General features: G+C 46.9%; 1 protein-coding gene across 3 annotated transcripts; it reads left to right on the top strand.

The window, feature by feature from the left end:
• The first annotated feature begins 74,078 nt into the window (after positions 1–74,078).
• PRAG1 (PEAK1 related, kinase-activating pseudokinase 1) lies at positions 74,079–126,297 on the top strand. Of its 3 annotated transcripts, none has more exons than XM_019494154.2 (6): positions 74,079–74,147; positions 78,299–78,716; positions 82,060–83,939; positions 108,512–108,669; positions 117,892–118,634; positions 121,748–126,297. In XM_019494154.2, the coding sequence occupies exons 2-6, from the start codon at positions 78,384–78,386 to the stop codon at positions 122,783–122,785; spliced, it is 4,152 nt and encodes a 1,383-aa protein (XP_019349699.1). In that variant the 5' UTR covers positions 74,079–74,147; positions 78,299–78,383; the 3' UTR covers positions 122,786–126,297. The 3 variants fall into 3 exon arrangements, with proteins under 3 accessions (XP_019349699.1, XP_006278878.1, XP_019349698.1); XM_006278816.4 differs by lacking the exon at positions 74,079–74,147 and adding an exon at positions 74,274–74,601; XM_019494153.2 differs by lacking the exon at positions 74,079–74,147 and adding an exon at positions 74,679–74,883.
• The last annotated feature ends 17,882 nt before the right edge of the window (positions 126,298–144,179 follow it).

The raw sequence follows: 144,179 nt of genomic DNA, 5'->3' as shown, positions 1-144,179 counted from the left end.
AGCCCCTTTATTACAACAGATTCCAGCCCTTCAAATGCCAGATCACTCACTGTCTGACTCTACAACCCTTAGAGCCAAGCCACCTATTGCCAGAAGCGAAACTCGAGGACAAAAATCCCCCAGCACATATCCATTTTCTGGTTTAAGCCAGAAGGAGCCATTCTAGCTAACTTTGGCTTGCTGCATAGAACAGGCCACAAATTCATATGGGAATCCCTGGATCAAAGTCACTTCTAGGTGAGCTGGTGCCAATCTTTCTAGAAAGGCATCCAGTCTTCAGCCCTCCATATGGTGGGGAATCCACTACAGTTATTCCAGTGGGGGAGTTTTTCCAATGCTTTAAACTTAGAAGCATGTCTTCTACCCCTTAGATCTCTTCCTGCTTTGTCTACTGGATTAAAGACCCACTACCATCAGATCTATTTCCCCCCCCCAATGTAAATTCTTGGAGATTGTGAGCAAGTCACAGCACAGTTTCCATTTTAAAACTATTTCGACTTTTTCCCTTCTGTTGGCTTTTATTTTAAGGCAACCCTCCTATGAAATGGCTAAAAGATTAGGGGCAAAAATCCTGGGAAAAGAACTATGAAAAAGTGTTTGGTTAACACAATGATAATTGCTGGACTTAATGAGATTAGAGTAGAAAGACGTGTATATTTTGCAAATCACTACCAAAGACTTGAGAAATTGAACCAGGAGAGAGTGAACATGGACTTCAAACAATGGCTTGCCAGCAGTTTGTGGGTTGTCTGTGTGTCTGGCTGGCTGAATGTTTGTTTGGTGGGTTGTGTCTGGCCACGTGCTGGGAGTGCTACTAGCTGGGTCCCTTGCTGCCTGTGTCTGACAAAAGCCCTAACGAGGGGGTGGACCTAGTCCAGGCCCAGCAGGGTCTCAAAGGATCCTCCCCAGTCAAGGAGGAAACAAGTGAACATGGCCAGTTTACTGCTCTGCTCTTTGAAGGGGAGACTGTAAGGTAAGCTTTCTCTCAATCAAGAATAGCTAACCTACACATTTGATTGTAAGCTGCTAAAACTCAGGAGTTAGACCAGTACTTAAACCCCTTGTTGAACTAAAGTCCCAAGCAAGGGGAAGTTTACTAGGGAGTTTGCCTGGAAACTCCTTCTCTCCTTCCTTCACTGTGAGCTTGGTGAAAGGGAGTGGTGGGGGGCAGGCAGGCAGGGGAGAAAAGGAAGAGGAGTTGTGCTGTATGATTGCTCAGAGCTCCAGTATGAAACTAGAAATAGACCTGTCAAAAATCTCTGGGTTAGAGTTGGAGGGGAAACCACAAGGGTGATGTTCTAGTGGGTGTCTTCATTATACCGTGAGGTTAGGCGTTCTTCAAACAGCTAGCAGACGTCTCCTGAACTCAGGCTCTGGTTCTGACACATGGGGGACTTCAATCACCCTGATACTTGCTGGGAGGGCAATACAACAGTGCACAGGCAATCCAGGAAACTTTTTGGAGAGTGGGGACAACTTCCTGGTACAAGTGCTGGAACAGCCAACTAGGGGCCATGCTCTTCTTGACCTGCTGCTCACACAGGAAAGAATTGGTGGGGAGCATAGAAGTAGATGGCAACTTGGGCAGTAGTGACCATGAGATGATTGAGTTGAGGATCCTGAGGAAAGAAAGGAAGTGGGAAACAGCAAAATAAGGACCCCAGACTTCAGAAAAGCAGACTGATTCACCAGGGGAACTAATGGGCAGGATCCTCTAGGAAGCCAGTCAGAGGGGGCGGGGGGGAAGGAGTCTAGGAGAGTTAGCTGTACTGTAAAGAAGCCTTACTGAGTGTGCAGAAACAAACTATCCTGGTGCTCAGGAAGCCTAGCAAGAATGGCAGAAGACCAGCTTAGCTTAATAGTGAACTCTACTCCTTGTAAGCTTGCTTTCTTGTATTTTAGCTTGCTAAAGAAAGTTGGACAAATAACTAGGAAGGAATATAAAAGTATTGCTTGGGCATGCAGAGATGATATTGGGAAGGCCAAAGCACTATTGGAGTTGCAGGTAGCAATGGACATGAAGGATAACAAGAAGGGTTTCTACAAGTGTGTCGGGTAGCAAGAGGAAGATCAAGGAAAGTCTGAGTCCCTTACTGAATTGGGGAGACAACCTAGTGATAGATGATGCAGAAAAAACCGAAGTGCTTAATGCCTCTTACATATATTTATAGGTTGTCAGGGGCTGGAAGGGACCTTGCAGATCATCGGGTCCAGCCCCCCTGCTCTAGGCAGGAAGACAACTGGGGTTAGGTGCCCCAGCGAGGTGACTGTCCCGTCTTCTCTTGAAAACCTCCAGGGTAGGTGACTGCACCACCTCTGGAGGGAGTTTATTCCACAGTCTGGACACCATGACTGTGAAGGAGTTTTTCCTTGGCCTTCACAGGCAAGGTCAGCAACCAGACTACTGCACCTGACAGCATAGTCTCAGGAGGTGAGCAGCCAACAGTAGTGAAAGAACAGGTTGGGGACTACTTAGAAAAACTGGATGTGTCCAAGTCCATGGGACTAGATGCGATGCACCCAAGGGTGCTGAGGGACTTGGCTGATGTAATTGCAGAGCTGCTGACCATTATCTTTTCAAACTTGTGGGGCATTTTTACACATGCTCTTGGGCTGTGGGTTGGGGGGAGGAGGGGAGCTTTAATTAGAGCAGCTCCAAAAGTCACTCTGAAGCATGGGGATGCTGGTACACAAGATGCTGTGGGTGCTTTAAAGTGGTAGCAGGGATGCTTTTTAATTAAAGCTTGTCAAATAAGCTTTAGCTAAGGTGCCCCTCCCACCACTTTGAAGCATGGGGACGCAGATACATAAGATGTGAAGGCTGGGTCTAGCATGCTAATTAGCATGCTTCAGCAGACAATTAATTGAGTCTGCTCTGATGCACTGTAATTGCAGCACATCGGAGCAGCCTCCTGGCACATCTACAGGCACCCGTGGTGATCTGGAGAGGTCCTGGATGTTTGGAAAGAAGTAAATATTGTGCCCATCTTTGAGAAGGAGAAAGAGGATCCAGAGAACAACAAACTTGTCAACCTCATCTCAGTCCCTGGAAAAAATCATGGAGCAGGTCTTCAAAGAATCCATTTTTTAAGCACCTAGAAGAGAAGGTGATTATGATTAGGAACAGTCGAAATGGATTCACCAAAGGTAAGTCATGGCTGACCAAGCTGATTGCCTTCTATGATGATATGAGTGGCTCTGTAGATATGAGGAGAGCAGTGGACATGATGTTCCTTGATTCTTTTCTTTAAAGCAAGGTGGTCGATATGGTTTCCCACAACATTCTTGCAATCAAGATAAGCAAGTATGGACTGTAAGGTGGATAGAAAACTAGCTAGATTGTCAGGCTTGGAGGGTAGTGGTCAACGGCTGGATGTATCAAATGGAGAGCCATTGGGGCCGGTATTGTTCAATGTCTTCATCCATCACCTGGAAAATGGGATAGAGTGCACCCTCAGCAAGCTTGCAGATGACCCCAAGTTAGGGGAATAGTAAATACATTGGAGGGTGGGGCTAGGATTGAGAGAGACTTCAAAAAATTTGAGGACTGAACCCCAAGAAATCTTTTTTTCAACCACATGGAGTTAAGTGCAAAGTCCTGCACTTAAGATGGAACAATCCCATGTGCTGGAGACTGGCTAAGCAGAAGCACTACAGAAAAGGACTTGTGGAGGTTACAATGGACAATAAGCTGAATATGAGCCAGCAGTGTGCCCTTGTTGCCAAGAAGGCTAAAAGCATACTGGGCTGCATTAGTAGGAACGTTGCCAGCAGATCGAGGAAAGTGATTTTTCCCCTTTATTGGCACTAGTGAGGCCACATCTGGAATCCCATGTCCAGTTTTGGGCCTCCCACTACAAAAAGGGTGTGGACAAATTGGAGAGAGATCAGGACATGGCAACGAAAATGGTTACTTCTGAGGAACGGCTAAGGGAACTGAGCTTATTCAGTCTAGAGAAGAAAATACTGAGGGAGGGATTTAATAGCAGCCTTCCATTTCCTGAAGGATGGTTTGAAAGAGAATGGAGCTAGACTGTTCTCAGTGGGGGCAGATGACAGAACAAGGAGCAACAGTCTTGGGTTACAGCATGGGAATTTTTAGGTTGGATATTAGGAAAACATTTCTCACCTGAAGGATAGTAAAATATTAGAACAGGCTACCCAGAGAGGTTGTGGAATCTCATTTCCTAAAGTTGCAAGCCTCTGCCTTTACAAGAAGAACTTGGAGAGCAGCTCTTAATGGAGATCCTGCTGAAGCTTCAGGGGTGAAATAGTCTTTCCCTGCTTGGTGCTCATGTGCTCCTTTCTGGCTTTTATTTCTCAGTGGATATAGGTGGTGCAACAACTGGCCCCTTGGCTGCAAGAACAACACAGAAAGGGGCTTATTGATGTTAGTTGCCTGTAGTGTGGTAGCTCCCTGAAACATCAGTTATTTAGTTCAAAGTTTGGCCTGGTGTTTATACTATTGTACCAGAGCCTTGAAAATGACTATACAAAGTAGTGTGCAGTCCCTTTTACTACAGGCATCCATCCTGAGGAAGAGAAATCTGTGCAGAGGGCTGCAAAGATTTCATACACTTTTCTTAGATATTAGACCTTGACGGGACCGTGAGATCATTGGGTCCAGCCCCCTGCCCAAGGGTTAGGAAGTCAGCTGGGTTCAGATCACCCCAGCAAGATAAGCATCCAAGCATTTATTAAAGGAATCCAGAGTAGGTGTTTGCACCACTTCTGAGGGGAGTCTGTTCTAGACTCTGAAGACTCAGACGGTAAAAACATTTTTCCTTATATCCAGTCTAAAACAGTCTTCCAGCAGTTTGTGATGGCTAGACTTTGTCTTCCCTTGGGGTACCCTGGTGAACAGACATTCTCACAGTTCCTGATGCACACCCCTTGCAGGCTGCCATCAAGTCACCCCTGAGCCTTCTCTTCTCTGGGCTGAACAGTCCCATGTCCCTCAGCCTCTCCTCATAAGGTTTTCTCTCTTGACTTCTAATCATGTGCATGTCTCTTCCCTGAACTCTCTCAAGCTTCTCCACATCCTTTCTAAAATGTGGAGCCCAGAATTGGATGCAGTGCTCCAGCTGCAGCCTCACCAAAACTGAATAAAGTGGGAGGATGACTTCTTGCATCTTGCTTGAAATGTATCTACCGATGTAAGCCAGAGTTTGCTGCAGCCAGCAAAGTAAATCATCGCACTGGTAGCTCACAGTTTGTTTGTTTTTTGTGGTCAGTCCTGACCCCCTAAGTCTCTTTCAGTTGTGGTGGTAGTGAGTGTAGCACTGACAAGCCTATAAGTGTGTTGTGTGTGGTTTTGGGGGTTTTTTGCTCCTGAGGTGGAGCACCTTGCATTTCTCAGTGTTGAATGATATCAGGTTTTGATCTGGTTTTGATTAGGTTTTGATCTGCCCACCTTGCAAGCCTGTCCAAGTCAGCCTGAATTGCCAGCCTATCCTCTAAAGTGACTGTACTTCCCCATAATTTGGTGTTGTCCACAAACTTGGCCAGTCTGCTTCTGACACCTATATCTACATGATTTATGAAAATATTAATGAGTACTGGTCCAAGTACTGAACCCTGGGGGACACCACTGGTCACCAAGCTCCATGTTGATTTGGTTCCATCGGCTATCACTCTGGGTCTGACCACGGACCCAATTCCCCAGTCATCAGACCTTAAGGTTGTCAAGGCTGCAGTTCCCCAATTTTATCGTAAGGATATCATGGGAGACCAAGTCAAAGGCTTTTCTGAAATCTAAATAGATGACATCAACCTCTTCTCCTTTGTCCAAGTCATGCATCACCTGGTCACAGAAGGAAATGAGGTTGGTCAGGCAAGACCTACCCACAACGCAACTATGTTGGCTCTCTCTCGCTCCCTCTCAGAATGTTGCCTTCCATTAGCCCATTGTTGATGGTTTCTTTGAGGTGAGGTGAGGTGTGTTGTGTTCCCCCTTCTCCCCCCACTCCTGCCCCAAGTTTTTTCCAGGGATTGAGATCAATCCAACTGGCCTGTAGTTCCCTGGATCTTCCTTTCTTTTATTTTTTTTTAAAGATAGGCACAACATTGGCCCTTTTCCAGTCTTCAGGAACCTTCCCCGAGTGCCATGAGTTCTCAAATATCCTCACCATTGGTTGTGCTGTGATGTCAGCCAACTCTTAGTACTCGAGTGCATTCCATCTGGGCCAGGTGACTTATGGATGTCCAGCCTCTTAAGCTGTTCCCTCATAAGATCTTTGCCAATTACAGGTGTATGATTTCCCTTACCCTGGTAGTCCTGCATCCTGTTAGGCAGGGTGATCCCTTTGGGCTGGTGGAAAACTGACCCTAAGTAATTGTTGAGGAAATTAGCTTTCTCCTGGGTGTCAGTTGTCAACTGTACCACTTGGTTCAACAAGGGTCTGACATCGTCCTTGGTTTTTGGGTTTTTTTTCCTGATTTCCCATGTATCAGAAGAAGGACTTTTTATTGTCCTTGATTTGAGTTTGGTTTCAGCCTTGGCTTTTCTGGACCACTCCCTACAGGTGTGGGCCAGTGCTGCATAATCCTCCTTAGTAGTAGTTCCCAACTTCCATCCCTTAGAAACTTCTTTTTTCAGATTCGAGAGGTCCATGAGTTCCCTATTGAACCAAGGGGGTCTCCCAGCCCTTTTGCTAACTTTCCTATGGGCCTGAATGGACTTCCCTTGTGAATTTTAGAATCATGTCCACTAATTGTGGACTCTTACCTGTCAGATCATGGTCTCTCAGGGCCTCAACAACCCACCTCATGAGCTTGTGAAAGTCGGGTTTCCTAAAGTCAAGGATTTCTGCATTGCTGACTGATTTGCCAGCTTTGTGATGGATAGAGAAAGCGATCCACTCATGATCACTGTCACAAAGCTTCCCTTCAATCCTCAGGGCACTGACTAGATCAGCCCTTTTGGCCAGTACCAGATCCAACAGCATTTTACCTCTTGTCAGCCCATAGACTTCTTGAGTCAAATAGAGCTCTTCAATGCAAGTGAAGCTTTGCAACCGGTCAGATTTAGCTGAATTATCTTCCCAGGAGATGTCATACATGACTTCAACCACCCTGACTACCATGCACCAAGAGCATGCAGCCTCTTCCAGTTCCCTAGCAAATTCATGGTCAAAGTCTTCCTCCTAGCTAGGAGGTCTGTAATAGACTCCTACCCCTTCACCACGTTCTCTGTGTATTCTAACCCAGAGGGTCTCAAGTCTCCCTCCTTGGGTGCCAGTCTCTGCTTGAAGGAGCAGTACACTTCCCTACACAGAGCTACACCCCCTGCCCTTCCTTGCAATGCAGTCCCTCCTGTACAAGGTATACCCATCTATACCTGGGTGGAGTCCCACCAGGTCTGTTATCCTTATGAGATCATATTCACTTTTGCTTAGCAGAAGGGCCAGTTCCTCCTGTCTTGTTCCCCATGCTCCTGGCGCTTGTGTACAGGCAGCTAAGCCTGCCATCAGAAGCCCTGGGCTTCCCTCTCCTCCTGTCCCTGGGCTGGGACAGTAGTGAGTTCTTTTGTGTTACCTGCCCTGCTGATTTTCTGTGGTTGTCACTTCCAGGGCTTGCACTACTAATTTGTCTACCCATCTCTCAGCAATCTTGGTTTAAAGCCCTGTTGAGCAGGTCAGCTATTTTGGCCAAGAAGAGCTTCTTTCCCATCAGAGTAAGGTGGAGGCCATGCCTTCCCAACAAACCGCTGCCTCTCTGAAGTGTGGACTGTGATTTGAAGAAGCCAAAGCCTTCACAATGGTACTAACACCACAGTCTTCTGTTGACTTCTTCAATATGTCTCTCTCTCTCTCTCTCCCTCCTGTGCCTGTAACCAGAAGGATCAAGGAGAAAACTACCTGTGCCCCCAACCCTCTGAGCCCAGCCCTGTAGTCACTCATGACCCAGCCAGGATTGCTCCAAGCAGTGTCATTCATGCCAACATGGATGAGGAGCATGGGGTAGTGGTCAGAGGGCTGGACAAGTTTAAGAACCCTCTCTGCCATGTCCCAGATATGAGCCCCTGGGAGGCAGCCCCTCTGTTAGGGTTTCTGTCAGGCCCAGGCAGCAATCGCCCACTTGGTGGTTGGCAATCCCTCAACAATCAGTCAGCAAGCATAGCACGCACGCACGCACAGGCACAGGCAGCTGAGTCACTTACCTTTCCTGGGCAGGATCTGGTGCCTGGCTTCTTTCCTCCAGCAACTGCCTGCAAGATGAAGTGGGAGCCTGCCATTTTGCTCTTCCTGGGCCTCGAACACTTTTATTCCAGAAGAACTCGGCACAGGGTATAGCAGTTGGTTAAGTGTAGCAGCCACAAGCAAAGGGTAATTATAAATGGATCCACGTAAGAATGGCAGGATGTTTCAAGAGGGGTTTCTCGAGGGTCTGTCTTGGGTTCTATACTCTTCAACATGCTTGTTAGTGATTTGGATGCTGGGATAGTGAGCTTCCTAACAAACTTGCAGATAAGACAAAACATGGGAAGGGTTGCAAACACATTGGAGGACAGAAGCGCAATTTAGAATCTTGATGAATCAGAAAGCTGGGCTGTAGACCACTGGAAGAAGTTCAAGACTGTTACAGAAGTATCCGTATGGCCATTGAACATCTTGGCAGATGAAGGAAATGCAACAAACTCAGTCAATGGTGCCTAGCAGTTGTGTGGGAAGAAGAACCTAATACATGAGCAAGCCTTCCCACAGTAGCTAGGTTCACTCATCAGATTGAGGTTAAAGCACACTACTTCCTGGCTCACCTGCAGGCCTCAGCCTGGGTTCTATGGCTCTCTCCAGACTAAGCAGTTGTGGGCAGGGTTCTCCCAGTTCTTAGTAAGAGCACTAAATTTCTTGAGACCTTGCTTGACCTTGTCACTGTCAATGTATCAGAACTTTGGCCTTCCACTACATCACAGGTGGCTCTTGAGTTTGCCATGGAGCACAGCCTTTGTTAGACAGTCTTGAGGCATGCATTCCACATGTCCCAGCTAGTGAAGCCTGTGAACATCCAATGTACTCTGCTTAGATTATAGACCGGTCCTCTCAATTGGAGTCACTTAGGACCACGGACTTTTCTGAGACAGCAAAGGTGGAAGCTGTTCAACCTCTACTTCTGCTTGGAGTATGTGACACAGCTCTCACAGGCATAAAGGAGGGTACTGAGGACGCAAGCCTGATAAACCTGAACGCAAGGTGTCCAATCTAACAGCTTGTTCCAGACAAGTAAGGTAAGTCTGCCAGTTTTTGCATCAAGTTCTCCATCAAAGCTAAGTGAACTGGTAAGAGTTGAGCTGAGATTATCTGCTTACAAAAGGCACAGAGCTCAAAGACACACTGACCACTTTCACTGAGGTTGCCTGTGCTGTGTTAGCCAATGATGTGTTCCCAGTACACCCAGTCCTTACCCACATGCGCATTGAAATCACTGAAAACAGTGAGTCTGTTCCTTGTGGGGACATTCTCGATGACTTTGACAGGGGGCAAGCTCAGGGCCGAGTCTCAAGTCAGCCCGCCCACCTGTCTATGGGGCAGTCCATGCAGTCTCATCTGCCACGGCTTTGCTGTAACAATGATCTGGTGGTAAATGCAGGAGGCTGCCCATTACATGCCCCAATGCCAGGGGGCACTATCCATGGCTCTGTACCACCCCTACACTATGGCCCCTTCCTCACAGATGACATCCAGTATGTCACTATGCTCCGGGCCTAAAGATGAGCCAACTTAGTCCTACATCAGATCTCATTCACTCATACTGCCCCCTTCTCACTGGGGTCTCTTGCACTCCACCCTCTCTTGCTTGGCGCATGATCCTGTGCCCCCTTCACTCTGCCCTGCTCCCTTGAGCGGCCCCATAGGCCATCAGACTTATCTGAGTAATGCCTCAGGTGCTGACATGCAGTCTTTTGGGCCTCTTCCACAACACTCACCTGGGTAGTGGCAAGCCGATTCACTGAACACAGGGCTAACTCCACCCTAGCCCCTCACCAGGCTTCTCACACCCTACAATTCTATCTCATGGGGGTTGGCCCATGTGCTGCCCTTCAGGCCAACCCTCAGCCCTACTCAACCCCTGTCGGGGCCTTCACTACCGCCCCCTCTCTCTCTGGGGCCATACAACTATCCCTTCCCTGAGGCCTCTGAGGTCTTTCACCCCTGCAGGTTCAGGTGGCCATAGCCATGCCTGGCCCCCTTACCCATAGCGTTGTGGGGGCTGGGGTTATTAAGGCATCCCAACCCACCTTTCACTAAGAAGGTAAGCAGTCTTGGTATTTGAGTGGGGCTGCTGTGCCACCAGCAGTCCCACCAAGGCTTCCTTCCCTGGCAGAGTGCACTTTTCAGTCATGCCCAGGACCAGAAGTCTCCAAGCCATCCCCCTAGCTGCTGCCTTTATCTCCAAGATGTTCCATGCTGCAAGGGAGCTGGATGGTGCTGCTCCCTTTGGGGCTTCCCAAAGGGAGACAAGTGTTGGTCAACTAACCTATCGCTCACTGTTGCATCGCTAGCTACACCATCTACACATCTGGCAAATCCTGGAGAAGGACCAAAAATATATATATAGAATGGATGAGACCTGGCCAAGTGCCAGCACTGTGGAGAATGATCTTGGATGGTGGGGCTTTTTGCTTTCCTGGGGTGGGGGGGAGAACATGCTTCTTGTTGTTGAATCTCTTGGGCACACTTTCAGCAATTACTCCTGTAAGCAGCACCAGAATTTTGACAGTGCTATCACCTCCACTGCCTTAAAAGTGGCATGGTAGGAAATTCCTGGTGCTTTGGACATTACACCTGGTAGTTGCATGTAAGGGTTGTTCATAAAGCTTTTAAAAGGGGGTGGGGGTCCCTGCAGCTGATCCCACTGACTCGCAACTAGCAGTAGCATGCCACTGGCACTTCTGGGTCAGGGGGGAGCACCAGCACTCTTGCCTGCCCCCCTGTCCAGGAACACTGCTGTCAAGGGGTGCACCAGTGCTCTCAAGGGGTCCATGTGCCCCCCCCCCCCCCCCCCCCAATGTGCCACCACTACTCTGTGGGCCAGACAGGCCATGTCTGGTTTGACTGAGGCTGGATGGTGGCTCTAATCCAGCACATAGGGCCAGCATGGCAGCCACCATCCAGCCATGCAGAGGAGGGCAGGGAGCAGCCCAGCCCCACAGAAAGGAAGGGGACTTTACCCAGCCCTATTAGGGGATGGGGATGTGAGCCAGCTAGGAAAGGTGAAGGGGGCATGGCTCCTCCTTGGGGGAGAGGAAGGGAGTGTGGCCCCACAGGAAAAAGAGGGCATAGCCCAGCTTCATGGGGGATGGGGGCATGGCCTAGCCTCACAGAGGGAAGGGGGCATGGTTGGCTCTAACTCATCCCTGCTGGGGGAAGGGGAGACAGCCTGGTTTCAACCAGGCATGCAGGGTTTGGGATTTGGTTGGGGGGTGGACATATTGATGCCTATTGCTCCTCTGCCCCCAAACTTCCTGACCTGTGAGGACCCCTGCAGACCATGTGCAATGGGTCCATGGGCTGCATTTGGCCTTCAGGGCCAGAGGTTGAGCACCCCTGGTCAATACCAATCTGACTATGGGTAAACTTCCTCCCTGATCCCAAATATGGTGATTTGTTAGACTTGAATGGAAGGACAGCACCCTCTAACCAGGAGTCTTTTGGTCTTAGTCCCAACAGGAGCACTGGCACACCCGTCAGAATCCCCAGCCAGCACCCAGTGCTTTGGAGGAAGGTGGGGAAAAACACCTGACACCAATAGCAACAGCGTGAGGAAAAATTCCTTCCCAGCTCCATGAGGCAACCAATAAAATCCAGAATTATGGGGGGAAGTAACCAAAGGCTCTCTGTTTTGCTCTTCAACCTGGGGCCAGAAGCATAACTCGACATATCACAAACTCCAAGTAGGCAGCCAGAATTCCTCTTTCTGTATCCCCTTTATAAACCTAAGTCAGTTGTGAGGATCTGCTTCATTCTCTTGCTGCTGAGCATGGTCATTGCTAGTATCCACCTGCTGTAGGTTGCGGCGCTCTTCCCATTATTTCCCAGCAATACATGTGTGTGGGTCTGTGAACCTGCGTGTAGGAATGGAGGCTCCCAGGCTTCCAATTGTTGCTCTTGACAGAGCACTCCAGGCATAGTTATTCCTGCACCATATCTACCATATCTGACTAATGCTTATTCAACCTCTTGTTAAAAGCTTTCAGCAATGGGGAGTCCACAACTTCCTTAGGCGGTTCATTCTATTCCATTGCCTCACTGCTCTAACAGTGACTAAGTTTTTCCTGATATCAAATCTAAACCTACCTTATTGCAAGTCATCAGTATGTGTCCTGTTCTCTGCAGCAATGGGAAAAATGTTCTTCTTTATGGTAGATCTTCAGATACTTGAAAACTGCCATGGTATCCTCTTATTTGCCTTCTTCCACAAGCTGATTAGGCCTGTTTCTTTCAAACTCTCTCTATATGGCTTGTCTTCCAAGGCCTTTACCATTTTTGTTGCCAGCCTCTGGACCCTCTAACTTCTCCAGATTCTTTTAAAAATGTGGAGCCCAAAATGTCATGGAATGCTCTATATGATGCCTAACCAGTGCTGAGTAGAGAGGCACTATCCACTCCCATGTCTGGCAACTAATGCTCCTATTGCTACAGCTAAAAACAGTATTTGTCTTTGAGAAGCTGCATCACACTACAGACTCGTATTGAGTCTATGATCCAACAAGGCTCAAATACTTCTCTATATGGCTCCCCATCCAGCCAGTTGTCACCCATTTTGTATTTTTGGTTTTGATTATTCTTCCTGAGGTGTAGCACCTAGCATTTATAAGCACTGAACCTTCATGCTGTTGGCTCTAGCCCAGCTTTCCAATCTATCAAGATTCTTCTTAATTGCACTCCTATTCTCCAGTATGTCTGCAATCCTTCCCAGTTTTGTGTCATCTTGTGAGACAGCTTTGTGTTAGTCAGATTCCCCTTGCTGGCACTCACCTGCTAACACCACCACTTGCAGGATCTGCTTGAGTGACACAGGGTTCACAACACACATCCCACTTGGCCTTCTTGGATTGCTGTTGAAGGAGCCATAGAGCCTGGAAGCTTGGCCCCTTTGACAACTCTCCCGGGTGCCTGTAGACAAGACGTCTACCAGAAGACCCAGTGTGAAGTTCCTTGAAAGTGAGTCAAACCCAACATGCTTACATAAAGCATTTCAAATTTGATAAAAATCAATCTTTTCCGATGAAACCATGTCTTATGGGAAAATTCCCAACCAGTTCTACTGATAAACCCCAGTCTCTTTAAAGCGCCAGATCATCCTGTGACAGAGTTCCACTGGCTATGCTATCCCAGGGCCAGCGGCCTGTATTCTATCAACAGCTCTGAGCAGGAACAGAAACCAAAAGATAAAATGGTCCCATGACTTTGTTCTTCCATTCCTTCCTGCGGATGCTTTCTAGACCCGGGAGATAGCAGGGAGCTGAGATGACAGTAAACGTGTTTCCCTGCCAGTAACTAAAAAAAGTGTTTCTAAAGACTTCTTCCTTACTAGTATCACATGGTGCTAAAAATAAATCCCAAATATTCTTTTTGAAGGCTTCATGTAACGTTAAAAAGAATCTACCTTCAAAGCAGCTGCAAGACTCTGTTATCATAGCTTAAACAATCTCTGCTCTCTCTCACTTATACATGTTATGTTTTTGAAAATTTTTGCATGCTGTCCTACAGCTAAAATGAATCAGACACTTCTGAAGGACATCCTACGGGGCTGGCTGGAAATGAATGGTCCTTTGAACATGATTGCCTCTGGAGAACCTGGGACTTGAGTGACAGCACTGTACTATACTTCTCTGCACTCGCTGAAAGCTATGCAAGCAGCTGGAAAGGCAGAGATGTTTTGGGGTGCTGATTATGTTCTTGCTAATCAGTCTCCAGTGGGCTTGAGGAGGCCGAGTTGTCTTTTGCTCAGGCACATTTGACAACCCACCTCAGTTTACTTCTGGGTTTTTTTCTGCAAGATGGGAAACTTCATTTCCAAATGTATCCTGAAGTGATAGTTGCAACCCATTCCTTGAGAAGAGAACAGTTTCAGAAGAGGTAGAATATGGAGAAAGCAAATAGCTCCATTTTTATCTTATTGTACTCCTTGGCCATTCATTGAAGGCCTATTCATGGAGGAAACTCGCACAAGAAAACAATGGCATAGGCATCAAGTAACTTGGGATAAGGATCAAGCAAACACTTGCCCTCAACATCCAGGAGCATTCTTCTCCCTTCTGATGGAAGGGATGGATTGCTCGGTGTTTCACTGGGCCCCAAGGAGACCTGTATGCTGTGCTGTAGCAGTGGGCAATGGGTGCTACATTGCCTCCATACCAGCCCATTCTAGAAATGTATTGCCTTGGTTTAGATCATGCACCTCCGCCCCTTCTGTAGAAACATAGATCATTTTATATAAAAGCACAGCTTGCAGTAGGTACTGACATCGACATAAAGCAAACAGTAAATAAACTAACTCCCAAACCCTGTGGTAAGGCCAACTCCCATTCCCCAGGAGAAACCTGTGCATATAGCAGGCCTTACTGTATACCCAGAGAGACAGCGGACTTAGATAATGTTAGGCTGTGGGAGACATGTTGTGTAGAACAGAGACATGATGATCTGTGGTGGCCAGCCAGCCTCTGGTGCCAGCAAAAGTTAATGTGGATAAAAACAGCTGTTGGAAGAGGCTGATAGCTAAAGGGAAGATGAGGGCACAAGGAAGCTAGGTGGAACATTTTCACCAGGGAAGGTTTGTCTCCATTAATGTGTGGGTCTGCTTTCAGTAGGTGTGAGATCAGTGAGTGTGGGGAGCCTAGCCAGACTCCCCAGCACTGGTGTGTTGGCTGGAGCCTCGTTTGATCCTACTAGCCCATTAGCACTGGGTCCTTTCTCAGTCCTGATGTGTACAGCATTAGTGAACAACATGCTTTCAATATAGTCCATGCAGACAGGAACATGCTGTGACTGCAAAAGCAGGCTGGCCCTCTTTTGGGTCCTGTCTTCACAGGAGTGGGTTGGGCAGATGCCCACCACTCCACAGAGGCATTGCTGGGCATGTTGGGTCAAGTATCCCATCAGGCCCTGCCTCTTTTTACTCTAGCTGCAGTGGGTTGGCCAAGGATCCACTGACCAGGTCCCCAGCCTCCCTGAGCTGCTGGCCTGAGGCTCACCCCTCCGGCTACAGGATTATTCCCAGTCCCTGGCCCCCTGGCCCCGGGTCTAGAACCAAAATGGGAAAGGGAAAAAAAAAATGTAAAAGGCTGCACTTACCTTGTGCTGGTTCTCTGGGAGTCGCCACATGTGTTGCTCCATGCTGTGGTCCAGGCATCTCAGCCACCCTCACCTAGGTGTGGGCTAGCCCTGGGGCCTTGGTAAGGCAAGGGATACCCTGTCCAGGGACCATGTCACCTGGGTGCATGCACCCCTCTTAGTGCTGCAGGCCTCTCACCCCCAAGCGACCCCAGCAGCTGCCCTAGGCTGCTCTTCTCCAGGGGCAGGCACTTCAGCTCAGCCCAGCTGGCCAGGTTCCCAAGTGCTCACAGCTGGGGAACATTCCCCCAGCCTAAGCTGGCTGTTGGGGCTGTGTCTGCTATGCCAGCTTCTGGGAAGAAGTAACAGTCCCAGGTTGGAGGCGGCTCAGATGCAGTAACAGGGTCCAATCCCATTACAACAGGGTACAGGGTTTTGCTCCAATGGGCCTACAGTACATACTTACAGTCACCTTCTTTGCAACCTATCTCTGCACTTTCTGTCTCTTTCATATCTACAGCAAGAAAATGAGGAGGCCTCAACATCTGGTTTTTGTTTCAAATGAAGGTTTGTTCCAAACTCTGCTAAATAATCTGCAAGGCCTTCAATTAGGCTTCATGAGCAGGACAGTCAAGGTCCTCCAGGACTGAAGCTGTCTGTTAAGGTTTCTATATGCTAGCCCAGCTTATTAGTAACCTATCAAGTTAGCTCACTACATCATGGGTATTACTATTACTCTTGCTATTACTGGGAATAGCATAATTGTTCCTTGTCAGAGAGGAGTGGCTTATCAGGGGAAGACTAAGATCCAGCAATACTGGCAGTTGTCAGGTTCACCCTATCTTGTAGAGTCTCCATGCTCAGCCTTCACATAAGGGGAGTGCTGTCCTTGGATTTACAGCTTTCAAAGGAATAAAGCTGGAGAGATTCCCCTTCCATCCCTCATTCCTGAAGGAGCCAAGAAGAGTTAGCAGCAGTGTCACAGGAAGACATGTTTTAGGGATGGAAGCATGGTGGGGAAATCTAGTTATTACAGAAAATGATCATTTTCCATCTAAGCAACACACCGATGTATTAATTCAGCTGCCTTTTGGACTTCTATTAAACTGCCAGGGGCCAGGAAGCCTGTTGACTTTGGAATGGTAATGCTAGCCATGTGGGTGCACTGGACACCTCTCTGCTCCACCCATACTTAATTTTTTAAAGATCACTCTCCAATACAAAGTTAGACCTTCTGCATGCTCTTTACCAGGCATCTGAGAGTCTTAGAGCCATGCAGGGGCTCCAAGATGATAACTCACAAGACAGCAGGGAAGGGAAACCTGCTTTTGCTAATCTACATACAAAGCGTTTTCCCTTCTCTAAAGAAGGGACTGGCACCCACCTGGAGGCAGGCCTTGTGGTAAATCAGTGCAATTTCCCTGCCTCACCCCGTGCCTGCTGAGTGCTTTGCAGATGTATATCCTGCTTTTGCAGTGCATCCTGTCTCAGTAGACACAGTCCATCATACCAGGCTGGTGGACAAAGAAGTGTTGGGAACTATAATGAAACTAAACATTAAAACGTGGCAGGATCAGGCCTGGGTACAGACAAAGGCAGGAACAGATAAGAAAAACAGGGCAGATGCTGCAGCATCAACCAGCCTCCAACTCAGGATCAGCTCTTCTGTCTGGATGCTAGTGATGTGTGCAGCTCCAAGCAGGCACAGGAATTCTGCAGGTGTCTGGAGGGCATACATAGTTTCATAGTAGGTAGGGTCAAAAGGGACCTGAGCAGATTATCAAGTCTGACCCCCTGCCATGGGCAGGAAAGAGTACTGGGGTCAGACGACCCCCAGCTAGGTGATTATCTAGCCTCCTTTTGAAGACCCTCAGGGTAGGAGTGAGCACAACTTCCCTTGGAAGTTGGTTCCAGATCCTAGCCACCCTGACTGTGAAGTAGCGCCTCCTGATGTCTAGCCTGAATCTACTCTCGGTCAACTTATGCCCATTATTCCTCGTTACTCCCAGTAGTGCTTGGAGGAACAGGGACTCTCCCATAGTCTGCTGGTCCCCCCTGGTAAGTTTATAGACGGCCACCAGATCCCCTCTCAGCCTTCTCTTGTGGAGGCTGAACAGGTTCAGGTCCCTTACCCTCTTCTCGTAGGGCCTGCCCTGCTGCCCCCTTATCATGCGAGTGGCCCTCCTCTGTACCCTCTCAATGCTGTTCACATCCCTCCTGAAGTGCGGTGCCCAGAACTGGATGCAGTACTCCAACTGTGGCCTGACCAGTGCCGCATAGAGGGGGAGGATCACCTCCTTGGACCTGCTCATAATGCATCTGTGGATGCATGACAAGGTGTGGTTGGACTTCCTGACTGCGTCCTCACATTGGCGGCCCATGTTCATCTTGGAATCAATAATGACTCCAAGATCATTTTCTGCCTCTGTGCTGGTGAGAAGGGAGTTCCCCAGCCTGTAGGTATGCTGCTGGTTCTTTCTCCCCAGGTTCAGTACCCTGCACTTGTCAGTATTGAAACCCATCTTGTTCTCATCTGCCCACCCCTGCAACCTGTCCAGATACATGGTCCTTCTCAGTTGATAGTCCTTGTCAAGACATGGCTCTGGATCCAGCATCCTTGCCCCAGACTTCTGCTGCAGCCCATCAGTCAAACTGTGAATGGTACCTGCTTATTTATGTTGGGAAATCAAGGGCAGTCAGGGGCAATCTGGCCACATCCCTCCCCTGTGTACAGTTGACTATAGGAACTGTTGTTCTTTAACCACAATAGCCAGATGGTCACTCTGTTTGGGTGGACTTGTGATGAGGGTAGGTAGATTCCCCACATGGCATTTCGCCATGTTATTCTTCAAAGCAGGGGTGAACTTGAGCTCATTCACTGTAGGCTAGGCCCAGTAACATGCATGTCAAGTGGCAAGCCCCTTACAGCAAGCTGTCAAATGGTAAGCCCCTTACAGCAAGGTAACAGGACATGCCAAGCACAGGGAGTGTCCAAACCACCTATATCCAGAGCTCCGGTGCCTGATGTCTATACCTCTGTTTTGGTATGATTGAGGTTCACCCTCCACTACCCACCACAAATTGCCCCTGCCTGTCTATGTTCCCTTGCTGCTCTAAACACATGTAGCACAAAATAAGAGACAGACCAGAGTGATGCAGGGGAAACACCATGTATCTGGGTCCGTGAAGGCAGTTTTCCTTAAGTGTTCCCAGCGATAACTGCTCTTCTGGCGTGGTTTAGTACCTGCTGAGGTGTTGGGGCTTACAGCCCACTTTATGGAAATGGGAGGCTCCTCCCTAGCTTGCTCCTGTACTTATGTGGCTGAGGGCAGGCGAAACTTGGAGGCATCCATACCCCAACCCTCCGGGCTTGGGCCTGCATGTAGGATGCCTGTTAAAAGACTTCGGAAATATCTGAAACCCCTGGTGGGGGTGGAGGATGTTTGTGGGTTGTAGGGCCACTTATGATTCTGGACTGACTCCCAGATTTGGATTTGATTTGGCTGATTTGGCTTGGAACACAAAAAATATATTTAAAAAAACAAAGAAAGAAAGAAAAGGTGCCTAGAAGGGCTTCTCTAGACAGAAACAGAACACACATGGGGCTCTTTTAGAAATGACACCCATCCACTACTTGTCTTTCCTTCTGTGCTTGGCTTTCATTACTGGAAGGGTAGGGGGGCTGGCAACAGTCTTCCTGTGCTATGTAATGCAGTGTTTTCATAAGTATTGCACACTGTATAGGATAGTTGAGGATTGGGGGGAATTTCATCCCTGAGAACTGATTGTCAGGTTATTTTTCTGGGGCCCTAGGGAGTTGAAATGTAGAGAGTCAATGAATTAGGGCTAGAGAGTGGGCCTGCGGGAAAGCCTGTGTAGCAGTATAGACATACTTTAACTCAGGGCTGCAGGAAAGCAACTCTATCCATTCAGAATCCAGAACCCTCTTTGTGGGTAGGTACTTATACTTTTTCAGAGGAAGGAACAGGGTTCACAATTTTCTTTTAAAACATTAGTGATGATGGTGGTATCCACTTTTTTTTTTTGCTGTAAACTAGTGATTAGAGCACTCAGCCAGGAAGTGGGAGATCTGGCATTTAGCCCTCCTCAACCTGAGTGGATTAAACCCATAGTTTATACTCCACAGATTAGTCTGTGTGGAAACACTCCAAGAATCTTGGAGCCAAAGGAGATGAAGCAGGACTTAGTAGCTTTAGAGCAGGGGTTGTCAACCAGGGGTACTCATAATCCTGGGGGTACTTGGGAAGGCCCTAGGGGTACCCATGGGTGGGCAGGGACAAAGTGCCAGCACCCACCACCCCGCACCACCACCTCCCAGGAGCAGGGCGGGGGCGAGGACAGTGGCACCCCTCTGTGGGCCACATGGGCACCAACCAGTCGGCCAGATGCTGGGGTGTGGGTAAGCTTACACGTGGCTGCTGCCACCCCCCTCTCTCCCCCATGTCTGGCCGCCGTGGGTACACTTACTGAAAAAGGTTGAAAACCCCTGCTTTAGAGGAAAGGGCACTTAGCTAGGAATGAAGAGTCTTTACAGAGCAGCTTCAAGGACAGCTGTATTAGAAATCTGGCAGCTACTGGTTAAAATACTGTGCCAGTTTTGTGCATGGTCAGAAGCAGATCTCCAAGTTCCTGAGGTATTTTAAACTCAACAAAGACACACATCTGGAGCTCATGCACCTCCAGGCTTAGGGTACAACTGAGCAGGGTTCCTTGTATTGTGCCTTTGGATCTCAGTTCTGCCAAAATCCTGCTGTAGGTGCCTAAAACTTTATGTAAGTCTATCCTTGAGCAAAAACTACACACACCTTACTTCATGGGTGTAGTGCTGAGCATCAGTATAAACTTTGGAGGGTGAAAGGAGAGAATGTACAAGTTTTTGTAGTGCATTAGGAGTAAGTACAGACCATAACAGCTGTAAGGAAGTACCAATAGCTGTGTGAGGGGGGCAGCCAGAATCCCTCTCTCCATGCTGCAAGCTTTAGTATTGCAAGCTGTTGTTTAGCAGTCTAACCACCATATTCCCTGCACCATTATTAATCACTCAGGAATCTTCTGCACTTCTACCTTTTGCTTAGTTCTGTTTAACTCAGTGGGACAGGAAGGAATTAGATTACACACAGTTTCACATTCCCAGTCTTTGATGTGGTATACAGCTACATCTGAAACGACCAAATTTTGCAGATTTTAAAGGGATAGAACAAGTCCTTGCCTTTCCCTTTTCCCTTGCCTCTGACAACTTTAGTACCCCTTCTAGCTACTGCTCCTTCACCTTCTTTGCAGGATCAAACAAGTGAGGACAGGGCCATGCATATTTTGTTCAAAACAATTTCTCTTTCTTCTACAAATACAGGTAATTCAAAGCAAGAATGAGGCAACTAGACAGCTGAGCTGTGCAAAACGATTGGTTTTGTACATAAATATTTATTTAGAATAAAACCCTTCCAAATTTCCACTCCAGGTATTTCACGAACCTCCATGACCCTACAGCCAAACCGTGCCCAGTTTCCTTCTGTGAGCAGAGCCAGCAGGATCAGAACCTTAGCTTTGCAACCAGTGGGCCAAGTAGGTAGAGGCCCCCAATTCGGGTAAGCAAAGGTAAATTGCCATTGCCTGACATTCTGTGTGTTGGCACCCAGGGGAAATGAGTGCAAATACCCAGTGTTACTGCAGCATTTCATGCCTGCTTTGTATTGTGGTAAAGAACAACACAAGGTATAAGGTACCGGTAGGTGGTACCTGTTTGCAATCTTGCTTGTCCCAGGCTTATTCCACTGACTTTGGTGGAAGACCAGAAATGTAGATGTCATGTCTACCCAGTAAATTTAAGGTCTCTAACAGCAGCACCCTTGTATACTATGTTGTTCCACGCACGCTGACCTCACAACCTGCAACCAGTGGAACCACATCTGTGTGTTGCTTTAAACGGTCTAATAAGCACAGTTGAATGACAGGACCAAGCAGTCTACTCCCAAGCTAATTAATCCAACTGCACAGCTTTTTGGTCCCTGATTCGATTTGGAAGAGATTCAGCATGGTTTGGTGGCCGAATCTCCAAATCCAAACCGAATCGGAGGACCCTTTAAAATCTCTCCAAATTGAATCATAGCCCTCCGAATCGATTCAGACAGATTCGGAAAGATTCAGTGATTCGGACATAGAGACAGCTTTAAATGTTCTTTCTACATACCTCAAGGTACCAGGCGGCTTGTCAATGCTGAGATTCTGGGGCTGATGGAGTGTCCCACAGAAGCGTGGAGGGCTCCCCAGCGCGCTCAGCAGCAGACCTGGAAGTGCACCAGAAGTACTTCCAGTCCACTTCCTGGTTTGCCACCGAGCACCTGGAGGGCCCCCCGCGCTCCTGTGGGATGCTCCATGCGCCCCAGCATCGCAGCGATCACAAGCCATGCCTGGTACCTCAAGGTATGTAGAAAAAGCTTTAAAAATTTTGTCTACGTCCAAATCGCTGATTCTCTGAATCAACATCGAATCTTCAGATTTGGATTTGGCCAAATCAAATCAGGGACAGTGATCTGAATCAACCAATCGAATCACCATCCCTGATTCAGGCCAAATTCGATTTGGATTTGAATAGGGCCCTCTTCGCACACCCCTGCTACACAGATGCAAGGACAGTTTCCAGTTATCAGGCAGCTTATCTGCATACCAGTGAGACCAGCTTTTCACATCTTAAAAAAGAAATTAATCAAACCCCAAATGAGCTCTTTCTACTTTCATTGCTAGTAAAAATTTTTCCCATGGTCTGCCTGAACAGGTGTTAGGATAAACATAGCCTGGTTCCTTTAAACAGGAAACAGTAGCAAGGAACAAATGAAAGTCTCCAAAGTACATAGTGCTTCCTATGCACAGAACCTATTGGCCTTCTGCACTGGGCCCTTCTTCCCGTGCCTTTTCAGTTTCTAGGAACGCTGCTTCAACCTCTACCGTACCAGATTTTTCACCCTTCAAATTCTTTTCTTCCTACTACTTTAAGTTCATTTTGAAACTAATTTTATTTCCACTCTTCTCTCTTAATGAAAGAGAAACGAATTACTTAATCCTGATTAACGAAGATTATAGGGTGCCTATACACAAGCGTGGAGGCTGCTCTGATGCACTGGAATTCCAATGCATCAGAGCAGACTTGATTAATCAAGTCTGCTGAAGCATGGCAATTGCCAGCCTCCTGTATTTCGTGTATCAGCGTCCCCATGCTTAAAAATGGCGGCAGGGGTGCTTGAACTAAAGCTTGACAAACGAGCTTTACTTCAAGTGCTCCCACTGTCATTTTTAAGCACAGGGACACTGATATAGGAGATGTGGTAGCACTTTAATTAGAGCAGCTTTCAGAGCCTTTCTATTTAAAGTGTTGCCCCTACCCCAGAGTACATGTAAAAGTGCCTGTAGTTTCTATGTACTCTTCAGAAAAGCTGCCATGTGGTGCTGTCTGCAGTGTTGTAAGGGCTGGTTACATGTGTGATATAAACCTGGAGTGACCGCCTTGAAAGAAGAGAATGACAGATTTATCTCCAATAGTGAAACCCTGGGAGGAGCTCAGCTGACAATATTAGCCCCTCATTTGCTGCCTGCTGTCACCAAGATGGGAACAGCAACCTTGCAAAATCCTTTAGAACAGTGATTCCCAAACTGGCAGATTGCACACCACCAATTTAAAATGATACAACCTTAAATAACACCAGCACATTTTTCAGTTGAACCTGAAGTACCACCAGCAAATTTTTGTATCTAAAGTAATTATAATAAATCTGTTAACACATACCACGGACAAGTTGTGTGCATACCACTGTGACACATGTACCACAGATTGCAAACCACTGCTTTAGACTTTCCTGCTTAAGGAAGAGCGAAGAAGGTTTCTTCAGAGGGGTGCAGACAAAAGTAAAAATTTTTGTCCAATCTGGCCACAGAAAGTTGTGACCAAACACAAGTGCACAGCTGCAGACAGCTTTAAAAATGGCCAATTGGGTGAAAATCTGGCCCCTTATTGCATGAGGTATCCAGATAAAGAAGTTTCAAAAAGTAGCATCTTTTGTAACTTGTGTCTGCAGAGCTCCCAGCCTGTCTCTGTTTTCAGAACAGAAGTGGGGAAAGGGAGCTGAGGGAGTTTAGTCTGGGTTTTTTCAGCCCTCTCTGGAGGGTGCAGTGGGTGTATTGGAGCCTCCCAAGCCTACCCTTCAGCACCAGCTAGGGAGCCCCAAGAATGAGCTCCTTCCACTGCCTTTCCCCCTCCCATTCTGAAAACAGGGAGCATTGGCAGAGAGCCTGGACACTGCTATGGGAACCTGGCTGCAGGCTCCCAGCCCCAGCTAGATTCCCCTCCCCTTGGAACCAACAGTGAACTTTCCTTTGGTCTGGGGTAAGGTTATAACTCAGAACGCTTTGCAGAAAGCCTTCTGAGTTACAGCTGGGAACTGCACTTCTGTCTGCAGGTCCATTTCCTGAGGAAGTGAAATCAGCCCCTGGACCTGCTGACTTGCCCACAAACTTATGCAGCATCCTGTGGCACTCTTAAAAGGATCTCACAGCACCCAAATGTGTTGTTGCAAACCATTGAGAATCACTGGTCTAGCAACATTTCATTTTAAAAGCTTCTTAAGGGTTATGAAACGTTGCTGGTTACAGTCTAGGTCTGTAGATTTCCTACAGTCTAGATTTTCAAGCAGGGAGATTCTTTTAAGGGTTTTGCAGAGTGGAACGTAATATTAGCACTATTAGGTGTGCAACCACCTACGCACGATTCACAAAATAAATCCAGAGATTTCAAATAGAAATCACAGTGACAAAAACATTCTGACCAGTGGTGGTTTTACCATCAGCTTAACTCATCTCTTTTTTGGATTGCCAGCTTTCTGCACCAGTTTCTGCTTTTCCCTGTGTTCTTCACCCTATCTATGGGATTGGCTTTCTGGCCATTTTGGCTCCGTGACATAGCTGTTTGCTGTGATTGTTAGAATCCTGCAAGCAGTGGCGCTGTCAGGTATTTACTGCGGGCATCTTCCTTTTGCTATGGCTGCCTGTAGCAGGCTGCATGGGGAACAGGCTGCACCATTTCTTTGTAGGGAGCATGGCAGCCACAGGCATGCCATGCAGACATGCCACAGGTCAAGTGATGAACTTGTGGTCAAGGGGTGATGTCTCTTCACATCCAGCCCCATGTGGACTGGAGGTTAAATGCAGCTGACTAGAACTGAGTGTTTCCTTTGCTAAATTATTCAGCTAATCCCATCTCCAACTTGACTGCTATGTGGCCTCAGATATTCAAAACTTAACAAGAGACACCCCCAAGCAGCAGTGTAAAAGGCCACTTGCTTTCCATTGTGACAGGGGCTATATCACAGTGTGTTACTCTCCATGTATTCTATCTACCTCATTTCAGATCCCTTTTCCAGCTGGGATGCAAGTAACTGCAGGCACATTAGTGAACAACATGGCTCCAAAGCTCTGCATGCATTCCCCTCTACCTATGCACCAATTCTTTTACCAAAGAGAACCTGAAGGGCATGTAATTTTCTTAGGAATTGGGTACATCTGCATACATTTGCATAAATGTGAGTGCTGGCTGTCTGGAGTTGTGCTGAGGGTATCTTCCAGATGGGAAGGGAGGGAAAGATGCAGGTTGGAATAGGGGTGATGGGAGTGGAATGGGTGACAGAGTGAGCAGTAGAGTGGTTTAGTACAGGACTAGGTACCGGATTTGCTGGGGAGTGAAATTACAAATTAAGGAAGCAATGGTCTACTGGTCAGGACAGGAAAACTCCCCCACTTTCAGCCTCTCTCCTCCAGCTTTCAACCATGTACCTTGTGTCCCTTGCAATCTCCAGCTAATCTCCCAGCATCTTTTCTTTCCACATCACTGCCATCTTTAGGAAAGCAAATAACACCCCTCCCCCTTCCCATGGCAGCTCTCTGGCATATGTGATCCAGCTCTAAGCTCAGATACTGCAACCATTCCAGCTCAGCAGCAAAGTACTAGCAACTCTAGGACACAGAACAGCTTTAATTGGCTGCTTGTGTCCTGAACATGAGGAAACGGGAATGGACAGCCATACAGATGGGGTTTGCCCAATTAAAGGGGAGGTTTTCTATAGGGCAGTAAGGGGTCCTGAAGGCCATAGCTGAGATAGCATGTCTGGCACAGCTAGGTGTTTTCACCATTTGCTGGGAGACATGTAGCTGACTGCCATGGGGCTGGCTCTGTCTGAGCCCAGTCCATGGGGACATGTGATTTATATCCAATATCTTTCCCTGCCTTACAGCTCTTATTTTTCCTCTTCCCTGGATGTATCTCTTATTTTAGTGCTGCCTTCCCCCATCACTATATAGTGCCTGACAGGGACTGGAGAAATCTGGGTTTGGTTCCCACCTCTTTGACAAGCTCCACGTGCCATTTCTGGGGATTCACTTTCCCTCAGCTCACATTCTGAGCCCAGGAGCAGGGAGCCTGCCTTTCTCTCCTACTTTAAGCTCTTGGTAAGAGCAGATGTTTTCCAATTTTCACCACATGTAGTTCAGGGGACTCTCAGCTCTGAGGCCAAAACACCAGATTCCTCTCTCAGATGTGGCAGTGTGGATGCAACTCCTAAGTCCCATGGATGCCATGAGGGGATCTTTTATTAAACCAACATATTTAGTTGTTCTAATAAATGATATCACATCTACCCAAAGAACCTTGTCTGTCATGGATGCCACGAAGCTTTTAAGTGCTTCAAGTCAATTTAGGGGGAGTTGGTTATAGCTGTGTCAGTCTAAGTACATAAGAACAAAATGTTCTTTGGGTAAATGTGATATCTTGTATTAGACCAACTAAATAGTTGGAAAAATTGTTCTTTACAAGCTTTCAGGCACAAGCACCCTTCTTCAGGCATAGGGAGAGCCTTCTGGCATGTGTGTGCTCTCCTGGGTGGAGTAGAAGCTTAAGCCAATATGTAAAATACAGGTCTGTGAAAATTAAAATATGTGGCAGGGAAGTTCAGAGGGGATGTGGGTTAATAGTATGAGCTGTGATCAGCAAAAGAGGAAGATGAGTTGGAGCCTTGAATGCTGTGGTGCATACCAAACCAGCATGAGATGGTGAAGCCAGGCTTTCAGGGTCTGGCCTTGGTTTAGGCCATGAGGTTATGGGCATGTCTACATGTACATTTAAGTGCAACTAAATTTAATGTGCATTAAGCTAATGCACATTAAGTAATTTTTGGTAGGTGTCTACATGTGCAGAGATTTGGCACTAACGTTAGTGCACTTGGCACTAAAGTTAGTGCCAAGTCCCAACAGCCCTGCCTGCCATGTGCCCCTAGTGGCTGGGCAGACCTGGCACTAAAGTTAGTGCTGAGTCACATCTACCCGTACTTTAATGTGGTTTAACTAACTGTGCCTAAATTTGATACCTGCATTTGCAGGTATCAAATTTAGGCACGTTTAGCCTAATTTCACCATTTTTAATGTGCCTTAAGTTAGGTTAATGTGCATTAACATGTCTCATGTAGACACACTGTATGAGTTCTAAACCTTCAGCACCATGGCAAGGAAGGTGGAAACTAAAAACTTAGTGAGGAAGCAGAGGGAAGCCAGAGCTCCATTGACATCATATTGTGTCCTTGGGCCTGGTAGTGTTCCTTGTTCTGCTCTGGAAGAAAACAACTTATCCTTGTGTATGTTTCCCATCATTTCATAACCCTGCCCAACCTCATCTCGTACCATCTTTTCATTATTGAAAATGTTGGGTATGAGAGTGGACAGGCATACAATATATATTATACCTTCCTTATGCTGTCCATGCAAGTGTTAGGGAGACTCCTGATCATGAGGGTGCTTTGAGCTTTAGGGGCTGTAGTATCCTGCTGTATCTTCTCCTCTTCCAGCAGTCACATTCAGTTTCCACATGCCCTTGCCTCTCTTGGGCTGCCCTCCCATTTCTGCTTTAACTGTTAGGAGGCAGCGGTCTGAGAAACAGCCCAGTGTGGATTCAGCCTTGGCTACCTTCTATCCTTTTGGGTGGAAGACAAAATCTATGCATGATTTGGACTGCCCCAGGGGGTCTACTCAGGTGAAATTTCCCCCTGGACCTGTGGCCTCTTTGCCTGTATCCACCAGGCTGTGTTCGCAGATGAGCTGTTGCAACAGCTTGGAGGATCTGTCCGGTCCTTTCATTTGACCTCCACTTATTTTGTTACCAAGCTCAAGGATGCAGTTTAAGTCGCCTATGATCAACACTGGCTGGCCAATGGGCACCACTACCATCATGTTCTTGAGGAAGGCGTGTTTTGCTGTCCTATTTGCTGGTGCATATGTATTGAAGACCTCAAAAGTCCCTTCTGTTTCCAGGGTGACCTGCAGCAACCTGCCTGCAATGATTTCACTGTGCTGCAGGGGCCGCAGTCTGTCTCCCTTCAAGAGTACTGCGACCCCTGCTGCCCACTCCTCACTGTCCCCAGCCCAGAAGGAGGGGCTGTCTTGCCACCTCCTCTTGAAATCCACATAGTCTCTAGAACTTGGCAGGGCACATTTCTGTAGACAAAGGATGCCTGCCTGCAGTTGCCCCAGGACCATTTCAATGGTATCCCACAGATTTGGACTTGATTTGGCTCATTTGGCTTGGAACATAGATTTCATAGACATTAGGGCTGGAAGGGACCTCAGAAGATCATCGAGTCCAGCTCCCTGCTGGAGGGGCAGGAAGTCAGCTGGGGTCATAGGATCCCAACAAGATAAGCATCCAAATTTCTCTTGAAGGTGTTCAATGTAGGTGCTTGAACCACCTCCGATGGCAGGCTATTCCAGACCTCGGGGGCTCAGACAGTGAAGAAATTCTTCCTTATGTCCAGCCTGAAATGGTCTTGCAGTAGTTTATAACCGTTTGACCTCGTCATTCCTTGGGGCGCTCTAGTGAACATCCGTTCCCCCAGATACTGGTGGTCAACCCTGATAAACTTATAGGTGGCCATCAGATCACCCCTGAGCCTGCGCTTTTCCAGGCTAAAGAGCCCCATAGCTTTCAGTCTGTCATCGTAAGGTCTGTTTTCCTGACCTCTGATCATGTGCGTGGCTCTTTGCTGGACTCTCTCAAGCTTCTCCACATCCTTTTTGAATTGTGGAGCCCAAAACTGGACTCAGTACTCCAGCTGTGCCCTCACCAAGGCTGAGTACAAGGGGAGAATGAAGTCCCAGGATTTGCTTGAGAAACATCTATGGATGCAAGCCAGCGTGTTGCTCACTTTACTAGCCACAGCATTGCACTGAAGGCTCATGTTCATCTTGTGGTTAATGATGACCCCCAAGTCTCTTTCTTCCATAGTGCTAGTCAGCGTAGCACTGCAGAGCCTATAGGGATGCTTCAGGTTTTTCCTCCCAAGGCGGAGAACCTTGCATTTTTCAGTGTTAAACACCATCAGGTTCTCATCCGCCCATTAGCTGAGCCTGTCCAGGTCAGCCCGGATCGCCTTCCTGTCTTCAGGTGTGGATACTTTGCCCAGAGTTTGGTGTCATTGGTGAACTTGGCCAGTCTGCTTCCGACTCCAATGTCCACATCATTAATGAAGATGTTGAACAATATGGGTCCAAGGACAGAGCCTTGGGGGACCCCACTGGTCACAGGGCACCATGACGATTGACTTCTGTCAATTACCACCCTCTGTGTCCGACCATGGAGCCAATTTCCCAGCCAGCAGATCGTGGTGGACCCAAGGCCACAGTTGGCCAGTTTTGCCAAGAGGTGATCATGGGATACCAGATAGAAGGCTTTTTTGAAGTCAAGATATATGATGTCAATCTCTTCTCCCTTGTCCAGGTGATAGGTCACCTGGTCATAAAAGGAAATGAGATTGGTCAAGCACGACCTACTTGCAACAAACCCGTGCTGACTATCCCTCAGGATGTTGGCGTCAGTCAGTCCATTAAGGATGGCCTCTTTAATAAGCTTTTCTAAGACCTTCCCCGGGATAGAGGTCAGGGTGATGGGCCTGTAGCGTGCCGGATCCACTTTCCTCCCTTTCTTGAAGATAGGCACCACACTGGCCTTCTTCCAATCCTTGGGCACTTCACCAGAGCACCAGGAGTTCTCAAAGATCTGTGCCAGAGGCTGGGCTATGATGCTTGCCAGCTCCTTGAGTACCCTTGGGTGTAAATTGTCAGGGCCTGCTGACTTGAAGGTATCCAGCCTCTCAAGGTGTTCCTTCATGAGGTCAGCATTAATGGAGGGCAGGAGATCTCCCTCACCTGGACCTCCCGGCCCTGTAGCGGGCATGGGCGTCCCATGAGACTGATGAAAGACTGATGCAAAGTACCCATTTAATAGGTTGGCCTTTTCCTGGGCGTCAGTTGTCAGATGTGCCTTCTGGTTTAGCAGGGGTCCAATTTTGCCCTTGCTTTTCGTCAGGCTCCCCACATATCTGAAAAAGGACTTTTTATTGTCCTTGATACTTGAAACTAGTTGGAGTTCAGTTGCAGCCTTGGCTTTCCTGGTTTGCTCCCTGCAGGACTGGACCAGTGCAGAATATTCTTCCTTGGAGGTGAATCCTGCCCTTCATCCTTTGTAGGCCTTTCTTTTTAGCCTCAGGAGGTCTGCTAGATCCCTGGAGAGCCAGGGGGGCTGCTGTGCCCTCTTGCTGCCTTTCCTCCAAGATGGAATAGAATTAGCTTATGCATAACCCACTTTATAGAAATGGGAGGCTCCTCCCTAGCTTGCTCCTGAAGCGATATGGCTGAGGGCTGGTGAAACTTGGGGGCATCCAAACCCCAAGACTCTGGGATTGGGCCTGCACATAGGATGCCTGCCAAAAGACATTGGAAATATTTGAAGCCCCAGGTTGGGGTGGAGGATGTTTGCCAGTATTAGGGCCACTTATGGTTCTGGATTGACTCATGGATTTGGACTTGATTTGGCTGATTTGGCATGGAACATGAAAAATTTCTTTTTAAAAAAAAAGGCTGGCTGGCTGGCAAAAGATCATGTATCTGGATCCAGGAAGGCAGTTTTCTTTAAGAGCTCCTGGGGATAACTGTTCTTCTGGCGTGGTTTAGTACATGCCGAGGTGTTGGGGCTTAAAATTCACTTGATGGAAAGGGGAGGGTCCTCCCTAGCTTGCTCCTGCAGCCATATGGCTGAGGGCAGACAAAACTTGGGGGCATCTAAACCCTGAGCCTCCGGGCTTAGGCCGGCACATAGGATGCCTGCCAAAAGACTTTGGAAGTATCTGAAGCCCCTGGTGGTGGTGGAGGATGTTTGCCAGGTGTCAGGCCACTTATGGTTCTGGACCGACTCATGGATTTGGATTGGATTTGGCTGGGAACACAAAAAAGTCTTTAAAAAAGAAAAAAAAAGGCTGGCTGACTGGCAGTCAGCCTTTGCCTGCAGGCCCTCTCTTCCCTGGGGCTTCCTTTGTAACCTGGCTATCGCTGTCTTTCATGGTAAATATCCTTGAGGGATAGTGCTACAAAACATGACCATCTTACAACCCTGCTCCATCCCCCTCACCCAGCCAGGTTACTATCTAAACCAGCAGAGCCCCAAACCCACAGTCCAGCTTCTAACAAGCAGTGAGTCTAAGCATGGGGTTATTCCATGCGTCTCCCACCAGACTTGCACAAAAATAATGGCCACTGTTGCCTGACACTTGCATGTTTCCAGATTCACCTTGAGCGCATCTATGTATACAACTGTGGTGCCTGAATAAACTCTGGAGCTTATTGCTGCAGAGTTAATTGCTCCCAGATGTACCATTTGAACAATGCACCTGGGAACAATTCACTCCGGAGCAATAATCTTCACAGTTTATTCAGGAACAGCATGTGGAGCATAGGCAGCAGATGGTCGGGGCTAATGGGCCTTAGTCCCCCCAAACGCGGTTCCAGTCATGCCTCGCCATGCCCAGCACCCCTGTCGCACGCTTCTCCTCTGCATACTGCAGCAGCATTTGCTGGCCATGCTATGGCCATGCAGGAGGGAGGGCAGGGGTCAGGCAATGCACTCCACACTGCACCCTGCACTGTCCCCAGCTCCCCCAAAGAATATTTTCTCCTGACGTGGAGCCCAGGTGGAGCAGCCCCGGCTGTCAGGAGGCCATGGGGGTCAGCTTGGCAGCCCAGGCCTGTTTCCCCTATTCAGTGTGCTGTGGAGGGGCTGACTAGGGCACAAAGGAACTTTTGTGTGGGGCTGGTCAGCAGGCAGCCCCCATACTGAAGCACCCTCATACCACAGCCAGCAGGCAGCATCCGCACATGTGCTGCTGCAGAGTGTTTTACTCTGCAGCAAGACAATACTAATACCAGTATTTACAAGTACTACCTTGTTGTGGAGTAAATTAGTTTACTCCAGCCTAATAGAGGTACATGTGTACAACCAAGATGTTTACTACACAGCTAATTTATCAACTTCTCAGTAAACGTCTTGTGTAGATGCACCCCCTGTGTGGAAGGGAAGCTGGTGTATAGCCATGGGGAGGAAAATGGTTCTAGACTCTGTTTACTGAGATGTTATTTTGATGTGGCTCTGCAGCATCTGTATAGATCAGGCACTTCAGTGGGGCTTTTTGGCGCTTTTAGCAGAAGCTGGTTCAATCAACTGTTGGATAAAAGCACTAAAAAAAGCCCCACTAAAGCACCCAATCTATACAGAGGTTGGACGAGCTGGGTCTTCTGGCCCTGGCACAGGAACGTGCTGAGTTTAAAGTGCTGCCTTTTTTTTTTTTTTATCTGCAACCAGTCTGTGTGAATGCTTCCCAAGCAAGTATGTCAGACAAGCTCAGGCTGCTCTAAGCTGGACTGTTATTGAGTTGTACCATGAGGCTTTTGCAACTAAACCTTTACAAGTGGGTGTTCAAGGAGGGTACAAGAATCTGTGTATGGCTGGGTGTGTGCACACGTGTCTGACACCTTGGCTACGCAAGATTGCTGTAAAACCATTCCGTGTTGGAGCTTGCCTCCCCATGTACTTAGGAAAAGAAACCTACCACTGTGTGGATGTGAGAAAATGCTAAAATTTGTCACAAATATCTTGGTCACCCTATTACTCACAGCATTCTCCTAAACATCACAAGCCTGTTTTTTCCCCAATTAACAATAATGCAGTTTGGAGTACTATACACAAGGGGGCATTATGTATGGAGGGGAAAAGGTACCATCAAATATCAGAACTTAGATATGAGGATTATACAGCTGAAGGACAGAGGCACAACATTCAAAGGCCTTTTTTATTATTACTTTTGAACTTTGGGGGAAAAGACGGTTTTAAAATGCTGTTCTCTATGGGTGACATTTTTTTTTAATTCCTTTAATTCATAAGTTTTACTGGGCGAGTTTGTTAAGATCTACAATGTCCCCATTATTCATTTGCTTATAAGTAATTCAGTGAAATGAACATAGACACATTTTTCACATGAAGGACGGTTTCAAATGTGTATCAATTCAAGTGATCAGGCTGCCACTACACAAAACCACCACAATATTTAGTAATATGATAAGACTGGAGATGTTAAAGAAGCTGTTTTAAGTGTGGTGATAATTAGAAGCCAGAGCATAGCACTGGTTTGTCAAAGAACTGCAGAAAAACATTATTTTTTCAGTTTCTTTTTTGTTTGTTTTACTTGTTTTTAATGGGAAGTGTTTCTCACAGATGGGTTCTAATCTAGTTCAGATTAAAGGATTTTTTGTTTTTGCAGTCAGCACCACCCGGGTAGTCAGACATACCTGTACCTTTTATGCAGGAAAATTTCTTCAGTGTAACGCCAAAGTTACTCATTGATAATAACAAATAATGGTGTAACTTTCCATTCCTGCTGGTGCATTCCAAACTATTACCCCTACACCTATGGGGGGGGCTAATTTTTAACCTCATGCGCGTGAAATAAACCTAAAGTAAACTAAGTCACACTCTGAGATCGTAGTTGGGACAAGTGACTTCACTCTGTCCCTCCCTGACCTGTGGCCACCCCTGGCAGAGAGTAGAGGAATACCTCTGCAAGAGGTCAGTTAGACAGAAACAAGGCAATTGCCTGAGCTGTAGTTGTCAGCTAGGACATCTGAGTTTAAAGGTATCTTTTGCAAGCATTACTAGAAAATCTTCAATAACCACTGATGGTCAGGACTACATAAAAGAGTTAAATCCGGATATGTGGTGTCCTCTAATGCCAAGCAAGGTCATTAGTTCAATACACTACTGGGTTACCAGTTCGCTGAATCTGTCCTATATTAGCAGTCAACAAACTTTTATTACTATAGGGTGGCTATTGGCTCTCATTCAGCAATCTCAGCCAATTCCTGTTGGCAAGATGTGTCATTCCATCCTATGAATGAGGTTAGTTTATAGGAACAGGGTAGTATTCCTTTAAATAGTTTGTAAACCTTCTAGTGGCACTCACTCTGGTCTGTATTTAGAGAGCACCAGGTTATGTAAGTTATATGCAACCAGGCCGTGCATGTTAGTAATATAGTAAATGCAATGGTACCTTCATGTTATTTTTGTTGTGTAAAGAACAAAAAACGTCATAGTGGGCTCATCAGAACTCACATATGCCTAGTATCTTGTGGAATAAGGACAGGCTCCAGTAATCTGTCTAGTTTAGTACCTGTTTGCCTTAGTGCAGGGTCTAGATTGGGGCAAGCAATTATTTTGAGTGGAGGGCCGCTTTCCAAGTTTGGGCAAGCTGTCGAGGGCCGCATGGGTAGCCCCACCCCTTCACAGGTGCCCTGCCCCCGGTCACTATCTTTCGACCAGAACTCCTGCCCCCAATGGCTGACTTTTGCCACCAGAAGTCCCTCCCCTTGCCCCCAGAAGTACTACTTTCAGAAAGGGGTTGTGCCATCTCGGAACCAGAAAAATACCAAATTATATTCTAAAAATTGAACATCTACAACATTCATTAATTTGATTAAAAAATATATTTTTGTCCTGATTTTACATGTGTTTGTGTAGTGTACATAGAGGTGACTACACAATAACTTAAAATGAAGTCTTACTCTTGTATATTGTGGGGGGTGGGTATAGGTTTGTGGGAGACTGTGGGAGTGTGGGTTTGTGTGGGTTTGGGTGTCTGTGTAGGTTTTGGAGGGTTTCATAGATTCATAGATGTTAGGGTCGGAAGAGACCTCAATAGATCATCGAGTCCGACCCCCTGCATAGGCAGGAAAGAGTGCTGGGTCTAGATGACCCCAGCTAGATGCATATCCAACCTCCTCTTGAAGACCCCCAGGGTAGAGGCAAGCACCACCTCCCTTGGGAGCCCGTTCCAGACCTTGGCCACTCTAACTGTGAAGAAGTTCTTCCTAATGTCCAATCTAAATCTGCTCTCTGCTAGCTTGTGGCCATTATTTCTTGTAACCCCCGGGGGTGCCTTGGTGAATAAAACCTCACCAATTCCCTTCTGTGCCCCCGTGATGAACTTATAGGCAGCCACAAGGTCGCCTCTCAACCTTCTCTTGCGGAGGCTGAAAAGGTCCAGGTTCTCTAGTCTCTCCTCGTAGGGCTTGGTCTGCAAGCCCTTAACCATACGAGTGGCCCTTCTCTGGACCCTCTCCAGGTTATCTGCATCCCTCTTGAAGTGCGGTGCCCAGAATTGCATGCAGTACTCCAACTGTGGTCTGACCAGCACCTGATAGAGGGGAAGTATCACCTCTTTGGATCTATTCATCATGCATCTGCTGATGCATGACAAAATGCCATTGGCTTTTCTGATGGCTTCGTCACACTGCCGACTCATGTTCATCTTGGAGTCCACTAGGACTCCAAGATCCCTTTCCACTTCTGTGCCACCCAGCAGGTCATTTCCTAGGCTGTAGGTGTGCTGGACATTTTTCCTCCCTAGGTGCAGCACTTTGCATTTCTCCTTGTTGAACTGCATTCTGTTGTTTTCTGCCCACTTGTCCAACCTGCCCAGGTCTGCTTGCAGCTGTTCCCTGCCCTCCGGCATGTCCACTTCTCCCCATAGCTTTGTGTCATCTGCAAACTTGGACAGAGTACACTTCACTCCCTCGTCCAAGTCACTGATGAAGACATTAAAGAGTATCGGTCCAAGGACCGAGCCCTGCGGAACCCCACTGCCCACACCCTTCCAGGTCGAAACTGACCCATCCACCACGACTCTCTGGGTGCGACCCTCCAACCAATTCACCACCCACCGAACTGTGTAGTCATCCAAGTCACAGTTTCTTAACTTGTTCACCAGTATGGGGTGGGATACCATATCGAAGGCCTTCCTGAAGTCTAAGTATGTGACATCCACCCCTCCTCCTGTGTCCAGGCGTTTTGTAACCTGGTCATAAAAAGAGACTAGATTGGTCAGGCACGATCTGCCTGCTACGAACCCGTGCTGGTTTCCCCTCAGCATAATTTGTCCTGCCGGGCTCTCGCATATGTGAGCCTTGATAATTTTTTCAAAGACTTTGCCAAGGATGGAGGTGAGACTGACTGGCCTATAGTTGCTCGGGTCCTCCTTCCTCCCCTTTTTGAAAATGGGGACCACATTGGCCCTTTTCCAGTCCTCCGGGACTTGGCCCGTGCGCCACGAGCGTTCAAACATTCCCGCCAGTGGCTCTGCAGTGATGTCGGCCAGTGCCTTCAGGACCCTCGGATGGAGTTCATCCGGGCCTGCCGACTTAAAGGCATCCAGTTCTTCCAAGTGACTCTGCACCATCTCAGGGTCTACGCATGGAAGTCTGGCGCCTTGCTGCTGCCTCTCTACAACCCCAGTGAGAGACTTGTCGTGCCCCTCGCTTAGGAACACTGAGGCAAAGAACTCGTTGAGGAGTTCAGCCTTGTCCCCCTTGTCCATCACCAATTGCTTCTGCCCATTTAGCAGGGGTCCTATTCCTCCCTGGGCCTTCCTTTTACTCCCTATATATCTAAAGAACAATTTCTTGTTGTCCTTTACTTGGGATGCCATCCTCAGCTCCATGGTAGCTTTGGCTCGTCTAACTGCCTCTCTACAAGCACGAGCAGAGGAGGTATATTCCTCTTTGGTGATCTCTCCCTGTTTCCACTTTTTATGTGCTCCTCTTTTGGCCCTTAGGCTGCCCTGGATTTCTCTGGTCAGCCAAGGAAGCCTCCTGGCCCCTTTCCCTCTTTTGCCTCGCATCGGGATCATCTCCCTTTGTGCCCGAAGGATCATTTCCTTAAGGCACAGCCAGCCTTCCTGGGCTCCCATCACTTTGAAACTCCTACTCTGCAGTGCATCTTTGACTAATCACCTGAGTTCATTGAAATCAGCTTTCCTAAAGTCTAGCACTTTCACCCTACTAGTTACCTTACCCACTCGACGTCTTATGAAGAATTCTATTATTAGGTGATCACTGTCCCCCAGATGGCTACTGATCTGTAGGTCCCCTACCATATCATCCCCCGTTGCCAATACCAGATCCAGTAAAGCATTCCCTCTAGTGGGACCGTGTACTTCCTGTGTCAGGTGGAGGTCCTGTACACAGGTTAGAAATGGTTTTGGGGGGTGAATAGGTGTGGGGTGTGGGGTAAGGAAGCATGTGGATATGTGGGGTGTGGGTGGGTATGGGACTTATGGGGGGCTGTGAGTGTGTGTGGGGGAGGGTGGCTGGGGTGTGTGAGGAAGTGTGGGGGTCTGCATGCATAGCAGTGTGAGGGGGGTAAGTGCATGTGTATGTTGGGGTGTGCATATGGGACTCACACTACAAACACACACACTTACTCTGTCCCTCCGTCATTGCTCTCACACATACACACACATGCACAAACACACACACTATCCCTCCCTCAGTGCACATACACACATGCACACACACACTGTCCCTCCCCCATTGCTCACACACATGTACACATGCATACTCTGTCCCTCCCTCATTGCTGTCTCACACACACACACACACACACTTACATGCACGCACACACACTCGGTCCCACCCTCATTGTGCACGCGCGCGCACACACACACACACTAGTGCTGTCCCTCCCCATTGCTCACATGCACACGCATGCACACACATTGCCCCCCCACATTGCTCTCTCTGTCTCTCTCTCCCCCTCTCTCTTTTTCTCATTGTACAGACATACACACTCATGCACACACACACACCCCTCCCACTCCTGCCCTGGGGTACCCTGCAGTCCAGCAATGCAGCCAGTAGCCACATGGTGCCAGAGCAGCTGGCAGGCAGGAAAGTGGGGAAATGGCAACTACAGGTGGGGGGAGGAGTGGCAGTCAGCAGGCATGCAGGAGCACAGTGACAGCTGGGTGGACCTGTGCCAGAGCCCTAGGGCCAGTGCTGGCGAGGCCCAGAGTGAGGTAGCAGGAACGCGAGTCCGGGCCAGCAGGGGCTCTATGGAGCTGGGCTGGCTCCCTCCTCTCTCTGCTGGCATAGTCCCACCTGACTCCATAGAACCCCTGCCACCCCAGCCCTGTGCTCCTGCTGCCCCACTCTGGGTCCCCACAGGCCCTGGCCGCAGGACACCGGTGGAGGCCCCACACAGCTGCCTATCTGTCACTGTGCTTCTGTGCGCCTGCTCGCTCCCACTTGCCCCCTGCCTGCTGCCACTTTCTGTGGTTCCTGGATGCATGGCCACAACCTCAGGACTCAGCAGGATCCAGCCCAGCCCTGAGGACTGAGGCGATCACTTGTGGTCCTCCCCTGCCTCCCCCCCACTCTTCTCTGAATTTCCCTCTCAGGCAGAGGAAGGGGAGAATACCCCCAGGGTCCCTAGCAGAGGCTTCCGGTTGTGGGGGCAGTGGGGGGCAGAGCGGGGTGGGGAGGGGGCAGCAGACCTTGCTGCTGGGTTGCTGTGTCCTGCCACCAGCTTGCCTTGGGTCCTACTGCCCCTGGCTCCTGTCTTTGACAGGCAGCCAGAGGCAGATAAATATTAATTTTCAAAAATTTTAAGGGCCCCACAGGCTGGATACAATGGCCTGATGGGCTAGATCTGGGCCACAAGATGTATTTTACTCACCCCTGCAGTAGATCTGCAGAAACAGACCAACATTTCAGAGGTGGGTTCTGAGAAATGGCACCTAAATCCATGGCTGGGACCTAATTTCAGTTGCACTGAACACCTATCAGCTGCCATTGATTTCCGATTGGAACTGCAAGCATGCCTTGCTCAAGCGCTTCCCAGTTGTTGCAAGTAACAACATATGAGCTGTTGTATGTGTGAAGTCATCTGTTTGGCATATGGTTGGGGAAGCTGAGTGAAACTGCTGGGAGTGTGTCATGGCCTAGTTCAATAAGAGCAGATCTACACTTGAACTACTAGAAGCTGAGCTACCCTCCCCCTGACAAGTAGTCCTTTCTCAACAGCACTTGGTCACATTCCTTCTCTATAATTGATCTAATCAACCCTGCTTTATCCAGTCTTCGTGGAGTTTATATCGCTCCAGGGAACATACCCTCTCCCCCCACAATGTCACAGAGATGTGAAGGAAGTACTTTTAAGCCTTTCCAGAGGCACTGGGTGTTGGCTACAGCCAAAGCTGGGGACTTCAACTGGGATATGCCAATGCTGCTGAGGTTCCTGGCTAGAGGGTCTTGCCCCTCTGCTCAGAGTCAAACCAATTGCCATACTTGGGGACAGAAAAGAATTTTACACTATGTAGTAGGGGGTATGACCCTCTACCCAGGATCACTTGAGTGTTTGTTGGCAACATTTTATAGATGCAGGGCACTGACTGCTGTGGTTCCCCTGCTTTACCTGTGGCAGATTATAGTGTTAGCACTGTGTTGGGTCAGGGTTGAGGGTAGTCTTGTGCAGAGTTTAGATTATAGTTTGTATGGGATGGTTTGGATAGGGATGGTCCTGCCTCAGGCAGGAGGTTGGACTAGATGTCCTCTGAAGGTCCCTTCCAGCCCTACTTCTTTATGAAGCATGCACTCTGACTGTTGCCATGGGACTCTCTCCCATTGGTGTACAAGGGACTTGGTCTCCAATGATATCATTCTTGTGATCGCTCAGGCCATTATATCCATTTTCCAAATGACAACAACAGTCTAGCAAATATTGGTCTGCTGCTCATGGAGGACAGTGACTGTTTGTTTAGATAGCGCAATAATATTGTCAATTTTGTCATTGTACTGCTGACAAAAGCAGCATTGTACAGCCATTTAAAAGGCTACATTTCATTCTAGGCACCTGGTCCACGTAGCCACGCAGTCAAATGTAGCTGTCATGTCCAGCATTTATTTCCAAGTTCTGTGCTGGAGAAGAACGCGAGTAAAGAACAAACAAAATGATAAGGGCTTTAAAATGGTAAATTCCTTTCAAAGAGGAAAACTACCCGCAAGAGCACAGCAAGGATGGCCTGACCTCTGAGGCATTTTATGGGCAGGGATCCGGGTTTTCCGTTTCCCATGGAAGATGAGGGAAAACGTGGATTTTCTCCTTTACCAGAGGAAAACACGGATTTCTCATTTTAACAGAGAAACCTGCGGATTTTACAGTTTTGCAAAGTGCACTTTGCCGGCTGGCAGAGTTCCAGCCTGCTAAGAACTAGGAGGAAGTGGGAGGAGGGCAGTCAGGCAGGGGGTGCCATGTGCATGTATTTGCACATGGTCACCAGGCAGCCTGGAGAGCAGCTCCCACAAGTAAGTGAAGGGCAGGGATTGAGGCCCCCATAGGGGCAGGGCAGCACTGGGGCTGCCGCCCAGTTGGGCAGTGCATGGGGCTTGGGGCCTGGGGCTGCAATGCATGGCCACAGAGCCCCACCAGGAGGCGGGGAGTGGGGCCAGCTCCCCGCTGCTCTGCACACTCCTGGGAAGACAGGGGGGACCCATGCTACCCTACTCTCTGTGTGGGGTGGGGTCGGGATTAGGCTGTCCGCTGCGGGATCAGGCTCCAGTCCTGCTGCCCTCCCCTGGGGCCTCCACATCCCAGCAGTTGGGACTCAGCACTGCAGGGAACAGCGGGGGTCACGTGGGGAAGCTCGTTGCTGCTGCAAGCTTTGCACTACCCTGACAAGACCTCCCCCACCCCATGCTCATAGCAGCAGCAGGGTTGGCAGCACAAGGTTGTGCCCCCGCTGCTGCCACATGCGTTTTAACAGAGAATTCGTGATATTTTATAAGGAAATTTGCAATTTTTAATCAGGGAAAACAGGATCCCTGCTTATGAGTTACCATGTGACCCTAACAAGCATCTTAGGTGACATTGGTTTATTTATAGGAAATTTAGTAATTCAGTCAGTAAAAGCATTTTTGGTTGTGCTCCTTTGCTCAGTCTTTTGTAGACTGTTCTCCCAACACCCTCCCGCCCCCTACCCCTGCTGGGAGAGGCATGCTGGAACAGCTGCAGTGTCCCCACAGCCTCAGTGTACAAAGCCCACTTGTTCATCAGACCTGTCATATGTCCTTTACTCCCCAGCCACCACCATCACATCCCAAAACAAAAATTGAACATCCAGTCAAAAGAGCTATTATCCTACAATTTCTTAACCGCCACTGTTTCTCTTTAGTGAGCCGAGCAGAGCTTCTCTTTGATAAAGTCCCTTCCATCCTCTCTCCCCCTTTCCCTTCCTGCTCTGCCAAGTGGCTACATTAGTTGCTGGTGGCTTACTGATTCTTAACACTCTCTGTGGAAGTGCAAAGGATTGCATACTCTGTACAACTGATTAAGCAAGTGGTTTTGATACTGGTAAGAAAACCAACTGTGTTGTCAGTGCTGATGCTGCTTCAGTTCATTTACTATTGTGACATCAACCCAGTTCCAAATTTTATTTGCATCCTTTAAAATCATGGAAGAACTGCTCTCTTGATGAAGATATAGGCAGTATATCAACTCTAGCAGTGACTTTCTGCAAGGACTTGGACAAATCTGTTAGGCAATTAAAAAAATTAGTAATACTTTTCTGGTTGCTCAGTTCAGGAGCCCTAAAAAATCAACACTTGTTGGGGCTGGTTAGACAGGGATTCTGCCTTGAGCGGGGGGGAGGGGGAGGAAAACTTGACTTCATCAGGTCTCTCATCTATTTAATGGGGTTCACATATACGCTTACATCACAAGGTGTTAGGAACAGTTATTATAATCTTTGCAAAACAAAGCAAAAACATGCTAAGAATCTGTAATAGAAAGGATTCTGCTTTGATCCAGCAGAAGTTCAAAAGGAGTTGACTTTGTCAGAGGAAAGTTGAGAAACATGTTGATGATGTAGCTAAACCAGTAGTTCTCAACCTTTTTAGCATCCAGACACCCTTCCATAACTTGTCTGAATTTTTTGACCCCAAATGAGAACCACTGAATGAGAACCTCACTTCAGAAAAGCAGAAAAGGTGTGCCCCGAGGCTGTAAAGGTTCAAAACCACTGATCTAGCTGGTGCCAAGTGGGGACAATGGAGGCAGGACCTCACCTTCCTGAGCATTGTCCACTATCTGCCTCTTCTCCACTCTATACCTGAGATGGTAAGGGCAGTTCACCCCACTAAGGCTATTCCTGAAGGGTCTCAGGCTGGTGACTGCTGCTGCTACAGCTACTCTCATGTGGTCTTGGGAGCATAGGAGGAAGAGAGGGAAAGAGCCACACTGCAAAGCACAGCTCTAACCCCACATCTGTGTGCTGCTGGGAGTGTGGGGGCAGCCAACATAGGTGCTACCGGAGGGTGGAGGGAGGGAAAGAGAGAGCAGCAACAGTGGCAGTCTCCAGAGGACCACCAGCTGCGGGCACCACTGAGTAGCTGGGCCAGGTGCATATCACTGGACTGGGGAGCAGAGCTTTTACCTCCTTGCATTAGGGGCAGCCAGTGTAGCATACTTAATGGGATCTCGCAGCACCCCAGGGTGCTGTAGAACCCCAGCTGATGACCACTGATCTAAAGACCACAATCTCACCCCAGGAACTTAAATCTCAAATTTTAAAGATACCCGTCTTTAGGTATTGATGTATATGGGTGTTAGATGCCTAAATGCCTTTCAAATCTGGCCATTGGTAAATATTTCCAACATTTCAAAATTTGGTAGCCTGGTTCTTCACAATTGTTGAGGGAAATGTCCTAGAAACCTGAAAGAGGTACAGGGTATAAGATGTTTGTGGGTGAGTTGCTGTCTGCTGTGGAATAGTGTCTCAAGGATCTTAGCTGTTTATCAGCTTTTGGCTATAAATGGGTGCAGCTCTAGCCAGCAGCCTTTATGGGAAGCTTGGGCGAAACTGGGAAAGAGTGCTGCAGATATACTTGGTTATCAGAAGTGAACTGAAAACCAGGATGACTGCACATATCTGAAGTGACTTCTCTCAGTTCACAACACTGGTCAACCATTTCCAGGGGCCTGTGAAACTCAATGTCAATAGTCCTGCTGACTTCACAGAGCTCAGGATCTCATGTAATAAATCATCCATATTTTTTAGATTCCTTATAATCTCATTACTCTCTCATCCTACAAGGCAAGTGGGTGGAGATTCTGTCACCTGTGTTTGCCAGTGACTCAATTGTAGTAATGTTTTAATGCTTGGCTGCATCCCAGACAAACTGGGCCCCAGTGCTGGTTGAACTACAAGGTCAGTCTCAGCTGACAATCTGAGAGGAACCAAAAGGTGCAGCACAGATTCGTGGCTTGGGGCCACCTCATAAGGGAGGTGAGAGCACTTTGCCAGTGACTGGTTAAAGCACCATAAAGCCTGTGACTGGGAGGTGATCAGGTTCCTGCAGCATTGGGTTCCTTAAAGTCAATGTATACTAGATTTGCTGAATAAGAATATGCACTGTGTATTTACAAAGAAATTTCAGAGCCATTTTTCATACTTGTCAGCCTCCCATTATCCCCTTTCCAAAAGTAGGACTGCTGTGTATCCTACCTTAGTAGAAATTGCATTTTAGTGCTATTTTTTCATCAGAGCATTATAATGCAAATCACAGATTGTGAAAATCAGCTTTGCCATTTGAAAGCATTGAAAATCAGACAACTACATTTTGGAGTTAATTGGAGAGTGGGTTCAAACAGTAATATAATACCTTGGAACAGCATTGATACAGATGGTCATCGCTTTCTGTTTCACTAGCCTGTCCTGGGGAAACTCCTTGCATGTTTGTTTCATAGTTTCATAGTGCTTAGGGTCGGAAGGAACCTAAACAGATCATCAGGTCTGACCCCCCTGCCCCGGGCAAGAACATTTTTCATTGTTCATTTTTCATCTTCATTTAGATGTAACAATTTAAAAACAGGTTCAGTGATTTGTTACTTTTTGTGACTAGGTGCAGTGCTCAGAATCTCTGTTTATGTTAGGGTATTTTTAAACAAGGAATATGATGGTTTTAAATGCAGTAGTAAGTGGGCAGACTTCAGAAATGTGTAATTAAGGAAGGCCTGGAAAAAGTTTTCCTCTCCTGGTAGGCAAAGAATGTGTCTCTAGGGTTGTTGCAGGTCATATGTTAAGTTGTCAGTGCAGGACTCAGGAGAATAATATATCAAATGAAAAAATGGAGTTGGTGCCAGAGGTCTTATGATTACATATTATTGTTGTATATTTATATTTTAAAGAGTATTTTATCAGTAGCTTTTAGGACTAAACATTTTTTTAAAAATCAGTATTTATTAGGATTGAAAATTAAAAAAATAAACAGAATAATTAAAATAAGTATACTTTTCCAGGACTATCTGCTAATGTGGGTCAATCAGATCTTTATTGAAGGAAGGCATCTAATGGCTAGTGGTAGGAAACCACCTCTCTACCACCACCTTCCTCCCTTGTGGAGACACAAGGATCAGTGTCCTCTCCAGTCTTTTTCAGCACGTATATCTAGCCAGTAGGTGGAGTGATCAGATGGCATGGACTCAGGTGCCAGCAATATGCAGTTGACACAAATTTCTACCCATTTTATAGACTGATGCAATCATACTTCTACAACCGTGATATCTCACAGTTGGGCAAAATTAGCTTGTGGATGAGGAACAGCTGGTTAAAGCAGAATCAGAGCAAAGCAGAGATGATGCTGGTGGACAGAGGAAAGATTATGACTATGATTTTCTGTTTAAAGACACATATGTACAATCAGTCAGCTTAATCAATAATGTGAGTATTCTCGGATTCCTTGTTGGTGCTAACTTCTCACATAACAGCATTCACAATTTCTGCCATCTGGAGTGGGCTAAAAAAATAGCCCTTCTCCACTCCAGCCTTCTCCCCCATCTGGCAGAAGATGACCTATGTCCACATTCATTTATCTCTTCAAAGCTAAACTGTAGGAATCTCCGTTCTCATCTTCCTCTTTCTCTTCTTGTGTCCTGTCACCATGTTCAAATTTGAGTCCAAAAATAGGCCTTAGCGAGATCCTCATTGGTGCGTGATTCCCCCAACGTGGGCAGGCCACTAGGTGTTCTACAGTCTGAAAGCTTCCTCCACATTCACACATGGAATAAGTACAGACATTTGGGAGGTTAAATCAGGCTCAAAATGGCCCTGGGGGTGCTCTTTTAACACACCCCACCCCCACTTGGCTATTTTTTGCCACCGCCCCTCCCCACCCAGCCCAGCTAGCTGTCTCAACCCCCATCCCACAAGTCGCTCGAGGTGCAGCCACTCCTATCAGTGTTAGCTGCTGCTGGAGCTGAGCAAGTTAAGTCCTGGTGAAGGGAGGGGCAGGAAGGATGGGGGTGTAGGTTCACCAGAGGGGGTCGTGAGGCTAAACGTAGCCCCTGATCCCTCCACATCCTGCCATGGGCCCCATCAGACACTGCTAGACCTCAGCAAAACCCTGTGGGTTGTGCCTGCCCCCCCACCCCACCTGTGGGTTATGCTTGGCCCCTCATCCCACTCATGGGTCACTCCTGCCCCCCCCACCTGCAGGTCATGTTTGCCCCCCCCAACCTTACCCACGGGTCATGCCTGTCCCCTTACCCCACCTGTGGGTCACACTTGCCCACTACCACCTCCCCCTGCAAGTTACACCTGCCCCTTCTACCCCGCCCATAGGTCATGCCTGCCCCCCCATTCCCTAGCAGATCCCCAATCTCCTCCAGCTTGCTGGACTCCCAACCCCCTGCTAGCCCCACCTGTTGCCAAAACGGCTAGTTTCGTTCCCCTGGAGGCTTGTTCAATTACCCTCAAGGAAAGAGTCACACATACAGGCTGGGTCCATCTAGGTTTATTGTTTGCAAACAGTTCGACCGAGGAGCAGAGAGCTCAAATCAGGGCCGACGATGAGTCCGGCCTGGAATCACATTTTTATAGCTTACATTCAACAGAGTCTTGACGTACTAGAAGTTTATTGGCTGCGGTACCAGTTCCTAATTGTGACGTCTTATCTTGTAGGCTGTACTTAACTAGTTATTGGTTAATGTGACTTATCAGGGTTAGTACGTGCGCACTCAAAGGTAGAATTGCAGCATGCTCAGAAGAAAAGAGCAATTTCAACAAAGTTAGTTAAACTTTAGTAACTTCTTATCTTAACGTAACCTTAAGGCACTGGACAGAGATGATTTCAAAATGCAAGGCAAGCAGTAAGAACCACAACTTGGACATTAGACCTCCTGATCTTTACACAAAAGGGTCATAAGATGGTCATAAGACACTTCTATCATATGGTTGTTGCTCAAGCATTACTGCAAAATTACGGGGGCTAACGTCTTTTTACTACAACTCCCCCCTCAGATGCTTTCTTACTCTAAATTTTTAATAAGTGTCTGCGATAGCCAATTTCTAATAGTGTACAAACATTTCACGGTTAACAACTGATCGAACAGTCCGTCTCAGAAGGGTCATGATGCATGGTAGCATACAGGGAAGCAAGCAAAGGATTGATACTAACAAGCATAAGGCCATCAACACTCCCTTTATCCAGCCAGTCTGGGGAAGCCAGGATGTGAACCAGTCAAGGTTCCATCCGTTCCATGTCTGGACTGGAACATGTGCTACCTTCTCCATATCATTTGCTAGGTCTTTTATCAATTCACCATTATCATCAATTTCAACACAACAATTGGACAGGTTTAACTTTTTACACACCCCTCCTTCGCTGGCAAGTAAATAGTCAAGAGCTAAACGATTCTGCAGCACCGTGGTGCGTATCTGGGTGAGTTGACTTCCAATTAAGCGGAGGGCTGTGGCAGTCTTGTTAGTGACTATCTCTACTACGGCCTGGAGTCTGATAATGCGGTTAGTCAGATAGGTGGGCTCCCTTCCAACTACAACTGGTTCCCAAGTTGCCAGGTCATAATATTGAATGATTCTTTCGGCTGGCCATTCATTATCGCCCCATCGTTGACTCCCTCCTGCAGCTATCTTTTCAAGGGAGGTATCAGTACCACGCTTAGCACGATAAAGCCCAGGGTGGATGGTTTGAGTATCATGAGGTGTTGGCTGCACTAGCCAAACACCAGGAATCAAAGCCCCTAGATAACAGGTCCCAACCCAATTGGGGGGAAGCTGCCTATATGCCCATCGCCCGCAAATCCACCACAGCCCACAGGTTTCATTTACGATGCTAGAACGGGAAAACATTAAAGCCAAGGTCAGTGAACCCCTTTTTAAAGAGTTTTTCGTACTGTTTTGATAATGAGTGCAATTGTGACCCCAAACTAAAATTTGTTCCTCACCCAGGAGACAAGGGAGGCTTTCAAACGTATCATATGAAGTGTTTGCATGTGTCCAAGCACCTTGGCGAGGGGCAACCTCCTTAGATATCCATGTCTCTTGGCATCGTGACTGTCCCACCCTAAATCCCCCTCCCTGTTGGGAAATACAAATAGATCCTTTAATCTTCGCTACCAAGAGTCTCCCAGAACCATTAAATCGTGAGGAGAGATTAAAATCACGATTAAAGCCCCAGTCAGAGATTAGGCCTGTCCTATTGAGGGGAATAGGCAGGAAAGGGACTCCCTCATCACTAGAAACAGGAGTAAGTGCACACAGAAGACAACTGTGGTTAGTTAGAGCGCGGGCTGACTCCTTGAGAAGGGCCACCCATACATTTCCCACCCATGGGTTTGCAGGTGGACCTTTAGGTCTTTTATTCATGGCGTAATGGTAATCTCCTATGCGGATTCCCTGGGGCTTAACCTCGAAGGGAGGATTTGAAGGCCAATCTCTGAGGATTGCCGACCAGAGTTCTGGTTCTGGCTCTATACATACCGGTGTTGGACCAGCACGGAGTGCATACGTTATTATAATTTCTTGACTCAAGCAGCATTTGGAGAGGGTATGCATAGAGGCATTGATTATAGTAGACTTTGAAGCCTCATAGCTAGTCTTATTTAGGGGCTTAAGCTTTATGTCAAAGGGACATTTGCAACAGTCTGGGTGATATCCTTTTGGGTTTGCTATACCTAAAAGGGACATGAGTCCAAAAAAATAGATTAGAGTCCACATTTGTGTAAGCGTAACTTCAGATCTCCTACTGGTTCACTTGTCCACTTGTCGGCTTCTTGTTCCCGGGTGTTGTCAGCTTCCGGAGTGACCACACCCTGGGAGTTGGTGTCCTCCGGATGAAAAGGCTTCACTCTTGAATAGTGGGTCCACTTGTCGCTGTTTGATAAGCGGACAGCCGTGTGCGTAGTCAGCAACACCTGATGGGGTCCTTCCCACTTTTCCGCAAGAGGATCTTTTTTCCACTTCTGTACCAGGACCTGGTCACCCGGTTTGAAGTTGTGGGCTGGTGCATCAAGCGGAAGGCTCTGGAAGGATGCAGCAAACCTGTGTAGAGAAGACAAAACAGACTGCAAGGCAATAACGTGTTTCCAAATTTCAGATTTACCAAGTTCTACAGTAACTAGTTCCCTCCATCCTGCTGGCAAGACCCTGGGAGGCATACCAAACATCAATTCAAAAGGTAATAATTTAATTCCCCTACGTGGTGTACTACGAATACGAGTTAAAGCCAGTGGGAGTGCCTGTGGCCATTTCAAATGAGTCTCAATACAAATTTTTGTCAACATAGCCTTCAGTGTCCTATTCATGCGTTCCACCTGGCCTGAACTCTGGGGTCTCCATAGAGCATGGAGTTTCCAAGTGATATCTAAAGCTTTGGACACTTCCTGTACTATTTTCCCCACGAAATGACTGCCTTGATCTGACTCAATAGACTCAGGTAACAGAAATCTGGGTATTATCTCGTGGAGTAGCACCCGTGCTACTGTAGATGCGGTAGCTGTTCTTGTGGGGTACGCTTCCACCCACCCAGTTAACTGGTCAACTAGTACCAACAGGTAATGGTATCGGCCGGATCTAGGAAGTTCAGCAAAATCAATCTGCCAAGCTTGTCCAGGATATTGAGCCCACGGTCTTCCTCCCATGGGAGCTGGTGGTCTGGCAGATTTTGGATTCACCTTCTGGCAAGTCGGACACTGAGAGACCACTCTCTGGGCATCCAAATAAAGTCCGGGGGCTACCATTTGACGAGTCAACAAATCTCCCATTGCTGTGCTTCCCATGTGAGTGGAAGAATGCAATCGGTGGAGTATCTCTCCCAGCAGGGCTCGAGGTATCAACACTTTCCCTCCCGGTACGATCCACCATCCCTGTGAATTTTTACTAGCCTTGAGTTCAGCGGCTAGCTTATCTGACCCTGGACCATATTTTACTTCACAATTTTCTAAATAGGAAGACACTTCATGGGCCGTGCCCTGGAACGCTGCCTCTCCTCCTGTTTGTGCTGCCTCTTTAGCTGCCATGTCAGCCTTTGCATTTCCCCTTTTCTGGCGTTCATCTGCAGCCTTGCCATGGGCTCTTACATGTACCACGGCCACCTCCTTTGGTAGCCGGAGGGCTTCCAATAACATTATTATTTGTGGGCCATTGGCAATCTTTTGTCCAGAGGCCATGATGAATCCCCGCTCTTTCCACAACAACCCATGGGCATGAACAGTGGCAAAGGCATAACATGAGTCTGTAAAAATGTTTACCCTTTTATCTTTTCCCAATTCTAGTGCACGAGTTAGGGCCACGAGCTCCGCTGCCTGTGCTGACCATGTTGCAGGGAGCTTTTCTTTCCATACCGTTTCTGTCAATGTCACCACAGCACATCCGGTATATCGCACACCCTGTATCACACTGCTCGAACCATCTACAAAGAATTCCTCCTCCGGGTTCTCAATTGGGTCATCGTTCAAATCAAGGCGAATTAGTACTGTCTGTGTCAATACTTCTAAACAGTCATGACCCGGAGGCCCCGGCTCCGGCAGTAGAGTTGCTGGATTTAAGGCAGTGGTATGCTTAAAGGTAAGACCTGGATTAGATAAAAGGAAGATTTCATATCTCGATTGTCTGGAGGGGTTCAAAAATTTCCCTCCTTCTCCTCCGAGAATCTGGGGAACCCCATGTGGAGTGTGTATCTCCATGTCAGCTCCCATAACAATCTTTTGGGCCTCTTCCACGAGGGTAGCAGTGGCGGCGACAGCCCTCAAACATGCAGGCCACCCCTTTGCCACCGGGTCTAAGACCTTGGAGTAGTATCCCACTGGTTTCCAAGTTGGACCAACTGGCTGAGTTAAAACTCCTGAAGCTACCCCTTTGTTTTCATGCACATATAGTCTATAGGGCTTGTGCCCATTTGGGATCATTAATGCTGTGGGTCGCAAGAGGGCAGCTTTCAGTAATTCAAATGCATATTGTTTTTCCTTAGTCCATTTCCAATTTGTGAGACCCTCCTTCATGAGGGACTCATATAGGGGTTTGGCTTTTCCCCCATAATCAGGAATCCACAGTCTACAAAACCCGGTTAAACCCAAGAAAGCTCGCAGCTCTTTAGGGTTCCTGGGAACAGGCATATCCTGAATTGCTTGAATTCGATCCTTGCTCAGAGCCCGAATCCCCTTCTTAATCTCATATCCCAAAAAGGTAACCTTTGGTTGACAAATTTGAGCTTTTTCTCTAGACACCTTATACCCTCTCTGTCCCATGGTATTCAGTAAGGATTCTGTCGCCTTTTTCCCCGTCTGTAAGTTGGGACTTGCTATTAATAAATCATCAACATATTAAAACAGTGCCACTTTGTGGTGTCTCTCTTTCCAGTGCTCCAAATCTTTTTGCAAAGCTGTTCCGAAAATATGAGGAGATGAAGCAAATCCCTGAGGTAACACCATCCACAACAATTGGGTCTTATAGTACGTATCTGGATCTTCCCATTCAAAGGCAAACAATTTCTGACTATCTTCATGTAGTGGAATAGAGAAGAAAGCATCTTTTAAATCTAGCACAGAGAATACCTCAGCATCCACTGGAACCTGGGTTAAGATGGTGTGGGGATTTGGGACTGTATGGTGGTCCACTAAAATCTTTTTGTTTATGGCCCTTAAGTCTTGTACCAGCCTAAAAGAGATTCCATCTGCTTTGGGTACACCCAAGATTGGGGTGTTAAAGGGGGATGATCCCTCTATTAACCACCCATACCTCTTAAATTTTTCAATTAGTGGCTTCAAGCCTATTCGAGTGGCTTTCTTCAGAGGATATTGTTTGACACACACAGGACCTTCTCCTTCCCTCAGGGGAATTTTTACAGGGTGTACATATTTTGCTCGGGCAGGAGTTCCGTCTGCCCATACACAGGGATCCACATTTTCTAAAATCTCAATCCCTTTGGGTTCTGATCTTGTCTCAACTGTCCGTAAAGCCATCTGGTAGTTTGAGCCTTGCTTTACCGGTAATTGCACTACGATTTGATCTTCACGGAAGAAGATTTCCGCTTGCAGTTTTGTTAGCAAATCCCGTCCCAATAGTGCTACTGGGCAGGCAGGTGATACTACAAATGCATGCTCCAGCTTATTATTCCCAATCTTCGTGAGGAGGGGTTTATATACAGGCAATCTGATCCGTCTTCCCTCTGTCCCTTCTATCGTTACATACTTTCCGCTTCCTTTAGCTAAAGGGGGTTTCACAGGAATCATTGAAAAGGTGGCCCCAGTATCCACTAGGGCCTCATAATCTCTGCCACCTACCCTAATCTGTACCATGGGATCCTTCCGGACGTTTGCCCATAGGGCGGTGGCCTTGAATCCCTGGACCCTTCAGCTAGAATCTTCTCCCGAGGATTCCGCTAGCATCTGGCGGTCCCCTCGTTGGGTTTCCCTCTTTTTATCCCGTAGCTTAGGACAATCTTTTTTCCAATGTCCTTTTTCCCGGCAATATGCACATTCATCCGGCTGCGGCCGACCTCTTCCTTTCTTCTGCCCCCCCTCTGGTTGCCCTTTCCATCCTCCATTGCCATTAGTACTCTTGCTTAAGGCGGCTGCTAGCATGGCCATTTGCTTCTGTCCACGCTTCTCCTCCTTCTTTTCTGCTATTTGATCCCGGTTCCCATAGACTTTATACGCAATTTCCACTAGCTCTGAAAGGGGTTTCCCTGGTCCTCCTTCAACTTTTTGCAACTTCTTCCTTATATCTGGGGCCGCCTGCCCAATAAACAGCGTATTCACCGTGCGGTGATTTTCTGAAGCCTTAGGGTTTATTTCACTAAATTTCTTAAAGGCATCATACAACCGCTCGAGGAAGGCTGAGGGAGATTCATCCTTTCCTTGGCGGACCTCGCATATCCTGGAGAGGTTTGGTACCCGTGGTACTGCCTTACCCAGAGCTTCTACTATAATCCCCAGATATTGACGATTCAGATCTCTCCCTTCCTCTGAGTCGTTATCCCAATTGGGACTCTCAATAGGACATACAGCACGCAGGTCCCCTCCAGGGGCTACTACCCGCTCCTCAGCTATCTTATCCGCTACTCCCTGTACCATCCGCCTTTCCTCAGAGGTCAGGAGGGTATGCAGCATCATTTGAACATCAGCCCAGGTAGGACGGTGGGTTTGCCCTACTGACCGAAACAGATTTTGCATCTTATCGGGGTCTTCTCTAAAAGAAGGATTTTGATTCTTCCAATTAAACAAATCTGACATGTGAAAGGGTACGTAAACGAAGGTTGTTCCCCCCCCTTCTCCTGGAGTCACTACTTGTCTCATGGGACAATTGTAATTGGTGTAATTGGGGTTCTTGTTACGGGAACTCCGGGGGATTTTATCATGCCAGGATTCCACGAGCTTTAACGCTGATTTGAGCTGAGCCAGCCCCTCTGGGAAGCTGTCCGTTTCCTCATAAGGGGGAGCTGTTGGTGGGAGATTCTCTGGGTCTTTTCCCTTCTTTTCTCCTGAAACCCCGAGGCCAGTTAGGGGTACTACTGAGGGACTTTCTGACCTCTCCCTGCCCAACAAGTCAGGATCCTCTCGGAATGATGAGGATGATGGTGATGATTCCTGGCTCCTGGAGCTGGCGCTAGAGTCTGTCTGAGATGATGATGGTGACTCCTGACTCCTGGAACTGGGGCTGACAGGTGACTGTGTTCTAACTCTGTGTCCTGGTCCCTGAATCAGATCTCCCTCACTACCAGAATCAGGAAGGACTTGGGCTGTTCTCCCAGTGTCTTTTGCCAATAACATCTTACAAATTTTCTTTTTACACTTCTGAACCCATGGGGGAACAGGATTCATTATAGCACTTATCCAACAATCTATATACGGCCACTGATCCCAGTGGCCGTCCCGGGTTATCACATTTGAAACTGCATTAGCTAATTTTACATTGTAAGAACCAACTTCCGGCCATCCAACCCCAAAAGTGGGCCATTCCTTCTGACAAAATATAATCAAGTCATCCTTTGTCATTTCTATTCCATAGTCTCCCTTAAATTTACCAAAATTCCTCAGCATGCATCCTAATGGGGAAGCAGAATCTTCTTCTCGGGAGCTACCCAAACCCATTGTGTCTACCAATATACAAATGCACTCAGGTCCCTGTCCACTGAGTCACGAGGTTCCAGCTGAGCCCCCTTGCGTTCGACTCTACCTTGTTGGGCAGAATCGGTGCGGCTAGGCTCAGCTATAGTCTCAGACTTGGTCAGCGGCTCATTTTTCTAAAGGGATTCCCCGGATCCAAAATCCAGACCAATATGCTGGATACCAAAACCAACACTTAAATCCTCAGGGCTCCCCAAATTCCCTTAGAGACCTTTCAATTGACACAAGGAAAGCGAATACTCACTCTGCTGGACCCCTGGCGCCGTCTCTTCAGACCCACTCAGCCTGGATGACTCATTCAAAGGAGTGCCTTTGACCTTTCAGGTGCCCGACTCACGGACCCGGGGGTCATGACGGACTCCAAGATCAGTCCGGTGGCCACTTCACGACTCCCCTTTGCCGATCTCGTCGTGCCCTGAAGTAGTCCAGAGGGCTCCTGGCTGGCTCGCCAAATTGTTGCCAAAACGGCTAGTTTCATTCCCCTGGAGGCTTGTTCAATTACCCTCAAGGAAAGAGTCACACATACAGGCTGGGTCCATGTAGGTCTATTGTTTGCAAACAGTTCGACCGAGGAGCAGAGAGCTCAAATCAGGGCCGACGATGAGTCCGGCCTGGAATCACATTTTTATAGCTTACATTCAACAGAGTCTTGACGTACTAAAAGTTTATTGGCTGCAGTACCAGTTCCTAATTGTGACGTCTTATCTTGTAGGCTGTACTTAACTAGTTATTGGTTAATGTGACTTATCAGGGTTAGTACATGCGCACTCAAAGGTAGAATTGCAGCATGCTCAGAAGAAAAGAGCAATTTCAACAAAGTTAGTTAAACTTTAGTAACTTCTTATCTTAACGTAACCTTAAGGCACTGGACAGAGATGATTTCAAAATGCAAGGCAAGCAGTAAGAACCACAGCTTGGACATTAGACCTCCTGATCTTTACACAACAGGGTCATAAGATGGTCATAAGACACTTCTATCATATGGTTGTTGCTCAAGCATTACTGCAAAATTACGGGGGCTAACGTCTTTTTATTACACACCCATCCTGACTTACATGATATTGGGCAGCCGTTTTGAACCAATATAACTTCCCCTTAATGCCCCCAAATGTCTGTACTTAGCCCTGGCATTTGCATTGTTAGAGTATCTCCACAGGTCCATGCTAAGTTTAGTTTTACATACCCCTGTTCTGAGGCAGTTCAAGCTCCTCCACATTGGCCAATCAAGCTCTGTGCCTCCAGAGAGATGTTTGGCAGTTTTGATATTCATCCTGACTCCCTTCACGTTTTTATTCATGTGGCTGTTGGTGTTTCATCCAGTGGCTCCATTGTACAGAGAAAACCTTTCTGTGATTTTAATCTACTGGGAGTTGCCATGTAGCCACGGAGAGGGTCCTTCTTATCTTTGATCTACCAGGTGCATTCTATTTTGTTTGCTGCTGCCCTCCTGGGGCACATCCCCAAATGCAGGGGCATGTGTTTGCCACAGCAAAAATAGCAGCAGCATAAATTTGTGCCACAGCTTTTTGCCACTGCATGCTCATGCACGTGGGGTTTGGTGCAGGGCAAAATGCCCCACGTTGGGGAAATGCCCATTTCCCCACTCCTCCCAGATCCCAGTTTTCTGGAGGAGCTAGAGCAGAACTAGAGGAGGGGAGACACCCTGGCTGGCAGCCAGCGTCTCCCTGAAGGACCAAGCCTCCGTGTCTGCTGGTGTATATTCCTGTGGCATGTGCCACACCGGGTTTTTTGCGGCTTTTTTTTTTCCTCCTCGGATTTTCTGATAGCAATTTTGTCCTGCGCTGCAGATTTGCAGTGCAGGGCACTTTTTATCATGCTAGATATGCAGTTTGTGGTGCTGCAAAGAGGTTTGAGGCACCACAAGCTGCACATGCCTGCACATCTGGATCCAGCTCTGATGTCTAGAGGGGTGATTCTGGTGAATGTCTTATGTACTTTGTACATGGTTACACACACATTGTACAATTGGAGTAACCAGGCTCTTGTCATTGGTCCAAAGTGTTTTATTTTTCTTTGTGAATGTCATCAAGGCTGGTAGCTTTGCCACCTTTAAGAACATTTATTGCAGTTGTTAATTCAGCCATAGTAAAATGTGTCCCAAAGTGGTGAACCTCCTGGTCTCCTATTCTCCCGATTCAAACTTTGGGTTGTTTATTTGGTATCATTTTCAGTGAGTCACTGGGCACATCTACACATTTATTAATGTGCCATAGTTACTGTGCATTAAATTTAGTACTTGTATTATCAAGTAAACAGCAGTACTGTACAGTAGCACTGGTACATGCCTTTTTAGGGGTGCTACTGTGCAATAGCCTAATAATATTGCACAGTAGTGTATTAGCACTGTTTGTGCTGTGACACACTACTGCGTAGCATTATTAGACTACTGCGCAGTTAGCATCTCATGTAGATGCATCCAATGCATGATCTGATCTGCAGTGACATTGTAGTGTTGTTGTTTCTTTTTTGGGTCATTGGTAAGTTCCCAAATGATTATCCCTTTTTTTTGGTATGTTTGCTATTATGTGTCATATCCAAATTCTCAGTGAGATTCTGCCATGACTTCCTTCTTTCCTCTGTTATTATAGCAACAGAGTAAGATATTGGTCTATGCCATGTGTGGGAAATAGGTTCCACAATATCTTTGTTACAGAATACAACCATGTTGTTACTATCAAATACCAGGTTGGGGTTGTAGCCCCTTTTCCAGCTGTTACTATTGAAGGAACTGGGAAGCTTTGGATCATGGATAAAGCTTAAATGATGTGCCTCTGCCCATGCTTCCACGCATTCCCTCTCTGTGTTGGTTGTGTTGTATGCCCAGTTGATGCTATGGCTGTCAAAGTTGCTGATGATCACTCATGTTTTATCATGGTTGAGTAGTGATGGACTTTTGAAGTTAAAGGTTTTGTTTGGTGGTTTGCAGACTGATATGATATCAATTTCACATGTAGCTATTCCTAGAATGTCAGTAATTTCATCATCAGTCATAGCTATTGGGTTGATGATGAGGTCAGGTTTAATGAAGATTGCACTGCTGTGTTGTTCACGTGGTCTCTCAATAGCAAACTTCATCCTGATATCTGGGGGTGGTTATCACGTGTCCCTCAGTGTCTCTCTTGAAGACACAGAACTTGGCAATCGCTATCAGCACTCAGTTTGGCAAGTTTCAACAACTGAGATCCCTTCCACATTCATAGACATTATTATCAATGCCAGTCCTAATATAGGGATCTTTTATAATGCTTATGATGACTCAGCATAGCTTTGACTGCGGCTTTAGTAAAGTTTTGTATATAACTTTGAGATGATAGGTGTGTAGCAGGATTCATAGATTTGAGGAGTCTGACAAGGGTCACAAATTCTCCTGCTGTGGTCCCCACTACAGGAATGAGATGTCCCTAGTCAGGAAGCAATCAGTGCAAGCATATGACACCTGTCCTTTACTCCCTAGACTGGCTTCCCATAGAATAAAGAATCAAGTAAAAGGTCTTGGTCCTTATTTACCATGTGTCGAGATGGATCTAGGAGTGGCGCTTTTGCACCCACCTTTGATTCCTGGTCCACCAAAAGTTTAAAACTACCTGCCTGGCCATGGCAGCAGCACTTGTATTCAGGCAGTAGCCAGGGAGCCACTTGACTTCAAGGCTCATTATAATCTACCTGACTTCTTTTAAACTCTTCATTTTACAAGTGTTAATAGCTCTCTCTCCTTTTTAACAGTCACAATGTTCCACTAATCAAGCTATTCTTTGTTTTGCAATTCTGCTGTCTGTTATCCTTTCCTGGTAATATAGCTCTTAATTCACAGCTCTGCAGAGTTTTTAATTCTAACTAGAAACATGAATTCAAGTGTGGAAACCTTAACTCTGGTGAATATTAACTCAGGTGTGGAAATAACTTTCAGTGAAGCATTGGCTGCACTGTCAAGATGCTCAAGAAGGCTAGATTTTACTTTATGATCTGAAAAAAGAGATGTACCTTTAATTCTGATTACTACAGGAGTAATGAAACAACACATTTTGATTTTTTTTTGCCTAGTTTGTTTTCTTGTATTTTTAACTGAGGTACAATAGAGCAAATTAATGTACATTCCAATACAGTTATATTTGTTTTTGCTCCAATCTTAAGTTGAATAATGTAGCCCTGGGCCCTTACTTTCTGGTTTCTCTTTAACTGGAGAAAAATAAATGTTGTGTTATATGTGAAGAGGCACCACACCACCTGCACCCCCTTTGTCAGAATCCTAGATCAGCCTATGACCATGTGCTCAGTAAGCTATCTAAGCCTATGAACAGACATTGCATTTTTCCTGGGACAAACTGTGCCTCTGTGGGTGTGTCCAGACAAGCAAGGATGTGTGGTATGTAGCTCTGCAGACCCATCCGCATAAAAAAAAAACCCATGCCAAAAAAAGCAGGGCGGCACACAAGGCAGCAGAACACATTGCCCAAAACTGGAGTCTGGCCAGCCGGAGCCACGTTCCAGCTGCTGGCCAGGCTTCCTGCTGCAGGGGCATCACAGCTGCAGCTCCCAAAGGCCCCCAGGACACCAGGTAAGGCTACTGGGGCCAGCGCAGTTGCTGGCCCCAGCCTCCCCTACCCCACCTGGGGTAACCTGCTGCATGCCAGAGTGCATGTGGAACAGGTGTTCCCTAGGGACAAGTAGCAGTGACACAAGGTTTGCTACTGCTACTTGTCCCTAGGGAAACACGCATTCCCACTTATCTGGGCACACCCTGTATGTCCTTGAACAGAAACATTCTGGGAAGGATCACCTTTCCAATAACCTTCTGGTCACACACTACCTTTCCAGTCAGGGTTCCTAAATTACTGAATGCACTGCTGCTTTTCTGCCATTTATTCAGGCATACAATCCAGGACTCGCATGCTCTTCACAATATCACAAAACAAACCATTAGCAGTTCTTATCCTGTGAACTTGTTTAGAGTTTGCCCCAGGACAACAGATATGTATATCTGAATGCTTGCATGTTGTCCTGGAATAATATGGTTTCTCCTGGGACAAATGCAACATCTAGTTGTAGCCTAACAGATTGGCTACAGGTCCAAGATGAAGACCAGGATCAACAGCTTCACTCCTCTGGCCTTGCAAAACTCTCTACAGAAAGAGTGAGGCTTGTCTATATGGGAAACGGAGCTCTCTTGGAGACTGAAGTATGGCTGTGGAATATAGTGCCCTAGGCCACTGTGGCCCTCACCACCTTCCTTGCCAAACACAAGACACACTTCTATGACACCGCCTTTGGTATGTATATTTAAAAAAACCCCCAAACTTCACCAAAGCAAGACACTCAAGCTTCTTCCTTTAAGACAGGATGGGAGAGCAGATTACATGTGACAGATGTTAGTTATGTTGCTTGATGGTGGAAACACACTGATACTATGGTGATGAATAGAGTGTATGTAAAATGGAAGGCAATGTAATAGAATAGAATAGAATAGAATAGGTAGGATTTTTAGCAAAATATGTAAGAATTTTCTGTGTGGCTTGAGAAGGAACTCTTTGCATCTCTTTACATTGGGCAATGTAGGCATCTCTATACCACCTTGGACAGTGTTAGGGAATGCAACCATGAAAACATGCCCTGCCTATTTGTTCTGTTGTCATCATTAAATACACCATTATTCTAAGCTCCAAGGGAGAGAAGGTTCCAGTGAAATTTCTGATATTGTTTCGGTCAGATCCAATCTGAGCAGGATTAATTGACATAGTTTAAAATTTTTTCGATAGTGCAGCTTTGATATTGCAAACAGTGATGTTGTACCTGTCACTAGACCACATTTCTGCTGTGGAAAAGGATTCTTCGTAGTGGGGAATGAGTAAGAAGGTGCCAGGCTTTGTATTCTTTGAGTACTAATAAGAAAATGCAATTCCTGCAGGCTTGTAAGCATTCTCAGCGGGTCTATGGAAGGGGACCTGAAGGCTAAATAATTTGCTGCTTCACAATAGAGATGATCAAGTCTAAAACTAAAACAAGACCTAAGAAAATATGATTTATCTTATTACAGTAATTTGTTTAATGGTGAATATATTATACTGAAAGTTCCATATGAAATACCACTTCCACGCTGAGCACTACCAAAAGGTATTCTGAATTAAAATCTGCTATGCTCAGTCTTAGTTCAAAGATTATTTATATTACTTTTTAAAGTTGAAGAATATTCTATTTTCCATGCAAATCTTTGAGTTAATTGTGGTGGGAGAAAGGGAGAAGGATTTTTTTTTTTTCATTTTTACAAAATGGGGTTTTTTTGTTCATTAGATACTTACTAACCTCTGAAGCTTGAAACAAAAGTATAGCAAAGATGAGTAGTCAGGTAGTTAAATTCAGATTCAGCACTAGAGTTAACATATGCATGTAAAAAGTGTTCTTTAAAAATAAGGAAAGTACTTTAATGCAATCATTGGGTTATACCACCGCATCTGTACTGAAGAGAACACCCGGGATCACCACCTCACTGATCTTAAAAAGGCTTTCACCCAGCAAGGACACTCCTCCAGAGAGGTAGATCGCACGTTTGAAAGAGCCACCTGGATACCACGTGAAGAACTGCTGCAGTACAGAAGAAAAACACCCACAAATCGCACACCGCTGGTTATGACCTATCACCCATCCCTTGAACCTGTACGGAAAATCCTCAAAAAATTGCAACCCATATTAGAAAAAGACCCTATTCTTAAAAAGATCTTCCCAGAGCCACCCATCCTAGCCTTCAAACAAACACCGAACCTCACCAACCTCATCACCAGAAGCAAACTTCCTCAACCCCAGAACACACCAAAAGGATCCAGACCGTGCCAGGACAAGAGATGCAAAACCTGCCAACACATCTCCACCACCCCCACTATTACTACACCCCACAACAGAGCCATCAGCATCCCAGGATCTTACAGCTGCACCTCCAGGAATGTGATATACCTCATCCAATGCACCAAATGCCCTGATGGAAGATATGTAGGAGAGACCAGACAACAACTGCGCACCAGAATGAATGCACACCGGAAATCCATCAAAGACAGAAACACCCAATTACCGGTGGGGGCACATTTCTCACAGGAGGGCCACTCTCTCTCCAATCTCTCAGTCCTGATCCTCAAGGGAAACTTACACAACACTTCCCAGAGACGAGCCTATGAGCTCCATTTCATCAACCTGCTGGATACTAGAGATCAGGGACTAAACACAGACATTGGATTTTTGATACATTACAATCTGCCTGGCAACTGACTCCCCAGCCCAGCCCCTGGCTTCTTTACTTTTCATTCCATCCAGGAAGAGCACACACCAACTGCTGCAGCTTCCTTAGCCTGACGAAGGGTTTTTGAACCCAAAAGCTTGCTTAATAACTATTCTCCAACCATTTAGGTTGGTCTAATAAAAGATATCAAATTCACCCAAGGAACCTTGTCTGCCTATCATTGGGTTACAAATTTCAATAATTTGGGTAATTAAAAAAATGTGGTTCTCAAAGTTACAGTTTGTACAGGTGTAATATTTTCACTATTTCTTAGCAATTGAAAAGTTCCAGATACAGGATGTGATATGTGATTGTGTTTACATTATTATGAGAACCTTGACTTCCACATGGAAGAATGTCTCACATAAAATGCATTTCTGGTTTGTACAGCCTGGGTCTGTTATTTCCATAGTTCTCACCAATGTAGCAACCAAAGGGAACAGGGAGCAGAAAGTTTTTTTTTCTTTAAATGTGATTCTCATCTTGCAGTATTTGAAGAAGAAACAGTTGTAATGAGATGAAATATCACAGGTTGGATAGCAATGAGCACTTTCATGTGACATCTGAGTTCAGGAATGTAGCCTAGTTTCCATAGCCCCAAGGAAGAGTTTGCATTAGTCTTGAGCCTGCATTAGATAAAGGCTCTTGGGCCCTTAGTTTTAATTGTATTTTAGATGCCTGAAGATGCAGATAATTTCCTAGTAAGGTTTTCAAAGTGACTAAGTATCTAAGTCTCACATGTCTCGGTTAGTAGGTATGTCTACATGTGTGCTTTAATACGCAGTAGCCTATTCTACTTTGCATTAAAACAGCATATAAAAAACCATGCTAATATGCTAATGTGCAGTAGAATTGGCTACTGAACATTAAGTGTCACCTAAAAAGCATACACTTGTGCTACTGAGCATTAGCATAGCCTAATGTGTATTTATTTAGTACCTTATATTGGAGGTACTAAATTTAATGTACACTAGGAAAAGTACATTAATGCATGTGTAGATGCACCCAGTGATTTTTCAACCAGGTGCCATGAGATCCCTTTAAGTATGCTGCAGAGTGCCACACAATATTAACAGTATGAGGTGTGTAAACACTTACAACTGTTTCACAAGATAAACCCAGAGATTTGTGGAGGAAACCATAGTGCCAAAAACATTCTGACATGTTGTGGTCGTCTTTAAAAATGTATTTCCAGTTACATTATATTTTATTCATTGTAATAAACAAATTAGTTTTTGAAACAAGGAATACTAAGTTATAGAGGGATGCCTTAAGTCTAAAAAGTTTGAGAACTACCTGTCTGGGTGCTCATGAAAATCCCACTAAGGCTAGGGTTCAAAATGGCTCTTTGCTCTTAAGTTTTGCAAAGGTTCTACAAGGTCCTGAAAAGCTTCCAGGAGAAATACAAGCTTCACAATACTACCCTAGGGACCCTGCTGGACCACTGCAAGATATGGGAGGTGGTAAGGGCAAAAGACATTATATCACCCATGGACTTTCTACCTGGTGACAGCTGCCCGGCCATGTGGGAGCAAATCTTCCACAAGGACCTGCAGAAGGAGCACAGAGACCTAAATTGTCAGGCAGCCCCCTGGGTACTCCCCATACAGGAATGGAAAAACAGTGCAGGGCAGAGAGGCAGGGCTGGCCCTCAATTTTTTGAGCGCCACTGCAAGCTATAGTTTTGGGGCCCCCTGACACGAAGAAAGTGGGGGGGGGGGGCATAGCAAGTGGCTGAAGAAGCCAGCAGTGGCAGTGGGGGGGGGGGGAGGGGTGAGTGGCCAAAGAAGCTGGTGGCGGCAGCGGGGGGTGGAGTGTGGCAAGCAGCTGAAGAAGCCAGCAGCAGCGGCCAGAGGTTGGGGGGGCAGGGGGCAGTGATGAGCAGCTGGACATGAAGCTGGCGGTGGCAGCAGCGCGGAGTGGTGACAACCGCCCACCCCCCCCCCTTGCTACAGCACTGATTTGGCGTGTTCATGGCCTCAGGGGGCCCTGGGCTGCTGGGCCCTCTGCGGCCACAGGTTCCACAGAATAGGATGGGCCAGCCCTGCAGAAAGGTCCATCCAACTGCCTGAGACAGACCTGCCACTGGCAGGCAGAAACAATTGACCACCTCTTCTGGGACTGCCCATGCGCAGAGTGGTGTGGAATAAAATCCTTTCACTCTTCCCGGCAATGACTGGTTTCAGAACCCTGACCAGAGAAGCGGCCCTCTATGGGCCCTTGACCAAACAATAAGGGGCTCCAACAGCTTGCTTTGACCAGTTCATCTCCTGCTTCAGGTATGCCCTGTGAAAAGCCAGGAACCTGCTCATAAACGGACACTCGTCCCCCATAGTAAGGGACTGTATTAAAATGGAGCTGCGTGAAATGTACTGGTATTACAGAAGACAGAAGAGGATGACGGGAAAGAAATGGCAGATGTCATACGTTGAGGAGAGGACTGGCATAGACTTTTCAGAGGCAAACCCTCTGAAGAGAACAATGAATGAAGCACTGGAATGGTGAGTGGTGCACAGTGCAAACTGTTTAATGAGACTAAAATAGTTTAACTGTCAAAGTATGTTTTGGTCTGCTGAGTGAACCACATTTATAAAAATATAAATATTTTTGCAAAAAGAAGAAAAAAAGAGAGGGGAGAGGGGTCCCTAGGCCCTGGCCTAGCTGGCCTGTGCATTAATCTGCCTATGGGCAGAAGAGCTCATGAACATAAGATACAAGTGCTAGCCTTTTTAATTTAAATTAATACATTTCATATAGTTCCATTATCCATGCCATAAGAATTTCAGCTACAGCTTTATTTATTATAGTCAAATTTCTATTAGTTTCAAATGTTTTCAGATATGGGAAAAAGTTGCTACATTAGGAAAGTTAGTATTTTTTAGTACCTCATATTCTCCTAAGTTATCTGGTATATAGAGATGTACTATGGGGGAGTTTCTGCCACGATTCAAATAATTATGTAAAATAATTTACTGATTTGTCTCAGTGAGTTGGCATCTAGACCTTGTGAAATTCTAAAGAAGCCATGTGGTTTCTGATTTGGGGTTTTCATTTTTGCCAAAAGCATTATATTTTTAGCAAGAAAATTAGTTCACATAGATTTTTTTTTAAATTGCTTGTGAACATATGAGTAATACTCTTGAGAGAATAAGAAATGTCATTTACATAAGCAAATACATAAAATACTTTTATATACTAAATTAGGTGGCTTTGCACCCTACAAATGCCATCCTATTTTCCTTATTGCTACTCAGAGTTGTTATTTCAGGATTATTTAAAAAAACAATAGGAAGGAGAGGGCTGAAAACAACAGAAGGTAAGAAGGAGAGAAATATGACTCAGTGGACCTAACTAGCATGAAAGTTTGGGGAGCAAGATTGTTTCTGTAGTTGTTGGCATTAAGATTGGTGAACTGAGATACAGTATTTTACTGAAGTTTTAAGAGTAGAAGAATTTATCCTAATCGATGTTTCTTGAGAGGGTAAAATTTTTCCATGTTAAGAATTGTATATATGGCCATCATTTCTATAGGAGGGTTTTTCTTTACATTATGGAGGAAAGCTCTTTTTTTAAAAGGTGTTATAGCCTTCTAAAATATTTGACAATAAGGATCTTTTGATATATTAAATGAATTACAGTGCTGTTATTTGGGAGAGAGAAATGGAACCACGGTTAAGGCCCAAAACAGGGAGTCAGGAGAATCAGATTTGATTCTTGGTTCTAAATACGTAAGGCATGTGTTTTCAGTGGCATAACATCATGGCAGGTAGTCACAGCGAACACGTCTATGTGGCACTGTACAGCAACATTGCTACGGTGCTTTAGTACTTCCTTTTGGAAGTACCTCTTTAAGGCTCAGTAACTGCCCATACTGTGCCCCGCACACCATAGCAGTTAGAGTTAGCCACTATGTTGCCATAGCAATGCACTAAATTAGGGGAGTGCACTGCTATGGCAAAGTAGCTGCCAATCACAGGTAGACCCATGTGATTGCCACATCACCATAGTGTGCTGTACAGCAGTGTAGCGTGTTGCTTTATTGCCATAGGGTGACGTGTAGCCATGCCTAGTAACACCTTCCATGTTGTCTCCTATGAGAGCAAGATTACTACCATATACCCAGTACCTCACTAAGGCTGATGCCATACATATTCTTTGGAGAATAGTGCACATAGAGTGAATGTGGTGTGCTTCACTGCAGTGTTCCCATGTAGACATGCCCTTAAAGGCCTAAAGATAGGAATCAAAATTGAGCTCTAGGCACAAAGAAATGGTTCCCTTTCCACCGTGGTCTGAAGCAAAATTCACATTCTGTGTAGAATGAGAACTTACCCCATTCCTCTTATTAAAGTATTAACAAGCCTTCTTCAAAAGTTCAGGCCGTGCCCAGGTCTCCCACCTCATAACTTGGTGTTTTAGAAATTCCTCACCTTTCTTTTATATCAGATGCAGTAATGTATGGCAGGAGGGCAAACCCCTGCCACCTATCTGGTAAGTTTCAGAAAAAGTTTGATGGCTTATTTCAGACCTTATTTAAAACGTACCAAACACTTGGAGCTCAAAATGGGTGTATCTACACAGGACTCTCTACTGTGCAGTAGCATAGTTTACTGTGCAGTAAGCATGCATGGCTACATATGCACATACTTTCTGCGCAGTAAACTTTGCTACTCGCAAGTAAATTTGCTACCTGTAAATGCAAGTAGCAAATTAACTCATGAGTACTCACTACTCAGTAGGCACATCTACACAAGATACTACTTAGCATCGACAGGCACTAGCCATGACATTGCCACTATTCAGAGCCACCCCTAGGGGTGTGTGGGGCCCAGGGTATATCAGCCTATGCGGGGCCCAGGGGGAGGTTGGGTAGCAAGCAGCTGGAGTCAGCAGAGGCAGCACGTGGTGTGCACAGCGGGGCCTATACATCACTACCATGGGGCCCCCCAAAACGCGGGGCCCCGGGCGTTCACCCCGATTCCCACCCCCACAGGGATGGCCCAGCTGCTACTGCACAGTAACAACAAGCTACTGCTCAGTAGCTCATTGCTACTGCGCAGTAAGGTCAAAAATGACCTGTGTGCCATTACGTCAGGGGCACATGTAGATGAGCCCTGTAACGCATGCATAGGTACCAACCAGGAGCAGACTTGCTCCCAGTCAGTCCTGCCACTAGGGGGGCCAGCCTGAGCTCAGCCCCAGAGCTGGGAGCTGCTACCCCCACCAGGCCTGGACTGCTTCCATTGCAGTCCCAGCCACAGGCCCTTTAAAAACCTGCAGGCATTTTGAACCCTGGGGCACAACAGCAGGGAGCCTGGGGGACTCTTGGCTTCCGCTGCCCCTGCACAAGCCACAGGCTACCTATGCCAGCCTGTCTGCAACCTGGTGCCACTGTCTGGCACCACAGTGCCACACAACTGCCAGGCCCACAACATCCAGCCCTTCAGGGTCCTCAAGGCTCCTGCCAGGCCTGCCAGCAGCTGGGCCCAGCTGTACCCAGCTCCTGGCCACCGGGACCAGATTCAGTTGCCCACAGCCAACCCCCAGCAGCCTTCCCAGACCCTGCAGGTACTGCAGGGCATCACTTTGCTGTGCAGCTGCTAGTCCTGTAGCAGAAAGCCCCCTTTTTCTCTTGCCTGCAGTTGCTGTCCCCTCCTTGGATATGTTTTTCCTCTTCTACCTTTTCTTCCTTCCTCTTTCTTTCACTTTAAGATAAGGAATTGTGTTTTAAAATTTGTATGTGTGCATTTTGTATCTCCCTTTGTATTTTGGTATTTTTATCTATTTGTGTGCCATGGCATTACCCTTGTAGCTTATATTTTATACTCCTCACCTTTCAACTTTCAACTAAATGTGTTTAGTTTCAGAAGTAAGTTATACATTGTAACAATGTTAACAACCCAGGAGTAAAACTGCTGCTTCCCTGTATCAGGCGGGCCCCTGAAAGAGTGAGTGAATCAGTGATTGAATGCGTAACACACCTAGGAAAACCGCAGATCAACCAACAGAAGAAATCAGTAGAAGACAATGTAGCAACCGGGAAATTTCTAAACATCACTGTTCAAGGGCTAGAAGCCCTGGTCTGAGTTAATCAATGCCGGGGACCAACTTTTGGGCTGAATATCTCCAGATCGACCGCTCCCAGAGCCCTATTCAAAATTCATCAACGGACTCCCAAACCTGCACGTACATGCAGGCAACCCCTGGGGCTGACAGATGCCATCCAGTAGCCACCAAGGGGGAAATCCCACGAAGGCCAACGACCCCTGGATTGGGCAAACCTGAAAACTGGGGAGTCTCCAAAGTCTGCCAAGGACAGATAAAAATGCGGTGAAAAGCGACCCTCAGCGGCGCCCTCTTGATCTCCAACTTGACCAGCACCTGATCTGTCCAGCCAGAAGGACCAGCTGGCGACCCCCTTCTGGAGAATAACACCACTCTGGAAGAAGACTCGACTGGCCATCGACGGCCGACTCCAGCACCTGTGGGATAGGTATACCTGACTCTTGTAACTCGCTACTGTGTGTGTGTGCATGTGGGGGGGGGGGGGGGGCAGCCCCAAGGTTTATGATTTAACTTCATTGCAGTGCTTCAATCCGCCTAATAAACCAGAATTTTAAGGATCCCGAGTTGGACATTTGTAGCCAACAGTCCCACGCTGTGCCTCTGCACTGAGCACTACAGGCAGCTGTCCAGCCCCAGCAGGACAGGGACAGCTACACGGATGCCCAGAGGGCCAGAGCAGGAGCCCCAATGGCCTCATCGTTGATGCCCTATGCCACCATCAAGGGCCCCAATTGGCCATAGGAGGAGACTAGAGATTTTGTAGCACTGTGGGGCAAGGCAGAGTGCAGGGGCAATTCATATGGGGTGGGCACTCCATCACCCATGTCTATGAGGGACTGTCAGGCTGGATGCAGGAGCACGGGAATGACCCATTGGTGCTGAAGTGCTGCATAAAGGTCAAGGCCTTGTGGGTACAGTGGGTCACTATCACTAACCACAACAGTCTGTCAGGGAACGCCCACAAGACCATGCTCTTTATGTGGCAACTGAATGCCATGTCATGCCCTGGGACCCAGGCCACAGTTGTGCTGTGTACAGCAGCACATGAGGCCTGCCTGAGCCCCTGCTCTGGCCTGGCACCCACAGTGATGTGTCATTGGGGAGGGCCCTTGGCATGCCAGCAGCCTGTCCCCCCAAGCTCCCCACCCCCAGCCTCCACCAGCAGGTCGGGGAGCCCGGGCCAGTGCCTGCCCCAACAGCCTGAGTCCCAGCCATGAGGCATGGCTAGCCATGTCACCATCAGCCCGCAGCAGCACCAGCTTCCCCCAGGGGGGCCTCTGGTTGGGCACCTGCATGCTGTGCCCTGCCGCCTGACAAATCTGCCAGGAGCCACATGCCATAGCTGCCAGCTGGGACCGACTTGAGCCACTGGGCATGCCATCCCTCTGCACACGGTAAACCCCACACTGGGGGGAGAGCCCTCCCTACCCCAGCTCCTGGTCTATCCCCTGGCCCTGGCTCCAGCCCCAGCCCTGGCCCCAGCTGCCAATCCCTGCCCGGTCTGGCCATGCTCCCCTGGCCCTGGGGTTCTGTCCCTAAAGCAGGTAAGGAGCAGAACACAGTGCAAAAGTTTATTGAGCAGCCTATGCCCCTGCAGCTAGATGGGCATAGCCCTCTCACATGCCAAGGAACATGCCAATGCCAGAGGTGATGTCCTCCTGGGCTGCAGGGGTGCAGGGACATGTAGTGTAGCCACAGGTAGCCCTCCAGGAAGCACCAGAAGTTGTGGGGCAGCCCGGGCTTGCCCCCTACACCATCAAAGCTCGGGGTCCCATGCCAGGTGCCACAGGTTTGCCTGGGGTGCCATGGCAACCAGCAGCAGCAGGATATAGTGGTTCAGGCACCCCTTGGTCCATGCAAACATCTCTTTGTGCAGCACATGGGACACAGGCAACAGAGGCATGCTCAGGGTGTAGTGCCAGTGTAGGGTCAGGGGGCAGAGCTGGCCCCAGGGCACCTCCCCAGAGAGGCCCCCTGTGGGAGGAGAAGGGGCACAGGTTGCTCCTTGTTCCAGTCATCTGGGAGCCCTGCACCCCCAGGCATGGGCACCATGGGCTTGGTGGTAGCACAGGAAACTGGTGGACCTGCAGGAGGAGAAGGGAGGACAGCAAGCTGTGGAGCTGCGGCAGCAGGTACTGCCAGGAACCTGGCCTGTTCCAGCCTGGGAAAGGGGCAGGGGAAGTAGGCTGCCTGTGGCCAGCACCCACCAGCCTGCCAATCCCTTGGGAACAAGCAGGGATGGGTGGCTCACCCAGCAGCCACCTGGGCCAGGGCCTGCCCAGCCAACTCACCATGTTCCCTGGGCACCTGTGCATGCCTGACCCCTGATCTGAGGCTGGGCACCCCACGGCCCATGGTATAGAGCATCTTAGTTCAGAAAAGCTGCAAATTCTTACAAACAGCTTCTTTCTCATGGATCTGCAGGCCCTGAAGCTGCATGTGAGGGAGAGGCTGACGTTGGCAGCTGGGATGCAGCCTCAGGGTTGCCACCACTCACAGCCGGGGCCCTGGGGATGCACCAGCTCCACTGAAGGAGGACCCAGGATCAGACCCTCCTCCTGGACTCGCTAGTGATAGCCGCCTAGGACTGGCAGGAGGATGTATGGATGTGGTGGGCAGAGGACATTGCCTGGCAGAACAGGTGGTGGATGGAGGATGTCACCTACATGGTACAAGGCTGTGCAGGACAGGTGCAAGGAGGCATGGGACTGGGTGGACCAAGAGTTTAGGGCATAGCTCCTGGCCCTCGAGCATGAGCAGGTGGAGGCCTTGTGGGAGCAGGCTGCAGTCATGGCCAAGGCAGTGCAGGCCACACAAGAGGACTGCCAGGTGCTGGACACTGTCTAGGCCCTGGCAGTCCGCTTGTGCCTCCTGCTGCCTCAGTGTTCCCTCTAAGCTGTATGGCGTTCACAGCCATGGAGGCGTGCTCACGCTGTGCTGCCAGGTGCACCTGCATGGCTGCGCACACCACACAGCTTAGAGCAGGGGTGGGCAAAATGCAGCCCGCGGGCCAGATGTGGCCTGCCAGGCCATTCTATTCGGCCTGCAGGGCCCCTTAAAAATTTAGAAAATTAATATTTGGCTACCCCTGGCTGCCTGTCATGCGGCCCTCGATGGCTTGCCAAAACTCAGTAAGCGGCCCTCTGCCCAAAATAATTGCCTGCCCCTGGCTTAGAGGGAAAGCTGGCTGCCCTGCCCCTGTTCCTAGCCTCACCTGGTCCCTGGCAGCTGCCCACCACCTAACAGCAGGCCTCGTGGGCCTGGGCAGAGATCCACCATCACCTCCACTAGTGAGAAGCCCCTGCCCTGGCTCCTGCCCCATGTCCCCTGCCACCCAGCCCCCACAACTGGGCCCAGCACTGTCACTCACCCCAGTTCCATGCAATCTCAGAGCTACAGTTGCCTACAGTGCGGCCAGGACCACCTGCTGGCCCTGGCCACTGGTTGCCAGAAGGGGAGCTGCCTGTGCCGGGGAACCAGCAGCCACCATCACCCCTTAGCAAGCCCCGTACCTGCTGGACTCGCCACAGCGTGTGCACCTGCAGGGGAACAGCCAGAGGCTGGGGTGCTGGCTGCCTGTCCCCAGGATCCACCCCCTAGGCTTCCCCACTCCACAGCCACCCACCCCAGGAGGGTACACACACAAACCACCTTGTAAATAGTTTGCATGGGGAAGAGGGTGTTGTATTGTTGGTGGGTGGGACGTGTGGTGGAGGGGCTCTGTTGTTGGGGAGGGACAGGGGAGGGGGGGTCTGGTTGTTGTGAGGGCAATAAAGTGTTTTTCTGAGAACTGTCTGCAGTGAGTGTGGTGCTGAGGGTGGGCAGTGGAGTGGGGGTCCATGAGTGGCTGTCCAGGCAGGCTACAGGGGAGAGTGCAGGAGAAGGTGGTCAGCCAGCACCTCTCATACCCAGTGCCCTGGCCCCTGGTGGTGAGTATGCAGCTCACCCGGGGGCCTCAGTGGGAGGGGCCCACCCCTGCATTGCCAGCACAGCTGATACTTCCGCAGCCATGTGTCCCCTGCCCGCTGTGCCTCCTCTCTCAAAGCTTCACGGAAAAGCTTCCCCCTGGGCCTTGCAGATGTAAAGCAGTATGCAGGCTGTGACTGACCCATGAGGATATTGTCCTTGGCAAACTCAAGGTGAGCAGTGAGGGTGCACCAGCATTCCCTGAGGCAGCCAAAAGCACACTCTACCAGGCCACGGGTCTGGCCCAGGCATCTGTTGAAGTGGGCCTGGCCAGGATCCAACTGGCATGAGCCAGGGGAGAAGCGGGTAGGCGGGGTCCCCAATGAAGAGGGGTGGGACCACCACGGCACCCAGCTGGAGATTCAGCACCCCTGGAAGTGTCTGGTCTGCACCAGGGCTGGCAGGGCAGAGTTCCAAAACTTGCAGGTGTCATGGTCACTGCCTGCCCAGCAAGCACTCAAGTTGGTACCTAACTCCTCTCTCTGAGGAATTAGGTACAATAGTAAAATATCTTCATTCAGCCCTTAAAGCTGATTCTCCATGGAGAAAGAACATGTATGCATTTTGAAATTTCTTTTTAGGTTCTTTCTTAGACTTAAGGCAGTCAGGAGTTATAGTAGAAAAGATATCTTTCATTAGACCAACAAGATTTTTGCAAAAAAATGTCTTTAATTGCAAGCTTTTGGGCACAAACACCCTTCATCAGATGCTGGAGAAAAGATTGTAAATGTTCTCCTGGGTAGAACCTAAACATTTTCCACAAGAAGATGATGCTGCTACTTGAAACCTGTGCCTCAAGCAAAGTTTTCAGACTGCTGAGATGTATAGATCATGATCTTCATAGCTTTCCAAATGGAAAACTCACAGGGTACGTCTACATGTTCATTAATGCACCATAGTCAACACTACTGCACATTAGCACTGACGCATGCTTTTTTGTGACGCTAATAAGCAGTAGACTAATTCTACTGCGCATTAGTGCATTAGCACAGGTTTTGCCCCACTAATGTGCAGTAGAATTAGTCTATTGCGCCTTTAGCATCTCGTATAGATACACCCACAGTGTGGGCTAGGCAAAGGGACAGAGAGGGAATGAGTATGGGTCATGGGGGAGTCAGAGGTTGAGAAGAGCTATGAAGGATGAAGATCTCCCTTTGAGAAAAGAAAGAAGCTGTGAGAAGTAGTGGGGAAAAAGGAGAAGTATGAGTGAGTATAGGAAGGTTTGGGATTGTGTTGTACATTTGAAAGAAAGTTGGAAAGAAAAGGTCTGTGATTGTTTTGAAGAATAGACTGGTACTAAAGTGCAGGCACATTTGTACATGTGTGCATGCATATGTGTGCACATCCTGGAGACTGTTCTGCAACTGCCTCTGACACATCTGAACTTATACCTTGCTTGACTTCTAGAGCTTGTTGCCAGCAAGACAGCAGTCCCTAATTCTGGCACATGAACAACAATACTGAGCAAGTAATACAATGTAGACAGTTGTACTTTGTTCTCTTTGTCACTCTAAAGAAACACATATCAATGAAAGCAACATTTTCTGTGACCACAAACAGCACTGGAAGTTCTCTCAGGCAATGAGTTGAATAGGTGCCATGGGTGGAGACCACTACAATTACAGGTGTGTTTATACTCTTTATGTTTTGACAGTATGCATGATTGGGAGGAAGGGAGGAGAATGGAGGGGGCATGAACCTGAGACAGCATATTAAGGTGGCATAGAAAAGTCATAGTTTTGGATGGAAGGAGTGTTGGGTTCAGCCTGTATGCTTGCAGATATCTGAAGGCTGAAAGAAGAGAGGGGAAGTATGTGCACATTCATGAGTGTAAAGAATGGATTGTGGCAGGATGGATATGAGTTTGGGGATGACACTCAAGAGTGTACATACATTGGTACAGCGGGAGTACCAGGGTGACACCATTGGCCAGAGTGTCTCTAAATGTGGGGGGAACATTGGCAATGTGTAGGGGGTGCACACAGGTGCACATGCACCCCCTGAGATTGGCCGCTGTCACTGCTGGTGGTGCCTGCGGGCAGTCACCAGTCGCCACCTCCCCACCTCGCTGCCAAAACTGCCGGCAGCATCTGCGGGCGGTTGCCAATTGCCACTGGTCGCCACTGACTCTACTGGAGGCAACTGCAGGTGGTTGCAGATCACTGGTCAGTGCTCGCCACCCTCCCTCTCCCCCCAATGCTGCCAACACCACCGCGGCCCCCTGTAGAAGCTCCCCACTCGCTGCTGCCATGCCCCTGCCACTGCCACCTGTGGGTGGTCATCATGCGATGTTCATGGGAGGGAATGAGAAGGTCCCCATTTGTTTTTAGATGGTTGTGAAGAGAGATGGTGGAGGTGGGGTGGGAAGGCAGGGACCTTGGGGTTATAGTAAAATAAATGATTTTGTGTTTTGATTTTGGATATATGGGGGCAAGTGTTATAGGATACATCAGCCAGGCCAAGGGGATTTTCCTGGGCAACTGGTGGAGTGCTGAGTAGAGTGGCCATCACAGAGGACATTGCTGAGGGAGAAGGACAGCAGCACTGAGCAACAGGATTTACCTATGAAGGTATGGGTAGGAATAAAGGAGCCTTGTTGAAGGGGGCTGTGTGGTGAAGATGGGGTGGACTACGGGGCAAGATTTATGGGGGCACCAGGACATATCTGACAGAACATAGGGCAAGGGGGCAGCCAGGGTGCTGAAGGGGTGTCAGGGAGGGGCCAGAAGGGGTGCTAAGAAGGCAGCAGGGAGGAGCATGTGGGAGAGCTAGCAGGTAGCGAGAGCTTCATAAGGGGCCATGCAGGTTCTTGGGCAGAGGTGGGAGATGAGGAAGGGCTGGAGAAGGGGGCTTGGGGAGGGGCCTTGGTTGTGGGAGTGTTGCAAGGCAGCGCCAGGGAAGGTTGTGGGTGCGTGTTGGGGCTCTGGGCAGGGAGCCGGGGGCACTCGGGGTTGCGGGGTGTCTGCTGTGGTGCTGCATCTCAGGGGTGTTGCTGGTGTGACAGGGGAGACAGTAGGGTAGCCACTGGTGATGTGTAGGGGGTGCACATGGGTGCATGTGCACCCCCTGAGGGTGGCGGTGCACCCTCTGCAAAAAGGTGCTGCCAATACTGCTGGCGGCACCTGTGGGCAGTTGCTTCTCACCACCCCCTCCCCCTCGGGTGGTCCGTGATTGCTGGTGGCTGCCATCTGCGGGTGCTTGGCACCCCCCTGCTGCTGACAGTGCTGCAGCTGCCTGCAGGAGCTCCCCACTTGCCACCACCACACTCCCGCTGCCGCTGCCTGCAGGAGCTTGCCGTGCCCTCCCAGTCTCCGGGGGCATGTGGCATTCATGAGGGTGGCCACCATAGAGGACGCTCCGGTTTTCTGCTACTCTGTCTTCTGTTGATACGAAACCTGGCGCCTTTAGGTCCTCTAGTTTTCTTTTCAAGAGAAAAATAAAGGACATAATGGCGTCTGGTTTTGTATCAATAGAGGACAACCGGACTGTCCTCTTTGATTTTTTTTTAAAGAAATTTTTCGTGTTCCCAGCCAAAACCAGTCCAAATCCATGAGTCAGTCCAGAACCATAAGTGGCCCGACAACCAGCAAACATCCTCCACCTCCATCAGGGGCTTCAGATATTTCCAAAGGCTTTTGGCAGCATCCTAGGTGCCGGCCCAAGCCCGGAGGCTCGGGGTTCAGATGCCCCCAAGTGCCGCCTGCCCTCAGCCGTATGGCCGCAGGAGCCAGCTAGGGAGGAGCCTCCCATTTCCAACAAGCGGGCTTTAAGCCCCAACACCTCGGCGGGTCCCGGACCACAACAGAAGAGCAGTTATCCCCGGGAGCGCTGAAGGAAAGCGGCCTCCCTGGCCCCAGACACGTGGTGGCTCCCCTGCCAGGTAAGGAAGCTAGCCATGAGGCGCTCCTAAGCTCGTGCAGCCGGGCGCCCCGCGGGCTGTGGCGGGCGGGGCGGGGCGAGGCGGAGCCGGGAGTCGCAGCCCGGCCCGGCGCTGCCCGCCCGCCGCCCGCACACAATGCTGAGCCGGCGGCTGGCGCGAGCCGGGCGGCGGCGCCCCTTCGGCATCCGCGGAGGGGGCCGGCCCGCTCCCGCTCGCGCTCTCGGGCGCGGGGCTGAGGCAGGTAGCGCCGGGCCGGGCCCGCTGCGCACGTGGCGCCCTCCCGCCGGGGAAGCGGGAGCGGCACACGGGGCGCCGGGCACAAGCGCGCCCCGCGTTTAGTTGCAGCCGCGGCGGCTCGCGCGGCCACGACCAGGGATTGCCCTCCCTTCGGCTCTGAAGGTTGCCGCTGCCCCGGGCCCGGGCCCGGCCGCGCCGCGCTGCTCGGCGGACAAAGGTGGGTTGTTGGCGCCGGGGCCCTGGGGCGCTGCCTCGCCTCCGCGGGCCTTTGTCCCTGCGCGCCCGGGCCCTCGGCCGTGTCCCCGTGTCCGTGCGGCTCGCAGCTCTCCGGGACTCCACGTGCGGGCGGCGGGGAGACGCGTCTCGGGTGCCCGCCGGCACTTGGGAGAAAGTGCAGGATGGCCAAGGTTTCGAGCTGGCACGCCTGGCGCGCCCACTGGCACCAGCATTGCTCTTCCAGGTTTCTGCTGCCCTCAAGCGGGATCGCCCCTTTTCCTGGGTGAGAGCGCATTCCTGTACGGAGAATGTGGTCAGCATAGCTAAGAGTTGGCATGGGTTGATACAGACGCGTTGGCTCAGAGTTTTGAGGTGAAACCCCAAAGCTGTTTTATCTTTCATTTCTTTCGTCCGGTATCGGAGCGTCGGTTCCAGCCCTTTGGGCGGCCAAAATAAATTGATATATGTTTGCCTTTATTGAACTTTGGCATATTTATCAGGTCTTTTAATATTGAGGAATTGCCAGTAATGTAACGTGAGAGTGCCTTACACTTTCAAATTCAGCATTTCAAAATGTTCATGCAGTGACTTAAGTGGAGAGTTTGGCGCTCTGTGGCCCAATGAGTATAAAACCGACCAAATTATTATGTATTACAGAATTTCCTTTTAACTAAGGATTCATTTTGGCTACTTCAAAGGATTCTGGGATTCAGAGGCACAAGAAAAGGTCACTGGGAGGGAAATAAAGTTGCTATCCCATGGATATCCCTTAGTATACTTATTATTTCAGTCAAAATACAGTTGCAGTTATCACTGATTTTTATTAAACTAGCTACCTGAAAATGGACATTTAAAAGACTTTTTTTTTCTACATACTTTGATGTGAATGTCAGTTAATGTGATTTTTTTTCTCCCTTTTCTTCCCTTGCCTTTTTTTTGCACTGCAAGTGATGTACATACCTGTTAAGTGTCATAGCACCCAACAGTCCTCCATGTAACTTATTAACCATTTGTGCTTTATATTAACCATTTCACCATCCCAATCGTTTTGTGTACTTTTTTCATCAAATTATTGGTAATAAAGGGAAATCTTGGACCAATTGACTGCATAGACCAGTGATTCTGAACCAGCTGTGAGGTCTTTTTTTTAGGATGCCACATAATATTAGCGCCATTTGGTTTTGCAGACATCTACACCTGATTCACAAGAGACTTCAAATAGGAATCCATAGTGTTGGCAACATTCTGACCTCTGGTGATCTTTTGAGTTCTTTGCAACCAAACTGCTCTGTTAGTTTTCTGTAGTCAAGAAATGAGGAAAAATGAGGAAGTGGCATTTTCCAAGGGTTGCCTTGAGTCTGATAAGGGGCGCCTTGTGTCTAAACAGTTTGAGAATCATTGACTTAGACATTCACTTAGAGTTCTAAAACAATCATCTCTCTGATTATGAATCACAAGCCATTTGAAGAATCTGAAGGAAACAGTAAAGCAAAAATATACTATTTTTTAAAAGCTTGTGGACTGCAAATTATACTGTTGTTTATACTCGGTTATAGAGATGTGACCTTCAGCCTCAAAGTTAAGGTTTTAATTGTTTCCAATAATATCTTATTTTGACTTCTAGTTTAAAAACTTTAGCTAGATCTCAGTATGCAAACTGATTGCTAGGGAGGATTGCCAGTGCAAAACGAATCATTTTTCCTACCAACGGCTCATGAGGTAAGCCACCAAATCTCCAAGGGTTTAGAACCAGAGTAATTATTCCTGCAATGCTTGAGTGCCATTCAGGTTGATGTGTGCAGCGTTAGTTTCAATTTAATAATGTTTTGGTGTAGATAAAATCAACCAGATAATGTCTTTTGTAGCAGCTGTGAAGCTTCATCTAAAGATATGGAAGCCTCAATTTGCTGCCTAAGTCTTGTAAAGCTAATAATGTTTTTTGTTTTGTGTGTTTTGTCTGTGATATTGTTATGTTACTGCAGTGAGGCAGTTGAGATGAATGTACTGTAATGCAATGGAGTATAGTTGAATAGTAGTTTAAAAACTCACATGCTCAGAGTTCAGCCCTGAGATCAATGAGTCATGTTACGAAGAAGGATGATTTTGGTTTAATATCCAGAATCTGTCTCCCACTTCCCAAGGGCCCGATCCTTGGAGTACACTCATTTAGTAGGAGTCCTAGGGAGAGAGGTTGTTTTGGAGAATTGTGGGGGGAAAAAGGCTTTGTACCAGAGGTGGGGGTACAATGCATATGTCTTTCCATTATGTCTTTTATTTGCATCTCATGACCACCTAGCAGTGCTTTGGATTTCCTGCAACATCTAAATCTTACTTGCTTTGTGAATATTCCATTTCTAAAGATTCTCGTACAGGTTTAGTGTCAAGCAGCTGTTGCGCGAAATCAGTTGTCGTTGGCAGTAAAAGAAAGGAATGGCCCAAAATAGCAAAAAGTTCTCCGCGTGGGGAATTTTCTCATTCCAGTACTAGAAAGGAAGTAGGGAAAGGATTCCTCATCTATAAGTAATCCATTAACAGAGTGTGTTAATCCATGTGTTTTCAGTTTCACCATTGCAAACAATAAGCTATTTCAGTGAACTGACACCATTATTTGCAACTCTCCTGGCAGTTGTTCAAATCAGTGCCAACTGCAGACTCTCAGCCTTTTTCTCTGTCTTGTTCAGTGGCAATAGACACAGTCTCTAATTATTCTTACATACAGTCTCAGCTTAACTTTCATGTACAGTATAATTGCCGTTATGTCTCATAAAAATGGTTCACAAACTTTTTGGATCAATAAATCCTGTCAGCTCTGAGGATTTTTCATGACCATTATGCATCCCTATCATCAAGGTTTTAACTGAATACATGGTAAAAACCCATAGGGCCTGATGTGATGTGCAGGCCAGTTATGGGTCACTTACCCCATGGCTTCTTAAGATTGCCAGTGATTCACAAACTATAATTTGGAACCCGTTGTTTTAGGGTGATAGGGTGATTGCAGCTGCATTGGGATACAGAACTACCTATGTCTTTTGCTTCATTGGTTCTCTTCTTCCCATAGGTGTGATGTTTGTTTCTTATATGCCACCATGAGCCTTTTGGATAGGGTGGGATATAAATCTAAATAAATAATAATAAAGTTTGTTGTGGAAATGGATTCTTTCTCCTCAACTCAGGAAAAACTTTCTTACTATAAGGGTGGCTAAGCATTGGAACAGGCTACCTAGAAAAGTTGTGGAATCTCCATGCTTGGAAATTTTCAAGAAGAGGTTAGATAGACACTTGACTGGGATACCTTAGTCAGGGTGCTCCTGCAATGAGCAGGGGTTTGGACTAAATGAAGTCCAAATCCTGAAGTCCCTTCCAGCTCTATATTTCTGTGATATTCACTTTCTGTCAGTTCCTCTTACCTTTGTTTCAGACTCAATCTGTTTGGTTATATGTGCTTGTTAAACAGTGAATTACTTTTTGAAGGAATGTTGATTGCTTGATGTCCTATCTGTTCTCATAGTAGAACTATGCTTAGAAGTTGAGGATTTTTGGGTGGTTGTATAGACTTTAGCTAAGCTGTGAAAGAAGCCTTGTAAACAAGTCTTTGCAGTAGAAGTAGAGTATATGTAATTATACCCTTTTTCCTATAAAAATGTAAATCCTCTAATTTTCCCATGTAAAATAATTGACTAATTCTGCCTTTCCAGATAGCTCAGCTATAGGATAATCAAAATCTTTAAGGCCAGCTTCAAGGAGTGAACACAAAATGAATAATAGAGCTCAGTTCCCAAGATGCAGAGGGCCACCAGTGTGAACCTGGAAGACTTGAAAATGTCTGCCTGCAGCAACTTTGTGGAACACATTTGGAAGCCTGGCTCCTGCAAAAACTGCTTTTGTCCTAAAGCTTCCCACAGACTGCAGACATCTCTGGAACTGGGAGCCAGCAACGTGCCCTTGCACAGCCGGAATGGAGTTAGAGCCAAGCCTGAGAAAATACCTTCGGAAGATACATATGTAACTGCCTCGCCCTACACAAAGCCGACAATCGCTGTGAAGCCAACGATGATAAACTCAGATGTCTCTGACGTATGGGCGGATGTGAATATGAATGCAGATATTTCACAGGTAATGATTAATGAAGGGAGTGGTATTTTACAGTGTTCCTTTCATGTAAGGCTTGCATTTGGTTGGCAACAATATGGATATTTGTTATGATGGGTATATATTAAGCCTACCTCCGTTATCTTTATTCATTTTTTTTAAACCAGAATCTTTATTTTTTTTCTTCTTCTTTCCATTTGGTTTTTAAACCCAGTTACATCAGCGTCTTTCAGTTTCTAATGCAAAACTTAGCAAAATCTGGTGGAAAACTTGTTAAAATGATATAATATTGAACTAGATTATACATGTAATTCTCAAAGAATCATTCATAAACTTGTTAGGTTAAAAAGACTCTTATCTTGTTGCTTTCTTAATTGCAATATTGTGGATTCTATACACACCTCTCTCCTTCCTGTAACAGAGATTACCCTGACAACCCCAAGGGCTGAATTCCTCTGATTTTTGTACAGAATGTATTAAACATGCATGTTTCCATTCATGACCCAGCCACTGTATCTCAGTTCTGACCTGGAGGGTCCACCTTGAAGGATGAGGGGATCTACATGTCCATGTAGTCCTTGGCTTTTCTGCTACACCTGAGGCTGCCAACTGAATTGGCAGTTCCCGTGGCTAGAAACCTGCTCGCTAGGAAACTATATTTTCATATAGATGACCAAACCATCATCCATTTTTAATGAACTCTTAATTGGTTAATGGATCACTAACCGCCTGTGCCAGTGAACTGGCTAATGTGAACGTTTTACTGCCTGATTTACAAATCTCTTCAACCATTCAGTTCTTTTTAATATACCGTTAAAGGCGGTGAACTGAAGGAGAACATTGCATTAAATAGTGGTTAGTGCTAGAGATGGGACTAAGTGGCATAGTTCAGATCAACATTTTCTTCAAAAAAGTGAGAGTAATTTTTAGATCTGGAGAGTGATTCAAGTCCATTCTAATTATGACAGAAATAATTTGGTAAGGGATTCTGAATACCGTGCATGAGTTTTACATTGTTTTTAGTCCCACCCACTTGTCTGACCACCTTGACTAGTTTCTTCTAGATGTTATGCATATATGCTAATCAATAAGCACAGGAGGTTTGTTTCGGAGAAATGGATTTATGGCAAGCTCTGTTTCTAGTGACTGATTTATCTCTGTTTTTATGTCTGTCCTGCACCAGTTCCATAGTTTGAAACACTGACTGCTTCAACTCCCAGCAAGAAATTGTAAGCAGCTATCTCCCCATTTACTTAAAACATTAGTTGGAGCTGCTTATCAACTGTGCTATAATCAAAGAGTAAATGGGCTCTTGTGCATTTAACTAGACTGTCAGTGCTCTGCTTTACTTCCTTTTTTAGGACATATGGGAATACAAGCATAAATGCAGTTTTCTACTATTAAAGTTGGTGCAGTTACTCTGGTTTTAGTCTCAGTTGCTGAGAGCAGAAATTGGGCTTTGACAGTTTATTCTTCTACACGCAGGTTTCTCCCATCTCAAGTCTTTGGCATGCAACAATTTAGCACTTACCAGGCATGTGTAACACTCTGCATTCCATGAGATTTTCCCTTTCTCTTCCCTTAGTGAGCAGAGGAAAAGAAAAATTGCTACTACCCCCATAGGATGCTGATTCTCACCTGGGGTGCTGTGAGATCTCTTTAAGGGTGCTGCGCTGCCTGGCCCTTGCATAAGGAAAGATGTGCTCTCCTCCCTGTGTCTAGTACCCTGTGTTTGCCCTCAGCTACCCCTGCAGTGTCTGTGGCTATTCCTCTGAGGACTACTACTGCTGACATTGTGCCATCAGCCCCTATGCCCGCTGTCCCCCCTATTCCCAGCCATGTCTCTGGACATGCATCCACAGCTTTACTGTGCAGTTCAGCTCATTCCCTCTGCTCCTCTCATTCTCCCAAGGGTGGTGGGAGGGGCCCCAAAGGCAGTCATTAGCATGTGAGACCCCACAGGAGCATGTTCAGTGGTGAGGGCTATCCTTACTCCCTCGAGTACAGACTGGGGATTGGGAGGGAGCAGATGGGAAAAGAGCAGCACATGACAAGATTAGGTCCTGCCCCCACCACCCTTACCTGGCACAAGCTATATCAGTAGTTCTCAGGGTTTTTTAGTCTCAAGGCCCCTTCCATATATTTTCTGAATTTAGTTTCTAGCTCAGCGATTCTTAACTGGAATCCCACAAAATTCAGAAAATTTACGGAGGGAGCCATATGGCTAAAAAGGCTGAGAAACACTGCTGTTGTGGGAGCAGTTAGAAATAATCCCTGACTTCAGGTCTTGCTATTGGGAGTAAAAATAAGGTCTTCTGGAATGCCTGGGCATGCTACACATGTGTAAGTGAAAGTGGGGAGTACTAGTGCCTCTAGCATATGAGAAGGGAAAAATGTCACTGCTTCCACTTCTAGCTTGAAATGGAAGGGATCTTTTGCCAGCAGCCAAAATGTTCTGGTATCAGTGCCATTTAGTATGAAGCCTTTAATTGGAAGCACTGCAAGAGGGTTCCATTCTGCCAGGTGTTGGTGAATCGATAGAATTACCCAGAGACAAGGAATCTTAAGGCGAAAGCGCAGAGGTAATTGTGTTGCAGCAAATATACTAAAGGAACAGTTCTTCTAGGGGGGAAATGATCTTGCTCTGGAAATAAATTACTTTCATTCCAATCCAAGGTAATATTTCCCAGGTTAGGTCAGATTTTATTCTATTCAATGGGCTGTGTCCTGTGTCTGGAATTTTTTTCCTGTCAGGGTAGGTAAGTTGTTTTCCTGGGGTATCCCAATCTCATGTTCATGTTCTAAGTCAGGGGTTGTCAACCAGGAGTACATGTACCCCTGAGGGTACTTGAGAAGGCCCTAGGGGTATGTGTGGGTGGGCGGGGATGGAGCGCTAGCATGCACCATCCTGCACAGGCGCCAGTCCGCGTTTGGCTGTGCCCGCCCCCAGCTCAGCATCTGGCTGCCAGGGGGTACACTGACCCAAAAAGGTTGAAAACCCGGAAAGAAAACTACTGTAAATACACACACTTCTAATCAGTGACTCTGCTGCTTCTAAATACAATACACACATGCAGTATGTCAGGTGGAAGATGTTACTAGATAAGAACTTGAATAAGAAGAAAATGTAATGCCTTCTTCAATATATAGATTTTGTTAGTAATGCAAGAATTGTAAATGATGCAGAAAGTAGGACATGTTTAGTGAAAAGGTTGAAGTAGTTACTAGTGGGACAAGTACACAGGCACAGAACAGAACTAACCACAAACCTGAGAGAACCTGAGCTGCATTTCTTTTTTCTTTTTTTTAATTCTCTTTCTCTTTAATACACACCCTGAAAATATACTTTTATCTTTGACCTACACAGGTCAGCTGGCAAATGTCTCCTGGAAAACATCTCTTTATGAAGCCTGGAGAAACCCAAAGAACATGCCTTGACAATTTTGGGAGCAGCATTATGAGAGAGCCCTTTGTTCAAGATGCACTAAATGACTGTGTTCAGCATCCTCAAGGCTACTCCATGGTGGGCCTGCATAACCTTGAAAGTAGGGTGGAAAGAAATATCTCTTTCCATAGCTTGGCTTTTGTGGATGAGATGAGTGGACAGGAGGACAGAGCTATACTTGCTAACAAGGAAAAGTGCACTTTGGCACAAAGGGCCTTCTGCCACAAATCATTCTCCTTCACTGACAGAAGCACTATGTCTACCATGGACTCCACTGGAAATCCATCCTTTCAGGTAAGGGAAGGAGCCACACTTCCCTTGGACAGCAGTGGCAATTTCTGCTCTCCAGGCTTTGAAAGTGAAAGTGGGGAGTACTGTTCAATCATGGACTATTGCAGAAAGAGTCCTGTCCCACAAGATACTTCATGTCCAGAGGATAAGGGTGTATGGCATAAAAGTGAAAATCCAGCTACAGGGTTCTGGGGAAAACGGGACCCAGCAGAGAATCCAAGGGAAAAGACAAGATCAGTAAAGTTTAATGAAGATGAATGCAGAGTTTTGAATTTACCTTCATATTTGCAAAGGGAGCACCATTTACATGACCCTCTACAATATCATATGTGTTCAGAAAGAAAAAAGTCAGCATTCAAATCTGAGGCTGCTGTCGTATCAAACAACATACTGAGCAGCAGCAGCAGCAATCCTCTTGCTTTATCCCAGGAAAATGAATGCTATCCCCTCATTAGAGAATCGGATATTAACAAAGGAAACCACTTGGAAAATTCAGGCAGTCCCCAGAATGCTCAACTAGAGCCCCAGCATACCCATCTTGCAGAACCTGCCCACAGTGAACCCATTTATGCTGAAAGTACCAAGAGGAAAAAGGTGCAGTTAAATAATTCTGACGCACATACAAAGACAGACAGGCTTCCATACAGCCCCATCAAAGAGCAGGCTGATGGCCCCTGGAGAGATGGCATGCATCGTTTGAGCAATGAAACAGAGGATTCCACCACGCAAATAGCAGCAAAGATCACAATTATGGCAGCGCATGCGGAGAATGACAAGAAGACAATATTTCTTAGCAGCCCAGACTCAGCTGTTGGGGTCCAGTGGCCATGCATTAGTGCCTCCTTTCATCCTGATTTTGCAACACCATTGCCAACCTTTGGGTATGGAGAAGGCCACCAAGCAAGTATTGGGATGGGTCTGGGTGAAGACAGCCATAGATTTCATCAACAAACAGACAGCAAGTACTTAGTTAATGAGAGCCCTTCTGTTCCTCCCAAAATGTCCAGAAACATCCAGACTAGCAGTGAGGAGATGCACATGCCTGCAATCAGCTCTCCTGTGGCTGGACTGCATGACAGTGATGATCATGATGGTCCCAGCACCCAACTCTCTTCAAGGAACGGTACAGATACTAGCGTTTTTGAGGCTTTGCCCTCTTTCTGCTCTTATATCAATGGAATGTCAGCAGAGGAACTCAGCAGGGGTCTGCCAGTCTCCTCCTATGAGAGAAGGCATAAAAACACTGTTGCAGCATGGAGTAGGCAATGCCGAATAGAGGAGGAAGAGGAGGAAGAGCAGGAGCTCTTAAACTACCCACAGGCAAGGGACACGGATAATGGACCAGCTAGTGCTCCCAGCAGTGTCACTGCCCATCAAATGGAAGACTGCAGTCTTCAGGAAAACAACCCTGGGATGTGCAAATCAGCATCTTTTGCTTTTGATTTCCCTTCAGACAAGAAGGAAATTGAGGAATTTGTACCTCCTCCTCCACCTCCAAAGAAACAATCCAGGTACAGTTGGATGTATGAAAGTGTTCTGATGTTAATTTTTGTACTGAAGATGATTACAAGTTATGTATTTAAACCCAAAGAGAGTTGCTTGCTGCAGGGATGAACCTAATTGAAGGAGGCTTTTCTTTTTTCATCCTGATTTAAAATATGAATGGCCTGATAAGAACTGACTTTCTGGAATTGCTGTGCAGCTGCATACTTTATTTCCTATCATGCCAGATCTTTATAAGCCCCTGTACAAATGTTGTGATAAGTTGTGGCAGTCCTTTAGAGTTGATATAAAAAAGAGCTTCTGGTTGCACTTGTTTTATGTGCCCTTTTCTTCATTATATTGATGTAAAGACACAGGAAGCTCTTATCATTTCCTAAGTCAGACGTGGACTAGAAGCCCTGTCATGCATAGGAATACTCAGATACCAACCAAAGAACAGGTTATAAAATCCTAGACGATATACATTTATTAGAGAGAACCCCTAGTTAAGATTCACCAACACTTTTTTAGTTGCTTTTAACTTTGCAAAATATTAACTGTTTGGGCTGAAATTCTGCCTAATGAGTGTCTCCCTTAGGCTGTTTTAGTAGTAGTAGTAGCAGGAGCATTGTTTCAGCTAAAAAGGACTCAGCCATTTCTGAGAACAAAGTTAAGAGAAAATACATCATTTTGTATCTGTTAAAAAGTTGAGAAGCTCAAGCATCTACAGGCCTTGGAGTAGACAGTTAAAAGTTGTTGGGGAGATAAAAAAGAGGGTCCGTTATGTGATCAGGTAACTAAAGACTGATAAAATGTACTTGCAAAGGGACAGAACTCTGGTTGCACAAACCAGCTTAACTCCAGAATTTCCTAACTTCTGAGTGTTTGACTTTGTTTTTGCATTTAAAAGAAAGTTAAAGTAGCAATTATGTATATTAAATGTATATGGAAAACAGCTATCCCTCTGAAAGGTCTGCTGCCTTCCAATAATAACTGGTCCTCTCACAATTTGTTACATTATTTTTCTGCATTTAAGTTTGTGTCTCAATAAAAAAATCAAATGAAGACCAGGACCAATGAATACAAACTCCTGGAAGGCTGCTTCAGGCTTAATACCAGGAAAAACTCCTTCACAGTCAGGGTGTCCAGACTATGGAATAAACTCCCTCCAGAGATGGTGCAGTCACCTACCCTGGAGGTTTTCAAGAGGAGACTAGACAGTCACCTCTCTGGGGTCACTTAACCCCAGTTGTCTTCCTGCCTAGAGCAGGGGGGCAGGACCCAATGATCTGCAAGGTCCCTTCCAGCCCTAACAATCTATAAATCTAAATTCTTCCCAGGGCTCTTGGTAAATCAGGCAATTTGGTAGATGAGGTAGATACTTACAATGGGTATGTAGAAGATGAAATTAGATTAACAAATCCTTCCATTTTATAACTTGTCCATTTCTCCCCAATATGATTAAGTTACAAGGCGTATAACTTCTAGTGCATTTTTTTATAAGTAGAGGAGAAAGAAAATTGTTTGAAGAAGAGAGGCAAGTCCAGCTACTAGGCTTTGAAGCCAAAGGAAGTGGTGAAACTGGTTTACTTGAGAATTTTAGTTTGCTGTTGTGCAAATTCAGTTGCATCTTAATATTCCATTGCTGAATTTGAGATTTATTACACCTTGCATAATAGAGAAGATGAGTTTTTAGAATAGCTAAACAATAGACAAAAAGCATTTCTGTAAAAAGGGAAAGAACAGAAAGCTTTAGAACTCCTCAGCAGTCAGAGAAAGGAGAGCATTCATGGAAGGACAGCTTTTCAGAAAAGCCTTATGCCACACATTCTTCTTGCTGTGGCAGGTGCACCTCCAGATTGACATGGAGGGTAAGAAAGGGACCACAGAGAGCCTGCTTTAATATCAAATATAGCAACAGAAAAATATTTTGACTCTGACCTTGTGTACTTTTGTCCCTGGCTGCTGGCATGTTGTTCCTCACATTAACCTGTGGCTTGTGACTGTGTTCTTTCCAGAATACTTAGTCTGATTCAGACTTTAGCAGAATAGAAAGCTGTGAAAATACGTTGCTGTGGAAGAGAGAGTTTTGCATCTCATTCAGTATCACTTGAACGCACAAGAATTACAGGAATGTAGGAAACAGGAAGTTATTTATGGAGGCAAGAAATGTGAGGTGCTGGCAGAGCCTAATGAAGTCAGGCCAGGGCCTTAGACTTCATGACAGCCTATCTGACCCTGCCCTTCCATCATTGCTCTCCTCCCCCACTTTGATGTGGTAAGTGGCTGTTTCCTTCCTGAAAAGACAGAACAGTAACATGGAGCCCCTTTTCTCCACCAGGAGTTGGAGTTTTCCTATGGCTGCTGAGCTCTCCTTCCTTTCTCCCCAGGGTTGCCACCCTAGTAGGGATGGTGATCTTGGGCAGGAGGACTCTTCAGTTCTAATATGCTAGTTGTTGAAGTATGTGCTTGAAGGGCCTGCTGTGTTCCTCTCCTTCTGCTGTAGGACCGGCAAAGGCCCCTCATAATAGTGTGTGTTGGAGTTAACACTCCAGGGAGCCTGATGGGGAAACTTCCTCCCCTCAGTGTCATCACAGACTACCTGCGTACTCAGGCAAAGACTACTGCAGCCATTACTCCTCAGTCCCATTCAGAACTTGTCTTCACACACACAAGGGTTAGAAAGTTATACTTTAAAAAATGAAAGTTGAATTTGTATGATCATATGTTCCCACATCTTGGGATCCCTTAAATCGGTTCTAGTTATTAAAGTAGGCAACAGTGTTATGTTTTATCCACTTGTGTCTTCTGACAATAGACGAGATTGTGGTGTATCTGCATAGTAGATGCCTTGATCCCCTCCATTCCAACTATCCAAAGAGCAGATATTTCCCCCCAGCTGCCAACTCCCCTGTAACAGCCTTAAAAAGATCAGGTCACAGTTTCACAGGTTTCATAAATCCAAAAATATCAACCTGTTCACCTTCTTTGTACATGTTCTCATTTCCATTTTAACTTTTGTTTCTCTGAGCATGTTTCATGCACAGCATAGCACATTGCTTGTGTGTGGGCCTGTTAGCATATGTGCAGAGATATATGTAGAATACCTGTATATAGGGTAAGCATGTGTTTATATTCCTCCTCCCTTGATCTGTGTGCAGTGTTTGCCAAACTGTGGTTCTGCTAAATATGTGGAAACTTAATAAGCATTTTTCATATAAAGGGTCAGACCATAGAATTTAATCATGAAAGTCTAAAAATCCACTTTGGCTTAAGCCTAATCTGTAGGTTTAAGACTAGTTCCTTGGCTGCTGCTAAGGAGCTCACAGTACAACTTGGGACAATGCAGAGGTGACTTCCAGCCGAATTTATGTCTTTCCAGTGCTGGAAAGTCTGTAAAAGAATGTATCTGTGCTGGAAGAGTCTTTGCTCTCAGAGCTATGCCAGCAGAGCCGCCTAGTGGAGACAAGGCATAGGCCAGCAAAAGAATTTGTGTTGGCATAGTTACAGCCATGGTTGCATCTATGGAAGGGTTTGCCTGCAGAGCTATCCTGGTTCGGGGATATAATGATTTTTTCATTCTCCTTGTCCACATAGCAGTATTGACAAAACTTTGCCCTCCAGACTTGACTCAGATTTAGTCTTGGGCTTTTGTTAAACCTGTTCAGAGGACTAGCTAAACAAAGCCAGGTGTTACTGGCCGCAGGTGACTATTTGATGACAGGCAGGGATGGCCAGCGTGCAGGAAAGCACAGGACAGGTCAACTGCCCACAAGCCTTGCTTCCTGGTGTCTCAAAAACAAACTGTGCCATTGGAACTATAATTCTGCTTCTGGCACTGAAGGGTCCTTCCATGGTCAGAAATGCTGGTTATGGGACATTTTGTGCTATCAGAGCAGTGTAAATTGGATGCAATGGAGGCTGGCACCTAACACCACCATCTGAAAACAGTTGCTTTAATGCATACCTTGGAGAAAACAGTTCAGAGCATTCATCATACTATTAAAATGTTACAGGAAAAGGGGGAACATTTAATATGCCTATGACAGAATAAAGGCAATACCAGTCCTTTAAAAACACTAACCTTGCAGTGCAAGAAAAGGATTGTGATAATCTATACTGAAATATAGTATAGTTGAGAATACGCTTGATCTTGGTCTTTTGGCTAAGATCAAGCATATTTATTCTCAACTGTGGGAATTGTTTGAGTGGGGCACTTCTAGAATTTATCTTAAAGGGAGGCTTGTTACTCCACCCCTCAGACCACAGAGAGTAGGAGTGAGGAGTGGCTGGAGCCTGTGGGCTGGAAAGGGACACTAGGGAGCCACGCAGGGATCAGGTGCTTGAATGGGGAAACCCTCTATCACTGCTGCTACTGCTGTCCCCATCTGACACAGACATGGATGGAGCCTCAGAGACAGTGGTGGCAGGAAGGTGAGGTTCTTCATTCTGGTACCTGCTCCCTGCCCTCTCAGTCCTCATGTGTCCCCTGTTGGCTGGGAGCAGATGCTGGAAAGAGGAGCCAACCCCCTGCTACCACCACTATCCTGTGAAGCTTGGATCCCTGTGCAGCTTCTCCCTGCAGCCCCCAGCAGCAGCAGGATGGGAGAGGCTCTGGGACTCTATCCATGTCTGGGTCAGATAGGGTCAATGACAGCCTCACACATATTCCTCCTTTAAGTGCCTCTCCCCAGCCTGGCTGCTCCCTCCCCTGCCATTTTCTCTGCTGGTAGGGAGGAGGTGCTGGAAAGAGAAACCTATGCAGGCCCAGAGCAGGCCCTGGCTGAACCTGGCACTTTGTGCAGCTGTTCCCTGTAACTCGCAGCTAGAGCAGAGCAGAGGGAGCTATGGGGCTCCCCCGGTGCTGGGGTCGGCTGGGAACAGTGGCAGGGCATCCCCTTCCAGCACCTGCTGGCCAGCAGGGATCACAGTGGGGGTATGGCAGAAAGAAGAAACTAGGCTGTTGCTGCTGATGTTCCTATGGAACCACATGCAGCCACAGCCTGTGGCTGGAGTCAGGTAGGAGCAGTTTTGCGGTTCCCCCTGCACCTGGGACGGTGGTGGTGGCAACTGTAGAGGTGTCTATCTTTACTGCTATACCCTGTCTGGATCCACCCTTTGTGTGTGCATTTGTTTTGTTTTATTTTTCTTTATCTTTTTTTTTTTTTTACTACTTGAGCCTTACAGTACACATTCAGTTTCATGCAGGAAAATGAAAACTGTTTACCTTGTCTAATTATACTTACTGCTTATTTGAAAGGGAGCTACAGTATACTAATTTGAAAGCAAACCAAGTACTAGCATGTTTAGATTTTTCTCCTTGGCTATAAGAGATTTAAAAAAAAAATACTTCGCAGTATAATTCCTACATGGTACTGAGGAGACTGGTATGGAGAAATAGCCTTGTTGTCAATGTCTCAGAAGCACTTACAAACATAAGAACATAGAAGTGCCATATTAGATTAGACCGGGGTGGGCAAAATATGGCCTACAGGCCAAATCTGACCTGCCAAGGGATTCTGTCTGGGCCAGGTGCATCCCTCAGCTCCGCCTGGCCCAGGCACAGGTGGCAGCCTAGGCCATGGCACTTATGGCTGTCACATCACCCCTGAGTATGCGGCAGGGCAGGGGTGGCATGGTAGTAGGGCTCAACTTCCCAGCAGCCCCTGCAGCAGCAGCTCACTCTGCCTGGCTGCCACTTCCCATTGTCTCTGCTGCCATCGCTGCTGGACCCAGTCCTGCTGTCCCAGGACCCCTGCAGACAGGGCATGCTTGGCTGGGCAGATGGGATGAGGCCACAGGTAGGCACCAGAATCTTAGGGTGGTGACAGCATAGGGCTAGGGCTGGGGCAGAGCCATGATCTGCTCTCCACACAGCCCTGCAACAGGTACCAGTTCAGTGGGCAGAAACTGGCACCCATTGCAGGGATGTGCAGAGAGCAGATCACATCTCTGGGCTGAGGGCCCCGCACCACCCCACACTGCACCTGGTTCATGCCATGGCTGCAAATGGCCCAGCAGCATAGGGCGGCCTTTGCGAATTGTGACCAGCCCAGCCTGGGAGGGAGCTGGAGTACCCACCTGTGACCCAGTCTCCACTGCCCCCAACTCAGCAGAGGTGCGCATGGGCAGCCCCAGTACAGCACAGCTACAGGGCAGCACCGATCAGCTTGGCAGTGTGGGATGGTCTACTCCACTCATGATCCATTAGGGCTGCCCTGAGCTGCAAGGCCATGAGTAGTCACAGTGCAAACCAGGTGCAGCACAGGGCCAGGTCCCCAGGCAGAGCCACAATCTACTCCCTGTACATCCCTGTGATGGGCACCTGTTCAGTGGGCAGGAGCTGCTGATGCCCATGGAACTGGAATGAGCAGGACATGTGGGAAGTGGAGTGTGGCTTAGCCCTGGTCACAGTCCCATACTATCACAGCTTTGTGATCCCAGACCCATTCCTGGCCCTGCCTGCCTGTCCTACTCTCAGACACCACTCCTGGCCCCCCTATGGCCCACATTCCTTCCACCCAGCTGAGCGCACCCCATCCACAGCAGTCCTGGGCTGGTCTCAATGAAGACCCTGCCTGCCTGCCTGCCTGCTCCCTTTTGCACCCCCAGCAGTAGATGTGGGGCAGATGCACCCTGAGCCAGATAAACTCAATTGGCGTCCCCCCCACCATGCCAAGCTGAGTCAGGTGCTGCTGGGCTGATTCAGCACCTCCCCAGCCCTCGGCAGCTCCGCAAAACTCCCTAAACATCTCTCCAGTCCAAGTAATTGCCCACCCCTGGGTTAGACAAATAATCCCTCTAGCATGGTATCCCCACAAAATCTGGGGACTTTCTGGTTGGTCTCCTCCTGGCCCTGGCCAAGTTGTCCTTCTACCAGACCAGGAAGACGGCTGCAGGGCTGCCATCCTTTCTGTTGTCCATGCACATTGCTGAGCAGAGTTTCACTGAGCTGTGTCCACTGGATCCTTGGGTACATTCAAGGGATAGTGGGTGCTAGCTGGAATTCTCTGCTTGGTGTCCTTGACACCTTAGTTATTAATCTATGATATCCTGTTCCTCTTTTTTCATGATTTGTCCCACAGAACTAGTAGTTGTACATTTAGTAGCCTACCTCTAGCCACTGGGGGGGAAGGGGAGGGGTTACTTCCTGGTGGGTCTAAGTTCATGGTCATTGTATACAAATAGGCCTGTCTCCAACAGTGGCAATTGTTGATGCTTTAGAGCAGGGATCAGGAACATACAGCCCAGAGGCCAGATCCAGCCCTCAGAGCTACTGTATGTGACCTGTGGAGCTGGAAGGTCTTTCTTTGCACCTGTGGTAGTGCTAGACAATGAGGAACTGTGCTTGGGCTGGGCAGCTGGAAGCTACACCTACATTGCTGCCATTTCTTCTTGTCCCCTGCTTCCTGGCTACAGCTTCCTGCTGGCAGGAAACCGAACAGGGCTGGCCAGCTTCCAGCTGTGCCTACACTGCAGCTGGGAGTGGGAGGGGGAGGGGGATAGGGAGAAATAGGTTTGGGTAAGTGCAGCCTCCAGCTTCCTGGCCCTGGTGCTGCTCCTAGCTGCCTGGCCCCAGCACAGCTCCCCACCAGCTGGAAGCTGTGCTTACACCCCAACTGGGGGCTGGGAAAAGCAGTGGTAGCACCAGCACAGCTTCCAGCTGCCTGGCCCTGGCACAGCCCAGGCAAAAACCCCTCCCTCCTGATGCACTACTGAAGCCACCAGGCCTGTGCTGGACTGGAGCCAGATTTTTCTGGCCCATGACTTGAAAAATTGCCAGGCCCTGCTTTAGAGGGAAAGTATATATACAGGTCATGTCTAATGTAATCCATCCCCTGTCATACTGTCACTGGCATCAACCATCATTGGTTTAGGTGTGATATGTTATAAAGCTGATATGCAGAAGGAAAGTGCTGGGTTTGTGCCTTTTGGATGCATTGTTTAGCTATATAGTGAAGCCCTGGACCATGGGTTGACAACCTACACCATTTTAGGCCAAATCCAGCCCACAGAGCCATGTAATTTAGCTTGCAGACGTGGGGATTGGGGGTCATTCAGCAGTGGATGGTTTCAGCAGTGGTCACTTTTCTGTAACCACTGTCTACCACCACAAGAAGAAGCGGGGACAGCCTCTGAGTCCTGGCACCCCGTACTTCCTCCAACCTGAGCTTTATCATTCAGGCTGCAGCCTAAAAAGTTTGCCGACTCCTCCCCTAGATCTTTTTTGGAATGCCTCTGTCCCTTCAGGAACAAGCCAGGGAATGCCATAATGAAGTATACTGCTCCTATTCCGTGCATGCTACTCTTCAAAACAGATGATGTAGCCCACTTGGTGCAGTATTAGGCACATACTGTACACCCCTCTGAGAGAGCAAGTGACTGACATGTGCCTAGCACCTCACTAACAGGATACTTGTTATAGCAGGGGTGGCCAACTTGCAGCATGTGTGCCCAAAGAGGCATAGCAGCCTCTTTGTGGCATGTGTACATAATTTGTCTTACCGCATGTAGTGCTGTAGTGCCCCCATTGTGTTACAGCATGTAGTATGTGTGGAGCAGACAAAACATGCTTCCCTCCAGTGCTCTCCAGCATGGTCCTACGGTAATGGAGACAGGCCTTTCTTTGCTTCTTTTTTGAGTTCTTTGGTTTTTGTTTTTGTTTCCTATTCGTTTTGCTTTTTTTATTATTATTATTATTTTAAAAAAATAGACATTTACATCTATAAAACCTGAACCTGTAGGGAAAACTGGTTGAATTATGACATTGCATGAGAAAAGAGATTGATCAAGGAAGGGATTTTTATTCTGACTGTTTCAAAATATTGCAGGGTAATCAACTCTTGGAATTCTTAACAATGTGTAGTGGATTCTCCATCACTGGGAATCTCTAAATCGTCATTATATTTCTTTCTAAAAGTGATGCTGTAGTTCAGCCACAAGTTATTTGTCTGCAGGAATGCTTGAGTAAAATCTTCCAGCCTGTGTTCTGGAGGCTGAGTAAGCATCCATAGCAGTTTCTTCTGGCCTGAAAATATGTGCCAATTATTTCTGCAGCATCTTTTGGTGTTAGCTCTCTAATTGGTTTTAACATAATTAATACTATCTTCAAAATGCTCTAACAAGTACGTATCTCATAAGCATGTTCATAGATTCATAGATTGTAAAGGGCTGGAAGGGACCTCACAAGAACATAGGGTCCAGTCCCCCTGCACTAGGCAGGAAAGACAACTGAGGTCAGGTGACCCCAGTGAGGTGACCATCCAGTCTCTTCTTGAAAATTTCCAGGGTAGATAGATTGAACCACTTCTGGAGGGAGTTTATTCGACTGTCTGGATTCTCTAATTGTGAAGAAGTTTTTCCTAGTATTAAGCCTGAAATGGTCTTCCAGGAGTTTATGGCCATTACTCCTGGTTTTCCCCAAGGGTGCCCTGGTGAACAGTTGTTTGCCAAGCCCTTGATGTATTCCCATGCTAGAGTGGTAAACTACTACCAAATCCCCTCTCAGCCTTCTCGTTTTTAGGCTGAAGAGACCCAAGTCCCTCAGCCTTTCCATGTATGGCTTGCCTTGCAAGTCTCTGATCATACAGGTGGCCCTGCTCTGGACTCTCTCAAGCTTTTCCATGTCCTTGTTGAAGTGCAGCACCCATAACTGGATGCAGTACTCCAGCTGCGGTCTCACCAATGCTGAGTAAAGCGGATGAATCACTTCCTTGGTTTTGCTTGAGATGCATTGGTTGATGCACACCAGAGTATTGTTTGCCCTGCTGGATACAGCATCGTACTAATGGTTCATGTTCATACTATGGTCAGTTATTACCCCTAAGTCCCTTTCAGTCATGATGCTAGTCAGTTTGGCACCACCAAATCTGTAAGTGTGTTAGGGATTGTTCATCCCCAGATGGAGCATTTTACACTTCTCAATGTTGAACTTCATCTGCTTCCAATCCACCCAATTTGCCAGCCTGCTTAGGTTCGCCTGTATCTGCAGCCTATCTTCAAGCATGATCATGCTTCCCCATAATTTGGTGTTGTCCACGAACTTGACCAGTGAGCTCTTTACCTCCACATCCAAATCATTGATAAAAATGTTGAAAAGCACTGGACCAAGCGCAGACCCGTGAGGGACACCACTAGTCACTTCTTGCCAGGACGACACAGATCCATTCATTAGACCTCTCTGGGTCCTACCCTGCAGCCAGCTTCGTACCCACCTAACTGTTGAGCAATTAAATTTCAATCCGTCAATTTTCCTTTGAGAACATCATGGGATACCAGATCCAAAGGCCTTTTGGAAGTCAAGGTACACAATGTCGACCTCCTCTCTCTTATCCAGGTGGTGAGTTACTTGGTCATAGAAGGAAATGTGATTGGTAAAACAAGATCTGCCCATGACAAAGCCATGCTGGCTATCATTCAGAATTGTACCTTCTGCAAGCCTATTGCACATGGACTCCTTAATGAATTTTTCTAGGATTTTCTCTGAGAGAGAAGTTAGGCTAACTGGCCTATAGTTGCCCGGGTCCTCCCTCCTTCCCTTCTTGAAGACAGGCACAACATTGGCCCTCTTCCGGTCTCCAAGGACCTCCCCTGAGTGCCACGAGTTTTGGAAGAGTTTCACTAGAGGTCTCGCAATGACTTTGGCCAGCTCTTTCAGCACTCTTGGATGAAGTTCATCTGGCCCTGCTGACTTATAAATGTCTAACTGTTCTAACTGATCACTCACCAGCTCAGTGTCAACAGCATTACCATGCCTATTCTGTACCCTATCTAGCATGATTTTCCCTTTTGTCTGGTAAAATACCAAAGCAAAGTAGTCATTCAGGAATTCAGATTTCTCCTGAGTGTTGGCAACCAGCAGTCCTGAGTTGTTAAGCAGGGGCCCCACACTTCCATTTGTTTTCCTCCTGTTCCCTACATACCTGAAGAAGGACTTCTTATTGTCCTTGTGCCCGTTGCTAGTTTAAATTCAGTCACTGCCTTAGGCTTTCTGATCTGCTCCCTACAAGCACGGGCCATTGTTGTGTAGTCCTCCTTGGGGACTGTCCCAAGCTTCCATTGTTTATATGCCTCTATCTTCTTTTTCAAGAGGACCATGATATCCCTATTAAGCCAAGAGGGCTTCCCAGCCCTTCTGCTACCTTTGCTCCTCATGGGAATGGACTTCTTTTGTGCTTTGAGGATCATGTCCTTGAGGAACGACCACTCTTCATGCACTCCTTTCACCTTCAGTCCCTGGTCCTGCAGTGCTTCCCCTACTATTGCCCTGAGCTTGTTGAAATTTGATTTTTTTGAAGTCCAAAACTTCAACCCTGCTAGTGGACAGTGAATGTGATGTTGCAGGTATATAGTATGCATAACATGGGTGTGTGACTTGACAAATCACACTACCAAGCTGTGCTGTAAAACAAACAGAATAAATGAGAACAGAGTACACAAATGCTACCTGTTAGATGTCTGTAGCTTTTGACAGAGGGTTTAGTGTTTTACTGAAGAAAATGAAAGAGAGGTACAAAACTGAGGTGCTAGAAAAACCAGGAAAGAGATTAACATGCAGAGAGATCAGATTATTCTGAACAGATAGTGCCAAATGGATGATCCCACTGGGGCACTACAGCACAGTAGCAACAAGCTACTGTGCCTCAGCTTGTAGCTCAGCTTGTTGCTACCACACAGTAGCATTGCCAGACACTAGCTGTGCAGTGAGACTACTGCACAGTAGCCTGTGGGGGAAGAAACGTGTGGTGACAGTACTGCGCAGTAACGCTGGTTACTGCACAGTCATTTAGTACTTGCATAAGCAAGTACTAAATGACTGTGTAATAACAACTGCGCAATCTGCCTCACGTGTAAATGCAGCCACTGTGTATCTAATTTTATGAACTGGTAGAGGGCTCTACATGACTATCTAATGCTGTTTTTTGAGAAACATCACATCTTTTGAACCCTGCCCCTGGGCTATCTTTTGTCATTTAGATTTCTGAAAGTAGATCTCAGATAAGTGGCTAAAATAAAATATTTGTTGCAGTACAGTTTTTTGTAATTTCTTTTTATTGAATTTTTCCAGGCGTACAAAGCCTATTCAAGTTACAAGAAAGAATGACATAAATCTGCATTCTTTTGTAACATCATATTTCTGGGAAAATATAAAACCAAGCCCTTAAAGCAATCTTAAATATATGCCCTACTTCAGAGTTTGCATTAGCTAATGTAATATAAAGTTCCAATATCTAAGAAAAGAAAGGAAAGAATTCAGAGAACTAAAAGTTGCTGACCTGAAAGATTATTTTTGTGCATCTAAGTGTGTTTCATAGGGTAAAGTGACTTTAAAGTTTAGTTCAGCAAAGCACTTAGGACAGAATTCTGTTTCATCCTGTGGACCAACAAAGTGCAGCTTGTGACCAACTTGTTACCTCCTCTGGGTAGGCAAGCTACTCCCATTCTGGAAATAGGATCACCCTCTGGAAAATCACTGATGTCTCCCTATTCCAATAATGGGAGCACTTTATGCCCCAGCAGGAGAAATAGAAATGCTTCAGGGATGTAGGTTGTAGCAGTGTTGGTCTAAGGACATAAGCAGACAAGGTTCTTTGGGTAAATATATCTTTTATTAGACCAACTAAATAGTTGGAAAATGTTTTCTTAAGAAGCTTTCAGGTTTAAAAACCCTTCGTCATGCTGAGGAAGCATCTACAGCCAGTGTGTGTTCTTCTTGGATGGAATGAATAGTAAAGAAGCCAAAGGCTGGTATGCATCCAAGAAAACTAGTCTGTGAAGATTGTAAATTGAGGAGTCAGTGGATGAGAGACAGACTGCAGGGGGGGGATGTAGCAAGTCAGTAGTGGAGAGGTACCTGGGGAGTCAGATGTCAGGCAGGTTATAATGTGTCATAAATCCATTGTCTATATTTAGTCCACAATTTTTTTTTTGTATCCAGGAGGTTGATGAAGTGAAGTTCATAGGCTTGTCTGTGAAAAGTGCTTTGTAAATTCCCTTTGAGAATTAGAACTGAGAGATTAAAGAGAGAGTGGTTTTCTTGTAAGAAATGTGCCCTCTTGGTAACTGGGTATTCTTGTCTTTGATAGATTTCTGTTGTGGGGTGCAGTAATTGTGGAGGTGGTGGAGATATGTTGGCAGGTTTTGCATTTCTTGTCATGGCATGGTCTAGATCCATTCGGTGTGTTTTGGGCCATAGGAAGTTTGCTTCAAGTGATGAGGTTAGCAAGGTTCAGTGCTTGTTAGAAGATTAGGATGGGTGGTTCTGGGAAGTTCTTTTTAAGAATTGAGTCTCCTAGTATGGGCTGCAATTGTTTGAGGATTTTCTGTATAGGTTTGAGGGAGGAGTGATATGTCGTAACCAGTGGTGTGCTATTCATGGGGGATTTCCTTCTGTACTGCAGCAATTCTTCGTGTGGTATCTGGGTGGCTCTTTCAAATATGCGATCTATCTGTTTGGAGAAGTGTCCTTGTTGAGTGAAAGCCTTTTTAAGATTTGTGAGGTGGCAATCACGGGTGTTCTCAGTGCAGATTTGGTGATATCTGGAGGCTTGGCTGTATATGACAACTTTCTTGGTATGTTTAGGGCAGTGTTTCCCAAACTTTTTCACCCCACGGCACACTTACCTAAATAAAAAGGCACCACAGCACACCGAATGTGGAGCATGGGGGAGGTGGGGGGCGCATAGCCATCTGGATACTGGCGGGGGGGGGAAGGGGAAGGGGGAGGCATGGCCAACCGAACCTCATTTTAGGCTGGAGCCATGCCCCCTGGCTGGCTGGAGCCATACTCCCTGTCTGTCTGTGTCCACAGGAGCAGACGATGGGGGGGCATGGCCCCAGCCAGGCAGGGGGTATGGCTCCAGCCCAAAATGGCGCAGCACGCCAGTTGGGAAATGCTGGTTTAGGGTGATTGCTGGTTCTGTGCAGATATGTACGTTGGTCTGTGAGTTTCTTGTATAACATGGTCTGTATTTTACCATTCTGGATACTGATCATTGTGTCTGAAAAGTAGAGGTTGGTGCTAGAGTATTCAAGAGGTAGTCAGATGGAGGGGTGATGATTGTTAAATTTCTGATGGAACTCGGAGATTGCAGGTTTTCAGTCCAAGTAATGAAGATGTCTTCTATATATTTTAAGTATAGCAAGGTTTTGATGGTCTCTCCAGTAGGGCTGTGCAAGTCTTCGGACCATGCGTCAGATCCGGAGAAGATTCGGATGCTTCAGACGCTGAAGCAGCATGTCTGGATCAAAGTGCTGTCTACTTTAGGCTTTCTGAAGCAGTTTGGAGCTTCCGAACCGCTTCGGAAAAGCTTCGGAGCCACTTTGGAGATCTGGCCATAGGTTATAAAGGGGAATCAATGAAATATCTATAACGTTGTTGTTTTTTGTCTGATTTGGATTAAACTTGCAGGAGTGGTACCTTCTGCTGAGAGAGTGAAGCCTGCCCAGTTTCAAGAAGATGGGTGCAGGGGTTTGGGGGGAACGGCACCCTAAATTCTTGAAAGCAAAACTCATGTCACATGTATGTGTTACACTACACGTGGGTAAAAATTGCAGGGGTGGTGGGGTAGATCTCATCACTCTTGTTGCTCTCCTCTGGATTCTTTCCAATTTGTCTGCATTTTCCTTAAGATGCAATGTCCAGAATGGGACACAGTACACTCTGTGGAGGCCTCACCTGCACCCGATAGAACAGAATAATAACCTCCATATATTTTATATACAGCACTGCTGTAAATATACCCCAAAATAACATTAGTCCTGTTTGCAGTATCACATTTTTAGGAGAAATCGTATTCTTCTGTTTATGATTCATCATAATCTACAGAGCCTTTTCTGCTTCCTCGCAGCCTTGTCATGTCTCCTCACTTTTTTATATTTGTGCACTTCTCCTTTTCAAAGTGTAGCACTTCATACTTTTCCTTATTTAATTTTGTCTCATGGATTTCAGACCATCTCTACAGTTCATTGACATCATTATGAATTTTGATCTTGTTCTCCAGCATGCTTTCAGCCTCCCTCACCTCCTACCTGATTTAATATACGTATACGATCTATTCCATCATTCACATCATTAATGCAAATACTGACTAGAACTGGGCCTAGGATGAATCCCTGTAGGACCCTACTTAAGGTGTCTTCCCAGTTTGACAGAGAGCTATTTAACTACTCTTTAAGAGAATTTTTTCAACAAGCTGTGCACCAAGCTTGTGGGATACACACTATAAACACTGAGCTTGCTTGCATGAATGGAATGTAAGACTATGTCAGAAGCCTTACTAAAATCAAGATATTTCATAGCTACTGCTCCCCTTATCCTCTAGATCATTGTTCTGGTTAGAGTAGGAAATTGCATCAGTTTGGCATGGTCTGTCCTTGACATACACATGTGGAACTGATTTGATTTGGGGGTTTTGGGGGGATTGAAGTTAGGCTGACAGTCAGACTTGAATGCTTGATCAGCTCCTATTGACTCAATAGGAGCTGCATATTGTGGAGTGCCATGAGTTGTAGGACAGTGCAGTAGCATTGGGTCGGCATGAGAATTATGATCTGATTGGAGACAAATTTGTAGCCTTGCTCAGCATTTAGAAGAAATCCAGGAACTGTAGGCGAGTGGTGGGTGAAATAAATGGGAGAAGAGCAGTCTCACCTCAGAGATGGCACACGTATAGCTTGCACTCTGTGCCATCCCGTGAACATAGTGTAAGAATTATTGTATCTGCTTCAAGCCAAATAAATTTATTGTTTTATCAGATTTTGACAGAGACTTCTGAAATGCTAAAATGCCTTTGTGGCTTTGTGGCTTTGCCTTCGTAGCTTGATTCTGCTTTTTGCCAATATGTGCTGAAGGCAGCATTAACATAATTTGACAGGGACACTAGGCAATCATTTCTTATGTTCAGTACATAAAGCTACAACTCTCTTTAAAAGTGAATCAGAAGACCATAATCCAGTCCTTAGGAAGAAAGCAATAGCAGCAGTATGGTATGGCCCAAATTAGATCAAATGAACAAACCAGAAGGGAGCATTGCACTCTGTTACAGTGAGATAATAGGCTTTCCAGTTGAAAGGTTGAGACTAGTTTTCTGTTTAAAGCACGGTTTTGATCCCTCTTCTCATTTCAAACTGAAAATAATCTGGAGTTTCATGTGTCCTTTTTCTGGCAGGATTATTTTTGAAGTTTGTGCTTTATCAGACAAGTCATGGGGAGAGCTGATTTCTTTACAGAGGTGGACTGTGTACTTTTTCTTGTTTCTTCTCTTGTTTGCCATCTAAAGAAAAGAGGCCTGTACTTTGAAATTGCATGTATGTTGGCCTCCATGGGGATTGACATTTTTCTTGCTCAGAGGAGTATGGTAACTCATTTCTGCCATAGTTCCGAACTCCACTAGTGTGTTTTGTTCTGACCAGATTTCCCCCAAGTCTTCAGGCTCTTCACACTTGGCGTGGCATTCTATTTTCCTGCAGCAAGTTTTTAGTCATGTAAGTAGCACTTGCGTTCAGGTAGCAATTCTATTTCCTTGCAGTGTAGATGCATATGTACAGACATGCAAGCAACCTGCATAGACTAAGTATATACAGTAGGGCATATGCTGGTCACAGAAATGACCAGCTATGTGTATTAGAGCTGTGCGAAATTTCACCGAGCGTTTTGTTTTGAAGCTGTTTCGATGCATTTCGAGCTCAAAACAGCAAAATCAAAACGAAACAAAAAGCTTTGAAATAGCTTTGAAACAAAATGAGGGTACTCAAAATCTTTCAAAAGTTTTGAATCAGCCCGGTAGCAAGAGGCAGGGGAAAGCCAGGGCTGCTTTCTGAGTGGTTGCGCCAGCCCTGTGGAGCTCGCCCGACAGGGAACACAGCCCTAGCTTTCCCTGCCTCCTGCCACTGGGCTGCAGCCCCATGGAGCTCAGCCTAGCAGCGGGAGTTGGAGCGCAGCCCTGGCTCTCCCTGCCACCAGGCTGAGCTCCACGGGGCTGCAGGCCCCCAGATCTGTGCACCGGATGAGAGGAGGCTGTCTCTGCCGCCTGGGACTGGCAGCAACATCAATCTTCCCTGGCACTGGGGAAGCCTGCACCCAGCAGCATCCTCTCATGTGGCATGCAGATCTGGGGGCTCATACCCCCAGGAGGAGTCTGGCACAGCCCCACAGCCCTCGTGGGGGTGCAGGCCCCCAGATCTGCGCACCAGATGCGAGGAGGCTGCCACTGCCAGCAAGTGTAAGGAGTTTTGCTTTGAACAGTTTGAGGTGCAGTTTCCAAGAAACCTCTGCACCTATCTCCTTGAAACTTGACAGGCTTCATGTTCTCAGGGGGGACTACCATCCCTGCAATTTTCATCTGAAACAGACAAGAAATGACAGAGCTTTAGGCATCGTCATGATTCCCCGTTATAGCCTATGGGCAAAGCGTCAAAATGCATCGAAACGGCAAAATAGTTTCGATGAGATGAAATGGAACAGTGCTTCAAAACGAAATGATGAAACAAAGCACTGTCCCTTTAAAACGGTGAAACAGATGTCAAAATGAAATGATGGTGTTTTGCACAGCCCTAAAGTGTGTGGACCCCCATGGGCATGCATTGCAGTCTAAACTTAAAGATATAGTGGCTCAAAAACCATAATTAGTGGGTGGTGGGCCCTCTAGTGTTTTAGCCCCCAGTAGCTAAGTGGCTAAGGCACTTACTTGGAGACCAGGGTTCTAAGCCACTCTCCCTCAGAAGGGGTTTGACTGTCCATCTCCCTGACTTCCTAAAACAGTACTCTTAACTACCATAACACAGGTGAAGAATTATTGAAACCGTTCTCTGGCTTTCCTTTTGAAGCTGCCCCTCTTGGCAATCACAAGAGAGTGGTATGTGGGGCTAAGAGAATGAAAGCAAGCCACGGGGGGAAGGGGTGTGGTGGCTGCTTACCTGGAAGGGAGGAGGCCTGTGTTGAGGAGACCCTGCAGCCTTGCTCCCAGTGACGCAGACACCTTCCCCCTGCAATGTCCTGCACACATTTTTTCCAGTGACTTAAATGGGAAGGATGGTGGCTCACCTTCAAAAGGAATGTCGGAGAGATGTTTGGATAATTCCTTACCCATAGCCTGGTGGTTAGAGCGCTGTTAGAAAAGCACATAAATGCAAGTTCAAATTACCAACAGTGCGATGCTGTAGCCAGCAGGGCAAACAATACTCTGGCATGCATCAATCAATGTATTGCCAGCAAAACCAAGGAAGTGATTCTTCTGCTCTACTCAGCATTGGAGAGACTGCAGCTGGAGTTCTGCATCCAGTTCTGGGTACCACACTTTAACAAGGACGTGGTAAAGCTTGAGAGAGTCCAGAGAAGGGCCACCTGTATGATCAGAGACTTGCACAGCAGGCCGTACAAGGAAAGGCTGAGGGACTTGGGTCTCTTCAGCCTGAAAAAAATAGGGTTGAGAGGGGACTTGGTAGTGGCTTACCGCTACATCAGGGGAGTCCATCAAGGGCTTGGTGAACAGCTGTTCACCAGAGCACCTAAGGGGAAAACCAGGAGTAATGGCCACAAACTCCTGGAAGACCGTTTCAGGCTCAACATTAGGAAAAACTTCTTCACAGTCAGGGTGTCCAGACTGTGGAATAAGCTCCCTCCAGAGGTGGTACAATCACCTACCCTGGAAATCTTCAAGAGTAGACTAGACAGTCAACTTGCTGGGGTCACCTGACCCCAGCTGTCTTTCCTGCCTGGTGCAGGGGGCTGGACCTGATGATTTTCCAAGGTCCCTTCCAGCCTTACAGAATCCCTTATGGGTGGGAGGCCTAGAATCTGGATCTCCAGCTTTCCATTCAGGTGCCCTAACCTGTCAGCTAGCAGAGCTAACATGCAAGAGGGTTATCATCTTCCAGTTTCTTTCTGGGATTTGGGGCTTAAATGTTGGGTGATTCCCCTTTTCCTCCTCCATTATATGCAAGGGAAAGATTCTCCATGGGTTCAGATATTTGGAGGGATAGAGTACTGGTAGCATTAATTGCTATGGCTCTGGAAATCACGACAATTAATGTTGCCACTGTTCCTCCACCTTTCTTTTCCTCCCTCTCTCTCCCCCAGCTGCCATGTTTGGACCCATGGGGAGCCTCCTTTCCTAACAGAGTGCTGGACCAGGTTGGCATGTAGGGTTGGCTTGCATCTGGATCCCACATATTGCCTCTGGACCTCCATGTCAGTTTGGACCTGCATCATGGTGCCAGTGCCACCAGAGCCAGATTGAGCCCAGCTCTATTGTCCATGGCCCCAGCACTGGTGTGGCTAAATCAGGTCCACCCATGGAGTCAGGGTCAGCATGCAGCCCCCAGCCCTAGCACATGGCCCCTGGCTCCCAAGCCCCCAGCCCTAGCACATTGCCACCAGTTCCCAAGATCTCAGTCCTGGTGTGAAGCCTCCAGCCTTGGTGTGTAGCCCTGGCTCCCAAGTCCCCAACCCTAGCATGCAGCCCCTATCCTTCAGCCCTGGTGTGTGGCCCCAGGCCTCAGAGAACTCAAACCTCAGGTTTTCACCCATATTCCAAAATTCATTTTCCGTTCTTGGGGTCTTTCAAAAACAAGGCGCATGCTATATTCATTAGCATGTTTATATGCAAGAAAATATGAACATTTCAAGGTGAACAAACATATAGTTCTTGTTTATTCTGGTTTCTTTTTGCTTTCTATAATGTATCAGCTCCACCTTTTTTTCCAGGGGAATGATTTTTTCATGTATCAGCTTTTTCCTGGAGCTGAGTGAGAGGCTGTTTTGTTTCTTTCTGCTTCTTTCTCTCGCTGCATTATTTTATAAACATCTTTGTTATTGGCCTTGGTATGATCTTTCAGGCAGCTCTTCACATTGTAAAATTTTGGAGACAGCCATTTTGGCCAGGAGTGTTAAAAATCATGCCATCAAGCAAATACAAGCTGTACCATCAAAACCCTCATTCAAACAGTTATGCCAGCAAAAGATTGTTTTTGTCAGCTTAGCTGAAGTCATTGGGGCAGTATAGTTATACTGACAGAAAAACTTATTTTTCTGTCATATTCAGTATCTCAGGTAGGGGGGCTGTGCCAGCAGAAAGTCTGTAATGTAAGCATGCCCATAGATACTGACAGAGCTGTCGCATGTCCATGGGAATGTGCTGTGCCAGCTGTGTTTCTGTGAAAGATTTGTGGGTTTTGTTTTTCCTTTTTAAATATTTAAAAACACCAGCCAAAAATAACTGCAGGCAGGATGATAATTTTGTCCTTCTGAGTTAATATTAGCCTCACAGATCCTTTTGTAGATAACACAAATTGTGCAGCTAATCTCAGGGGGGAAATTGTAAATGCACGTTGAAGTCGTGCTGTGACTTCTCTAGAAGTTGGGTGATCTTACATGAGGATGGGCACATGTAATATAACAGTGACTTCGTATTGTAATAATGGTGATTTCGTATTTCTGTCTGTGCTGTGGTCAACTCAAAGCAGATCTGTCTCATCATTTCCTCTTACAGGAAGCAGTGCTAGTGAAAGGTACCAGCTTGGCAAACTCAAACCTCTGTTTATCTGCAGAGATGTAAACTCAAGTTTTTCAAGTCTCCATATGTCTGTATCTCCCCCACAAGTGTGATTTGCCTCAGAATTTTCAGAAAGGTGTGTGTCAAAATTTCAAAAGAATTTCCATCGTTCTGTTGAGAATAGTGTGTGGGTTACCCTCGGATTTATCATGGGAAGCTACTTTCAACCTTAACTATTCTAGAAATCTGCGACTGACGAGGGATTGGAGAGCCACCTGAAGCAGAGATTCTAATGGAAAACTGTAGCTAAAGGGGTATCCTGCAGTTCTTGGATATAGAAACAGGAGAAGAACAGGGTGCCTTTGCACCCACCTAGCTGGAAAATATATCTAGTTTTGGTGTCTATTTTCTAAAAATGATGTTGAAAAATAAAGGAGGAGTGTTTAAGAAAGTGTCACAGGTTTTTTGAGGACTGTTAGTCTAATTCGCTTGTCAGAGGTTAAAGGTGACTCATTCCCAATCTATACACAATAGTAATGTATACGTATCTATCTGCATGAGGAGAATTCATGTTCATAACATGCTCTTAAATTTAGCAAAGTTATAACAGTGACTGGAGATGAGGTATAGGCTTTTAGTAGGCTTTTCTCAGTTAGTTAACCATTGCAACATTTTACCAAGGGAAACAGCAGCTTCCTCAGCATGTGTACTCTAAATTTACATCCGATGTCTTTCTGGGAGTTGTGTTTACATGCTTAGAACTGGGTGACATTCTGTGGCTTGTATTATGTGAGAAGCCAAACTACACATTCCTGATAGGCTGGATTTAAAACCTCTGAATACTAACTGTTGTCTACACCACTTTTCTTCAGTAGTAAGAATAGACAAGGAAACAGTAGCAGAAACCCATGTGTACAATGGACATATCCTGAACAGTCCGGGAGAGAATGTTCAGATCCTTTCAAGACTGTGGACCAAACTGGAAACAACACTTTACTAATTTCATTTAGAATTGTGTCTAAATAAGAGAATTTGGCCTTGTGTTTTTTTCAGCAAGTAATCTATATAATCCTTTAATATTTTACTCTGAACCAACTGAATGGTCTGAGTGGTGAGCAGTTCTTCAAGCCCTGGTTAAGAAAAGGGGGAGGGATGTGAAATAGACACATTTCAATATAGTACTTGATGTTACTAACCATCCTGGCTGTAACATTTGAAACTGAGAGCTGTGTGTCATTTAAGTAGTAGCTATTTCTATTTCAGTTTTATGCCTGTTTAGGAAGTGCATTCACTTAAGTCACTGAAGTACAGGGAGGAAATAGACAGCTCTCTGCACATGTGCCTTCACAGTAATGCTGGACTCTGCAAAGGCAACAGCCACAACAGTGTTTCCGAACACCACGTTGTATCAGCATTGCTCTGAAGGATTAGGTGTGGCTATATACATAGACCTTGGACCCAGCTGAACAAAGTTTCATCTTGTGAACTTGTGTACGAGGATGGTAAGGTACTTATGCATAATTTGGTTTAAATCAATTGAAACTATCTAAAGTAGTACTTTCAAATAGGTTTAAATTTAGAACTTTACATTATCTTTAATATACTTTTAAAAGAATGGTTGTGGAAATGTTTCATCTTCAATGCAAATCAAGAAATAAAATTTAAGTTTCAAACATTTTTCCTTTAGTTCTTCTCTGAATTAATGCTCAGGTTTCTAGTGCTTTTATGATTTGTATGTATGTGCATAGTGTCCAGCTGAAAAACCAAAATTCCCAGTCAAGTGAAGATAGTAGTTATGGTAATGGAGAGATTGTATAATGTAAAAACTATGTATAAAATGTAGATATTTTGTACTGTAAGTTGATACTGTAAGATATTTTAACAGTAAGTTTACTTAAAATTGTAAAAGCAATTTTTGATTGTGAATTGTTATACATAGGAAGTTTATCAAACTGTTCATGAAAGATTTACTGCTATGACAACCTGAAAGTAGCAAATTCACTGGCATTGTAAATCCATTGTCTTCTGAGGTATTATGCCCTGCATGAATTTACTCCTTTATTCTGAACATCCTATATATATATTTTTAGAACAAGCATGCTGTTAGAAATGAGGAAGTCTGACACATGTTTCTTCCTGCTTTTTTCTTCGGTTTTCCTGTCAGTGTAGTTGAGTAAAGAGAGCAGTAAGAATTTACTCTCCCCTCACTCCCTAAAAGGAATTAAGAATTTAAAAATATAAAACACAGCTTGCATTGTTTGTTCTCAGTGTTTCTAAAGAAGTCCAGCTAACTTAGACTAGCTATGTAAAAAACCTATCCCTGCATCAGTAGGAGCCCTTTCTTAAGTTCAGAAGAGGAACTCTGTGTATGGTAATAGTCTACTAGGGCAAGCATGCATGTCTTTTGTTGCTGTTTTTCTTTCAGTCCAGCTTTCTGACTAGTAAATGTGGATTATGGGGCTTTTAACCACTCAAATTGTTTGTTTTTTTTATAAATGTGGCATTGAACTTTTATCACATAGTTATTATTTAATTTTATTTGACAAAAAAACTTATAAATATCCTCTCTCACCTGTCTGTCAAGGAAAAGACAGAACGTATAGGCTTTAACAGAGCCAGATGTGTTTGCATCATTGTAAACTGAGTATCATTGAAGACTGTTCTACTGTTTGCCAGAAAAAAATGTAGAAAATATGTAGGTACTGTTTATCTTTAAGAAAGAAATAGGAAATAACAGAATTTACTTTAAAACAGTTTTTCATTCTTTCATTTGTCATGTAGTACTTCAAAATGCGTCAGGAGTCAGGGCTTGCAACTAAGTAGCACTGGCAGAGTGTCTGTCCTTAGTGACAGACCCCAGAGCAATTCTGTTACGGAGATACGGAATTGGTAGGAGAGAATATATTCTGGGTCTAGCTGTTTTCCCATCTGTTAAATGAAGAACAATGAACGATGACTTCCTCTCTAAAGCATTTTGACATATAATGCTGAAAATGTCTATGTAAGAGCTAGGTGTTATGTTGTTTTAATCAGTGTAAGCACCCTAAACATCCTGAACTGAGTTGTGCCTGGTCTTTACTCTTAAGCAAGATCAGATGACAGGCAAATGCCTGGTTCTGGAATTTGTCTGCAGAGCAGTTCTATCCACACCGAACCGTGGACTGATTCTGACTTCAGATGTACAGCTCAGGCTGCGCTGCCCATGAGGAAAGTGATCTAGGAACCCTGACTTGCTTCTATCTGATGAGTGGAGCCATAGACTGGAATGAGGAAGATGCTCACTCTTTGGTGTAAATGTTTACCTCTGTTGGAGTAAGTGTGCTTGAAAATTGCTTCATGTTGGTTTTGGCTTCTTGCACTGGCTGTTGGTATGGGGAGCTTTTTTGTGGCAGAGCTCTGAGTCTGGAAGCCTTCCCTGCAGCATTGTGTGGATGTTGAAAGTTTTCCGTGCCAGTGCTGGTGCTGAAAGACTTTGATGCCAGTTTTTCAGGACTAGGGCAGAGATTCTATAAATTCCCCTGTGCCCCAGTGTACTGCACAACTACCCATGGCCACAGCCATGAGCCTATTTTGAAGTGCAAAGAGAAAAAACAAAATAACACTTTTTTTTTTCTTCAGAGAGGCCCATGTTTGCCCATATGTGATATCCAAAGCACCATATTTCCTTAAATAAGTTGCTTCTGGAATAAAGACAAGCAAGACAGAAAGAAATTCTGCTTATGGAGTATACTCTGCCTGTTTCGCAGGAATGAACCTTGTTTCCCTGTGATCACCCCTGGAGTGAATCAGGGAATTGCTGGGTCTGGGAGGATCAGCATGGATTCCAGGTGCCCTGTGCAAGCAGCTCAACTGGGACCTCCCTCTGACCTGGCTGTGTAAGCCATGCTCACCGAGAGAGACGCTGCATTTGTCATATCTGTCAGACAGCTAGTGCAATGCATGTGGGCGCATGTGCAAAACCGGGCTTTCTGTGGTAAAGACAGTTGTTTATATATATTATGACAGGAAGAACAGAGCAAACTGACCCAGTCTTGTGTGAATCTCTAAATGCTAGAGTACTTTGTCTCCTCCAAACACTCAATGCTTCTGTTTGTTGTTTGACTGTCTAGGCACGCTATGAAAATGAACAAGAGTAACCCTGAGTTGGAGACGGTCAGCAATGGGTCTGCAGAGAGCCTTGGCCCATCTTTTAGAGGAATCCAAGTCAACTTCACAGCTGGCTCCTCAGACAGCCTCAACTCTGACACAAGATCTGCCAGCGATGGAGGTAATTATACCTTGTTTCAGTGTGCATGTCTGTGTATAAATGAGGGGCTTGGGGAAAGGGGCTTTCCATAGCTTAGAGACTCAGAGTCCCCTCTTCACACAGTATCCACAGAACAAACTTTCCTGCACTCTTTAGTCTGTGTAGGTCTTAGCCTTGACTGGCAAGAACCAGCTCCAGAGAGGAGTTGAGGCTCTGTGGCCACACTTCTGTTGATTTCAGCATTATAAGGATGGGCAGCAGACTGAGACTGGCAGCAAGCTGCCAGAACTGACTGTGAGGTTCTTTGGCCACACAAACTCATAACAATCCTGGACCATCTAGCAGCAGTTACACTTGGACTCTTGGGAGTATTTCAAGCTACTGATCTCACAATGAGAGACTGTCTCACAATAATAGTCCATGGTCCATCCACTTTTCCCAACTTTTATTTAGACTTTTTTTGATTCTCTTTAAATAACCTTAGCCTAGTTGGATCAGCATAATTTTTGGCCTGTCTGGCCCCAATGAAGATCATAGGTTAGTGGGCAGACCTCAAGGGGCATCTGGTCCAACCCCTCCTCTCTTCCCTGCACAGATGTAGGATGAGCTATTTTTAAACTCACCCAGACAAATGCTTTTTTTTTTTTCCTGAGATTTAATCTAAGTCTACTTTACCGCAATTTAAACCCATTGCTTTGCATCCTGCCCTCTGCAACAAGGAATAACAGTTGTTCTTCCCCCTCTTTGTGGCAGCATTTCAAATATTTTAAAACTGCTATGTTCCCCCTTAATTTCCTTTTCTCTAGACTAAATGCATCTAGTTCTTTCAGTCTTTTCTCATACAGTTTGCATCCCAGTCCCTTTATCATCTATCTTTCTCACCTCTGGGTCTTCTCTATTTTCTCTGCATCTTTATTAAAATGCAGAGCTCAGAGGTGCACACAATCCTACAACTAAGGTCTAATCCATGCTGCGTAAAGTACACCTTCACCAAAACCCCCAGATCCTTCTTGGCAGCACGGCTACTTAGCCAGTTATCCCTCAGTCTGTATTTCTGCATTTTATTTTTTTTCTTCTCTAGGTATAGCACCTTACAAGTATTCTTGCTAATGTTTTTTAGACCTAGCTGAAACTAGATCTGATGGATGATGAAGTCAATCTGTAGTGATCTTGTGTGTGCTACAGTTCTTAGTACAGTGCACAGGATCATTTACCTATGCAGCATACTTCCATCAGTGAATTGCAGTAGTAACAGAAAACATTCTCTTTAGGAGAGGAGAAAAAATGCATTGAGAAGGAAAGGAGCTATGGTGAAATTAAGTGCATAGGTTAGGTATTTCTTAAAGGAAAATATGCCCTGTTTAATTAATTTAGATTTTAGAAAATACATCTTCTTTCAAGTAATTTTTTTTCCGAAGTACACTTAACTTAGACATGCAGTAACATATTGTATAGCTCAACAGCTATTTCCTTTGCAAACAGTGATTGCCATATAGTGGAAGCTGTCTCTATCCAAAAACAACAATTTATAGCAATAAAATTTAGAGAGCACTCTGGAAACTATATTTTTCTACCCCTAACTCAGCAGCTTAGAGGGAGAGCATGCCAGAAAACTGTAAAGGAAAAAATTCATGCTGCAGATCAGACTTTTTTTACTCTGGGCACCTTAATATATAATTGTCAGATATGAATAGAAGGGGAGGAGCTTTCCTATTTTTGCTCCAGTAAAATAAGTCATTTCAATTTTCTTTAAAAAACTGGAAGTTTTAAGAAAATGCTTGAAAGTGACTTTGTTACTAATGTAAGAGAGGAACTGATCTAATGGGTTCTGAGGTGAACTTGTTTAGAATTCATTGGCAAGTCCCCATGCCTCCTGCAATCCCTTGGTTTAGTCAAACTGGGGAGTCTGCAACAGCTTCAACTAAAAGAATGAAGGGTTTTAGAGTAAGATTACAAGGCAGATAATCTTGTTAGTATGAGTCCTTGTGATCTTAAAATGTGGCTCATTAAAACTGCCTCGGAATCTTAAATGTGTTGCAGAATTTTGCTCTAAGTTCATGGAACTTTATTCTGGAAATAAAGGAGAGCTAGAGTTTTTGGTGGTTGATTGGTGTTCAAATAACGATGGCTGCCATGTAGGGAAGACGAGAGAGGCAGTTTGCACTTATGGGCTAAGTGTGTTTAATTGAATGTTAAAATGATTTACATTGAAAGAGTAAATGATTGAGATAAGTGGAGCAGGGTCTAGTCTCAGAACTTTAGTTTTAGATTGTCTGTTAACTCAGGCTAATATTATAACACCAGCTTGCTTTGGATCTTGTGTTGAAGCATGTCTTTTCAATCATAAGAAAGTTAGGGGAAGATTCAGCACATCATCCAACAGGATAAAGTACAGCCACCTTTAAGCCAGTTATAGGCTTCCTAGGTTCCAGTACTGCCCCCGTTCCAATTCAGCTCCTGGCTTAGGTTTAGAACAACCTTGGGCTTGTTCTGCTTTTTTTTTTTTTTTTTTTTTTTTAATCTTCATTCTTGGAAAGCATGGGCCGGCCATCTTCTCATTATAGGGTTTTACAGGACCACGCCCTGGTCAGGGCTTCAGAGCACTGCTACACTATCAGTAATAAAAGATGTTACAGAGGGCCATTTAAAGATTAAGACAGCCTTACAAGTGGTGCTGGACACAGATGCTTCAGTAGTGGTGATGTAGAGGTCTTTGTGATTATAAGGTTCTGGCATTCCAAAGGAAATCCAAGCTATTGTGGAGGACCTGTCATTTGAGGCCATGGAACTATTTAGTGTCAAAACTGATAAGACTTTGCATGCTGTGTTCTGCTCACTGGAGGTGTTTTCTGCTTCCTACCAGTGTAAATTCAAGTAACGTTCTTGTTTATCACTGAAAAGAGGTTCTGCCCCATCAGTGTCTTCCAACAAATTGCCTCCAGTTCAGGGAAACCTTCTAGTGAGTGTCAGAGACGACCCAGACGCAAGTCATTCTTCAGCACATAGGGCACCCTCTACCAAGGAAGAAGCTTGATGGTGCTCTTGAACTGTGGAATGCCTACCTGTGTTCCAAAACCACTTGACCTAACTTTACCTTGCATGTGCCCTTATTACATCAGACCAGTTGGTCCTAGACATGGTAGCAAGCAGACATTCCATTTAGTTTGAGTTGCTACTCGCTCACAATCCCTTTTCCCCATCCCTTTACAGGGACTGTTCTGACAAGCATCTGCTACAGGAAGAAGTCATTTCTCTTTTTGACACTGAGGAGCCATAAAAAGGGTTTCCTTGCATCTCCTGTGAAAGGCGTTTCACGGCAGTTACTTCCTAGTTCTGAACAGAGAGGGAAGGAAGGGGGACTGGGGACCAGTCTTGGATGCAAGTCCACAGTCACACCTTGTAACAAGCTCTGCCTCCAGGGATGCCCACAGCACCTCCTAGGGGTCACCCTATGTCTGTTCTCCCACTCCAGTTCTCCCCTATTGGGTGTCCTCTCTTCTCTCCTGCTGCATCTCTCCTTGATGTAAAGCAGAGTGGGCAATTATTTGGGCCCACAGACCAAGTAGGGAGTTTTGGTGAGCTGTTGTAGACTGGATCAGCACCCCCTCCCACACGCACACCCCTCCCAGCAACAGTGTCAGTAACTGGGCTGCATGGGACTGAGGGGCCCACTGCAGGCTGGACAAAATCTTGGACTGTATTTTGCCCACCCCTGATGTAAAGGGTTAATAGGTTTGGGAGGCTGCCTTCAGATCCTGGAGTTTGGCTTTCAGTGCCTTGCCATGCCCTGCTCATCATCATTAGGCTGCCAGTCAGCTCATCCTAACTGGAGCAGGGCTCACTCACTCTTGTCTGGGCCTCCTCTGACCCAGTATCTTTCTCTCATTCAGACCCACTGCAGCTACCAGGTCTCAGCCCCTCTCCCTAGCCCCAGCTGCTTACCAGATCTTGGACCCTGGCAGGGCCCTGTGACCCCTTCTATCTGTACAGGCCCTCCCTAGGCCTCTCTCAGCCTTGTGCAGCCATTCCCCAACCAGGTGCCTTTTGAGGCACCTATCCCTCCAGGCCCTTGCTCATGTCCATCTCAGTCCGGCCTTTAGGACACCTACCTTTCTGGGCCTTTGCTCACACCCTCTGGGTTGGGCCGCCCTTCAGGGCTCCTACCCCTCCAGGTCTCACTGTGTTCATGCCTGGGCCTTGGCCCTCTCGGCTTTAGCCCAACTAACTCCCACTACCCCTTTTCAGGGCTCAAAACCCAAAATGCCCCAGGAACCATATTAGGTGGCCGCCTCCTCCTCCCTACATCCACAAGTCAGTCCTTGAGTGTAACATAAACTTCCAATCGCCACAGAAGCAAAAGCACATCGTTTCTGTCTCTATATATAGCATGCCTGCAGAGTTCATTCTGAGGATCTGAAACAGTCTGTGGCTTAGGCCCCTAGCTCAGACTTACACGGCTTTTTCTCCTTCCCCTTCCAGTCACCTGACTTGCCTGGCTGCTTATAAGGCCCAGGTGCTGCTCATTCTCTATTCAGCCATACAGTGTTCTGCTGCCTGCAATCTGCAGGCTGGGCCCTGCAACCCATTGGTAGCAGGTGCAGGTAGCACAACTCTTCCCTTGCTGGTTGCGCTTGCTCCAAGTAACGGGAGGAGGCTTTCCCCTGTTACAGATCTGCATTGGATTCTTACATTGTTAACATGCTCCCTCCTCCATTTTTTTTCCAAATAAGCAACCTTTCTGATGGCGATTACACAAGCAGGGGGGAGTAAGATCCAAGCCTTCATAGGAGCTTCCTTTATAACCCTTCTTCCTAGATAAGGTGGCCTTGGTTATGCAAGTACTAAACTTAATGTGCAGTTACTATGACAGATTAATGAACATGTAGTCACACCTACTGAAAAGTAAAAATGTGCATGTGAAGAATGCATCTTGAAGAAACAAGTTACCAGTAAAAGACTTCATTTTTAGTTTCCATATCTGTTCAGCCTTTGCCTTGTTTCTTTTGGTTTAGGACAGTAGTGCCCAATTTTTTTCCACCTCAGGCCAGATGGACAGTGGTCAGTCTGTCTGCAGGCCCGATCCAGCCAGTTGGCCCAATCCATCATGTGGGGTGGCAAGGCGGATCCTGATCTAGCCATGTAGGAGGTGGGGGAGGAGGGGGGGCATAGCCTGGCCCTGGCTCTGCAGGGCTTGGGAATTTGACAGCAGGGAGGGTGGCAGCATTACTTGCCATTTGCCGCTGCTCCCCCATCACCAAATTTCCCAACTGGCTGGATGCCATGGTTCCATGGGCCGCACTTGGGCTGCAGGCCAGAGGTTGAGCACACCTGGTTTAGAAGGCTACCAGTCAGTACCATAGTTAGAGCAGGGATTACAGTGTAGACTACAATGTCTACTGCGGCCTAGACTGACAAAGACTATGAAAGGTAACAACCTTTTTAGTAGCTAACCTTGAACCAGCAGTTTATGGAGGAAGGGTATTACATCCTGGTATCTATGTCCTGTGCCATGTAGAACTATGGTTTTATTTATAGAAAAGGTCCTTAATAAATATGAAAATAGTGTCATATGTTGATAATCTATCAGAATCTGCAATCTGCAATGTCGATATTGAAACCCAAGATTCAGGTTCAAATAGAGAACAGAATACACAGCTATTCACTTCACCATGAGCGAGACTGCCATGAATTATCATACGCTTACCTTTCTATAGACAGACAAATTGTAGCACAGTACAACTTCTAAACATATTTAAACTATTATTTAGTAATTTCAAAATACATTTTCATTGAATGTTGGTTATTGATTATCATAATTTCTAGTAAAAACATTTAGTTATTTGAATGTTGCGTGCTATAGTTGCTTATTTTTCTAAAATTATGACTTGTAGAATGTTTGCTATGGTAGAGATCTTCCTCCCCCCCCCCCCCCCCCAACTTTTTGACAAACAATTAGTCTTACTCTTGACCAGTTTTAACAAGTAAGGTAAACATTCATAAAGTACAACTGACTGAAATGAACTGGGTGCCAAAATCTACATTCTGAAGACTTTTTCCTTTCTTCTGAGCACTTTCATGGTTCAGTTCAGGCAAGTCAACAGAACTCAGTTCATAAAACAAATAGATTTGAGAATGTGTAAACTTTAGTCAGTGGAGGGGTTGGGTTTTAGAACTTGACAGTAGAATAGAGTCAACTAATCCCTGTGCCTCCCCTCAAAAGTTGAACTGTTTTCCAGTTCAGTGCATCACCTTGACCACTCTGATAGTGCTTAATCCAATGCAGGTGCAGACCTGTCTTGGATTAAGCCCTAACATGAGTCAGACTGTCTTATCCAGTCTCACCTACCCTGTTAAATTGCTGTGTTTCAGCTTAATAACTAAATAGGTTTTGTTTAAATATTTGTAGTTGCACAGTCATCCCTCAGTACTTCATTCTTAACTCCTCACAAGTGATTTCATTGCTTAAATATTTATCCTACATCAGCTTTACTACTGTTTGGTGGCTAATATACAAATTCAGGGAAAAGCATCAGAGTGGTTCTTCATGACACCATAGAATATCACCCTCTTCCTCTGAAATATCATTGACTAAATCCAATTAAATCATTTCATTCTGGAAACGGTGTTTGCCATAATTAACTAATTGGAAACTCTCCTTGGTTTGGCATGTAATATTGTTTGCATCTTTGAACCAAGGCCAGACAGATTGCAGGATTCCCTGAGCTGTTGAAACCACCAGGATCCCTTGTAACAAGCCTCTAAATGTTTCAGTGAGAGTTCTCAGAGCACCCCACGCTATTAAGCTGAAGATAATTCAAAGTCATTAGCATTAGGATCCATGGGCAAGTGGTGCCACCTTAGTTGGGGGGCGGGGGGGCATGTGCCCCCTTCCCACAACTGGGAGGTGGTCCCCCTGTGGCCAGTCTCCCCGGGGGGGGGGGGTAGTTTCCCCCACGGCTGATCACAAAGCAATCACAGATGCTTCTGGGAGCACCGTGGTGCTCCTACTCCCCAACTGCCCCCCCTTCCCCCCCCACCCATTGCCTAAGCAGCAAGCATGACTGGTCAGGGGGTGCACCAGCGCTCTCAGGGGGTGCACATGCACCCCTGCCTGTCGCCACTGTTAGGATCAGCTGCACCACAGAAAGACCATGACTGAAGTCCCATGTTCTACCTGAGAGTAAAATTGTACACAAAAAAGGTCTTTTCTTCCTTTATAATCGCTGTCCCCTTGCATTCAGCACACAGTTGATCTTGACATCCAGACACACAATGCAAATATGAAGTTTTACCTCTTCTTTAGTCAGTTATGTGCAGTGGACTTCTGGGTGGATGCTGACTCAATGATTAAACTTGCTCATCCATAATAAGCTAAGGGTGAAATTGCATGTTACACTTAGACCATACTAGGGGCATGTGATGTCGGTTGCCTTATGGGTGGTACCACTTGTCGGTTAGGTAGCCCCTCCCTCAACTCGCCTGCCACGAATTTGCTGTTAAGTTCTCACGAGGGGGTTTCAGTGGAGATCTTCCCAGAGGGGCTCCCCGACATGGCTGTACTCACAGTTGTTAGGCGCAATGTTCCACGAGGCTCTGCCTCCCCTACACCCTGTCCACTTGCCAACCAGTCACGTGCTGGTCCTATGTTAGCCTCAGTCTTGTGGGCTTGCCCTGCAGTAGACCTCGGGTGGAGGGAAGAGCACGCAGCTGAATAACTTAGCCAGCTCATGTCCCTTCTCTCTCTATTCTTTGGACTTCCCTCCTTTCCTTTATTTTCTTTTCTCCCTATCCTCTTCAGAAATAATATTCTCCTGGGGAGGAGTGGGATGCAGAGCCACCTCCTCTTCCCCAGCAGTCTCCAGGGGACTTTGAACCCCTCCCCTGCTCTACTTCTTCTAGGGGAAGCACCAGTCTCTCCTGGCCCGCCTCCAGCAGGGAGCTGCTGTGCTTCCCCTGCTCTGCCTCGGTCAGGGGCTCAAAGGTTTCCCCTGCCTCACATGCCGGTACTGCATGGGCTACGGCGTGCCTCTTCCCGGCGGAAGCCTCAGCACGCTGGACGTGCAGCCAGCCAACTCTCTCTCCCTCTGGCTCCCCCCTCTCCGCGGGTCCTGTTGGGGCTTTTAAACCTTCCCACAGCGGCCATGCCGGCTGCCACGATTGGGCTGGCTGCCTCCCACACGGGGAACAGCTGCTTAAATAGCCAGCGTAATGCCGGCTCGCGCGGCTGCAGCTGCCGCCGCGGTCCCAGCTCCTGCACCGCCGAATCTGCCGGAGGTAAGTTTCCCCCCTCGGGGGGGGGTCTGTTTCCGGGCTTTGTGCTCTCCGCTGTTTTCTCTCGCCTCCTCTCGAGCCCGTGGTGGCACGTTGCTGCCACAGGACACTTAAAACTTGAGCATCCACATGTTAAAGCTCAATAACTCACGTGAAGTGCTTTCTGAGCATCTCAGATTTGCGTCACACCAGGTAAGGTGCTGGGCTGTGCTACCTAACTTGTGTAGGATAACTTCAGTCTGCTCTACAGAGAAAATGAGTACATTTTGCAGTCCTCCAGCATCACAGGATGCATTCATTCCATTTCCCAACCCCCTCCCCCAATAGAGGATAGAGAATAGAAGTAGAACCCCCAGGTATCCTGGCTTCTAGCAATGACCCTGCTTGCCAACCCTCTATTGGTAAATCACAGCTATGCAGGAAAAAAATGGTAGTAACCCTTAATATGTGACCGCTCAGAGCATATTCTAACTTTAATACTGTTTAACGTTCCACAGATTTAGTATGGTCTATGTATAATATGCACCTTCACCCTAAATCTTCACCACAACATACAAGCTCCATGCTCTACTCGCAGCAAGAACCATTCCTCTCCAGCAGCAAGAACAGAGAGGCTTTCAGCCTACTATTTCCAAATGAGGCACATGAGAAGAATTATAGGAAGCTCATAAAGGTGTGGACTTAGTGCATGTGTGTGTGGCATGCATCACAGCTTCTAATTATTTTCATCTAACTTTTTGTATGGCAAATTATTAAATATGTGACTTTACCTCTAACCACCTGGTATTAAGTCCACAGGAAGAAGGTATTTTCAAATGCACAAGTAGCTGTTAGGCCTGTAATCCCTATTGACTTGTAATGGAAGTTAGGCTCTGCTCTGCCTTCGAAAAATCTCATCAGGAGAATCCATGCTAATAAAGGAGAGCTGGGAGCACTTTTTCATAATTCAGTTAATGCCTTTGTATCTTCTAGGACAATCGTGTGAACAAAGTCAGTCGCCAACTCTCTCTGGGAACCAAGGGTTTTCTTCTGCTCCTTTTCCTGAGCATAACAGTGAGGGTGGATCCCATTGTGCACTGACTGAGCCACCTCCTTTGCCACAGAAGAAGACAGTAAGCAGAGCAGTTTCATCACCTGATGGCTTTTTCTGGGGCCAGGCCACTTCAGGTAGAAGAACAGCAAAACCTGCAAGCCCCAGATTAAACGTCAGTCACTCTGAAAGCAACATGTGTGTCCGAGAAGAATCTCCATTTTGCTATCCATCTCATCTAGGAAGCAACCACAACACATTCTCCTCCGCTGAGTCTCTGGAAAGAGTCTGCAAAGGAAATGGCCATTGGGGACCAACTTCAAATAAGAGCAGCAGTGCCTGCTTCCCAAACAGAAACGTGCAGCTGTTCTCTTCCTCTCAGCTCAGTGTGTCCAGCCAGGTTTCCTCAGGCTCCAGCCTTCAGCTCCACAGTCTGCTCAGCAACATTGACAGCAAGGAGGGGGTGTATGCCAAACTAGGAGCACTCTATGCCGAATCTTTGCGCCGCCTTGTCACAAAATGTGAAGACTGTTTCATGCGTGATCAGAAAAATGAGCTACGTTTCAGTGAAAACAACTGGTCACTCTTTAAGCTGACATGCAACAAGCCCTGCTGTATTTCTGGGGATGCCATCTATTACTGTGCAACCTGCTCCAAAGACCCTTCCACTACCTATGCAGTGAAGGTAATTTTACTTTCTGGCCTTTTTGTTGTCTCTCTGCTCAGTCATTTATACTGCAGTGTAACAAGAATAGATCCTGCTGACTGTATAAAACCACATTGTGTACTAGTGTCAGTTGGCACAGCTCTACTGGAATCCCTCTCTGGGAGATGAACTTTGGTGGAGTGTGAACTGCAAATGTAAAAAACAATAGATTAACTTCCAAGCCATAATCCTTCAAAAATGGCATTCCTTGAGGTCTTACTGCATTATCCATTACTGGCACCTTGACCAGATTACTGAATGCTCTTTGGAGAGCTCCATTGTTATTTTCTAATAGTACTTGGCACTTACATGTTCAAAGCACTTTCCACCATGCTCCTGTGAGGGTAGGTGGTGCTATCTCTGTTTTATGTAGGACGGAACCAGGGCAAAGAAGCCACAGTCAGTAGCAGAACTGAGATTAAGGTGCAGTTCCTGATATCTAACCCAAAGGCTTTCTCTCCTAGAGAGTGCTGCCTCTTTAGAATTCTAATACTGCTTCTGGGTGTAAGCAAAGACTGGAAGTTAGAGTATATGGCAAAACCTTGGTAGATTTTCACCAGAACATAAATAATTTCCAAGTAGACATGCACTAAATATAGTTACGATTTGAAAGCTTCTTTTAATTGATTCAGTTGTTACAAACCCTCTGAGGAAGTTTTAGTTTAGAGATATAAAATTTTTAAAAAATGATACATTAGCAGTTAAAATTCTGGACAAACCAAACATTAAGACACCTTAACCATCTAATTTAATGGGCAGATCTATCATGCAGCTCTATAGATATTCCTGTTCCTTCTATTGTGTGATTGGGTTCTAAGCCTAGTTATCTCCTTGCTATAAGGAGATGATTATTATATAGAGGGAAACAGCCTTTTTTTTGTTCATGACAGGTCTGCACTTGTGTCCTCACATGGAATCTGCATTTATTTTGTGATCCTGGCAGAGTGTGTCACACTAACTGAGCCAAAGCAGTCAGACGGGGCTTTGCTTTACACTAGTGTTAGTGGAAAGTATATCTTGGCAGTTTGCCAGTGAGCTTTCATTTTCATTAATAAATTATAACTGATAGGCAATAATTGGGAAACCTAACTGCCCCTTTTCTATGCATAGTGTATTATTGTATTAATTTTCAAGCATGAAAATGGCTACAGCCCTGGGGTTAAAATTAGACTTGAAAAAATCTAACAGCTTGAACATTGGAGGTAAGCCAAGAGTCTGCCAAGAAGTTTGAGCCAAAACTTGAGCCAAGCTATTTATATTTGCTAGACACCCAGACACACACACAAATAAAATGAATAGAGAGATCCAGGGTCACAATGACTGCTGGGAAACCCAGCCAAAATGGGCTCTCTTTCATGGTGTTTGTCTTCGTTCAAAGGCTCAGAGCGAAGCCAGCTGCAGATTCTTACCATCAGCGTTCATTGGCTTGTGTATTGTGTGTTTAAAATGTATGCAATCCACACACAGTTTAGTGATGTGACCAAGCAGGTTACACAGGAAAACTTGCACCATATTCTTCCAAATCAAAGCTTGGCTGTGCCGCTTGTATTAATTTGCCTCACTTGCATGTGCTTCCAGCTTGCATGAGCAACACCAATAAGATCGGATCCTGGTATTGTGGGTATATCTGTTTAAAAAAAAAAAAAAATTACTGGGATGAGTGTCACTAAGAAGAAGTGTTGCGTACTTACAGGCATATTGGAGCATGAAAGCACAGATAATAAAAAGAGAGGTATAGTTTTTTGTCCGATATTATAATAATAATAATAATATTATAATAGTATAAGACAGATATTATACCAGTCATATTAAATGACAAAATATGTGTATAACAAAGAAAAAAGGGCTTATATTCACCTGGGGTGCTTAGGGTTCTCTTGCATCTGTTGCATTAATCTGTAGTAGACCCATGGGCTATGCTCCTGGAAATCATCTTTTAACAAAATAAATGTGCAGGACCACAAGACTGTTTTTATTCAGATGAGAGAGGACACAATAGGCTTTGAATTTCTCTTCCCTGTACTACTTAGTCACCAGAGTTAATGACCTGCAGACTTCTAGATTCAGAGTATTTCCAGAGGAGTATAAAAATAAAATAGCCCTCAACCTCCTGTTTATTCACTTCTGCACTCATTTACCATAGATGACAAAGCTTTCTTGTCTAGTTTTGTGCACATGCGAAAAGAAAGAGTGACTTGCTCCAGGGTTTGAAACCTTTTACGCTAAGCTTCAACCTCGAGCAAGTTTGTGCATCTCAAGTATAAGTAAATCCCTAAATAAAAAAGCTTATAATGGAAATGCTGAAAAGCCTGTAAGATTTGTGGAGCTAATGGATGTTGCTGGAATAAACCTATTTTTCTGCCATTATTTGTGCTGTCACAATGGGAAAGTTTCAAATAAAAAAAGATTGTGTGGATTGGATTTACATAAACTTTGACTTAGAGTGGTGGGGCAGGAACCGCTTTGTAGCTCCATCTTTCTTTTAGTCATAAGTGTTAAGGGCCAGGAGAGAGGGCCACTGGCTTGAGTTGCCTTTATATAGGTACACCTTGTGGTTCCACTGCTGGAGCCTTTTGTGTGCTCTTCTGGCTATGTCAGTGCTTCAGCAGTAGAGAGCAAACGACATGAAGGAGAGAGATGTGAAGAAAGAAGGTTCACTACAAGTAGATGAGGCATAGAAGAAAGTTGTGTGTCTGAATGTAGTCCCAGAAGTCCAGAAGTCTTGAGAAGATCGGGGTGACGTATAGGGGGTGCATGGGGGTACACATGCACCCCCTGAGAGTTCTGGTGCACCCCCTGTCAGGCCGTGTTCCCTGTTTAGCCAGCGGGCAGGGAGGCAGGCAGGAGCACCAGTACCCCCCTGAGAGTGCTGGCCGGGGAGCAGGGCTGCCAGCAAAAGCGACCATGTCACTTCCGGTTTCTGACTGGTGACTGGAGGCACTAGACACCCATGGAGAAGATAGTCACCACAAACCTGGTATTTTAAATATTTGGGCACTTAAAGATACAGATAGGTGCCTAAAAGCGTTTAAACATGTAGAGTAGTGTGCAGCCATGCTAACCTATGCAACTGTCCCTTTTTCTCTTCCCAGATATGTAAGACTCAAGAATCAAAAGCAGCTGCTTCATACTGCAGCCCCTCTGTACCAGTGCACTTCAACATCCAGCAGGATTGTGGGCATTTTGTAGCCTCTGTACCCTCCAGCATGTTGCTGTCTCCTGAAGTAGTAAAAGGCACTTCTCCAGATGGTCCCCGCCCATGCCATTCTGCCAGCGAACATGACTGTGTGGTAGTCATCACTCGCGAGGTGCCACACCAGACGGCAGCCAGTTTGGTGAGGGATTCTACAGCTTATCATAAAGCTAAGCCAGAGCTGTATGAGCGGCGTATATGCTTCCTGCTCCTCCAGCTCTGCAATGGCCTGGAGCATCTCAAAGACCATGGCATCATCCACAGAGATCTTTGCCTGGAAAACTTGCTTCTCGTTCACTGCAAATCTCCAACTAGCTGCAATAAAACCAAAGATGAAAAGCACTTGCCCAGACTCATAATCAGCAACTTTTTGAAAGCCAAGCAAAAGCCAGGACAAGTGGACTCCAAAATTAAAAAGAACCAGGCTCGGCTGGCTCCAGAAATTGTGTCTGCCTCTCAGTACAAGAAGTTTGATGAATTTCAGACTGGCATTCTCATCTATGAGCTCCTCCACCAGCCTAACCCATTTGAGGTGAGGGCTTGCCTCCGGGAGCAGGAGTACAGCCAAGATGACCTTCCTCTGCTCCCCAACATTTCCATTTACTCCAGGGGGCTCCAACAGCTCGCCCATTTGTTACTGGAAGCTGATCCAATCAAACGCATCCGTATCACAGAAGCAAAACGGATGCTGCAGTGTCTTCTGTGGGGCCCCAGGAAAGATTTAATAGACCAGCCTCTCAACCATGAAGAAGCCCTCCATAGTGCTCTCCAGAACTGGATTGACATGAAGCGGGCACTGCTGATGATGAAGTTTGCAGAGAGGGCTGTAGACACCGAACGAAGCATAGAACTAGAGGATTGGCTCTGCTGTCAGTATTTAGCTTCCGCAGAGCCAGTGGCTCTCTTCAATACACTGAAACTCCTTCAGCTTCTCTGACCTTAAGAGCATTTCAAATGCAGAAATAGCAGGGAGGAATTATGAAAGATCTTTCTAGGGTTCAAGTCTGTTCATGGGTAATGGTACATGTTCTTTCACATTCTTGTTTATAACCTACTAAAAACTGAGGATGAAGTCTTTTTCTCAACACATAAACACAAATTGATCCTTTTAAATAACAAGTTAACAACATAATTTTGAGTTCTGCACATTGCAGACGGAAAAGACAGCTACCTGCCAGGTTTGTGGTTTTGGTATGATTACTGCACAGAAAATAAAACCTATGTATATATGTGCATGTTTCCTAATGAACAGGATGTGTTTGGGTTGATTTTAATGACAGATACATATTCACGTTGGAACAAAACTTTATTCCTCATAAAATAGGGAAGTTTGAGCCATAATCTAAGCTGCCATACTTAAAATGGTTTCCAGATTTGTAGCCCAGTTACTTGCAGCAAAAATTATAGAAGCATGGGACAGAATGGCAGATAAAGAGAGCTAGTCACTGCTTGAGTTCTCAGACCTTGCACAGTGCTATCCAGATCACACACACTCAGCATGACATCCCCAGCAGGGATTATGACTGTAAAGAACCTACCCGTCTTTAAAAGGTCACTTCATGGAATGCAGGTGTCAGTGCCAAGATTCCTGTACTTTTTAAGAGCAGTTATTTTTGGCAGCCTTTTAAATCCCTCCTTTCTATAACCAGAATTAGCAGTTATTACACATTTTTCCTAGATAGGCTAAATGTTGTCACCAAGATCTTTTCTGGACAAAATTTTCCCAGTGTTATTCCATTAGTTTATCTTCGCTGCAGGTAGGAACAACTGGAGCATTAGTGCAAGCAAAGCACTGTGGCATCAGGCTACTTGAAGAGTCCAACACAGTCCCCCTTGTTGGAAGCTGAGTATGTGTTCTGAAATGTTATCAAAATCACTTCAACATGGCTTTATCTGGCAGTGTAACTGATCCAAGGCAGCAACCAGGCCTAGAGGCATAAAAAGCAGGGTTTGCACCCTGAGCAAGCTCTGCAGGAGAGCAAAGCAGGGAGGTTCTGCAAAGTGCTGGAGAGGCAGGGGTTCTGAGGTCAGGTTGGGCAGTAGACTTACTTATACCAGGGATTCAAAAACAGTTCACAGCTGCAGCATGATATTCCTGCCCTGGCTGTTGTTCCTACTGCAGAAGCTTGGTGTTTGTGCAGCCAGCTGCTGCTGCAAGAGCAATGCCATGGTGCTATTGCCATAGTATGGACTGCACAGGGAGGGGGATGCAGTTCTGGCACTCCTACTAAGTTGGTGTCCAGGATTGGCTCCCTGCTCACTCGCCCCAAATTATGCTACTGACCAGGCCTTTTAGGCCTCTCTTTTAGGTGAACATCTAGTGATGGGCCACTTGAATGGAGTTTGCTACAGCTGGTCTCCCAAGTGGTGCATTGACTCCCTTTAAAGTTACTGAGAAGGGAAAACCTCAGTTTCAGCTCCCATGGCCTGGGCAGGCAGGTCATGACCAAATTAGTTTTCTTCTGGCATTGTTTTCTGTGGCCTTAGTTCTAAAATGGTGTGTGAATAAACCCAAGTGTGTCTGTGTTTGTGCATTGCTAATCATGCATGGATGCCTTGTCTCTCCAGTCTGGTCCCTCCAGCTCCTCCATTTTGTGTTGATTCAGCTGTCACATTTTCTTGGATCTTAGAGGGGTGTCTGGGGCACTGGGTATCTCTGTGTGTTTTTTATTTGTTCAGTGCCTGGCACAGCACAAATCAGAGTGGTTAGGGGCAACTGAAATATTCATATCCATTGAAAATACCTGTGCAAGCAAAAAAAGTGCATGAATCAGAAAGCTAACTGCACCTTGTCATGCATCCACAGATGCATCACAAGCAGGTGCAAGGAGGTGATCCTCCCCCTCTATGTGACACTGGTAAGGCCACAGTTGGAGTACTGCATCCAGTTCTGGGCGCCGCACTTCAGGAGGGATGTGGACAATATGGAGAGGGTCCAGAGGGGGACCACTCACGTGATCAGGGGGCAGCAAGGCAGGCCCTATGTGGAGAGGCTAAGGGACCTGAACCTGTTTAGCCTCCACAAGAGAAGGCTGAGAGGGGATCTGGTGGCCATCTATAAACTTGCCAAGGGGGACCAGCAGGCAATGGGAGAGTCCCTGTTCCCCCAAGCACTACCAGAAGTAACAAGGAATAATGGCCGTAGATATCAGGAGGCGCTACTTCACAGTTAGGGCGGCTATGAGCTGGAACCAACTTCCAAGAGAGGCAGTGCTCGCTTCTACTCTGGGGGTCTTCAAAAGGAGGCTAGATATTCACCTTGCCAGGGTCATTTGACCCCAGCATTCTTTCCTGCCCATGGCAGGGGGTCAGACTTGATCTGCTCAGGTCCCTTCCGACCCTACCAGCTATGAAACTATGGTCCTAATAGGCCATAACTAGAACACATCTGGAGTAGTCACAGGTGCTCTGACTGAGACTCAAGGCCTGGCCTCTGCACCCACCTGCACTGCCACATCTCAGCCCCATTTGTGCAGTGGGATGGTGTTGCTTTCTACTGGGCACTCTAAAAAGTATAAATTAAATGTGTTGTATGATGTTTAACTATTTATTCTTGTATCGTGGGTTGGAGTAGCACTTGAACCCCCATCAGGGCCTGTCATTGGACTAGATGCACACGTGAAACCTCTATCATAGATTACTTAAAGAAAACCAGGAACAATCAAAATATCCTACAAAGTGAGGAATCAGCAGATTTCCTGTAAGGCTCTTTCAAAGCTGCTCATCTGTATAGGATCTGATTCAAGAAAAAACTTATCTTGTTTATTAGCTATTATTACACATTTCCATGTTATTGGCTCAACATTAGATTTGTTTCCTCCTGCCCTCCCTGTAAATCAGTAGCTCTATGCACTAAGGTGGCTGACTAGTTTTCATTAAAAAAATCGGCACTGTTCCACCCTCATTGCCATCCTGGCAAATCTGCGTTGACATAAGAGTTGTGTGGCACCCCTTGAGTTATTCTTCCAGGGCCAGATCCTGCTATCTGATTGGGGATAGCATTGTAGTTCATTAGCAGGCTTACAGATTTTAGGGAAACAAGCTACAGCACAAGAAAGGGTAGTAGTGTCTACCCCATGAACATGCTGCAGTCCTCTGTTACCCTTTTCTTTGGAGAGAGAGCACCATATAGAAATATGGAGAATTCAGTGACTAAATCAAGTCAGTGAGAATGATGTTAAGAACATTCATGTGTACTTTCTTCCTGCCTTTGTTTATACCCAATTCCATAAGTTTCTGTTTATGACTTTTAAATTATTAGGATTAGTGTACTGATGTTTGACTTTTTGAATCTGAATACCATCTTTTTGCGTGCTCTGTATTAAATGTTATCATTCAAACAAAATGGAGGGGTTGCACCTACTTACCCCCATGTTCCTGGGCAATGTTTACTTCCTCCTGGAAACAGGTGTTATGCACTTCTGTTGGATAAAAGAATAATGCAATATTGTTCTGCGTTTTTTTTTTAATTTTATTTCTGTTTGTTTTGTCAGATTCCCTCAAACACACTGAAATTGCCTCATTAAATTGATGGTACTTATATAAACATATAACAAGTACTGAAACAGTAGCAGTTATTAAAAAGCTGTTCAAATGATTAGGTCTAACTGAAATCTTGGGAAGCAAAAGAACAGAAAGTTAATTCCCAGTAATGGGCATTTTTGAGACATTTGATCTATATACACATTCTTGCTTGTGGAATGTACTGAGCTCCAGAGCCTTTGACCAGAGACTTTTTTGCCCTAGTGGTGTCTGGAGAGTGCATTCCAGCACTACCCCAGCAGACAGGTCCCTAGGCTGAGCAAATGTAGGGCAATATGCACTTCCTCAGGTTCTTATCAGCTGCAGAGTTGATTAAGTCTGTGACTCCAAGGAAGAGGGGAAAGTGGGTATATTTCAAATGTGTATATGCACAATAGGTCTCGAAAGAAATTTGGTTACTGAGCACTTCCCTGCATACATATTTTCATTTATGGGTAACTCCATAGCATTACCTATGCATCTGGAGATTGGTCTCAGAATCCTCTAGGTTAACAGTGATTGGAGGATTCTGGGCACGCTATCTGTTTGAGTGGTCACCACAATTGGGTAGTACTTCACTAAGGTCAGATTTGAGCAATAGGTACAGGTGTCAGTCACTTCAAAAGAAGCCTATGGAGTTGGCCTGAATTCTAGTGGAGTGGTCACAAATGACTAACAGCTGCCCCTTCCCCTTTGGCATGTTCCTAGCATAATTTTACAAAGCTTGATATCCAGCTAGATAATCCCTGCACTCACATTGCTAAGCCTTTAGATATTTCAGCTATAGCTACAAAGTACCAAAGGGACTTACAAAAAGGCATGGTCCTGTGTAAGTAGTAGGCCAATATGCTCTGATAAGGAAATTTGTTTATTCAAGTAGAATTCGGTGACCATGTGAGGCAAGAACCATGGATCCACCGTGAAGGCTGGGAGCACACAGCAGCTCTCCTTGCAGAGTTAATTACCACCAAAAATGTCACTTCCTTGGAAGGGTGGAGCAAGGAGCATGTTCACATCTGCTTAAAAGATAGGTCCATGAGAATCACAAGGGCAAGATTCAGATCTTACTATAGAACAAAGTCCCTGACAGCAAAGAATACCTTAGCAAATCTTCAAGGAATATGAGGACTGCTAAGTGTGAAAAGGCAGGCTGGACATCCTGGGGAATGGTGGGGAACAGAAGTGGATGGCCACTTGGGCAGCAGTGACCGTAAGATGACTGAGTTCATGATCCTGAGGAAAGGAAGGAAGAAGAGCAGCAGAGTAAGGACCCTGGACTTCAAAAAAGCAGACCTTGACTCGCTCAGGGAACTGATGAGCAGGAGCTTCAGGTGTGCCCCGAGGTGCATGTACAGTTGCTGCTGGCCACAGGGGCAGGCCAGGTCTCTGGACCCTGTTGTACTAGTTGCAGCCTCCTGGTTGCCTGCCACATCTGGCCCAGGCTCTGGACAGCTGCTGCCTGCCATGGATAGTAAAGCACTTGAACAGGTTACCCAGAGAGGTTGTGGAATCCCCATCCTTAGAGGTTTTTAAGACCCAGATAACAACACCTTGGCTGGAATGATCTAATTGGGGATGATTCTGCTTTGAGCAAGGGGTTGGACTGGACCTCCTGAGGTCCTTTCCAACCCTTATTTTCTGTGTGTCTATGATTGGACCCTGAGGTGGCAATTTGAATGCTATTGTATAATGATCTTTATGTCCATGTGTATCCAGAGCATAAAACAGGAAGACAGCCAATGTAAAGACATGATAATACAGTGAAGAAAGGTGAGAATACTCCAGGACATGGAGGAAAAGGATTGTAGTTACAGTGAGGTGAAGCTGGGAAGAGACCTGAGACAAGGCAAAAGCACCCTCAAACCTGTGATCAAGGTTGTGGTAGAAGGCCAGAAGGTAATGACAGTAGTAGATTCCAGATGCACCCAAACAGTGGTAGAGTGGAACTTGGTCCTGAGGATGGATCAGTGTTGTGGACAGTTGAGCCATCATCACATGCTTACATGGAGAAACATGCCCCTATGATGAAGTGTGGGTGGCCCCAAGGGTGAGGGGTTATGTATGCACAATTCTAGCCTGCGTGTCTCCAAAGCTTGTTTACCCGGTGATCTTGCTCAGACCGTGACTGGCTGAGGCTCCATGAAGTATTGCAGGCCATCACCCAGGACGAAACATGGGAGATGCAAGAGGAGTGTTTCCAAGCTAACCCCCTAAAAAGACTGGCTGGAGAGGCCCCAGAACCTCTGATGGCAGAGACCCCCTCAGCAAGGCTGGATATAAGCACCCTCTTGAAGGATGGATACTTCCAGCTAGAACAAAGCTGGGAGGAGTGATTTAAATGCACATTTTGCAAGCACCTGGCCTGATGCGACAGAGAGCTACTAAGCCCAGAGCTGGCGACAACAATCGCACAGTTTACAGGAGGAAACAAACTCCTCTACCAAATTGAGCAGGAAAAAATAGAAGGAGAGGAGGTAGAACAACTGCTGGTACCACTGTGATACTGATGGGCTCTACTGGAGATGGCTCATGAGTTATCCACAGGAGGACACCTGGGGAGAGGTAAGACCAAAGCCAAAATCAGGGAAAGATTATATTGGCCAAGACTATTACACAAGGTTGGGGAATATTGTGCATTATGTCCAGTTTGTCAGAAGATAACACCCAACCATTCATCTGGGGCACCTTTGGTTCCCCTCCTGATTAAAATGCCATTTGAGAGGGTGGTAGTGGACATCGTAGGGCTGCTGCCCAAAAGTAGTTTGAGGTACCAATCTATACATTTGAGGGAGAAGTTGCTGGACTCTTGCCTCAGCTATGGAGCTACTTATATTGATGATACAATTGTTTACACCTTGATAAACATCTAAAGGCCCTTTGAGCTGTTCTCCAAAAATTTAAGAATGACAGGGCTCATGGCCAACCCTGGCAAATGCATAATTGGAAAGGAAAAAACCCACTGCCTGAGTTTGGAGGTGGGAAGTGGGCAGGTGCGGCCACTGGTAGACCTCTATACTTACCAACTGCCTAAGACTGTTGGAGAGCAGGGGGAGTCGGGGAGAGGAAATCCCCACTCACTCCCATTCCCTTCAGTGTCTGGGAGGCAAGCTGCTGCACTAGCAATGGGATGAGCCACAGGGGCAGCTGGAGCAGGGTAGCTGGAGAGCCAGTCCTGGCACAGCACTCCCAGGAAGCCCTGAGGTAGGTCTGAGGGCACGGGGGAAATAAATTCTCTACCTCAGGAGATCCCGCAGGCTGAGGTGTGAGCAGGCCCAGAAATGAAGAAACAGGTGGCCAGGACCCTCAGGGCAGCGTAGGGGCTGGCCCCTTAAAGGGTCCTCCTGGGAAACAGAGTTCCCTAGAGGGAAAAGCCCTATTCAGGACCACTGAAGCTGGGCCAGGACATATTGAGCAGTTTATGCCGCACAGGAAGAAACCTCCCTGCTGTACTTCCGGTCCACTTCCAGGTTTGCCGCTGAGCGTGTGGAAGGGCCATCCCCCACACTCCTGTGGGATGCTCCTTGTGCCCCAGCATCACAGTGATCATGAGCTGCGCTGGTACCTTAAGGTATGTAGAAAAAACTTTTAAAGCCATGTCTATATCACTGGTTCTCCGGATTGGCATTGTATCTTCAGATTTGGATTTGGCTGAACCAAATCAGGGACGGTGATCCGAATCAACGAATCAAATCGCTGTCCCTGATTTGGGCCGAATCGGAATTGAATAGGGCCCACTTCACACACCCCTACTAAGAAGCAAGTGAGGGCTTTTTTAGGACTGGGTGACTATTATCAGAAATTCTTACCTAATTTTGCAGAACTGACGATACCTTGACTAAACTCACATGAGCTGCTGCCCCAGCCAAGGTGAGATGGACACTAGAGGCTGAGAAAGTTTTCCAAGATGTGAAGGAAGCTCTTTGTTGGTTGTCTCTTCTATACACACCATTTTTTAATAAACTATTGTGGTAGAGACAAATACCTCTGACGTAGCCATTGGCGCAGTCTTGACTCATAAACTACTGGGCACTCTTCCTGTCCTTTCTATCATCCAGCAACTGCACCCACGTGAAGAGACCTATACTACAATCGAGAGAGAATGTTTATTAAGCCTGTGCAAACCGGCTAGTATTCGCTTTGGATTCGGCTGATTTGGGGGACAGTGATTCGATTTGGTGACTTCAATGACTGTCCTGAATTGATTTGGCTGAATCTGATTTGGAGATTCAGCTGCTGTCGAATCTCTGAATCAGCCAGGCCCATCCCCCCAGCCCTAGGCTGCCCTGCCCACCCCAGCTCCCGGCACTTTAAAAAAAAAAAAACCCAACTCAGTGGGTGCTGCTGGGTGGGGGGGTGATGATCGCTACCCCCAATGCCCCACACTGCATGGGGGGCTCTGCACGAGCCCCGTGACCCCCTTCCCCCCTGCTCCAGTGCCACCACGGCTGCCCTGCCCAGGCCAGCTCCAGCCCTTTAGGGAAAAAAAACCCAAGAAAAGTCCTGCACTCACCGCTTCTGCCAGCAAGGGGCGATCTCCACTGCCCCCCACTGTCCTACACCACGTGACAGGCTGTGCACGAGCCCCCCAAAGCCCCGAGGCCGCTGCAGCAGCAGAGAGTCCCAGGGCTTTTCTCTGTGTTTTTTTTTCTTAAAGAGCTGGAGCAGGCCCAAGCGGGGCAGCTGTGGGGGGCCTGCAGGACTGAGAGTGGGGTTGGGGGGCTTGTGCAGAGCCCCCCATGCAGCGTGGGGCAGTGGGGACCCTCCCCCCACACGGCAGCACGCAGTGAGCACCAGGGCTTTTCTTCAAAGGGCCAGGAGCTGGGGCAGGCAGGGCAGCCATGGGGGGGCTGGGGGAGTGAGAGGGGGTTGGGAGGGCTGGCAGGGATCCCCCCATGGTCCCCTGTCCCCTCCCCCAGCCCCCCCCCCCCCCCAGTACCAGCTCAGAGTCCAGCTGCACTCCCTGCTGCAGCCACCGGGGACTGCCTGAATCATCAAAGCTCCCTGAATCTTTTCCAAATGTTCAGAGAGCTTTGAATTGATTCAGACCTTTTAATTGATCCCCTGATTTGATTCGGATTTGGAGATTTGGCCACCAAATCGAGCCAAATCTCCTCACAATCGAATTACCACCCAAAGTTTTGCACAGCCCTAATGTATATCTGTAAAATCAGTGGTAGAGACCTTAAGATATTACCTGTTGGGCAGGTGCTTTACCATGGTAACAGATCATGCCCCTTTACAGTGGCTCCAACAAATGAAAATGGACAATGTCTGGCCCTCTAGAAGGTACTTAAGACTGCAGCCACATTGCTTTAGGGTTGAGCATAGGCCAGAGAGAGACAACTTGAACACTGACTTCTTTTCCAGAAGGTATGAAGAAGGAGAAGCAAAGCACCAAACATTAACCCCCCTAACAAAGAAAGAAAAATGAGGGTGGGGGGAGGCGGGGTGTAACAGGCAACCCTAAACCTGTTAAGAGACTGAGAGGGGAAATGAAAGAGGGAAATAGAGACCGGGGCAGTGGTACAGAGGGGATAGGTTGCTAATTAAGAGTCGCTTAAACAGGAATCCAGGTTTTCCGTTCACCATGGAAAAACATGGATTTTCTCCTTTTAAGGAGAAAAACATGGGAAACAGTGGGTTTCCCTTTGCAGGCTGGCAGAGTTCCAGCCTGCAAGGGGCTGCTTGGGGCTGGGGGGAGCAAGAGGAGGGTGATCAGGCAGAGAGCGCCACATGTATGTGCATATGCACACATGCACATGGCAGGCAGTGTAGAGAGCAGCTCCCACAGCACCCTCCAGATAAGTCTATGAGGAGCGGGGGAGGAGGGCAGATTGAGGCCCCCATGGTGAGGGAGGGAGGAAAGGAGTGGGGCAGGGTTGGGGATGGGAGTCTGTCCATCTGGGGCGGTGCATGGGGCCTGGGACCAGGGTTGGAATACACAGCCACAGAGCCTGGCCAGCATGGCCGCAGGGGGGCCAGCTGTCCGCAGCTGCATGCACTCCTATGGGAAGGCATGGGGGAGGCACATGCCCCCCATATTTTTGTGTGGGGCAGGGGAAGACGAGATTCATAGATTATCAGGCTGGAGGGGACTTTGGAAGATCATCGGATCCAGCCCCCTGCACCAGGCAGCAAAGGCAGCTGGGGTCAGGTGACCCCAGCAAGGTGAACATCCAGTCTCCTCTTGAATATTTCCAGGGTAGGTGATTGTACCACCTCTGGAGGGAGCTTATTCCACAGTCTGGACACCCTGACTGTGAAGCTTTTTCCTAATGTTGAGCCTGAAACAGTCTTCCAGGAGTTTGTGGCCATTACTCCTGGTTTTCCCCAAGGCTGCCCTGGTGAACAGTTGCTCACTGAGCCCTTGATGCTGAGTATAGCAGTAAGCTGCTACCAAGTCCCCTCTCAGCCTTCTCTTTTCCAGGCAGAAGAGTCCCAGGTCCCTCAGCCTTTCCTCATATGGCTTGCCATGCAAGCTTCTGATCATGTGGGTGGCCTGTCTCCAGACCCTCTCAAGCTTTACCACATCCTTGTTAAAGTGTGGTGCCCAAAACTGGACACAGTACTCCAGCTGGGGTCACACCAATGCTGAGTAGAGCAGGAAAATCACTTCCTTGGTTTTGCTGGAGATGCATCAATTGAACCAGCCCTGCTGGTTACAGCATCGCAATGCCGGCTCATATTCATATTGTGGTCTATTATTACCCCCATGTCCCTTTCCTTCATGGTGCTGGTCATTTTGGCAAGCCTGTAGGTGTGAAGGGGGTTGTTTGTCCCCAGATGGAGCACTTTACATTTCTCAATATTGAACTTCATCTGGTTCTGATCTGCCCAACTTGCTAGCCTTTCTAGATCTGCCTGTATCTGTAGCCTATGTTCAAGCATGACCACACTTCCCCATAACTTGGTGTTGTCTGCAAACTTGGCCAGGGAGCTCTTCACCCCCACATCCAAATCATTGATAAAGATGTTGAAAAGTACTGGACCAGGTACCAACCCCTGTGGGACACCGCTGGCCACTTCTTGCCAGGACAACACAGATCGGTTCATTAGGACTCTCTGGGTCCTATCCCGCAGCCAGCTTCCTACACACCTAACTGTCTCACAGTTAATCCCACAATACTCCAATTTTATTGCAAGAACATTGTGGGATACCAGATCAAAGGCTTTTTGGAAGTCAAGATATACAAGGTCAACCTCCTTTCTCTTATCCAGGTGGTAAGTTACCTGATCATAAAAGGAGATGAGGTTCATAGATTCATAGATGCTAGGGTCAGAAGGGACCTTAACAAATCATCGAGTCTGATCCCCTGCTAAACAGGAAAGAGTGCTGGGGTCAGGTGACCCCAGCCAGATGCCTATCCAGCCTTCTCTTAAAGACCCCCAAGGTAGGGGAGAGCACCACCTCCCTTGGAAGACCATTCCAAATTTTGGCCACCCTTACCATGAAGAAGTTTTTCCTAATATCTAGCCTAAATCTGCTCTCTGTCAGTTTGTGACCATTGTTCCTTGTTACCCCAAGAGGTACTCTGGTGAACAGAGCATCTCCAATCCCTTGCTGCATCCCCCTAATGAATTTGTAGGCAGCTACAAGATCACCTCTCAGCCTTCTCTTGCGGAGGCTGAAAAGGTCCAGGTCCCTCAGTCTCTCCTCATAGGGCTTGTTCTGTAAGCCCCTAACCATATGAGTGGCCCTTCTCCGGACCCTCTTGAGTCTATCAACATCCTTCTTGAAGTATGGTGCCCAAAACTGAACTCAGTACCCCAACCACAGTCTGACCAATGCCGCATAGAGGGGAGATATCACCTCCTTGGATCTATTTGTCATGCATCTGCTGACGCATGATAAAGTGCGGTTAGCTTTGCTGATGATTTCATCACACTGATGACTCATGTTCATCTTGGAGTCCAGTATGACTCCAAGATCCTTTTCTGCTCCTGTGCTGCTGAGAGGGTCACTTTCCAGCCAGTAGGTCTGCTGGATATTTTTGCACCCTAGGTGCAGCACTCTGTACTTGTCCTTGTTGTACTGCATCCTATTATGTACTGCCCACTTTTCTAACCTGTCCAGGTCCACCTGCAATTGTTCCCTACCCTCCAGAATGTATACTTCACCCCACAATTTAGTATCATCCGCAAACTTGGACACAGTACACTTCACACCTACATCCAATTCACTGATGAAGATATTGAAGAGTACAGGTCCAAGGTCCATTTTACCACCCCAGAGCAGACTAACAATACCCTGGAACAACCTGGGTAACAGGGATCAAAAATCATGCTCTCCTGAAGTAGCATACCTTTAAATCTCTCCAAAAATCATGCTCTCCTGAAGTAGCATACCTTTAAAACATTCAGAGGGTGCTTAGCACATGTTAATACCCTTTAATGGGTGAATGCTTCTGTTTTAAGTGTATTTATGCTAGTTTAAAGCAGGGGTGGCCAAAATACAGTCTGCTCCTCACACGTCCCTGCCTGTGGAATTGGCACCCATTGCAGGGACGGGAGGGGAGTGGATCGCAGTTCTGCCACAGGCCCTGGCCTCATGCTGTCCCAGCCCTGTCCCCAGCCCTGTCCCCAGCCCTGCCCATCCATCTGTCCCATTCCCAGATGCTGCTCCCTGCCCACCCACAACCCCATCCCATCTGCCTGGCCAATCACACTCTGCCCACGAGGGTCCGAGCTGATCTTCATGGAGACCCTGCCTACCCACTCTGGTGCTCCTGGTGGTGGGTGCAGGGCAGATGGGCCCAGGCTGGATAGGATCAATTGCTTCCCCCTCCCCTCCACCATGCCAAGGTGGTTCAGCACCACCCCCAGCCCACAACACCCCACCAGAACTCTTGAAGTAGTCCTCCAGCCCACATAATTGCCCACACCTGGTTTAAAGGTAACCTGTAACACCACCCTTAGTGCTCTGGTTGCTACAAGAGAAGGAATTGAGAATTAACTGGAAACAAGGGCTGTGTTAACAAGAAATGATGGAAGCAGTATAATGTGAATGCCAGGAAGGGGCCCCCTCCCATTTATCAGCAGGGATCCCGGTTTTCTCTGATTAAAAAAAAACAAAACAGTTTTCAGATTTTGGAAAAATCCACATTTTTCTGTGATTAAAATGAAACACCACTAATACATAGATGTGTATATATAGAGGTGTTTCATTTTGATCGTGGAAAAATGTGGATTTGGGGTTACTTTTTTAATCTGAAAATTGGAGATTTTTTTTTTTTTATCAGAGAGAACCAGGATTCTTGTTTATCAGCAACATCTAGCCCCCACTCCAAAAATATCTCTGTGATAGAGGTGAGCACTTGAGCACCCCCAGCTGCACAGGTTGCTTCAATGGGGTCCCTACAAGACTCTGTGGAGTCTTCAGCTCTTCTGGAACAGTATTGCAGAGCTTAAGACCCAAAAGATCCACTGACCTAGTGCAGGGGTCAGCAACCCCCAACACACGTGCCAAGCATTTTTCTCCTTTAAAGGAGAATCCATTTTTAAAGCTCATCGATCATTTTTTAAAGTTTGTCCATGACCCTTTCATATATTCTTGCAACCCACTTTTGGGTCACAATCCATGGGTTGAGAAACACTGATCTAGTCTGACCACCTGCACAACACAGGCCAAGGTACCTGTCCTGGGCATCCCCATGTCCCTTAACTAGAGCCAGTATTTTTTTTAAAGCCTTGATTTAAGATGTAAAAATTCTATCACGTGCATATGTAACAGCCTCCCATCCCCTGCCACATACTAGCAGCCTTCCTCTGTAGCATAGTCTGCTCCCACTCAAGTTGTTTCCATTGCAATATCTCCAAGAACTGTGAGCAGCTCTTACTGTGACTGGCAGTAGCCACCCAGCACTGTTGTTTCTATGTGATTTATTGAACTCCAAAACACAATCATGATGCTAGTAGTTGATACCTGGGAGAGCTGTACAAATAAACAACAGCATTATTCATTGCAAAAGGAAAGGAGAGTAGCAGGGGTCAGTTTTGGCTTCCTAGGCTCTAAACTTTGGTGGCAATAGGAAGGCAAGGGGTAGGACAGGGTTTTTTTGAGCTCTATAAAGCACATAAAACCTGCATGCAGGATGAACAGACCTCAGGTCACAGATGGTAACAACAAACCCCCTCTAGATAGGTGTGCCGCTTCTAAAATGTGCTGCTGATGTTTTGCCTTCATAGAGCCATACCAGCAAGGGAAGCCAACCAAGAAACCTTAATGTGAAGCAAAAATAAGCAAGGTAGGCCTTAGCAGAAGAATTACTCAGTAATGAGTGCACATCCTGTCAATTAAAACAGTTCTTTGGAAACCATACGTGACAGGAAGTAAAGGAATGTGCAAACACATATCAGTCCAATCTGTATGACAAGGAAGGTGGGGAACAATTGAATCCCTACACAGCAGGCTTTGTGCCATGCATAGCACAACAGCATCTGGTCCATCAATCATGCCAGCTGGCATAGATATTTTCCCTGTCTCCCACACATCTTGAATAAGTTGAAGCTATTCAGGGATCAGTACTTTTGGACATCAGTTTACCTAATTAAGTGACTAAGGATGGCCCCTGATTTCTTAAGAGCTTGGCCTTAATTTTTAGGAGTGAGTATGTTGTGAGAGGTCAAATTTCAATTCAAAGGGGTGTTTTTGCTCCATGTAACAACACCTGAGGGACAGTGCCCCCCAAATGAGCCTACCAGTCATCATTTCTCTTCTCCAATTATGTTCCTATCATAGTCATTGATGATAAACGTGCTAAAGGAATGTTAAACATCCTGATGCAGAACTTAACCCAGTCTCTCTCTACAGGAAATGTAGCAAGGTATATAAATAAGAATAGAACAAGGAAAAAAGAAACAGGGCCACTAAGTATTGAGGGTGGGACAGAGATTAAAGATAATCTAGGTGAATAACTGAGCGAAGCTAATTGTTTTCAAACAAAACCAATATCAGCCTTCTTTATAACAACCCAAAACATTCACCCAAGAAGCAGGAAATCTGGGTTTTAGGCCCTCCTCTAGTTGAAGACATTTAAACCTACATCTCTCTTCATCTGGGAAGTGGGAGCCCTGGGTTTTGATTCCTGTTGCCTGGACTCCTTATGAATCATATATTACATTAGCACTTGACAAAAACAGAAATAATCCTGACAGCAAGCCTGGTACACAGCCTGTCCAGGTGAATTCCCTGACCCCTAAGCTCACCTAGTTAGTCTATATGGTGCAGGAACCTCCACTCCTCCAAAAAAATTTCCTGCCCAGGCATATGCATCGAAGGTCTGGGTAGCCCTTGTGCATGCACCATGATCCAGGAGGAACGATGGTTGCCACATACACATATGGTGTAGGAGTGGATTTTGGGGGGGTGCAGTGGTGCAGCTGCACCCCACTTTGATTCCTATTCTGCCCAAACTTTAAAATCAACTGCCCAGGAAGGGCAGTGTCATTTCTATTCAGGCAGTACTGAAGGAGTTTACATGGGGTGAAGAATTTATTTTCTTGTTCACAGGTAGTGACTTCTTTGGTGAATTCCTTTTGGATTGCCCTTGGTGAGTGTGAGCTGATGTACTCTTTGTGGACAATGTTTGGATGTCCTTTGCACAGAGAGATGCAGCCTCATGAATAAGTGCTTCCTGCTGAGCAATGGCAAATGTTTAGCTTCAAGTAGGGCTGCATTGCACACTTCACACACGAGTTTTTCATGCAGTAGGGTTTCAAGACTGGCACCAAAATTACAGTTCTTGGACACAAAACAACTCAGATAGGTATGCTACAGTCCCTTTGCATGGCAGTTGATTGTGTTGGTTGAAATGGAGTTATGTCATTGTTTCAAATGGAGTTGGTGCAATGTGATCAGCAGCCTCTGTGATTGTAGCTATTTTTTGCTGTACCTCCCCCCTCAAATTACGCTACTGAGTACCCTGCTACCTGTGGGATCTGGACTCTTTACTGCTGACTGCTGCCGGTTCAAGATCAGGCCTCAAGCAGCAAGCCAGGAACCAGTCAAAGGGCTCTGGCATAGGTTACCTGTGTTGTGATGTCATTAATTATGGCATTTTTAAAGTAGTCTCAGGTGAGGGCTTCATGTTATTTCAGGCCTGTATGTCTGTGACTTGCTGCTAGAGGGTTGATGAAGCCTGATCCCACACCTACATCAGTCACCAGCCTTCTAGCGGCTGGTGCCAAGACTAGCCAGGATGTGGATGGAGTCAGGACTATTTCTTCCTGGGGGTGGGAGAAGAGGGGTAAGGGTGGCATATTGCTTGAAATGGAGAAGCCAGCATGAGGCCTGTAGCTTCACTCCCTCCACAGCCAGCAGGAGCCCAGCAAGAGTGGAGGGACGGAGGAATCTTGAAAAACTGTTTGAACAGGGGCAAGGGGAGAGAGAGTAAAGAGAAAGCAGTGAAATTACATGAGGGAAAAGATTTTTTAAAAAATTAAAGGATTAAAATCCTGTATGTGTCTCAATGAATTGGGATTGGGCTGGAAGAGGGAAAGTTGAGTTAGGGGCAGCAGAGGTTGTGCTGGCTGGGATGGGGAGGAGGAGGAGTAGCCAGGGCACAAGGCTTGTGCTCACTGCATGTCACAGGACACAGTCAGTCAGTGTATCCCATGCTGGCATGCTAGGCCAGGTGATACACTGGATTTTGGGTTCTCTGGGTGCCAGTCAGTGGTGCCAGGTCCACAGTTTTCCTGCCAAATTGGGCTAGTTTGAAAATGTGGTCACGGGGGCTTTTTTTCAGCCGTGGGGCGGGGGGGTTTACATAATTTTCATTACAGAAATACCTTGGTTAACGAATCCTCTGGGAGCGAAGCTCCTTTATAACAAAGTCCACGGGCAATGAGCTACCCCCAGGCTGGTGGAGTTCCAGTCCGTTCAGGGAGCTGGGAGGAAGCGGAAGGAAAGCGGTGAGCTGGGGGCATCGCGCCATGTACACGGCCAGTATATGCACATGGCCCCAGGCAGCCTTGAGGACAGCTTTGGCAGAAAGGTGGGGGGGAAAAGAGGGGGATTTAGGTCTCTCTAGGGAGGGAGCTGGGCAGGGCTGGGGTTGCTGCCCAGCCGGCGGGTGCTTGAGGCCTGGGGCTCCTGTTCATGCCTCTGCTTGCAGCTCCGAGCTCGTAGGCTCTCTGTGTGGCCCCGCTGTTCCCAGCCATGCTGGATTGCACCTACCAGGCTGCAGAGGCCCAGAGCAGAGAAGCAGTTGGAGTGAGGAGCGGTGAGCAGCCACTGTTCCCTGCTGCCATGCTTCCCTCCCCCGGGTGCCTCTGCAGCTGGGAACAGCCACAGGGCTGTGCAGAGAGGCTGCAAGCTCTGCACTGCAAGAAGCAGCACGGGCACGTTGTCAGGGCAGTGCCAGGCAAGCACCTTCTCCACGTGGCCCCACTGTTCCCAGCCATGCTGGATCGTGCCTGCTGGGCTGCAGAGGCACCCGGGGGAGGGAAATAGAGTGGGAGCCCAAGCCCACAGCCTGTGACTGCCCCGCGCACAGATCTGGGGAGCACAGGCCACCCAGGAGTGCGTGCAGTAGCAGGGAGCTGCCCTGCCCAAGCCCACAGCAAGCAACAGGAGGGAGTGGGAACAGGGGGGCTGCGGACCCAGGTCCATAGCCCTGGCATCTGGGGGCCGCCTCCAGAAGGGCTGGGGGAGCAGGGGCTGTGGGTGGAGGGTGAAGGGCACCAGCAGGGCTGGGGAGGTTGGAGGGGGAGTGAGAGGCACGAGCAGGGCCAGAGGGGCTGTTCTTCTTTCTTTATTAAGCTCCTGCAGAGTGGGTAACAAAAGGGAGAGTACACAATGCACACAATAAACCAAAGAAAGCCTGTCTCCCTCACTGGGCCTACCTAAACAGTAAAAGTACAACAGCATACTGTATCATTATGTTATGAGTGACATTCATTACTGTAACTGTTTAGGAACTTAAAGCAGGGACTAGTGTCCATAGCATTCATTGCCTAGTGTGAATGTCAACATATTGACAAAAATGTGATTGTTTTCCATTTTTAAAAATTGTCTAGTTTTGAAGTGACCTTGGGCTGTAAATTTAGATGACACTTGACAACCCTGGTGCCAGTAGCCCTGGGAGCCCCCTCAGGCAGATCTGACTGAGGTGTCCCATGGAGAGATGTGCCCCTTACCCTCACCACCCAGGAATTCACTCTGAACCCAATGAACACATTAGTTGTATATAATAAAGTAATAATAACAATAGTTAATAATAAAGCCAACCATATGGATAAAATTTACAACTGCAACATTAGGTAGTTAATTCCAACACACTGGGCGGTCCCACTTGTGTTAAACAACCTCAATAATTACACTGACCTGGTTATAAAGTCCCCGCCCTGCCCCACCCCGGGTCCCCATTACTCAACTGATTTCCTTCTAGTCACAATCCACTTCTCATAACAATAAATGGCAACACAGCTATAACTATGATCCACCACTAGATAGCAGAGGAGGCTTCTGCTGCTCAAGGGAAAATGGTCTCCTTCCTGGTAACATAGCAAAACAGGCTCTGAACAGCAACTGCAGGGAATAGGCTCCCTTTTATTTCCTTCTGGAAATACACTTCCTGCGAACACTAGTGATTAGGTGTCCCCTTACACACCAATGCTAGTTTGTTTATTCACAACCCACTCCCTCTCTGGACTGTCTCCCCCTCCCAGCACATCCACCCGTGGACAGGGGCTTCCCTCTGCAGGTCTCTGCTACTTCTCCCAGCTCCAGCAAGCCCACTAGCTTGCTTATCAGCCCCCCCACCCCCCCTACTCTTTCCCTAGCACCTGTGTCCCTGGTTACACAGCTCTGAACCCGGTGGGAAATCAGCTTCTCATGGCATGACACAGGCTCTCCGCTGTCCTGATGTCTGCCCCCACTGCCTACTCTGACCTGTCCCTGCCAGGTCTCTGCCTTGGAGAGGAGCAGGCATCTGCCCGCCTGAAGGGCACACACAGCTCCATGCAGCCTCACACCCATGGGCCAACCATATACCCCCTTCCCCACTCCCTCTAGTCCCAGTCCATCTAATTCAGCTGCAGAGCGCCAGCCCCATCCCAGTGGGGGATGCTCCTGGTGCAAACATGCAGGGCACAGCGGGGAAGCGCAGGGCCCGGCTGAGCATCAGGTGCTGTGAAAGACCATTCCAGGGTCATTGCTGGAGCAGGGCCTGGCAAGCAGCACAGAAGCAACCCAACAGAGCCCTGGCCCCACTATGAGCCAGCAATGCAAGGGACAAAATGTAAGTATGGGGGCTCCACTGCACTGAAGACATGCAGGAGCCGTGGGGGTGGGGAGGCAGGGGGCAGCATGGACCCTGCATGGAGCTCGGTGGTGCACTCGCTTTGCATGTGAAGCTCTTGGGCCTGCCTTTGGCTGCCCCACCCAGGTTGCCTGGCAGGGCCTTGCACTCCGTACCCTCTTCACTGCCTGGTCCAGCTAGCTTTCCCTCTGAATTTTTACCAGGGGGGCCCTGACTGGCAGGAGGCCCTGGGCCCATGCATTAATCTACCCCAATGTGCAGTTCCTGTAGTTGGCCACTGAACTTAGTCAGCAGGCAGTTATTGATAATATGCAACATGGTGTGTGTTTTGCCATAGCTACAAGCTGGATTGTTGCAAAGACCCCAATGGTGGAGGTTGGCTGCACACAGACCTTACCCTGGCCAGAACCTATTCAGCAAGGCCCACTGACGGTGTGGCATGTTGAAGACAGGTGGACAGATTGTAGGGTCTGTGATGAGGAACTTGTTTGGTGTTAATGTCAATCTCCATTCCTCGCACCAGAAAGTCTCCACTGTGCAGCCCTGGTCCAGCAGTTTGACCACAGTGGGTGTCGTGGTGGTAGACATGCAGCAGGTGGATTTAAGACATCATGGTACAGCAGCAGGCTTGAATTGGCATAGATCTTCTCCAGTAACTTGCTAGTTGCAACTTCCCATTGGATATGAAGGGAAACAATGTTGCTTAGGACTGGGAGCCATGGTAGAGGGGTTGGTCGAAGAGTTCCCGAGATGATGTGCATCGTCAAATGTAGCATTGCATAATGAGTTTGGTGTTTGATGATGACCAGTTCCAGACTGGTATGCAGTCCTCTGCCACAGAGTACAAAATGGTAAGAGCTGACATCCTTAGGGCCAAGGCTGTTATGCCCCATGATGACCCAGCCAGCTTAAGTTGGTTGTTGCGTGTCTTAACTTCCATTGCTGTCTTTTTCAAGTGTTCGTGATAGCTCAGTGTCTGGTCTACCAACATGCCCAGGTAAACGAGTTGTGCTTTGTGCCTCAGCCTTTGGCCATTCAGATAGATGCTCAGTTCCCAGGTAGCGTGGGCAGTGTGTAGATGGAAAACGCTGGAAATTGTCTTACTGACTCCTGGCTGGAGGTATCCTGTCTTGCAGTAGTCAGACAGCTTTGCAACATCACTGTTCAGAGTATGTCCTAGCTCAGAGAAAGTCCGGGCCTGGAATCCAAAGCAGATGTCATCAGCACAGATGAATTTCCATGACTGGGTTTGTGGCAGGTCATTGGTGTAGAGGTTGTACAAGGTCGGAGCAAGCACAGATCACTGAGGCAGTCTGTTGGTCTGTCTTCTTCAAGTACTTGTCTTCTCTGCAGTTGCATCAGCTCGCCTAGGTCTGCACAAATCCTTTAAGGTAATGTAAAGCATTTTTATGTATTTATTTAAAGCATTTTAATTAAAATGAAATAAAAGAACTGAAGACAATAAACACTCTCATGTCATGTGTTAATGAATTGTGGGTGAAGGTAGAGGGCTGGGTCCTGGGGAGCCCCCCTCACCAAGCCCAGCTGGCTGGGCCTGCACCAGCTTGTTCCACTAAGCCCCCCAACACTTGCTGTCTCTGGGGAAAGCTGGGGGGACCAGGATTGGGTTGGGGTAGGGGGTCATGTAGACTAAAATGGGGCTGCTGAGGCGTGGGGTTCCATGGGTTCCCGTCCTGGCCGGAGGAGCGGGAGGGAGCCCACAAGAACCAGCTGCCTGCAACAAACCCTGCTGAGCCACCAGTGATCGCGTTCCAGGTGGGCAGGTTTAGGGGCCCCAGCTTTCCTCCCAAGTCCTCCATGGTCCCATCCATCCTTGGAGGGAGTGGGCTGGTGTGTGGAGTTCAAGCAGCTGGCTTCACACCAACTACCAGTGAAGATCCCTGTCAAACAGGACCTCAGGCCCCCCACCCCATCCCAACCCCACTAGCTTTGCTTGGGGCTGCCTGTAACTTTAAGCTTAGTGCAAAGTGTGGGAAAACTTCAATTAAATTCACTTTACCTGAGGTTAATTGAAAGTTTCACACAGGGACATGGCCCTTTTCCCATGTGCTCCCCTGGCCTGTCAAGTGAAGGGGGGCAGCTTTCCCTCAAACACCATCAAGTCTGGTCCCGGATGAGAAGAGCTATGGAAGGCTGGAGGCGATTAGGCACAGGAAGCACGCTTCCCCATCATCTCAGACAGGATAGCCCCCAGGTCCCAGGACTGGACCATTGAGAGGCCGTAAGACAAGGCCCAGGACCCAGGGGGAAAATGCTGCCCCAGCTTCAGGACCCTGATGCACTTAAGTCTGGCAGCCTTTCACTCAGCGTGGAGCCCCTGGGAGGTGAGCCTGGAGCCAGGGAAATCATCCTTTCTCTAGCCCCAGGGTTTCCCTGCAGGACTTAACAGCTGCAGGCCCCAGGGTCCTTGTGCCGCACTTTCTCCAGTTGATTGAGGCCCAGCAGCTCCATGCTCAGCATGGAGCCTGGGGCAGAGAGACCATGTTGCTGAGACAAGCAAGCTTCCCCCTGCTGCACCATTTCCCTTGG

This window comes from Alligator mississippiensis, chromosome 2 (genome assembly GCF_030867095.1).
Source record: "Alligator mississippiensis isolate rAllMis1 chromosome 2, rAllMis1, whole genome shotgun sequence".
In the NCBI taxonomy this organism is placed as follows: domain Eukaryota; kingdom Metazoa; phylum Chordata; order Crocodylia; family Alligatoridae; genus Alligator; species Alligator mississippiensis.
This window is presented reverse-complemented; position numbering and strand designations above follow the sequence as displayed.

Coding starts and splice junctions, on each gene's coding strand:
- PRAG1 (XM_019494154.2), top strand. CDS start 78,384: ATGCAGAGGGCCACCAGTGTGAACCTGGAAGACTTGAAAATGTCTGCC. Junction 78,717..82,059: donor TGAATGCAGATATTTCACAG/GTAATGATTAAT, acceptor TGACCTACACAG/GTCAGCTGGCAAATGTCTCC. Junction 83,940..108,511: donor CCTCCAAAGAAACAATCCAG/GTACAGTTGGAT, acceptor TTGACTGTCTAG/GCACGCTATGAAAATGAACA.